Source organism: Cygnus olor, chromosome 2 (genome assembly GCF_009769625.2).
Source record: "Cygnus olor isolate bCygOlo1 chromosome 2, bCygOlo1.pri.v2, whole genome shotgun sequence".
Taxonomy (NCBI): domain Eukaryota; kingdom Metazoa; phylum Chordata; class Aves; order Anseriformes; family Anatidae; genus Cygnus; species Cygnus olor.
In genome coordinates this window covers 106,472,336-106,574,858 of record NC_049170.1, presented here as the reverse complement: position 1 = coordinate 106,574,858, position 102,523 = coordinate 106,472,336, and the positions used below count along the sequence as shown (strand labels likewise).

The 102,523-nt window shown below is 41.6% G+C and overlaps 2 protein-coding genes across 2 annotated transcripts; one reads left to right on the top strand and one right to left on the bottom strand.

Annotated features, from left to right (window-relative positions):
- Positions 1-8,356: 8,356 nt before the first annotated feature.
- On the top strand, positions 8,357-38,794 carry VAPA (VAMP associated protein A). The gene is made up of 6 exons (XM_040549993.1): positions 8,357-8,689; positions 26,174-26,326; positions 31,435-31,538; positions 33,213-33,293; positions 36,873-37,049; positions 38,015-38,794. Exons 1-6 carry the CDS (start codon positions 8,614-8,616, stop codon positions 38,171-38,173), a joined length of 750 nt encoding a protein of 249 aa, XP_040405927.1. The 5' UTR covers positions 8,357-8,613; the 3' UTR covers positions 38,174-38,794.
- Positions 38,795-47,328: 8,534 nt separating this feature from the next.
- Positions 47,329-78,629, bottom strand: APCDD1 (APC down-regulated 1). Its single transcript, XM_040549992.1, has 5 exons — positions 78,342-78,629; positions 69,344-69,527; positions 67,452-67,983; positions 55,186-55,507; positions 47,329-52,872 (listed from the first exon to the last, which is right to left on the bottom strand). The coding sequence occupies exons 1-5, from the start codon at positions 78,388-78,390 to the stop codon at positions 52,421-52,423; spliced, it is 1,539 nt and encodes a 512-aa protein (XP_040405926.1). The 5' UTR covers positions 78,391-78,629; the 3' UTR covers positions 47,329-52,420.
- Positions 78,630-102,523: the final 23,894 nt, after the last annotated feature.

Here is a 102,523-nt window from a genome sequence, read left to right as displayed (position 1 = left end):
TGAGTGAAATTTAGAAATACACCACACAAATGGTTTCTGGAGAAGAAAGCAGATTTTACTAAGCTATTTTGAAAAGCAGATTTTTTTTTTCTATTGCAATAATGAAGTGATATGAAATTCTTTCTCTTATACTGTATGTGTGAGAGACTGTTCATTGGTGAAAGCAAAACACATTTAAGTCTTCAGGGCTGAATGCTCCCAAGAGCATTACGAAAATTGGTGGAGATGCTCTTTGAGCCATTCATATTCATTCTGAACAAATATTGGTGCACAAGGGAAATTGCGGATGACTGGTAAAAAATGAATGTGGTGCACTGTAAAGAATAACTATGATAGGTTCGGATAATTACAAGCATGTGTTAAACCTTGGGCAAAATACTATAAAGACAGACAAGGGAAGCAACAAGGAATTAATTCATAGATAGTAACATATGTAATGTTAATCAATATCTTTTTAAACAGAAAATAGGTGCATTCAAACCACAAGAGAGAAGACTAAAATGCAGTTGCTTGAGGTAGATGTATTGACTGAAGACATGGATTATTTTAAGTCATTTGATGTAGCCCTGCATGACAATCTAGTAAAGAAACCAGTACTATGCAAAATCAATTTACCTGCATCAAATGCTCTGAGAACCAATTAGCAGCTACATCAGCATGTTTCTACTCCCTTCTAATGGGTTATTAACAGCTTCAAAGGAGCCAATGAAGTTCAATGTCTTTATCAGTGATCTGGAAGGAAACATAAAATCATTGCTGGTAACTCTGCAAATGACACAAAAATTGCTGGAAATGGAAAGGAAACAATGAAGGGAACAAAACAACATAAGGGTATTTAACATCTGCTTCAGATCTTAAGGTCGGTATTTAAAGCCTTAAGTCAATATTTAAAAATAGGATGAATTTGAATGTGGAAGAGATACTATCCCCTATCTGCTGGTGGTGGGACTTGTACCTTTCTGAAGCCTCAGGTGCTGGCCCAGAAAGGGATGGTGGCAGATGAATAGACAATACTCTCTGATCCACTATAGACTCCCATTTTCTTCATCTCTATTTGCTTTTCTCAGGAAAGGAAAAAAAAAAAAAGCAAGGAATTGGCCTGGAACAGGAAAAAAAATATTCCAGGCTTGCTGTGGAGGACTGTTTTCCTATTAAATTGGTAGTGATTGCTTCTTCTTGTACTAAGGACAAACGAGAAGAAAAAGCACCTGCCTCATTTGAAGGTGAAGGGATGGGAGGAGAAGCTTGCACGCCTGCCTGTCTGCCAGCAAGCTGGAAGAAAGGGGCAGGAGCAATGGGGACTGGGAGAAGGGAAGGGGAGAAAAGCAGCAAAATAAGACAGAAGTAGGTTTGGGGTGATGGAGTGGGAGCAGAAGGGTCTCAATCCACTGTAACGTGTTACCCTCTGAAAAGCAGAATTGAAGCCAGGAAACCTGAATAAAATAGCAATTGCTATTAAAGCCTGTATAAAAAGGCATGCTCACAAAACATATGCAAGCATGACTTTACGATTTTAACAGTGAAACATTTATTTATGTGGTTCTCTGCAATCCTATTGTAGGCACAGAACCAAAACGATGGGGGAAGGGGGACACTCACCTAACTTGTTTGGTGTCAGGGCAGGGGGAAATGGTGAATATTCATGGTGGGAGGTGGTGAGCGGTGCACACAGCTGCTGTGCCCACAGCCCACAGTGCAGACAGGATCTGCTGAGGGGCAGAAGGGACTGGGCTGCTCACAGGGAAGGGGAGCATCAGGGGGACAGCACACAGAACAGTGACAGATCGCTGGCCGATGGCTGTAGGTCATCTGGGGATGAAAAGGTCCCACATGGGGAGAATCTGACTCAGAGCATCTTTCGCTACATGGGGATTTCTGCAGGCTTTTTTACCCCTAGCTATTTCAAAAATGTGGTCTTGAAGGACATTGCAAAACGCTCGATGTATTCCAGCTTTGTCTCTGCAAAGTGTTCATTCCTGTTTTCGGGTGACGCATCAAAGCACCAGAACAAAGTCTGAAAGGCATGTCCCTGTTTGTGCGCAGTGTATCAACTGCATATTGTAACCTACCGGCTTCTCGTGGGTATCATCTGTACAATTAAGCTATAAATAATTCATTATTTGGCAGTCAAAGACGCCATCAATAATATTACGCAGACTTCCATCCTTCCCCCTCCCTCTCCATCCCCGCCGTCCCCGAATGTAAAGTAAATGAATATTTCATAAATGATTACTCAGGTAGAATGCCCAAAGCTTACGTGCAGACACAGAACATGTTTGCAACAAGCTGGAATAGGGAGGTGACTCTAGAAACCTTGCATCTTTACTCCTAGATGCATTGAATTAATCAAGAGCAAAGGTCTTTCATTTGTGTATTAACCATGTATTGGTAACCTTAGCTTCTGGCATCTGTTTGAAGATCACTGTGAGCACTTGTCTGTCTCCTGCCCCAAATTGAGAGGTCAAGAAAAATAATTTCCAGGAACTGAGTGCAGCCCACCAGCGCGGAAGCGCTGCTGATGCTCACACGAGCTGTGATTTTGCAAATCTGTAAACCCTTAACTTTACTCATCTGAGAATTCCTCTAGATTTCGGTGGATCTAATCACATGCAATTGCAGAAGTAGAACTTTTGCTGGCATAAGTGTTTGTGATTTAGTTGATCATTCAGAGCTGAGGAATCTCTTCATGCTGTTTGGTAAGAGACTACAGGGGAACGGGTCTCTCCTCATTAGTCACTATGCAACCAATCAAATCCACTGGCAGCCTGAATTTCTCCATGTCTCCCCTTCTTTTCCTCTGCCCATTTTCAGGCTCTCTGCTAATTTGATCTTTCAGCAGACACAAACAAACATTTCGTGCTCACATTCAGGATACCTATTTATTTTTAAAGTGTTGTTAACATAGCTTTTTGCTGTCTCCTTCTGTCTTAATCGATGTTAAAAAGTAGCTGTCTAAAATGTTCTTCCTTGGAAAAACTTGCTAAATTTTCTCCTGGGATCTTCTCCTTGTCTCTGTCTTCAGTCAGCTCTACTCAATTTTGTATGAAGAATATGGCAGTGGTTGTTCAGTGTGTGTTTACTTTCCCTTGTAACCATTGCAAACTAATGTACTCTGGGAAAATGAGTTGGATTCTTCTCATTTGCAAATACCATTAACAGAATTGTCGACCAAATTCCATCCTCAGCTCCAAATTACACACTTGGTTAGGGCCTGATCCAACGCTTATTAACGGCAATGGAAAAATTCCCTGATATTAATGGACTGTAGTTCAGACCTTAGGGAACGTACATTTCCACTGCAGATGATTGGTTTAATCTCTGAGCACGTTGGAATGTATACAAAGAGAGAATCATAGGGTTGGAAAGGACTGCAGAGGTCACATCTCAAGGCAGGATCAGCTAAATTTATATCTCCCAACAGATGCCTAACCTGTTCTTGAAGGTCATTGACTGGGACTCCATGGATTGCCCCTCCAGGCAATCTTTTTCATTAATTACCCTCACTGTTAAAAAGTTCTTCATATCTGTTCCTAGTCAGCTCTTGCTTCAACCTACTCCCATTATTTCCTGTCCTAACCAAAGTAAGTGAGAGCAAACTATTTTCTCTTTCTGTGCAATGTAAAGCTTTTGATGTATTTGAAAAGTATTATCATATATGTGACTCAATCTTGTTTTTCTTAGCCTAAACAACTTCAGTTTTTCAATCTGTTCTTGTGTTTAAATCTGTCTGTGTTCTGGACCTTAGTCATTACCGGTGCTCACTTCTGGAATCCTTCAATCATCCCACATCTTTCCTGAAGGGCAGTGCCCAGAACTGGACACAACACTTCAGTGCAGGTCTCATCAGTGTTTAGCAGAGGGAAAATATGTCTCATGCACAGTCTCAGTACAGTGCTTGTCTTTTGCACTTTGATACAGCTTTATTACCTTGTGACCCATTAGAAATGAACCTAGGTACAATTGATGGAAGGTACAAAGATGAAACGGGGGCTTCTTGGAATCTCTCAGGAGATACTGAGGGCAGAATTAGCATCATAGGGCTTCTGTGCATATTAACAGACCAAAGGAAAGGTGAAATTTGAGTCCCAGATGCCACACGAGTTCCCCAAACAGAGACTGAGAAAGCCCATGACTTTGTTGGCATGAATATCAAACTGGAAGAGAGATGTAATGACCGTAGGACACCATCATGCTGTTTCTGATGGATTTCTTTTCAGGCTAAGACTGTTAGTTAATACATTTTTACTCTTGGTAAAAAAGAAGGGAGTTTCAACTATGTACTTGTATTTGTATGCTTATCTATGCATATTTTATTTCTGGCTGTGTTTCAGCATAGCTTGTACATTTTTAGAAATGCAACACCAGCAAACAACCACTACCACATTACACATTCTATATTTTGTATATTCAATTGTCTCATTACATCCCTCGTGAATATATGTGGACTGTAAGAACCAATTATTGAAAACAGTATTCAGAAATCCATTTCCTCAACTGCTTTGTCTTTTATCAAAGGACTAATGGCTCTTAGCACATTTGAAATTGGCTCGGGACTCATTCGTTTCTTTAAATGCTACTTTAAACCACAAGAACAAAATACCATTTTTGTCTTGTTCCTACGTTAGTAAATGGTCTAAGGATTTTTGTGTTCAGAAGAACAGAAGCAGGTCCAAAATATGAAACATATGCCATTTTTTTTCACTACAGCTATCAGAATGCTGTTGTAAGTTATTAGTTTTTCTCTACTTGCATATTCAATGTGCGTCGTACATTTTTCTAATATTGTCACTAGGAAGAGAAATACACTTTAGTTGAACAAAGTTGGTGATACTTGGCTAAGATCTACTTTTCTAGCCTGTGGTAACATTTGAATAATGCCATAAATCTTCAAAAAGGCATGGACTGTGATTTTGCCTTTGATTTACAATATAACAAGTGAGCGGGCCTAAAATTATATATGGAACTCATTAGCAGCCAAGTAAATTATGGCTAAAGCCTGCTGTAATCTATGTGTATGCTATGAATAGTTTTGTATTTCAGAAGATAAATTGCAGCACCAAGAGGCCAGGTATTTCCTTAAAGAGAAATTCAAACACACTCTTACCTTTATAGTTTTGCTTTGCAATATTCACTGACTTGACAGGGCAGGATACATATGTTAGCTCAGTGAGTGAGATGGAGAGTTTTTCCATCAACGTGACAAGTAATGTGGCACTTGGTTGCTTTTCCTGACAGTCTTAATAACACCAAGGAATTGCAAAGAAAGTCATGATATTGTTTTACTGCAAGACATGTGCAAGTTCTGAGTTGGGGGAACTGAATAAACTACCCAAATAATAAACAGTGGAAAATTGTATTATGAAACCAAGTCTACAATGATACTTCTCGGGTATAGAGAGAGCTCATTTAATATTTAAAAGCAAACAGTTTTGAAAAATGTTGAGCCATCATTGAACTGAGATATTATAACGATACTGAATTCACAGTGTGAAAAAAAAAAAACAACAGTAAGATCTGCAAATACACAGGACAAATGTTAACCTCAGATTAAGCAAATGTTAGCCTTCTGCAAGCACTGATGAAGATACTAGAGGTACTTCAGGAATGACATCACCATCTCACTGAAATTGGTGAGGGTTTGCTATTGACTGCAATAGCTCCAAAATCTCCTTCCTGAACTGTGCTATGAGGTGTTAAAATAAAAATTAATCATGTGTTGGAGAAAGTTGCCAGATACTGCTAATCAACAGCACAGGTTTTGTTTAATATAAAAATTAGCATCATTTTAGGTGAAATAAAAGCATTAGATCAGAAATGATATTAAATGCAACAAAGCAGAGGAATGTATTATTAAGGTTGTAAATGTGCTCAAACAACAACAAAAACAACAAAATTAAAAATACATGTTCATACATAATCACCATTAATGCACCCACTCCGTGTTTATGTACTAAGTTGGCCATTGCTATAGCACAAACTAACCAGATTCAAGCACTGAGCCGGGCTGCCAGGGAGGCTGTGAAATCTCTGTCCTTGGTGGTTTTAATGACTCCACAGGACAAAGCCCTGAGCAACCTGGCCTGAATTCAGTTTCGACCCTGCTTGGAGCAGGAAATTGAACTACAGCCCTCCTGGGGTCCCTTCCAGCCTCAGTGGTGCTGTGCTGCTCCCTCTGTGAGCAGTAACATAGTTGAGGCCATGGGCTATCTATCATTCATTCACTGCCTCTCAATATGCTGGTGATAAGGATTAACCCAGTCCTCCCCCAGCTTGCACACATCCATTGATGTTCAGGTATATCTAACGTGCAGCAATGTTTAACAAGGTGTTTGCACTGGATACCATGCATGGGATAACCTGTAAGACCTGTTGTCATAGCTGAAAGAGATTTAAACTTGTGATTCTTCTCATATGTTCTTATATAAGAAATATATAAAAGAATTAGAAAAACAACTGCCTTCTAAATCTGGGTAGATGAAGTTTCTCTTGAATTTGTGCTTCTTACTGTTATTTTTTTAGTCCATTAAAAGGAGAGAGGACAGAACCTTTGGTGGCATTTGGAGTTTCACAATAGCTCCTCGTGTCTTGATTCTTTGAAAATTCTCGAAATTCTCCTTCTATTATAGTTATCAAGTGATTCTGGAGCTGAATTATCACTTCTGAGAAATGTATACTGTGGCTTAATCTTTGGCGGATTCATGAAGAGAAATGAAGAAAGAGTGAAGGTAATACAGTAAGTGCCCACATTAACAGAAGAAGAAAAATATATTACGATATATTAAAAATCCCTTTGTTTCCCAGTTTATCTTCCAGATCCCAAGGGTAAGAATGTATAAACAGAATGAACATTGGTTTTACTAACCAAGCCCAACAGAGCATCAGACAATAACTCTAAATAATTGACTGTAAATAAAGAAAAGGACGCAATTTAAGATGTTGTTTTATGGGTGTCATAAAATAAGTATGTAGCCGGAAAACTGCAGTTGCAGACCTCTAGCAACATTTTCATGTATATGCCACATAACTCCACCTACTGAAGCCAATTCCAGTTACGTAAAAGTACTCTGAAGTGCTTTTCTCCAGCACGTCTCACTTATTTCTTCTTCAGTGGATGATGGTATTAAAACTCACATTGGTATTTGCTCTCGGCAAGAGAGGCACGGAAGAAAGCGCAGAAGGAATTAAGGCGGTAGGCCTGGCAGTGGCAGGCCCGGAGCAGAGGCAGACGGCTGAAATGGAGGGTGAAGGCCCTGCTGGGGCCAAGGCAGAGCCCGAACCTAAATTACTCAGGGACCTCCCCTACTTAATGGCCTCAAAACCATTCTCTGTGTTTGTAGATGTGGTAGAGTTATTCACCAAGGACATGATGTGATCCATAACTCATACTGTGGTGAGCTGGTTTCACAAGTAAAGCACTCCAGTCATTTTGATTTATTTACTATTGGGACATATTTATCAAACAGGCTTTTATGTCCCCAAACGTGTTCTTAGCATACCTACACCAGATTGCAAGAGAAGAAAAATAAATGTGTTAATCCTTCTGACTTCATTTCCATCACCTGTACTCCAACCTTGCACGAATGCAAGCTTAATTACATATCTTAGGGACAGATTTTTCTGAAGTTACATGTAGGGGTAGGAATCATCAAGTTTCAGATGGATTTGGCTGTCAGTTTTTTTTTTTTTTTTTTTTTTTTTGTCACTGCTGTATTCAAATACCCGAGCATGTGGCATCTGCTTGAAAATACAGTATTAATGAAAAGACCTATGGTGAAAACGGTACCTGACAAAAAGGGCAAGGAAGACGGCAAAAATCCCTTGTTCCATGAGCTCAGTGTCTCTCGCCGTAGGGTCCCTATTAATATCCCTAAGCCTTCAAGACAATGTCTTTCAACCAAAGACAGCATTCCTGCTTTATAGTAGATTTTGGCAACGTCCTGGGCTAGGTGTTGGCAGCGTTAAAGGCAAACCTCTTCACCTCGGGGCAGGGGCCTCCCAGGGTGCTGGAGCCACCCTGGTGCCAGCCAGCAGTGATCCTGCGGTGGGGATCAGGAGTTAGCTTTGAAGCCCACCCGTGAAGAGCCCAGAATCAAGTCAAAGCCACCACCAACCCCGGGGATTTCCAGACTTTCTGCCCAATTTGCCCATCCCTCATTTCCAAATGGAACCATCCATGCCCAAAACGATTTTCCCACCATCTCCATTTGGAGAACGGGGCTTCCCCCCAAAAAGACTACAACCCCCAGCATGCACCGCGGCACCCCCCCCTCCCTCCGCACGGCATGCTGGGACTTGCAGTCCCTCCGGCCGCTCTGCAACGAACCCGAAGCTGTCAGTGGGGGGGCGGGGAGAGAAGGAGCGGCCGGGCGCATGCGCGCAGCGGCCCCGCCGCCTCCGCCGCCGTCGCCCTCGTGCCGTTGCGCCGGGAGGGCGGCGAGCGGCTGCTGGGGCTGCGCAGCGCCCGGAGCCCCCGCCAGGGAGCGGCGCCGCCGCCCGGCCTCCTCGTGCCCCGCCGCTGCTGCTGCCGCCGCCGCTCCTCCTCCTCCTCCTCCTCGCCCTCGCCCTCCTCCTCCCCCCGCCCCCCCCCTCCTCCCGCCGTAGCGAGCGAGCGAGATGGCGGCCGCCGGGGCTGTGGCGAAGCACGAGCAGATCCTGGTGCTCGATCCGCCCACCGACCTCAAATTCAAAGGTGAGGGGCGGCCGGGCGGCACGGCGCGGCACGGCACCGGGGGGAGCGAGCCCAGCCCAGCCCAGCCCAGCCGGCGGGGGCGTCCCGCTCCGCTCCGTCTCGCCGCCGCTGCGAGCCCCCGGGACGCGGTGCCGGGCTCGGCCGGGTCCCGCGGGGAGGGGAGGGGGAAGGGAAGGGAGCGGCGCGGGGGGGGGGTGGTGGGGGGAGGGCCGGGCCGGGGGGCGCCGCCGCCGAGCCGGCGAACGGGCCCGGCCGCCGCCATCTTGCGATCCCGCCGCGGCTCCAGCGCGTCCTCGGCCCCGGCAGCGCCGCGGCACGGCCCGGGCGGGCACCGCGCCCGTGTCACCGGGAGGGGGTCGGGGCCGGGGCCGGGGCTCGGCCCGGCCCGGTGAGGAGGGGACCGGCCCCGCTGTCACCGCGCCCCGGGCTCCCGCTGTCGGTGCCCGGGCGGGCTGCGGACCCGTCGGGGTGCAGCCCGGTGCCGCTCAGGGGCCATTTTGCGGCGTGGCGCCGCGGGGTGAGGTCCCCGGCCTCCCCCCTGCCGAGGCTGGGCGCTGCGGGAAGGGAAGGGAAGGGGGGAGGCGTGCCTGCCGCAAGTTTGTGGTGTCAGGTACCGCCTGCCAGCCCCCCGGCACGACATGCTGCTGTCGGGATAGGTGCCGGTTAGTGCTGTTACCCCGGGGGGGTGGTTTATCCCCCCTCCTAATAAACCACGTAGCTGTGAAAAGGCAGGCTGAGCGATCCTCGAGACGTGTATGTATGAGCAAGGCCAACGTACCAGAATAAGTACTTTCCACTGTTATAAACACTGTTCTCCGTTTATTTTTTATACTCGAGGAAAATCTCAGGGAAGGCTTCGGTTTTAGAATCAGTGATCTAAGGTTTTTCTCAAACCTGTCAGTGTTACCAGAACTTGCGCCTCAAATTTTGTGATTAGTGTCAGCACACGTACTTGCATAATCCCGTGTTTCTGTTTTATGTTCTGTTTTTAGTAGGCTCATTTTTCATTGTTGCAGGGGGACCGAGCAGAATTTATGATGCAAAAATCTTTAAATGGGCAAGAACAAGGTTATGTCTATGTTAGAGACGAGCACTGTATTTCCCCAAAATACCTTTGGCTGGCCTGGCTTTTTAGAAATAAAACTCAAGTCTGGTGTATCAAAGGGATTTTTAACAAGCTGTACTTGTTTTATCGGTCCATCAAATCAATTAAAACCCAAATTCTGTTGGATCACACACCTTAATTTCTTGATAGCTTCCATTTTTAAATTGCACATTCATGGATACAGCCAACACCGTAGCGGGAACTTATTTTTTTCACTCGTGTTGTTAAAATGCTGCCAGGTCTGCACTCAAATTTCAATACACTGCATTCTTCTTGCAAGAACAGGTTGGAGGAAAATGCCTTTTTTTTTTTTTTTTTTAGCTACTGCATCTGATTTGAAGCTTGCAAACATTGAGTTGTCTTCAAGCTGGAAGCAAGCTGTGTTTATGTGATATGGAACTGCTGGTTACAAGGAACACAGAATAAATACTAGATTTAGAAATTGTCAATAGGAAGCCGTTGTTGATCAGTAATCTTTACTGTGCTGTGTGTTCAGGTATTTAGAGTGCAAAATGTGTATTCTTTAGGCATAAACTTTGGTTTCAGGCTAGTGCATATAATTAGGAAAATTTCTGTAGAGCAGACTAAGCAAAACCAAAATCTGAAGCATAATGAGACTGCAGTCTTAATATACCATGGAAAACACTCTCTTAGTGTGTTATTGCCTCAATGCTCTATAGAAAGAGATGCCTATTAAAAGAGCATTGAGTGCTTTCTCAGTCAATATTTGCTAACTGCTTATTGTTCTGAGGTGTGCAAAAAGGCTTGTATGCCACAAACAGTAATTCAGTCCTGAAGTGGTGTTGCATCGAGGAGTGCAATATTGGCAGAAGGGAATTCCGAGTATTATCTTTTAAAAATAATTGGTTACTAAGAGAGTGTATGACTCAATAACTGTAACTTAATCGTAAGTGTAGGAAAATCATATAACCTTGGTTTAAAAAAAAAAAAAGTTTTTTTCAATGTAGCTGGTTATTCAAAGTTATCTTACTGGGAAAATTATTATTATCCATTATTATTATTATTGTCCTACTACCATTGATGTATGTGTAGCAGAGATCCAGTTTAAGTCTAAACATCTGAACAGAACAAATAGTTCTGCGGGTTTTCTTGCCTCAGAGTGTGGCTCGTAATGAATTTGCTGACCTTTAGGCTAGCAGTAAAACGTGTTAGTATGCTTTTATGCAAACAGTGACTTAAATTAAAAAGTAGGTAGGACTTACCGTAAGGAGCTCTCATCCAGGTTTAAAATTCATCACTGTCTGATGAAACTCTTCTTGGTTGCTTATTATTATTTTTTAAACCACTTGACTCAACCAGCAAAAATAAGGGCTATAATGCCTCTCTGCTGAATTTTATTCCACACAATCGGGAGGGAGTCTGAAAAAACGTATCCCGTGGTGGTTAACACATTATGTATTTCCCTTGGTGACTGAAAGATTAGAATCCTGTTTTTCTAGTACCTTGCATTCCTAGATGTGTCAGCCATCAATAGCGTTTTGGAGTCATGGGTGTGATGCCTTCTGCGTCTATGATAGTTGGGTTTCTTTGGGTTGTGGAACCATCAGGCATACCGTTGGAGAATCACAAAACAAATGAGTTTCAGAGTGTTGTACAAATGTGGCAAGGGAGAAATTGTTCTTAAAAGGTATGAGACTAAGGCAGTAGATAAGCTACACGATAATGCTTTCAGAGTCTCTGAGAGCACCGAGAATTTGACTCGTGGTTCTTGTCTAGTGGTCTTCAGCCATATTAATCCTGTAGGCTTTTTTTCTTCTGTATTTTAATCTGATGTATTTTGTTTAGCTTTTCAAACCTGAAGCTATTTGGATCTGTCTGGGACCAGAGAGCAAGAATTGAAACATGAGTCAATTAAAAGGAGCTAGTTTGGAAGGTGGCACATCTTCTGTCTCTTACTAGGGTCTGTTCACATGACTTGTGCAGACATAATCATCTGCAGCCTTAGTTTAGTGAAGATTATGGTAATTTGGAATTGTTTCCTTGTGAGTAAATCCACTTTTTAAAAAGGTACTTTATAGTTGTGTAGTGAAGTAGCAGCACTTGAAATTTTCAATTCAAATCTTTCTAGCATTGTTATGGAAACTCAGTTGGTCTTCCTTAAACCAAAGAAGTCAATTTTGCATTTGCGAGTAACTTGTATTTAAGTTGGTCTTGGATGGTGGTCCTTTTTCGAAAAACATTTTCCAAATCTTTACGTCAGTCATAAGATACGCTTTTGTAACATCTAATTGAAAATCAACACTAGTTGATTTGATGAGCCTTGGAAGATCAGTAGGCAGCATTCAGAATTTGTATTTCACGTGCTTCAGAGGTGCCCGACTAGCAGTCGTATCAGATGTTACAAAAATGTGTGGGTATTCTGACTTGATATCCTTTATTGAAGTTCCTGCTTACAAGTGTGGGAAATCCAGTTTTGCTACCTTTGTAAAGGTCTCAAAATAGAGGCACGCTTTTCCATTTCTTTTTTATTTTATTGAGGTTAGGAATAAGTCAGCAAGTAAGCAGCCCAAGATCAAATTTTGTGAATGTTAGTGCGCAATAAATGTTCACTTTTGTGGTTTGAGTTACTGGAAGAGGTAGAACATGATATTTCACTTCTTGATTATTAATCTGATTGATACTCTAAGATTGTTAGTTTATTAAAATCATCTATCAGCTGGTATACGTTCAAACAACTCTTTCCAGGTAGGGCAGACGGCACCTTACTTAGACAGCTCATTCTGAAATGCGGATTTCCGTGACCTTTTAAATCATACAAAAATACTGCTGTGGATTATTTTATAATCATTACACTGCTTTTGGTAACGGTGAAAGCCATGGGGTGTGTGTTGCTGCAAATCGAGAAGGTGGAATTTAAAGGTAAAAATAGCTCAATGTTAAATCTATCCCCGGCCCTCAAGATCTGTTGCCAGAATTGGCCCAGGATGCCTTTGGTGTAGGCCCGGTTTGAACTCCTCAAATGTGATCTCACTGCCTTATTTGTGTGGGTCTTGACCAGACCAAGAACGCACAAATTCACTTTATTCGAAGTACCAGTAAATTTGTTAAGTCCCAGCTTTCTAAGATCGGTTAAAAAACAAAACCCAAAGGTGATTGGGATGTCACTTTTGTGGTATCTTCCTTCATTCTAGAACATTTTTGGAACTGAACAGGGAGAAAGCAGAGAGGATAAAGTGGCTGTAACTGATCACTAGCACAGTTGTGACGTTCCGATGCTTTGAAATGATTCCGTTTAACGTAGTATTTTTTCTGGATGAGTATTGTATAGTGACAAAGATGGAACATCCCATAAAACGATATAGTATTCAACAAGTGGTCTTTGCCTCTTTTTCTTTTAAATCCAAAAAGAGACCCTGAAATTGTTCAGTCTCGTGTTTCTATCCATTGTTTCCTGGCTCACATGCAATATTTGCTAGTATTTTATTATTATTATTTTATGATAAGTATTAATGAAACTTGTGACGCAAAATGATTAGTGGGAATGCGTTGAGAGAAACGAAGAAAACTTTTTTCTTTATTGCACAATTTATTGCTTATGAGCAGGCAATGTGTTAATACTTAGGTTTCTACCACAGCGTCAGACCACGTTTAAAACTGACTAATGAACAGGGTCTGTGTTGGGCTGTGAAGTCACGTGCGTTGTAGGTATTAGATAAAATTCAGTAGTGGATTTTTTTTCCTGTGATGAAAGAAGATGACAGCAGTATGGATTTGGATGTTTTGTCCCTTTCCCTTCAGTTCATAGGACTTAGCATTGCATCTTCAGTAAACTGAGAAACACTGCCCAAAGCTGACCACCTTGTACTTCTAGTGCGCTCATCAGTATAAAAGCTTCCCCTTTATATTGTAATTAGGATGAAGTGCCTACTCCTCCTGCTTGTTGACAGCCTAAGCAAAGTGTTCTAGATCCCTACACTATATCATAATATTATATAAAAAAATGTATCTCGTGCAAAGTTGTACCATTGCTTAAGGCCAAATCAAGGAGCAGAACCTCACTGTGAACAGGAGGAGCAGATTTATGCATCAGTTAATAGGGCCGAATATTTAGTGCACTGGCTTTCTGCCGTGGTGGTGTAAATTGTTCCTGCTTTGTCTTGGCTGTGGTTTGTGAGTGTGTTGTCCTTTCTGACCAAGTGTGTCTTTGGGAGAGGTTTGTTAACCAGACCTTTGCGAACATCGGTCATTAAAGGGTTATTATGCTCTTGGCTTACAAGCCATAAATTTGAGTTGGAAAAAGACTGCTGGAGAGAATTTACTATGTGTGGAGTGGAAAAAAGAAATAAATCACTGAATAATTAGATAAGTGTTACATTTCCCAGTGTGAAAGTTGTCAAATTGCAAGGCTTTTACTGTCAGATGAGCCAAGTAAATATATATAAGCTAATTGCTTTAAAATCAAACAAAAAAATCAGCAAAATTACTGTAATAGGGTCATTTCTGATGTGGTATTGTTGAAAATAGAAATGCAGAAACGCAGGTTAGAATTTCAGTAACTTTGTTTTCCTTACTGCAGTGAGACTTTATCTGATGCATAATCATCTTGGCCCCTTCGGCTTGCTCCTTTTGGTGTGCAGTTGAATAGTGTAGTTATTGCATTGCATTGTAAATTATTGGGTAGCGTAGGTGTAGACCTGATAGCTCAGGTACTTTGCTAAAGGTTACCCTGGTGTAGGACTTCAGGTGTTTGCTTTTTAAGTAATATGAAGAAGGAAGAAAAGAGAAATAATTGCCTGAATTTTAAAATACAGTCACATCAGGATTTTCCCTCCTGTTTCTCAGAGTGTGCTCTCACTTGGAGTAACGTTCAATTTGACACTTCAGTGCTTGACTAGATCTGACCTAAATTCCATGCAAAACCTTGGAGGAAAGAATAATTAAAGACACGAGGGTAAATGGAACATGGAATAAAATGCAGCATGGGCGTCCTGGGTAGCGTGTGCCAGTCTGGTCTGAGAGCTGCTTCCCACTCTGTGCCTCTCCTTTGAGCTCTTCTGTGTGCCCCTGCTCCCCAAACAAAATCTGCTCTTACCCTGGGGCTTGCTGGATGGCATTAGGTTATTTGATACAGAGGTGTCTGTGGAGCTAATAATTAAGTTGCAGGTAAAGAAGCATAGTGGTAAAGCTTAAGATGGGGAAGGAGCAAGCTGTAAAATGAACTGCAGCACAGCCGTCGGCCTGCTGGAGGCTTAATAAAGACACTTCCAAAGGGTGGCCCAGTGTCGTGTTTGAACTTGGCTCAGTGTCTTCTTTAAAGGCCTTGGTATGTGTGGGGCTGTGCTGGCGGAGCTCCCTGGTGATGCAAAGGTAGGAGATGTGATGAATGGAAAAAAAAAAAAGTGTGCGTTTGGTGTGTGCTAGTGACAGAACTGCTGTTTGATTGTTTCTCTTGGGAGTGATGAACGAGTAAGACTAGAGACCGGTACTTAGTCATAGGCTTGTCATGAGTGTGACAAGTCACGAAAAAGGGCAGATATGAGACTGTAGTTGAGTTGTGAGGGAAGCATTAATGTCGTGGTGCATGGCGTTGATAAAGCTTTATCTGAATACATCCCTGGCAGCAGCCCGTCAGAGAGAGTAAACCCAAGTGGGAATGGGGCAAAGGAAAAGTTACTAACAGATGAAGCAGAGTAGCATGGTTTGTTTGCATTAGCAAGATGAAGACTGCAAGGGGGTCTGATCGCTGTCTATAAATATATCAGAAGAGGTAGGCACTGGGGAAAAGAGAAGCTATGCAGGTGGAAGGGTAGGATTGGTACAAAACCGAATTGGCGTTGAGTGGCTATGAGTGTGTTTAGATCAGTAGAAACCACTTGAATTTCAAATCTGAATCATGGCAATCTGAACCAACTTTCTAAAAGGAATTGCGGGCAAAAATACCTCCAACTCGTTTTCAATTCATCGGATACCGTCTCACAAAATGATTTGTTTCTCCTGGGCTTTAGAAAGCTTCTACGAGGTCATGAGGTTACAGCGTTCCTAAAAGCTTGGTAGGACTGTGGTGGTACTTCGTGGCACACTTCACCTAGAGGCCGGTATGCCGTCTTACGTTCCAAGGCATTAGAAAAGCTCGACAGAGATGTGCAGGGTTGGATAGTGTTCAAAGGTTTTTTTATTTGTTAGAAGGGATGTTCATAAAATTAAGTCGTGTGCATAGGAGTTAGTGCTCCATATGCAAAGGAAACTTAGTAGTTAGAATTCATAGGAGTGTGATGTTAATTTAGTATGGCCGCTAAGTGTAATAGAGCAAAAATAAAAATTTTTAGGGTTTTATTTTGGACACGTGCGAGACATCGTTTCACTTCCACGTTGGGGCTCGGGTGAGAGCTCTCGCTGCTCGTGTGGAAGTGAGCTGCCCGGTCCTGCAGCGGGGTTGTGTCAGCTCAGCGTGATGCTGTGACGGGAAGATAGTGAGGGAATGGGGTGTGCGATCTTGTCAGGCGAGGGGGTTGTCACCACGTCCAACTGAAAGCAGATGTTTGTTTCGTGAGTAACTGTAGGGTATGGTGAACTTGGCTTCCAGAGAGATGAGACGTTGGAGGCCTGGACTCTGTGCTTCTGGGGAATGAAAGGTCACCCTGAAATTGGAGTGAGCTGTTCACATCTTTGGGAGGTGGCCCAGCACTAGCTGCATCTGTATGCTGAACGTTTTAATGCCTTGTATGTAAGCCCGTGTAGGCAGGTCCCTCTGTCGTGTGCCTGTTTTGTGAGGCTGGATGCTGTTTGTGCTAAATTTATTTATTAAAATTACTCAGTTGTGCTGTTTGGTTATTACCTGCAAGGAAGCTGAGGAAAACCAGGAGGGTTTTGGTGTTCTGTTGTATGTTTCAGGCTGGCTTCTGATGTCCAGTTCTTTGAGCACACTGCTTTTGGTCAAGCCTTCAAGGAAATCAGCCTTGCCACAGCATACTGCGTGCCATTGCAGCTGTCAGCTGAGATAATTACACATGTTCTGATTGCTGCTGTGTGGTTTGAAGTGTGTCTTGAATGTTGTGATTCAGATCAGACAGGTGTATCCAACTGGAGGTCGGATAGTTGAGCTGCTGTATGCTTGAATATTTTAAGCAGCAGATCTGGGTGTTTCAGCATCCCCAAAAGCTTTTGTAAGCTATAGCAGGTTAAAATACAAAGAAAGTTCAAAAGAAGAAAGGGGACAGTTACTTGTTTATCTAGCTCTGTTCAAATGCGCTAGTATTCTTTGAAATCGAAGAGGCTCTGTAATTATCACATTCATTAGTTATCTTGCCTCATCCAAGTAAAGAGAACAGTTGCTCCAGCAGGAAGGGTTTATGAGACAGCCCTTACTGAGCCGGATTGCTTGTACATATTACTAGTTGTTTCAGGACTTTAAGCATCATTTGCTGTTTTAAGTGTTCGTATTTATCAGTAGTAAAATATTTCTGCTGCTTTTGTTGTTTCAACAGAGAACGCTTTGGGATGAATAATGCTTTATTGCTAGATTCTTAAGACTTTTCCTAGTAGAATTACGAGCTACCAGTTTTAGTATGCTTAGTGTGTCTTTGGCAAGAACAACAGTACAAGCAAATAGAGCTAAATTGCAAGTAGGGAATTCACAATAACCTGGAGGTTAAGTTGAAGTAGGAAGCTTGCCTTTGACACTAGTAACATGACATTTATTCGATAATGGTACTCTTTCAATAGGAAAAATATCAAGTGCAGACATGACTGCTAGGTTTTAAAGCTTAAACTAAACACGAGCGTTAATATCTTTGGATGAAGTTACTCCGTGTTACGTCATGTTATTAGTAGTGTTGTTGAGTCTAAAGAAACCTTTGTCCATGTTTACCTTTAAGTGCAGGACAATCTCCTTTTAGCCTGTATTTTTTCCATTATATGAAGTAGATAATGTTCTGTTTACCAGAATTCATGATAGTCATCTGTGGCTGCACTTTACCCTTGAGATAGATGCTCATTGTGTTTTTACTGTGTTTTTTGGCCACTAACAGCACATCAGGAACAATCTGGGGTGAACGTGAAATTTTGATCCAGGAGGAAAATACAAGGAGAAAGAATGTTTGTTTTGCCTAGTTCGAAATGCTGCTGTATTGTGTTCTTGTCTTTTCTCTGTCAGAATGGCCGGCAACAGATTTCAATTCCCATTTCTCTTCCACCAGCCCCCAGTGAAAGCATGAATGTCAGCATCGGTACAAGCACCTCTAGTAGGCTGTATAGCCTTATATATGCTCTACTTGCCACTTTGACAGAGGAATACAAGCCCTTTTAGGATTAAATATGAGCATTGTCTCAGCATTTTTTTTTTTGAAGAAGAAAAAATCTTGACAGATAAACCATCAGTGTGTTGGTGTGAGGAGCACAGATAAAATCTGATGTTACCCCATGATGAACAGTGCTAGCCTGGAATCAGCCTGCTGGGGCTATGGATTTTGAGGCTTGTCAGCTTTCTTATAAAGATTTTTTTTTGCATTGTGGTATTTATGTGCAGATTGATGATAAAATTAAGAGTTATTTATCAAGTGCCAGGGTTAGCATAAGAAGAGAGAGATTCTGTATTTTTGCTCTGATATATGGATATATACCTGAGAGCACTGACTATTTGTAGATATTAGTAATCTTGCAACTTCATCCACTGATTATTCCTGATCGTTCAGAGTTATAATGTTGAAGTATTAATTCATGAAACCTAAGCTATTATGCTTTGTAGAGCATGAATAAATTTAACACAGGTGATTTATTAGAGTTAGAATTTTTCTTCCAGCTGAGTTTATAGGATATTTGAATGATCGTGTTTTTGGTATTTCAAGGGGAAAAGGAATGATGTTCCTTGAAAATGACTGTTACGGATTCTTTTTAGGTTGTTTTCACAAAGATTTGAATATTAATTGCTTAGAAGTAGTTTATGGAAAGAAACATTTTTTTCTTTTATTTTTTTATGCCAGCTCTTTCACCTATGCTTTTTTCAGAACTATGAAATCCCATTTGAAGCAATCAAGTGCTTTGTTTATATTTTAAGTGTGCTTGTCTGACAATCAAGGTAGTTTGAATCACTACTGGACACTGGTCTTTCATTTTTAGACATTTCGTCTTCATTTTTTTCAATATTGACCTTTGTTTGCCAGTAAAATGCATGTTTCAGCTTAATGTTGGCAATTTACTTTTTTTTTTTGCTTTTACTTCTCCTTATATCTTTAAAAATAAACATGCTTCTGTAGTAGAACCTGAAATAGAAATGTTTCTGGGCGTTTTAAAAATAATTGGATAAACTTACGAGGATAAATCTGGAGGTGATCAAGGCAGCAGTATTCTTGGTGCAGTGAAACAAAGCTGAAAGCTGGACTGTATGAAAACTAGAATGAGCTGTCATCTCCAAGTCCTTTGTGAAATAACTCTTATTTTTAACTTACTACAATCAGTATTCATATTTTTGAAGACAATTGACATGTATCACGATGGCTATTTCAACTGGTTTAAAAAGAAAACAGAAACACCTTAATATGTAATGCCCTTGATGTCTACTGGTGCATTGCACATGATATTAGTGCATTGTGGGTTGGACATCACTGAGCATCTGTCCAGCCCGTTCTTGTAACAGAGCTTTTTTTGTTGTTCTGGTGCAACTCCTTTTTAAAATGACAGCAAATCTTTGGAAATACTTCTGTTTATGGTACTTATCCCAGATGCAGGAGAAACGTTTACTGATCATTTTGTAAATTCCTTAATATTCCTGGATCACCTCCTAGCTCAAGAGGAATCCATCCCAGCAGATAGGAAATCAGGTAAAAATGCACAGAGGCCCATGTGGATGAACAAGGTGCTCCTGGCCAAACTCACATGCAAAAAGAAAGCTTACAGAGGGTAGAAGCAAAGGATGGGTGACCTGGGAGGAATACAGAGTTGTTGTCGAAGCATGCAGGGATTAGGTTAGGAAGGCTTAAGCCCAAATGGAATTGAGTCTGGCCAGGAATGTCAAGGATGACAAGAAGGGCTTCTGTAAATACATCGCTGACAAAAGGAAATGTGTGCCTACCGCTGAAGGAGATGCGGGACCTGGTTACACAGGACATGTAAGAGGCTGTGTACTTAACACCTTCTTTGCCTCAGTCTTCGTTACCAAGAGTCAGCCTTCAGGAATCCCAGGTCCCAGAGACCAGGGAGATCTGGAGCAAAGGATCAGGTCAGGCAATACTTAGGCAAACTAATGGGATGCACCCAGGGGTGCCAGGGAGCTGGCAGATGTCACTGTGAGGCCGCTCTTTGTAATCATTAATCAACCTGCTGACTGGGAGAAGTGCCTGGAGACTGGAGGAAAGCAAGTTTCACTGCCATCTTCAGAAAGAAGGGCAAGAAGGAGTTCCCAGGGAACTACAGGCTGGTCAGCTACGCCTGGATTCCTGGGAAGGTAGGTGATGGAACAGCTCACCCTGGAAAGCATTTCCAGGCATGTGAAGGGCAAGAAAGTAAGTCATCAGGAGTAGTCAGCGTGGGTTCACCAAGGGGAAGTCATGCTTGACCAACTTGGTAAGCTCCGATGATGAAGTGGCTGGTCTGGTAGAGGAGGGGAGAGCAGTGGATATTGTCTGCCTGGACTTCATTAAGGCTTTTGACACTGCCTCCCTTAAGATCCTCACAGAGAAGCTGTTTGTGTATGGGGCTGGATGAGCTGACAGTGAGGTGGGTAAAAAAAAAAAAAAAAGTGGCTGGGTCCAGAACGTAGTGGTCAGTCGCACAAAGTGTAGTTGGAGATGTGTAACTGTGGGCTGGCAGGAACTTTGTGAAGTTCAGAAAGGGGAAGTGCAACGTTATACAGCTTCACAGGAGTGGAGCTGGGGGTCCTGGTGGACACCCAAGTTGAATGTGAGTCTGCAGTGTGCCCGTGCCACAGGGAAGGCTAGGGGTGTCCTGGGCTGCTTTGGGCAAAGCATTGCCAGCAGGTGGAGGGAGGTGATTCTTCCTGTCTCCTCAGACTGGTGAGGCCATGCCTGGGTGCTGGGTCCAGCTCTGCCCCCCCCCAGTACAATACAGACATGGCCGCACTGGATAGAGTCCGGTGAAGAGCCGTGAAGATGATGAAGGGACTGGAGCACCTCTCCTGTGAGGAAAGTCTGAGAGCTGGGGCCATTTAGCCTGGAGAAAGGAAGGCTCGGGGGTCTTATCACAAGCTGTCTGGGCATGATGCCGGGCGTCTGGCTCTCTGACCCTGCTTGAGCAGGGGGCCTGGACCAGGTCACCTCCAGTGACCTTCCAGCCTCAGCCATTCTGTAGTTCTCTGATTCCTGATGATGGACATGAAAAGCAGTTAAATCTTGTCCCAATTAAGAAAGAAAAATATTACATTGTAAGAATGTTGATTACATTCCATTAACTTTTTTTTTCTTCTAATTCTAGCAGAATGAGTTGATGGAGATCTTACTCTGTTTCTGTCACGTCTACCATAAGTCAGTTAACCTTTTCTTCACCAGATTTGTCGTGCTGGCTTTATAACATTACTTCTAGTTTTTATCCTGATGACTTTAACTTCTTTTTCAGGCATTAGTACTCAAATTGTCAAGTGCAGTAAATGATTTTTCTTTGCCTGCCCAACTTGACTTTATTGTGTGCTGGACAAAAACTGTCCTGCCTCAGTACATTTGGGTGAAGGTACCTTGAAGTCTTTTGTATAGATTGAGTGCTTCCAGAATTTGGAAAGCGAGGAAGAAACAGCATCCCACTTTGAGGTTGTCATCCAAATAATTTTTGAAGTTAACGCTGCAACTCACACTTTTTTAGAAGTTTGTAATCTTTTTGCTTGTGTGCTTCCTTATGTATACTTGTATTTTTTTTTGATATGGTTGAATACATTACTTTAATGTGCCAGTTTACAGCTTAAATAAACTTCAGTTCTCAGCATGAAATGGAGTGCCTTTGGCAGTCAGCTTAGATATTTAGCTTTTTATAACAGTTACAGTTCGGTGTCTTAAAGAGAAGAACATACTTATATTTAAGCTGTTTCATGTAAACTGCTGTTCAGGTTTTTTTAAATAAACGTGCTTATTTTTGTACAAGCTGCTGTAATTTTATACAATGGCAAATTGTTACCTAACTTTAGGCAGAGGTGATGCTCTGTAACAGGGTCTCTGTATACGTTAATGCTAGCTGTTCTAATTTTGAATGGCTCATCTAACAACCAAACCTGTCCCCTTCCAAAAATTCTTTCAGTTCATTTGTGCTGTACTATTAATGAGTAGATACTGGCTGTGATCTCAGATCTTCCCCGTGGGTACTGTGGACTGAGGAGGCTCCTCTCAGCTCTTCCTTCCCACTCTAGAAAGGCATATTCATGTCACCATTTTTCCTTGGTGTTTGACCTTCCCAGGCAGGAGTAGGGTGACTTGGTGCTCAGAACATGGAGACGTGAATTTGAAGAGAAAATACGACAACATTGATCCCGAAAGATCTTTGTACAGACCCTACCTGTCCAGTAACATCGTCATTTGGCTTTACTGCAGTGTAAGAGGCTGGGTTGTGGCAAACCAGGGAACTTGGGACGGCATTTCAGCAGTGGGAGCTGGCTCTGCAGAATCTGTGTCATTTCCTCCTGCTTGCTAGTTGCTGTAGTCCAAGGTACGTGGTTGCCAGAGGCAACCCCGGCATTAATCTCGTGGTGGCTGCACAGGAGGATTGCTGGAGGAGAAATGCAGCGCATCGTGGTTTTGGAGATCTCGAGTTTCTCCAAGTGCGATTAGGCAGGTGGCTGTCATTCCTTTCTAGGGCTGCTGTAAGTCAAAAAGACAGGAAAAATCTTGGCGTGGATCATCACTGCGCTTTTCAAAACAGTCAGAATTATCTGGCACTTTCACAGTTTTTCTTCTAGAAAGATGCTGTAGTTGGTGTCTTGACTCCATGCTGCTAAACAGATTTCTGAACTCCCAGTCCCCTTCAAAAGAGCTCTGCCTCCCAGGAGTTGTTAGATTGAAATCACAGGTTTAAAAAGCAATGATCTCTTGTCAATGTACATCACAGTTACATCGGTATATATACATCACAGGTAATTCAGTGTACCTTGAGGATTTTATTAGTTAAATTACCACAGCTTCTGGAAACCCTAGTTGCAGATCCAAAAGTCCATGGCCTTAAGTTGCACAAATCGAAGATAAAGGATAGCCAGTTTCCAATGGGAATTGGGCAAAAGACAGTAGGTGACTACTCATGAGGTATTTTTGTGTGCTGGGGGCAGTTACATGAGCTCATTGGAGGTTTAAGTCCTTAAATAAAACCAACCCAGCTTTAGACTGGGTGTCATGAGTGGCTAGTGAGATCCTTTTCTGAGTGTGTAATACTGTCGTAATGAATCTGTGTTTTTTGAGATGAAGCTGGCATGCTCTTGTCCATCTCGGTGGGTGTCCAAAATGTCTGTATGCACCTTAGCCTTTGTGTTCTTTTCCATGGCTCCTTCAGATGCAGTCTGTGTGGTATGGCCCAGAGTGTTTCCCACTCCTGGTTCTTCTCCCCCTACTCCTCTAGTTTTTCTCAAGGAAATTTTATGATTCAAGATTTTGTGCTCAGGCTGTTAGTGCCAGCTAGTCTTTTATTTCCCCACCCTTTCAAGGGTAGGGGTATGTATGTTTGTGTGAATGGAAACTCCAGAATCCCCTTCTGCTGCTTCACTTTTTTTTTTTAAGGACACGTTATTCTAATTTAGAACATGCTCCTCCTCACAATGCTAATAGTTTTTTTTTTCTCTGAATTACTGTCCTTGTGTCAGAAAAGTCTCTGCCTGCCTACCCATGCTCAAGATCAGTGCTGTCACTGAACTACCAAAATAGCTGGGCACTGCAGGACCCAATAACATTTAGTGTTATTTTCCTTTTCTTTTCCCTTTGCACACCAGTTTGCTGGGAGCTATTTATTAATTCTGATGGTTGTGAGTCTCGAGAGGTTTTGTACAGCTTTTTACCTTTCAAGCTTTTGGAAAGCAGGTGAAAGGTAAGGCTGCCCAAAGGGTGCTCAAGGCTTTGAGAAAAGATTTCAGTCCACTCTGGAAGAAATGTCTGGTGCTGAAAAATGTTCCTGAGATCAAGGCTGTTTTTTGGGAAGTACTGGGGAAATGCAGAGGAGGTCACTACGTTTATGTACCTGGAGAACAAAAGCAGACTTTTTTTCATCTGCGGTGTTGGAACTGCCAGGAAGTATTAGAATAATTCTAACAATGCTTTGACTCCTATCTTGCCATTATTATGCAGGCTTTGAGAAGGGGGCCTTTCATGTCTTGGAACATCTTTTATTTTTAAGTTTAAAAAAGTTTATCTCGAGTTCCTAAATTCACTGTTTCTGTGTCTCGAGATAGGCTATTTGAGCTTCTTCACTTGGTGACTCTGCCTTTCAAAATGAGCCTCTGAGCTGAGCCTTTTTTTCTTAGATACAAATTTTCTTCTAACAGTGGTTGAGAAGATTGCACAGCAGAGCACCTCAGGTTGTCTAAAGTTGCAATTACAGACAAACAAAAACAAAAGGGGAAAAAAAGACTGAAAGCCAAATTCAAGGTTTCCTATGCTGCTGGGCACTGCAAAGGCACTGCCTAGGTGGCTATAAGTAAAACACAGAATTAAGTTCTTAAAGATGCTTGTGTGGTTCAAAAAATAAACGTTCAGTCTTTTCTGAGCGTATCAGCAGCCTCAGATTTAAAGGGTTATTCAGATACCTGATTTTAGTTCGGCTTGTGGTGTGGGTTATGGGAGCTATTTTTAGGTTGAACTCTCTAAGTAAATGCAACTGGATCCTGCAAGAGCCGACAAGGGACAAGTGGCAGGAAACTTTGAAGTAGTTTTGTAAATCTTCCGCATGGGACCCATGCCAAGTTTCAGTGGATTAAGAGGATGATTACCTTCCTCTACCTTATAAAGCCAGATCGGAAATGACATTTTCAGACGAGTAGTACCAGTTCCTATTTTCTCACCAAAAAAGTCCTGTTGAATTTAAACCAGCTCACACGCGTTTTCACCTCCATCTGACTGTTCTTGTTCTCAGTAATCCCAGTTCATCCTCTGTTGATTTGTATTTCATTGTTTCAAGTCAAGGCTGTGTTCAGCACTCTCTCAACATCAAGGATTTGGGCTGAAAGAGGGTTACAGAAATCAAGACATTGGTCAGATAGTGAGCCCTCTGGTGTAATAACATGCTTGCTAGTGATAGTGCCGTTTGCTTCCGAGGAGTCCTGGAGACGTTATTCCACAGAGGTCTCGGAAGAGAACTGACTTTCTGACTTCCTTTAGCTTATGCAAGTGGTGGGTTTGTTGTACCTTACTGCTCAGGTCGTGTATATTTTTAACCCTGTATAATCTAAAGTTTGCTCTCTTTCTTTTTTAAATGGAAAAGCAGTTGTCGTGATTTCAATAATGGTGAAAAGCATTTTGCAGTAATTTGGTTTGTTATGTCTAGAGAAAAATAGGCTTCTTTAAAATTCATGTACACGTGAAATATTATTGAATAAACTTCATGTTCATATGCAGTTCCATTTTCTAAGTGCGTTCTTTTTGTGCCTGTGCATTCTTGCTTTCAAATGACAAAAAGGAGATTAACACTCTGTGAACCGTTCTTGCTGTTACGTGTGACATCACTTGGAGGTGATCTCTTCTGGAAGAAGAGCTTTTACAGCTTGACATTGAAATTATGCCTCTGTTGTCCAATCCAGCCTTAGAGTCAATTCCTATCTTGATGGTTTAACACAGGCACAGTTTAGAGAATATACTGCATTAGATAGGTGAATACGGCAACTGAAGTTTCTTTTTGGTGGATAAGTTGGAATATATGCATAAACAGAGTATCATCTTCCCTGCCTGTTTTGAATTTGAAAGATGAGGTTAATGTTTCTGTCAAGGCTGTAGGACCTCAAAGCCCACCGTAAGTTGAAATCTCAAGAGCAGTTAGTATATTTCATTATCACAGTGTTTCCTTTCTTTAATAAACACTGGTAAGAGTTCCAAAGTACATATTGCTTCTATTCCTAGACAAAAATCCAGCAAAACTTACTTTCACATAAGATCATTACCCACTGGTTACGTGCGGTGTTACAAAAGCTTTAGTAAAATTAGCGTAATGACGTCTGTGTTTAAGATGTAAAAATGTCTGTATCTATATATGTATATATGAACTTGCACCAGCAGCTTGAATATGTCATACTACTTAAGACTTATTTGTTCATTGCGTTAATGTATATTGTTATAGCTAAGATGATAGAACATGCTTTGCACGTAATGGTATATGTGCTTAACAGATGTATGATTTAAACTGCTTGTTGCCATTAAATTATATTTTAAGAGTAATTTGTACTGTATAAACAGCCTTGTCTTCCACAGATATGAGGGTATTTACAATGAAAACAACTTCTTTCCTTTTTTTTTCAGGTCCCTTTACAGACGTAGTAACTACAAATCTTAAGCTACGAAATCCATCAGATAGGAAAGTATGCTTCAAAGTGAAGACCACAGCGCCTCGTCGATACTGTGTGAGGCCAAACAGTGGAATTATTGACCCAGGATCATCTGTAATTGTTTCAGGTAAAAGCAGATATACATGGTTGTAAGTTATATATTTTAAGGCATGAAAAACCTCTATACAGAAATACTTACCTGTCGTTCGTCATATTTACCTGCAGCTATTGCTGTGTTAAGGAGGAAGGAAAGTTGGAAATGGGCAGTGACATTAACAGTACCTTCAGACCACTGTATTCATGTTCGTATCTTGAAGTGGGACATAGCTTTGCTGCTCTGATGTGTTTAAAGTTCAACATTTAACAGTTCATTGCGTTTAAAAAAACAAATCGATTCACAACCATGGAATAGTTGTTTGGAATAGTACTGGTCCCTGTTGTCTGAACTCTGTTGTTTCATAATTTGTTATAATAGAAGAGTTATGAGTGTGTTAAGTAGCACATGCTAAGTGGTAATCCTTCAATTGCTTTTAAGGATATTTTCTGTTACTTTAGGTGGAGCTGTTTGTAGCCCTTAGGTTTGAAAAATCTATCATGTTTCACTCTAGAGACACTTCTTAATCTGTTTTTGGAATGTGGATTAAAAAGGATCCTTAATGCTCAGCAGTGTGAGCCTTGAAGCCACACAGTATTTCCACCCTCATGAAACTCCGTCTAGGTTTGGCTTACGTACTTCATGCTGACAATCAACAGAATTTTGATAGCTGGATATATAATAGTCTAATCCTATACTGGACAGTACTGTGTCAAAAAGAGCAGGTGTTAGGAATGATGGGAGTAGACATTCTCAGGAAAACGGGAAAAGAATAGGTATTGGTCTTCTGACATGGTAAATGATTTTGGTAGGTCGTTCTCACAATCATTTTGAGTTAAGAATCTTCTGAATAAGGGAATTCTCAAACCTATGACTGTAAGAGGAGAAACGCTTACTTCTCTGTGGAATCATCATATTTCCCAGCATGGATGTGGTCTCATAGGTTGTAGAGATCAAAGGTAATACAGTCATAAGCTCCTAGATCTCCTAAGTCTAAAAAGCTGATTCTTGTAGTACCCCTGAAAAGCTATAGCAAAGCAAAGGGAAACAAGGAGCAATCCTCAGAGCTTTTCATATTCATACCCTCACACCTTTTGGGAAGTTTAAAAGAGTTTGGGGAACTAGCTTTAGGTGGTACGTTCAAAAGCTGCAAGAACTAACTCAGGAAAACTTCAAATTTGATGGATTAAAAACTTAGAGTAACTTTCCTTTTAGGAGAGACACCAGTTTTCTAATCTGATATGACCTGTAGAATGTGACCTTTTAAAACTACAGTATTGCTTGCCAGGGACAGTTCAGCATCTTGTGGATGAAAGATCATTTTATTGAGATAATTGTTTAGAGATTCCTGTAGTCAGAAGCTTACTTTTTCCTCTTCAACATTGACTCACAGACATTTGTCTTAACTATGTATCAGAGTATCAAAGCTGGGTGATTTTCCACTTTGCATCCACAGTGGCTCTTCGTTACTGCTTTTTCTGTGTTAATGGAATCTCTTGCAGTTTTTCAGCTGCAGTGACTCCAAGATGTAGATGTGTCGTTACAGATGCTTTTCAGAATTAAATTTTCTTCCCCAAATTGTTGTTGTTGGGCATATAATTTCTTTTGAGTTACTTGGTAAGCCAAGTACGCAGTTACTTTTTCTGTTGACCCACTTTGTTATCTCATGTATCTCTCTACTGAATGTTTTCAGTGCTGACTCATTGTTCATATCATTAAAAATAGATTTCTCTCACATTGTTGTGCAGAGGGAAATCAATGTAGGATACCATGGCTGAAACTCTGTTCAGAACTAAATGTTGACAGTATTAACTGCCTTTAGTCCATATAATGCATCAGATAATTCAGGGTCAGGGGAGTGTTAAAACTCATTATTAGAGATGTGATTTAACAGACGTTTTAAGGAAGTCCATGGGCATTTTGTGTATCGTCCAATTGTGAATCAGAATGTAACATTTTTCAACCGTGTTTATATATTTTTTCCAAAAATACTGATTTGGTAGGACCTCTTTTTCTTTACTGTTCACTTGGATGGCTTTCCCTTCACCTTGATGACCTAAATTAATTACTTATTTTCGTATCACCTATACTAATTGCTTGCTGGTGATTTTTCTTTCCAGAATATAGAATGTTATTTTTCTTTCTTTGCAACTGTTACTGTTACTTGTTACTGTTCTTCATTCTGGGTTTCAGGACCTTCTTAAGATTTATGTTGTGGAGATAAAGCCCTCCTGTGTAGAAAATTTAGGCTTACTAACAAGAGTCTTGCTTTCATAACTGTTTGCAATGCTCCTAGAATTGATAATGTGGACAGCTCGTGGATTCCGAGAATACGCTGAAAACAGCGGCTTCATATATTCATGGAGTTTTCCATGTTTACTTAAAGCTTGAGTATCTCTTTAAATTCATTGATCTTTTTCTCTGCTGCTTTTCAATTCAACCAAATTTTCAGCTGTTACGTAGTAGTCAAAGAACATCAAGTTATTTAACTAGTTACCCAAGTTCTCAGATGATGGAAAGCTGGTTTTGCTGTCTTTCAAGCTATTCCATCTGTTCCCTTGGCGTAGGGAAACTAAAGTACTTCATTCTTTCTGTGGTCTGTTGATAGAACAATTCTTAGAGAGAAATTGCTGTAGCATCCATGTTTGGAAGAAGCCTTTAGTTAGATCATTTATATTCTGGACCTAAGTGAGGCCAATGATTAAAGAAACCTGACTCCAAAGCCGTTGCAAGTAGGATCGTTTGAAAGCATGTCAAATATTGCAGTTCCTATATGCGCTTTATTTGTGAAATGTATCTGATTCAAATTGCTAGATAGAATGCTAGATTATTTAATTATCATTTGATTATACTGTATGCAGCATTAAAGGAGGAAAAACATTAGATAACTATTCTGCAGCAAACATCTGCAACGTGTGACTAGTATATAAGGCCTAAAATTAGGTTGCAGTATAATTAAATTTAGTAGTAACTTTTTCGTAAGTACCGGTGAATTTGGAGAGGCCAAGTTAATCATTCTGATACTGTACTTACTATTTTATAAACTAATGCAGTTCAGTTCTATTGTGAAGAACTTGCACTGTGTGAAAGCAAGGATGTTGAACTATACGTCCAATGAAGATTCAGAATTGAGGAAAATAAATCTGAATTGTTGGACATTGTAAAAGTATTGAAGTCTACAGACTGAACTTTTTTAGAATTATATGGGAAGCACATTCAGAGTGTACAGTGTGTTTTCCTAGTTAAGTAAATATTTCTACTTTAGTTTCTTCATTGCTGTAAAATAGGTGACTGTACAGATTACTGTTGATAGGACTCCATAAATGTAATTCATGTTTTTATTCATTACCTGTAATTACTTAAGTTTCTCTTTTAATTTTATATAAAGATGCACTAAAGTGGAATCCACTTTCTGTGGGAGACAAGTCAAATAATTTATCTCTACAGTTTACTCTGCTCCTCGTTCTCTGGTAGTGTTGCACGTGTGTACACGTGTGTATGTGTGTATATAACTTTTGTTATCCGGGACTCCCATCAGGAGTGAGTCAACTAATTGTCTCCAGGATGAAATGTGAGCAAGGAGGCTAAAGTGCCGGTTTGTTTCACGGTCTATTCCATGGATGTAGAATGGAGGTAGACTCTGCTGGTTATATATCCTGTCTATTTCAGTTAGTTCTCCAACACTGCTATTATCAAACCTTGCCTATTCAGATATTTCTGCAAATCCTTGTACTATGCCCTCGGATGTGCCAGTATATCCTGTCGTGCTTTACTCTCCTGGTCTGTATTATAGATATTCTTTTCAGTCACTTTGAACTAAAGAAACCACACACAAAATAATGATACCAGAGTGACCTGACAACCACTCTGGGCTGTTTTTTAAACAACAGCAACAACAAAAAAACCCACCTCAACCTCCTGATGGCTTTATACAGTTTGGATGGATGAAGGTACTGTGCTTCTGTAATTGAAGTGTTCTTTTAAAAATATTGTAGTGTTGTAGTAATAATGGAGATAATGAATACCGTTAGCGATGTAATTTATTTTTCCAATTTATGTACACTTCAAAATAATAACTTTGAAAACATGAGTTACGCTTCTTGACCAGCTGAATGATCAAATTTGGAAAGCTAAGAGTACAGTAAAAAGACTTGTCATTCAGAAACTGTCTCATCACAAAAATACCCTCTACTGCTTGCATATTCTAGTTCTGGTACTTGTAGCACGAACTACGTTGTGTCAAAAACATCTGGTTTCATCTGGTTTCATCTGGTATTTAATTTTAATGTGGTATTTAATTTAATCTGGTTTCATTTGGTATTTAATTTTAATGTGTCACTTAAAACTGTCTTTACAGAAAACATGATTTTGAATCCCATCCCTCTTTCTCCACTCGTAAAATGTAGTGGAGGACCAAAACTTTCTGTTGAATTCAAATCCATACCTGGATTTCGGAGTACTTTTGAGCAAACATTAGCTGTTAGGCTGGACTTAAGTTTAAGAATGTCAAAACCTGAATAAAATGTGTTATGTAGTTACTCCGTAAGTAATCACTATAAATCTTACAAGAGCTGAATTTGAAAGTGTTCTAACAACGCATTATTACTAATAATGCATTATTAAAGCCCCAGGCAGCTTTACCTCCTATAGTAATTGTGGTTTGAGTGAAGTATTTTAGTAGTTTTGCTCCCAGCTTAGATTAATATGCCTTTAGAAGTCAGTTGAGCTTGCCCTACTGGTGGTCTGTCTAATGTAAGTTTTTTTTTTCCCCTGAGTAAATGTCATAATGTATACCATCGTTCTTTTATGTTTGTATTCACTTAATCACAAAATGTATCTATTCCAAAGAAAAGTCAAGATATGTTTGTTCTTACTTGTGTATTAAATGTCTTCTAGCTATAGTAATTACAGAAGTAATCTTCTAAGCTAGCTAGACTCTGAAAAACTTAAGGTTTTTAACAGTTGTAAGATGTTTCCTTTCACTACTTGCTACAGTGTACATCTGCACTATTTTCAACACCACCTTCAGGTTTTAACTTTCAGTGTCTGTTCACTGAGAAGCCAACCGAAAGCATATGGCATGTTTATTACAGTGATTAGCTGGAGGATCACAGATTTTTTTTTTTAATTCTTTTGAACAGTAATGCTGCAACCTTTTGACTATGACCCAAACGAGAAGAGTAAACACAAGTTTATGGTACAAACGATCTATGCACCACCAAATATTTCAGATATGGAGGCAGTGGTAAGTAAAACTGGGGTAGAATAACTGTTGTAGTTTTTATTTGCTTATTTATTTAAAAATTCAGTCTTAAGTGAATCACGTTTTTAAAATTATTTTTTTTTCGAGAAGTTCTGGATTTTCTCTGAACAAATGTCTTCTGTAAGTGGTTCAGGGTTTTTAATATTAAATACAAGCTCAGTTCTTGGAACTTGTCTAGTGGACTGATTGCATAGAAGTAGTACTGTGTCAAAGCTAAAGTCAGTTCAGTGTTAAAGCATGGTCATGTTGTATGCGATAAGCAGTTCATTGGAATTGAGTAAACAGGTTGTATATGAGGGAATCAAGAGTATATGGAAGCAGCAAGCCTGAAGCTGAATGAAATAGACCCATTTGGTCTAAAAAGTGTTTATGCAAAAAGTTGAATGGTATTCTAAGGAGTAGAAACATTTGCAAGACTACACTGTGTCTCTCTAGGAGATACCAAGTGGCTAAACACAGCACAAATGATAGATTTGTTTTATTTTTTTAATAGAACACATTGTAGATTCAATTCTCGGGATGGACTGGTCTGACGAAAGATCCAGGAAGAAGAGATTTAGATTTGTGCATGTTAGTTCAGAAGTAAGGACACCTTTCTCTGACATTATAAGCAATTGGAAGAGAAATCTTCAGTCAGAACATGCCCTTCAGGGTATACATGGGTTCCCACAATCATTTTTATTAGGGTCCGGGGAATGATGCGCAGTCTTCTGTCTCTGGAAACTGTTCTAAGGACCCCCGAGTTCACATGGTTCAGTGTTCACTCAAGGCAGAGGAGGGGAAGCAAAATATGGATAAAAGGTTTCATAAATCACTGAAATTCACTAGACCTCTGAAGGCTTAGGCTCTCTCCCCTTATATGTGAAGGCAAAGATTATTATGGCATCTCTTTCCACTGGATACAGTGGAAAAAATGTTGTTAAGCTTTTGAGATGTGTAGCTACAAAGATAACATCTTTCTTCCTTGTTGGTCTGGTTTACTTTTTCTTGATATGCTCTGATAGCTCTTGGTTATGTGTGGTAAGTGAAGCGTAACTATTTGGGGAGGATATAAAAATCCACTTTAGAAATACATTTGAAATAACCGCTTTCTTGGTTGTTAAAGTATAGAATACTGAGAAACAAATCTTGCAGAAAATCAGTAATTGTAGTTACAAGTTACTGCACAATTATAGCCACTGGAGAAAAAAACAAAAGGAATTTACTCTGGAGCTAAGTATAGAATCAATAAAAGGTGTCTTTCATTCTTTTGTTTAAAATTGGTGCTTCTGAAATAGGACATAGGAGAACATTTACCAAGCAGTGGTAGGGCCTTGTTCTTAGGCCAACTCAGATGGTACTTTTGTTCCTGATTGTGTTAAGGAAACCACTCTGCTGTCCCACCTGTTGTGCCCTACAAATCTGTGGATCCATCCTGGCATTCAGTTCACTTGATTCCATTTCCAGACTTAACTTTAACCATTTCTACCTTTTCTTACTTATGTAGTAATCTAAAGTGGACAGAACTGTTGTTCAAAACCAAGTCTGAAAATTGCAGCTAGGGCAAGAACGGCATTCAGCTTCGTAGGAGCTATAGGGAAGTTCTAAGAGCAAGGTTATGAACTATTCGTATCTTTGCACGACCGGCTCATTAAATAACTATATTAATTGTTTTAGTGGAAAGAAGCAAAGCCCGATGAGCTAATGGACTCCAAATTGAGATGTGTGTTTGAAATGCCCAACGAAAATGATAAACTGGTAAGTAAGAAAAGAGGAAGAAACTGTCATACATTGACTGTTAGGATCTTACAGAAATTTGTTTTGAACTTTCTTTAAAGCTGTTTGATTTGATGGTTAAGTGGATTGTTAGAGTATTTATACTAGATTAAATGGATGGGAGGGGTGTTTGGTATATAACTTTTCAGGCACGTGTTTTCACTGGGCCCTGATATTCACATGAAAACATTGTTTGATGGCTGCCTCTCGTAGCCATTCATACATGCTATGCTATGGATTCATGCAGGGTTGACAATGAGCTCTTACAATCTAGAATAACTTCGTCACTTCACAATATCAGGGCTATGTAATTTTTTATGTTATTATGAAGTACTAGAATTTAGGCAACTATTTCAGCAGCCAGCTGAGCTCCCCACTTATAGCACGTGGCAAAGGTACATGCTTAGAATTTGTACCTCTGGGTTTGCCTTCCCTGTCTTTCTGTCTTTTATGGAAACTAGTTTTAGGAACAGGTTGTCTAGAAAGCTGAAGTTAATTGAGGTAAGTCTGAATTCGGATGTCTGAGAAACCATGTCCTAATCAATTAACTGAGATGAATCTTCGAGTAGGAGGCAGATTTAAACACTTGACAAAATTATTTACTGCTTCTAATACTAGTTTGGCGATCATGGAGAGAAGCAGAATTCCAAATTACACTGTTGTCAATATGCATAATGATGTATGGAGTGAATTATATTTAATTTCAGTATGAATACTGATATTCAATATGCATGGTTTCTGTGTTGCAGTGCAAACAAGTTAGTGTTGTCCTTTACCTTATAATTGCCATGGTAGCTTCATTTCAAATAGTTTGAACTATTGCCAAAAATTATTGTCCTTCTATTATTCATATTACTGATTTGCTTTAGCGTTATAATGCTGTCAGATAAAAGCGGAGTCTTCAGTACCACATACAGGGAAAAGCAAATTGGATCATTTGCTTTTTAAAGTATTAAGTGCTTTCCAGTTTTAAAAATTCTCTTTCTAATTCAGATGAATGAGAAAAGGAAGTACTGATTAGAAATTAATACATGCGCTGGGAATCCTAAATGCATCTTTTAAGGTAGTGGTACAGACAGGTAATCAGACCAAAAAATTAAAAAATTCCATTAGCTCTTTCATGCTTCTGACTTCAAACAAAATCAATTCCATTTGTGTAGGAGATGACAATTTCATTGTATATGGACTGAAGATGTCTGTTTTATGTTGCCTGGTATTTGCAATAATAGTTAACTGTCTGTTATCTTGAAGCTTTGTGGAATATGACTGAAATTCTTATGCATTAACACATTTTACTCTCGTTCTTTGATTATTGAATCTGAATACTGTACATTCTTCTTTTACCTTTTTATTTTTTTTGGTGCTGCTTTTAGCATTGCGAATCAGAGTGCTAATGCGGGATGCTAATGCTATAAACAACCTTATTTGCTTTGTGGCTTTGGCTTTTCTTTTTTTAACATTTTACGGTTTGTACATTAGTCTGTAAGGTATGTTGGGGAGAAGTAGCATGAATCCGTGCATCTAAAATCTTATAATTTACATGCATAAAGGGTCTTCATGCAGTCTGCTGGCTAGCTAATAGTTGTCTTTGCAACTGTTCTTTTAATACAGTTTTTGAGTGTAATGTGAGGGTAATATGGTCAGTATAATGGTCTTTTTTATTTTTTTGGTAAAGATTAACTTGAGATGCAGGCTTTTATTCAGCTATAAGGTGCTTGTGTATGTGAAATGCTAAAACTAAATTTTAAGCATTAATTATCGACATACTTAGCTAGCTACCTTCTGTGTTTCTTACCCTCTTGCTAAATTGCATTCTAGATACAAGAAAATAGTACTTGCTTTTAGTTTTACAGTAAAATGTGAGAGAAATGTAACGCTTTTTTACAGAACTAACTCTTTTTATACTTGCTTTAATGTAATAGCTTCATAGTATTGACTGTACATAATCTTTGTATTTTTCTGAGTAGCAGCATGGGGTTGCAAAACCTAATGCTTTAGGAGTTGATTTAGTCACTCACTTAAGCCTCGCAATGAGAAACGTGCCAAGACCTGAGGGTGAGGCTCACATACCACCTCAGGATGCAAGTACTTCAGTTAGCAACCTCTTTCTTCAGATGCCTACCAGTCATAGCCAGAAGATAGACATGAAGGAACCAGTCAGCGGGGTCAGGCAGCAAAGGAGGTTTGCTCCAGGGAGATAAGGCTTAGGTCTCTATTGAAGTTTCTGTACTACTGAAGGAGTTCAGCTTAGCTAGTGAGCCAGTGAAAAAAGCGGTACATCTTTCTCTGTTTACTCATGATACAAGTATGCTGGTCTTTCTAAATCTAGTTAGGAGTACCTGTGTAGAATAGCAGGATTTGGCATTTTGCATTGCAGAAGGTGTAAAAATGCAAGTAGATGCTGTAGCCCAAATAATTGCTGTTTGCATAGGAACTAAAGAAAATCTTGGAAATCGGATTATTTTTTTAATTGCTTTGTTAATACACAGATATGTTACTTTTTAATAGGTTTTCTGTTATATTCAGATTGGGCTGCTTCACATGCAGCATAGTGGTGGTCTAAGTGACATAGCCGTGTAGCCAGTCAAGTAAAAATAGAGAAGCTTGAATGTACTGCCATAGGAATGGTGTTTTTTTATGAATGGTAACCTGAGCTATACAGTAGAATCCATTCTATTATTATTGTATACTGAAGGTCATTGTATATCTTGAACAGAGCTGCAGGAACTGTATTTTTAATTTTATTTATGGCTTTCTGGCAGCTTTTTGTGTGGCTCCTTAGTTGGGTTCAAAATTAGTAATGCATATTGGAGAGATGCTGTAAAACTTAGATCCCATGTTTGTGCAAAACTTGTTTTTCTCTAGTAAGAGGTTCTCAAAGTGTAAAATATTTTAGCCATACATTATGTTAGTCGTAATACACCCTGTTTTCTTTCTACTTTGTTCTGCTTCTTACTATTGCAGGATTATTTGCTTCCTTTTAGAATAAAATAGTCCAGTTGGAAGGGACCTTCAAACATAATGTAGTTTGACTACTTCAGGGCTAACCAAAAGTTAAAGCCTGTTATTGAGGGCATTGTCGAAATGCCTCTTGAACACTGGCAGGCATGGGGCATCAACCACCTTGATAGGAAGCCTGTTCCAGTGTTTGACCACATTAACAGTAAAGAAATTTTTCTTAATGTGTAGTCTGAACCTCAGCACATCTTTGTGCTGTTCCTGTGTGTCCTTTTCTGCTTATTTTTTTCTGTCAAGTTCAAATGCTATGTGGTGTATTTTATGCCATCTTTTGGATTCCTGCTGGGTTGGTGTTAAGCAGTTAAGTATTTCTTTTTGTCCCGGTGGCATTTAGTACCAGATGTAAAAAGGTCAGCCGTCTCGTGCTTTTTAATACTTGTGCTAACTGGAATTGAACCAATAAAAAGTCTTTTATTCAGACAGTTTAAAGTATAAACTTAATAGAACTACATATATATAAATAGCTGGATTGTTTCAATTTTAAGCTGTGGGTAATTTTTCTCTAGATAAGTAAAATTCTCAAGTCATTCTTAATATTTGTAGAATGATATAGATGCAAGCAAACCCGCTCCAGTACAGAATGCATCTAAGCAGGATGGACCGATGCCAAAACCACATAGTGTTTCACTTAATGATACTGAAACAAGGAAGCTAGTGGAAGAGTGCAAAAGACTTCAGGCAGAGGTTATGAAGCTGTCGGAAGAAAATCGGCACCTGAGAGTAAGTTCTGCTTCCATGTATGCATTGAAGTGGCTTCACTCTTCTTGAGTGAAAAGTCTGGCTTGTGATTAGGCTTAGAAATGCGTATTTCAGAAAGTAGGTGCGATTGTTGGAATGTCAAGATTGATTTGCAATGTGATTTTACTGTCTTGTTCACAGTGTATTTTATATTCCTCAGTCATTGGGTCTTTGGGATTGTCATGGATGAAATACTGAAGCTACACCATTTTCTTAAAAGAAATGCAGTAAATATAGGCCCATTTAAGGTGGTTTTAGTTACTTGGTGTATCTCTAATTTAGATTTAATAATTAACTTTTAATAAAAGCATATTATTATTCATTCTTAAGAATGAGTAAATGAGATCCAAAGTGGTAACACTGTTGCACATTGTTAGTGAACAAGGACAATTGGTTGACCAGCGGAGGTAAGCAAACAATACTTTCCAGTACCTTTATGTAAAGGTGCCCTTTCAGTAATCTGTAACTAATTGATAAGTGATTCTACGTGACTATTCTGTCTATTTGCTTTTGGGTATCTAAAAAATTAATTGGCCGCGGTAGCCTTTTAAAGAACTCATAAGTAATGATGTTTCTACACCTGTAATTCTGCTGACATTGGAATATTTGGAAAAATAGAACACAGAGAAGATGGTTCTCCTTAACAATAAGGAATTACTGCTGTTTAGTTCTTACATAGTAAGTAAAAGCTGGATTCTTCATTGTGCCTAGCAAGAATTTCAGAATCTTAAGCAAAGCAGTGGATTGCCTATCCTTATTTTAAATGTTCTGGCTTGCTGTGTTCAGATCTTGGGTTTTGGTATGATGTAATATTATTTTTCAAATTATTTTCTTTATTGAAATGTTCGCCAGTAAATTTGGCTTTTGAGTTAGGTTTTATACAATTGTAAAGAAGATGTCTTCATAATTTTCTTCCATCTGTGTTTTTGTTTTTCTCCCCCCTTCAGGATGAAGGCTTGAGGCTCAGAAAGGTAGCACACTCGGATAAATCTGGATCACCCACAGCTTTGGCTCTCAGAGATAATGGCTCTAATTCTCTTCCATCACTTCTTGTTGTAATTGCAGCCATTTTCATTGGATTCTTTCTAGGGAAATTCATCTTGTAGAAAGAATGAGTGAGAGAAGCATGCATGCAAAATGCAGCTTCTTTTTTTTTTTTTTTCTTGGCCAGAAAAAAGATTTGTTTACCTACCACTTCATTGGTAGTATGGCCCAAGTGACCATTTTTGTGTACAGCATCATAACAGGCTTTGCCTTTAATGATCTCGCACGGTTAGAAAACACAATCTAAAAAGACAAACTGTTCGGCTACTGGACAAAATTGTACATTAAGTCATCAATAGCAAGTGTCAGTTGCACAGTCAGTCCTTTATGAAAATTCATAAATAAAGAATTGTTCTTTCTTTCTGTGGTTTTAATAAGAGTTCAAAGATTGTTCAGAGTCTTGTAAATGTTATTTTAATAATCCTTAAAAATTTTATCTGTTGCTGTTACCTCTTGAAAAATGATTTATTAGATTGCTAATCCCACTCATTCAGGAATATGACAAGAGGTATTCTGGGGGAAATGGTGCCTCTTACTGTGTAAATTTTCTCCTTACATTACTTTGCTAATATCATGGCAGAATTTCTTTCTTATCCCTCATGAGGCATTGTTGAGAGTTCTTCATCCTTACAATCCTGTCCCATAATATTTAACATTACAAAAGAAATAAAATTGTTAACAGATTTTCTGCTGGGTAGCCTGTTTGTGTGTGTCGTACTTTTAGAAGGGATTCCTAACAAGTTCATTGTTCATGGCAATTTGCTGCTTGTAACAAATGGCTATTTTGAGGTTTATTTGCATAAGTCTCTGGCTTAGACTGTTGTTATTGAAGCTTGGAGGAAAAAAAAAGGGGGTTCCATTCTGTCTGTTTTAAAAAAAAAAAAAAAACCAAAAAACTGTTTTCTGGCTGCTTTCAGCTATAGAGGAGATAATTGTCAAACTTGTTTTGGGACAGAATAATTTGGATATCCAGCAGGTACAAATACCAGACCTGAATGTTTTCAATATATTAAGAAATTGCTTGCATTGTGTGGAAGTGTAATAATCAACCTTTTGTTCCATCTTTGGATCTTTTGGGTGTCTTCCAAGATTCAACATTTTTCTCCTTTGATTTCATAAGGGTACTTAATTCACGTATACCAAGTTATGGTTTATAACTCCATTTTAGCCGATATTCAAAAATGCGATTTGAATGATTCAGACACCCATAATGAATTCCATGATGCAGAAGAGTTGATATTTACCGAGTGAGTCTTAGTTGCTCACGTTTTGAAAATTAAAGTCATTTTTATGCAACTCTTGGCAGACCTACCTGTGTTAACCATATATAGCTAAGTTTTAACGAATGCATTTTTGGGGGTCTAAAATGCTTCCCTGCACTTAATCTCATGTCTTGCCTCATCTCTGAATATCATAAAAACAAACAGTAGTAATGGAACAAAATATTATCTGTACCTTTGACTAAGCTTAATCCAATACAGGGAATTACTTGTAAACTGAAAAAAAAATATGGAAGGGATATACTCCTGTAAGCGAAATTGTGTATGCTTTTGGACAGCTTGACTTGATGTGGTGCAGCTAAGTGTGTTAGACCTTGGTATATGCACACGTTGTGTAGATGAGAAAAATGTTCTAGAGAAGATGTACATTATCTTGGTTGCCTTTGATTTCTAGTGATTTTTTTAAAGAAAACTATAATTACATCATGTTCTGTTATTGTTCTCTGTGATAAACTTTTTATAAAATTTTGCATATGTGCAAGGAAGATGAAGAAAATACAAAAAACTGCTTATTTTCACTTAAGCATGCGAGCACAGGTGTTTCCAATTACTTGTTCCAGTGTCTGCATTCAAGTTGCCTTCCATCCCAGTGACTGGAAACATTATGTTAAGGTCTTGATTATTTTGGTTCCGCTGGTTCAGAGTGGTGTAATTCTCCCAGTTTTTTCTCAAACAGAACATTAACGCATCAAACTTTCATAGCCTGTTCCAAACTGATTACGTGGAAAATAATGAAGGCAATAAGTGCACAGGATGTAGTTTGCTTGAGACAGAGCAGTTAATCCTGCACTGAAGGAAAAAAAAATCCCCTGGAAGATCTTAAAATGTTTACAGCATAGTGTATAGAGGTTTTCAAGGGTAGCTAGCACTTTCAGGACTTGAAGATAGAAAAAGGAGTCATTGCTCAATGCAGCCGACTCAGGTTTTGATGTCTGGCCGCAGTGAAAAGGAAAAAAAATAAGATAAAATTGGACTGAAATTCTCTCCATAAATACTGAACAGGTGGTTGTAAAACTTTGGTCATGGTTTGAGTGATGTCTTCAAAGTGAAAGTGTGCAGCAGTCTCGTAACCAGTGTGCTTACTAATGGTATAAGGAGACTGTCTTGGTTTTCAGTAATCCCTTCATAGCTGTATATAAAATGTAATGCTACAACTTTTTTGCTCTCAGGAGTCACTTTGGATGAGATCAACTGTATTCAGTGAATTATGTAATATGGATTAAATTGTTTGTCTTTGTTCCTGAAATGGTTAGAACTTCTTGCTTTGTCTGCCTGCTTACTTGTGTATGTAAGCATGGGGAAATACAGCCTCCACTGCTCCTAGTGGTAAGATCAGATGACAATGCCCATGAAGTCATGTGAGGCCACATGTGTGTAACTTCAGTTAAATATGCATCACAAGTCCCATTCTGATTTCTCAAAAGGACAAGATGGAACAAGTATACAGTATCAAAGTATTATTTTAAAGATTTTCTGAATATATCGCTTTACAAAAGGGTAGTGTGATGGTTCAGGTGGAAAAAAAAAAAGCCTTGTTAAATAGAAAATATAGCTTCTGTAGTAATTCTGGGCACCAAATTTAAGCCACATTTTAAAATCCATATATGTATATGAAGTTCATTTAAAAAAGTTATTTGCATCAACGCACAATTTATTTGTGCAGTTCTACTCATTCTTGAAAAGCTGTTGACAAACTATTGTCCAGGCTTGCATGTCTCTTGCTGCTATGATTGAAACCAATTTATATATGAGAAGCAACCAAACACTAGCTTGAAAGTTCATTATCCTCTTGGGAGGAGAAGGGGTGGAGGGAGGAGGTGGAAGATGACATCTTGCCAAAGGGGAAAAGACAAAGTCAATAAGTAAAGCTTATTTTTCAGGCCTTCCTCAAAGATATTAAAAGCTGAAGTGTTAATAAACCATTGAAAACGTAGTAGTGTCCTTTTTTTTTTTTTTTTTGAAACTTCTCCCTGAATATTTATGTTCGGTAGACTTTAGGATGCTGAATAGGTGTATCTAGGTCACTTTACAGGCGGTGTAACTGCCCTGCTTCTTGGTACTGCAAGTAAGTAGCGGGAAGCTGGCTTGGATGAAGATTCGGTGCTGGAGAGAAGAGCAGGTGCTTGAATCCACCCAGCACTGGGGATGCTGATGACTTGTCAGATTTACAGTAATCATGTCAAAGAGTTTTTCTTTTCCAGTCTGGAGTCCCAAACATTTATTCTTGAACAGACTTGCCAGGGCAAACTCTTGCAAAAGATGGAATGAGATCTATGTGGTTACTGAGCAGCCCTAATAAACACTAACATTAAAATGCCCTGCTCTTCGTGTTTACAGGTGGGATAAAATTCTGCACCTTGCCTTTTTAGCCATGTTTCTGTGAACGTTGTACTTCACTGCTTTGCTTTCTACACTGGTTCCTGGCGAGTGACTTTATGGGCCATGTGCTGGAAGCTACATCCCTTGGGTAGCACAGACCGCTGCTGCCACAGAGACTGGCAGCGTTAGTCTGGTGGCACGCTTAAATGTTGGCCGAGATGGGGTGTTCAGCACAGGAGTTTGTCTTTTCAAGGGATTGGGCTCCTGTCTGGAAGGGTTGAAACTAATGAGAAACAAGACTGATCTCTTTGTTTCCTATCTGAACTTCTTTTCCAGGGCACTCAAGTAGTGTAACCGAGCGTATCATAGAAGTTGGTCTGCTGTGCTTTTGGTCTTGAACGCAGGGTGCGCGTATTTAAGAAAATTTGCTAACAGGTTTGCATAAGCATTGACAGCGATAGTGTTGTCTTTTTAAAATTTTGTCCTTTAAATGACAAGTGGCTATGTAGAAATGAGGTCTTGTACACAAACAACACGGTTTTTGTCTTTTATCTACTTTCCCAGTGCTACTAGATATAAGTACTTCCTCTTTTGCTGGGATGAGGGTTTATGTGTTTGTGCAGTGAACCAGATTTGGAAAGTGATTTGAATGAAACCAAATTTTTCATCTTGGGCAAATTGTGTTTAATTTCAGTTGTATAAGCATCTCCCACGATGTTAGAGTGCCACTTTATCTAAAGCTTCATACCAGTTTATATGACATTGATGACACTGCCACTGGGGTATTGAATCCCTGCTTATACAGTAGCTGCTTCTGTTGCTGGCAGCAGTGGAATGCTGTTCATCCCCTCCCTTCCCTTTAGAAAAGTTTTAAAGGGTGTTACGGTATCCAGGCACAGTGGCATGAGACAGACAGCTATGATTATAGCTAAGAAGTCTGAGCTCAGACACTTGAAATAAATGAAAAATTAATTGAAAGGTGACAGAAATAGTTAATTCTTACCTTCTAAACTTGTGTATAATGAACGTCACACTGTTTTTTTCTTAAAGTCAGCCTGAATATCATCCAAGTTCTCCGAAAAATAAAAAAAAAAAAAAAAAAGCTGTAGTCTTGAAATAACTTTCAGGATGTTCTTGAAAATGTATCTTTCTACTGATGTTCGTGCAGGTTTAAGTGCTTAGGTGAATTCAGAGATTGTCATTGGTGATCAGTGTCTATCCCATTCTCAGAGTGGTTGGTAACGGCAGTCTTCATGAGTCTCTCAGTCTGCCTTGTAAGGATGGCTTATCCTGGTTTTAGAGATTGGGAAACTGAGACACAAGTGTTGGGACAAACGACTGGGAAGAGACGATTTGGGCACAACCACTGTTCTCTAGCATACTCTCCATTTTGGTTCTTGTACTATTTTTTTTCCCTGGGTTTCCAAAATGCTGTTTTACGTTGCTTAGAAACATTTCTCAGGCTTTTAAAGCACCTTCTCAGAGGCTTAGTTGTTGCCTTTCTCTTCCTGAAGCTGAGTGTTAAACAGGCAGAGAATGTGGTTGTTAAGTGTTAAACAGTGGGTTGTGCTCACCTGAATTATAGCCCAAACTCTACTAAAAGACGGTAGCCAGGAAAAAACAACAACAACAACAAAAACCACACACACACACACACACACACACACACACACAAAAAACACCAAAACAAACCCAAAACCAAGAAAAAACCCACCATCAGCAACCGAAAAATCCAAATAGTTTGGGCACGTTGTGTTCACAGTATTAGAACATGGAAGTGTTTGTGTAGCAGAAGTTCTTGTGGAGCCAGGTCTGTTTGTACTTTCCAAGTCAAAGAAAACACTCCTAAATCTATACAACCACGGCGGCAGTGGTATGCATTGCTCTACCTACCCATGGGAGTGGCAAATTATTTTTCCATTGCTATGTTGATAGTCCAAACTGTGCAACCATGGTTTTTGGAGGCACTTCCTCAGAAGGCTCGTTTAAAGAGTAGTGATGATGATGATCTAGCGATTGCCTTGATTTATAAATGTGATGCTCTGTTTCTTAATGTTTGAGAGGTGTTGGTTTAAATCATCATATGGGACAGTTTGGTTATAGAACTGTGCTTTGGAAAGGCTCAGGAGGGAAGTCAATAGAAAAATCTTGAACCCTGGGTCAAATAAGTTCTCTGGAGCTCTAATCTGAGCTGCTAGAGTGCAGCTTTGATAAAGTGAGTGGTTTGTAGAAGATGAAAGCTCATGCAGCAGCTAATGTTCCCCACAAACATATGCTAGAAATTCGTGTGGCGTTCTCCAGGAGCAGGGATTTCTCGCCATCCTGAGGGTGTTAAGCCTAAAGCAGTGATGAGTCTTGTAAACAGGAGAACTCCAGGAGAGAGATTTTCCTTGTATTCATGCCTGGGATTCCTTCAACTTGATGGCACTGCTTTCAGACTTCAGTTTCTTCTATAATACCTTGAAATACTTCAGCCCTATGGCCTCTTTATTTCATGTCCCAGCTTCGAGAAAATCAGAACAGATTGCTTTTCTGATTAGGGAAAATTATCTCTTCATCCTGCCTCCACAGGAACCAGATTACAATGGCAAAGGAAGGTCAGAGCATTTGCAGAAAAACTTATTTCTTAAAGAGACAAAGTTTATGTGATTGAAGCATCTTTGGGCTTCTTCCTCCTGTGCGAACCTGAAATCTAATTCAAGCCACGTCGGATAGCTTGATGTTGCACAGATACCAACTACCTCCGATTACAGGGCAATTAGAGCTGAGATAAAAGACATTGAGATTGGTGCTCCCATCAGGGGCAAGCCTGCACGGCGAGCTGAAAAGCTACCTGTCCTGCTCGCTGCTGTTTGACCAGTTGGTGCTGGTGTGCTTGCCAGGCTGTCAGCATAGGCACGGATCCTCGGCGGCTGCAGCCCAGCACTTGGGAGCAGTGTGGGTGGGAGATGAGTGTATTGCAAGAGGGCAGGGTAGTGGGAATGGGGGAGAAAAATTGAGCTGTTACGGGGATACGGTGACAGAGGGTTTGTTGGGGGGGAGGGGGGCTTGGCTTACCTGGGGGTAGAAGGAGGTGATGCAAGAAAACTGAAATAATTGGATGAGAAATGCTGAAAGTTGGAGGAAAGTATAATCTGGTATGCATGCACCCTACCCTCACTTCTCCAATGTGCTTGCATATGCTACTGATTTAATGATTGCAAGTGGATTCAAGGAGGAATCTCATATTCAGAGCAGCTGTAACTGATCTCAAAGCTTCCCCCAGTCCTGTGATTTTAAGAAAAAGTGGATTGTGGTTGTGAGTCCACTTCTAGAGCTATGCAGAAGTTGCATTTGTGGAACTAGAGATGATAGAAATGAAGCAGCTAATCACAGGCAACAATTTTTCACAACATAGCCCACAGCATACGTACAGGGACCTCTCGATCTCCTTGGCTCCTGTGATGAGCGTGGTGGCGAACTGAGCTCGCCAGGTGCTGTGTGCCTGCAGCGTGGTGCGCTAGGTGAGCCACACGCACGTTAACTCCCCTGGGGCACGGGTATTGTGGGTTATGCAAAACCCTGGTGTGTGTTTGTGTACGTATTTACGCCTGTGTACACACATCTTTCAGGGTGCCTGCATGCTACTGTGCAAACTGGTGGTTACAGCGGTCTGGTTTACTGTGGGACTCCGTAATTGTACCATGTTTGTAGCTGCCTCAGTTATTGCTATGGATGCGTTTTCCTCTCCAACAGTTTCTAATTTTAGAGCTAGTTTAAAATTACTAGTTTTGAGGGCACCTGGGTGGGGAAACACTTCATTCTTGCCAAATGGGAGCCACCTTGTCCTCCCCGAAATGCACTTTGAGACCTACAAAGACAGAAACAGGAGGCTTGAAGGAGATGATGCTGAAGCAAGGTGGATTTCCAGCATCCAGAAGCGTTTGCTAATGGTTTTGTGAAAGGCTAAGATCTCAGTTGTCAATGCAAAAGCTTTCTTTATTATATTTTTTATTATTTGGGAAATTCTCCCAGTCTTAGTCTCCTGCATGCTCCCCTTCGTGTAGCTATGCATTTGTTACATTCATGGTTATCTCCTTGCCCTGTTTAGAATCATGGAAATTAAAGCACTTGCTTTTATAATAAATTGGGTAGGCCAATAATAGTTTAAGATTTAAAATGGAGTATCTGTTAAAATTCAGTATCATTTTTTAGCATATATAGCGTATTTGTGAGTTTATGTAGCTCTTTAAGTAGTTCTAGTGAATGTGTGATACTAGTCATTAAAAATTCTGGTAATTCCAAGAGTAATGTACATATGAGTTGTGTATGTATATGCGTGTATATACACGTTCATTTTACAGTTGTCATATACATTTTTGGATAGATGGAGATACGTTGAGGCAGTATTTGCAATTTAGTAATAGTATTTTCCTCTTAGTATTTATTTAAATCAAAACGCGCGGAAGTGGTTGGTACAGCTTAAATCATGCAATCATTTCCCCACTATCCCATATGGACTACAGAGAAGGGATTCCCTTATTTTATGTTGTGTAGGTTCAATGAGTTTTTTGCCCTGATCATACAGCACCAGGCACGCAGAAGGCTGCAGGGGCAAAGCTTCATTTTGGCATTTCTTAACTCTTGAAAGTGTAACTTCTGAGATCCCACGAAGGCCGGTGTCGCTCCAGTGCCAGTCTTACGTGATTGTGCTTTAAAAGTGACTGCACTCGGGTATTTTGACACCTTATAATTATTTTCGTTTAACTGCTTCTCTGCCTCCTTGCCCATCAATCACGGCGTGCCGCTGGTAAGGTCTCTGAGGTGGGTGGGTCGTATTTTCGGGAAAATTGGCAGGAGAATGAATGCTCAGCAAGTTGCTGCCACCAGATGGCAATGTTTTCTTATCCCTAACTACTTCTGAAAAAAGTGGAGGCTGCCTCCTTCGTGATCGGTTCAAAAGCCCCTGGCACACCAGTATCGTGTGGTATGGTTGTGTCCAGCAATACCTTACAGGGCAGTTAATACAGGTGATGTCTATATATCGTTTTGATCATCTTCAGTCTTCTCTTTGGTGCTAAGAGAAATGTGATCTGGTAGTTGGACATTTAATTAAATCCACAATGCGTCTGTCTGTCTAGGCAGCTTCTGTCCCCTGGCCAGAACATGGTCCGAGCCCGTGCTTTTTCTGTGGATGGAGTTGCAGAATGCAGCAGAGTTAGACCAGGAGATCTCAATCCTAACAACTCCAAATGCAACCTTTCTCTGTATGTGAAGGCAGCGCTATCTCGGGCAGTTCTATTTCTCATTTTCCAATGGACTGTCTTGGAAAGGACTGATGCCTTTCCCTTGGGAAAGGGCTGTTAGGAGCAGTGTCTGCCTGCTCTGAGGCGGTGAGCACAGGCAGTTCCCGTCACTGGTAGTGGCAAATTAATTCATTATTGGCTTGGCTTGGTACTTCCATAGCTGGAGTCCATCTGAGGGACTGGTCTGGAGCAGACTTGTGAAGGCCAAAGGCTGGGGAGAAGGAGTTTGGATAATTGCTCAGGCCAACAGCACTGCTTCTGTAGCTGTTGAAGGCACTTGTGTTTGGTTCCTCACAACCATATTTATTTCTGAGTAGAGATTTTTTTCTTCTTTTCTTTACTATTATTTATTGGTGGCAGCAAATAATAATTAGAAAAATCAACACTGATAGCGCTAGAGAGAAGATTAGCATGAAAAACATCTTGGAAAATACTTCAAAGAGGAATAAAAAGGAAAATTAAACAATAAAATTCAGAGTTAGTGGTGTTGGTCTTCATTACCTAGCCTTCCTGTTTGTGTCAGGGAGGGGTAAATTATGCCACGTGGAATATATTTATGCCTGAATTCATCCATGCCCACAGCTTTGTGTGGAAAGGGAGGCCACTTCTTTCAGACTGTGGCTACTGCATTTGGAGTGCCTTATAATTTAGGGCATGCTTCCTGAAAATCAAGCTCATCTTTCAGAGATCTGCTGTCACGTTTCCAAAAATCCTGAGTCACTTCTGAAAACTCAGAAATCGATCTAATGCAAAGCTTTTGAAGCTGGTGGTGGGAGTCTCATTGACTTCATTTCACCCCTTCTCTTTGTGCGAGCGAGACAGTAATGAAACTGCACAGCACTGAAGAAAGATGCTTTTGTTACCCTGTGGCTTGCTTTGCATTCTCAGTTCATTTTGGATTTCTCTTTAAGAAAAGCATCCTTTCTACTCCCTGCTCCCTCCCCCAGGCTGTACCCTTAGAGCAAGTGAGATGCAATAGCAGAATAGTAATGCCGTTTCATCTGATTGCAGTTCATTTATGAAAAAATATTTTCTTTCTGTGGAAACCACACCCTTTGTACTGACACGCAGCTGCTCCGACCGTGCTAACCTTGCAAGCCAACACCATCATTGCTTGTGGTGTGCTTCCAGCCTGCATTGCGGCTCATTTTATTCAGAGAACCTAAAGATGTGCTGCAAAACCCAAATCACCCCTGCGGCATTCATCAGAGCTTTTTCTAGTGTTGTGTTCTCAAGAAAATGATGTTTTCTTCTAAGTGGTAAGAAATGAGCTGTGCACAAGTCACTCAACAGGGATTTTGGATATCGCTTTGAGACGTGTATCACTCTATACTGGTGGTGAGTCAACAGAAAACTAACATGTAGGGTGCAAAGAAATCCTTTTTTTTTTTTTTTTTGTTAGGCTTTTTTTATTTCAATCAATAGTTCAACAAGTGCTTAAACTTCCCCGGCAGTTTAATCTGGAACATATAGTTGAGAAGAAAAATATCTTCAATAGCTTTACAAAAATAAAAAGTTTTCTTTTTTCTCTTTAAATCCTGCACTTTAAGCAAGCACACTCCAACTCAAGCAAGACAGACACTGCATCTTAAAATATGGACCTCTGGTCTTAAAAATGACATTCTACCCCAGGGCAGCAGGCACAATATGTAAACGGTATAGAAATAGAGCAGGTACAACTGTTACAGCTTTCTGATCCCTTCTTTCTTTTTTAATAGCATGTATTAAAACAAGTTGCCCAAGAGATTCCTCAGGTTACTGTTTCTTCTGCCAGGTGGCTCCTCCAGGAGGACATTACAGTGGTGACAAGCGGAAACCTTTCACCTGTTCTGGCAACCCTGGCAGTTACTGAAGATACCAACATTAATTGTTTCCCTCTTTAATGCTTCTGAGCTTTGGTATGGGACAAATGGCTCAGCTTGTAGGTCTTCCACTGCCAAGCCACTTGTGGCTTAACTCCTTTGGCAGTCAGGGCTGCCAGCACACGAGGTCAGGTTGGAGAAACAAAATGAATGGAGTATATTGTCACAAATGTGTATGGGGCTCTGCAACAGTAAATTTAGCACCTGATGAAATGAGGAGATCAAGGGAGCTCAGCTCCTAGTCCTGGGCCTGTAACCTAGGAGACCCCTTGCAGAGCACGTGGGTTGACAAATAACACGCACACTCTGAAGGCTGACTTATCTGTGTCCAACTTGGCTTCTATTGGCTAATAGGAAAATAGAGGAAAAATATGTAGGCACAAGGAGGGAAGCTGGTGCAGCAGCATATGCTAAAAACTCAGATCATAAAATTATGTTTCAAGTCAACAATACAAATAAACCAAAAGAACCATAATATACCAGAGCCAAAATAAACCAGGAGCAGATTCTTTTTTTGTAATGCATTACAAAGGTCTCTTTCTAGCACTTCCTTTTTAACCATCTCTGGGTGATAGGGGAAAAAAAGGGACTTCTTGTTTGGTTTGTACATTGTGTCACGTTTGCATTTAGTGTAGCCCTATGTCTGGGCAAAGCTAGGTTGGTGCAAGTCTGATACTCAAAATAAGGATCTAACTTGTAGTTTAGGTTTGGATGTGCTTTTTAGAGGTAAGAACTAGACAGGTCTTTCTCTTGAAACCGTTGTAATACTTCTGACGTTAAGCAGTTTACGGAGGAGCGACAACACAGTCATAAATTGTGGCTCCTTGTCCTGGTGAATGTGGAACATCGTGCTGTGGAGTGGCTCTTGCTGTTGGGTTCCATCCCGCATTTCAAGGATGGGCAGATTTCAGCTGGGACTTGTGTTTGTGTGGGTCTTGTGTAGGGAAGGGTCAAGGTCTAACAGCTCCTAGCCATTTATATTTTTCCAGAGACGAAACCACCTAATGTGGTGAAAGAAGCTTGTCTTCTGTGGTCTAAGGAACATCACACCATACACATCCTTATAAATAGAAACTAACATGAACTCACTCATGCACCTATGTCTTAAACAGAGGTCGGAGACTAAGCTACTATTTGGAGGAACTTGTCTGAGATCCTGTAATAGCTCAGCAACTCATTTGGAGATGTGCTGGTGTAATTTTGCTGAATAGAAAACTTGAGGTCTAGCTAGAGAAAACCAAACTCCTATCTGGTCTTTAGGTTCTCTTTCAGAGACATCATGTCCCTATCTTGACCCTCTGGTGAAAGCTGTGCTCCTGATGCCTCTATGCTAGCAACTATCCAGAACTCTTCAAGGTTTGATGGAGTGGAGCGGTAAACCATTAAGAAATGCTAAGCAGAGCAGCTGGCGTTCTTAGGGCTTGATTTATCACGGTGAGCTGGCTTTCAGCTCCTCCCAGCAAGCCGAAGGAGGATCTGGTACCAGGTGAATGGATGAATGCTTTCTCTGGTGGCTACTGAGTCACCCTGAGCTCTGTTCCTGCCTCTTGAGCTATTTATGGGTTTTCTGTGACATTTCATGTCTGGGGGAAAAATGTGAAAGGTGTGATGTGGCAATGAGAGCCTGTGGTTGTTCCTTCCCCCTCTTCCTCTTGCTGTCTCGAAAACAGGTGAACCCATTTCTTTACCACTCAGGGAATTCCTGTCAAAGGCTGAAACCAGCTTGGAGCAAACTGTCAAGAAGGCACAAACGTTGAGGAGGTAGGGAGCCTGAGTATAGCCATTTGCTACTTGGATGGCTTTTTCCTGCTTGCTTTGCTAGGAAGGTCCATGCTATCGCTGTTATTTCAAAGCATGCTTTTGCTGTGTAGCACGTGGTATGAACGCTCACCTGTGCGAAGCTGAAAGAGCTTTATTCAAGATGGGCTTTTCCTATGATGCTAGAAATGACACATTGGAGGGTTCTTTCTCCCGTAGTACAGGACGGGGCAGCTAGAAGCTGCTGCTGATGAGACGCAGTGACCTTACTCCTTGTGTTTCTGTCACAGGTTCCTCCTGAGAGCCAGGACTCGCGTGTATATCAGTAAAGGCCTCCAGGCTGAGCCGTGCCCTCGGCTTCCTCCCTGTAAAAACTGGGGAGCATGGTTCATCCATGAGCTGTACCTCCTTGCTGGCCTTAAATATCTCCCCCACCCTGTCTGCTTTCATCCATGTCAGTGTGTACACAAGAATGTATTTGCCGCTGGGAGAAAATCAGAGGGTTTTCAGAGCAGGCGTTGTTGAGGGAAGCTGAGGGCTCTGCCTCTCTAACTTTCCCAGTAGTGTCTCCCCATACCGATATGGCATACCAAGCTCGGTGAATCCATGTGTTTTGGAACTGTCTAGCAAGTAGAAAAGGGAGGAGGCGGCAGCGTTTGTGCAGCTCTTGCTCCTTGCTTGGGTAAGACCGTGCCAGTCTCCATCCATCAGATGGATGTGGGTCTGCTTCCTGCTGCTCTCCTGCTCTCTAAGCTAAAGGCAACACTGGGGCCCATGGTGGGCTTGCTGCCGAAACCCTGTACCTGTTCCTGCTAAGGAACTTAAATCATTAAAAACAGGCCACGGAGGAGGGCTGCAGAATGTGTTGGAGCCCCAGGTGCTTCTTTGTTCATCCACCTGGCTGATACAACATCCAAGCTACAAATACTGCATGTGGGGTACACGAGGCCTCACCAATACGGGAACAGAACAAGCCACTTCAGATTTCTATCAGCAACTTACCTGTGCTTTGTATATCTGACAGGAAAAAAATGCTTTTTCTGTCTGGCTTTAGGGGGGCTTGGCTGTAACTATTTACTTGATTCATAGGGAGGTCCTGAAGCAATTACATAGCTAATGAAATCAATGAGAAAATGTTAAGCCACTGATTATTTTTACAACTTAAGAGTTGTAAAAATAGTTTAAATTATTTGGAATATTTTTCAACTTGAAGATATCAACCATTTACCACTGTCTCAATGGAGGGCTGTTGATTTGCTGTTTCTGTTGAGCTGTGAGATAATGGCTAGATAAATCCTTGTAGGTTTTCTTCTTATATACATATCTACACCAGAGTCCTGAAGTCAGAGGGGGAAGCTGCTGTCACAGTATTAACACTACACTGAGTCGTTCCCCAGTTAAATTCTGATGAGAAACCGAGCGTTGGGCTGAGAAAGTACCACAGTGGTAAAATGGCGGAGACAACTGAAGCAGGATCTTAATGTTCACCCCAGCAGTTAAAAAAAAAATAATAATAAAAGGAGACCCCGTCCCTCCCCCCAGAAGTCTGCAGTCCTAAAGTGCAATTACTTTTGTGCAGTCATGTCAGGCCAGGGATCAGACTGGACGAAGTTCAAAGCACGAGAAACATCAAACGAGTGCTGTTTGTGATTCAAGGGGGGGGGGGGAAATAAGGAAAAGAACAACAGTTCTCAGGCATTCAAGTGCATCAAGAAAATAAACGTCCCTTTCTTTCTGAAGAAAAACAACCCTCAGTCTTATGGAATCCTGGCTTTGTAGTCATGAAAAAGAGTTTTTTTTCACTTCTAGCTGAGAATGTCCCAATATGTCACAGTACAAATAAACAACGCCAAAGCAAGAGCTGGGGCACTGGGATGTTTTGCTGGTGCCCCGCTGCTATACAGACGTATTTTATTTTCCTCTGGTGACTCCTCAGATCTGGGCGCGGACGAAGCGCACTGAATTAAAGGCATCTGGTAGGACGTGGCTCTCTTTTCCGGTCGGTCGGGGCTGGACCCGTCACTGGGCCTCTGGCCGTTGTACAGCAAGTATCTGCCTCTGGCGTCCTGTTCCATCTTGAAGATTTCGTACTCGGTGTGAGGCAGGCGGATGCCGAGCGCGATGCAGCCGTTGGTGTGGGTGACGTCTTGTTGGACCCCGACTTGCCAGGAGCCCTGCGCCCCGCACTCGTTCCCGTTGAAGACGTTGAGCAGAGAGGCTGTGGATACATCCATGGGCGTCACTTTCATGTGGTTTACTGCGAGTGAGGAAGAGAGGAGATATTAGCAGAGGGGCAAAGGCAACATGCTGGTTGGGGTGTACCCATGAAATCAGCACTGAAATGGGGGCTCACCCTTCTGTCTGCCCGTACCGGACAGCACCGTGTCCTTTGCAGGCAGGACCATTAGCATTTGATGAAATGCATGCTAAAATAGGTGAAGGAAGAAAATTGCAAAATGCTTTTGAAACTGATCCTTTTGCTTCTGTTCATTGTGTCTGATGCTAGCAATGTCACAAAGGTTTAAGTCAGACGTGTTGCCAAATGGGTTTAGCAGCTATGGGGATGAAGTTATTTTAAATACGTCCCTTGTGTACGTGCTGGTGCTTCCTGAATTTGCTTAAGGATGTCTTTTAATCTAACCAATGGGAATTGCAGCAGCTCTGAATCTCTGTTCTTTCTTAAATCAATTTTCTTGTACTGTAGGTGTGGCCAGGAAATCTATTTGCATCGTTTTACGTTTTTGATGTAATTGCTTTGTGTACTGAACACACACACACACAAATTCAGTTGAAGAAAACCTGATGGCCGCACATCTCAGTCAGAGATTGAGCAGAGCTTTATATAAATTCCAGGCAATCCTTTCCAGATAAAGCCTGGTTGAGACACATAAAAGAGGAAACAATAAAACTCTGCTCATATTTTATTAACACCCATATTTATCCATAAGTAGGACTGTTTAGAATCTATTTTTATCATTTTAAAACATATGCTACCTCGTAAAGCTAGTGAAATAATAATTTCCAATTGTAAAATTTGTAAGATACTACAATCTTTATATATTGCCTGTAGTTTTTGCATGAAGTAATTCTGAATTAGAGAGACTTCTTATTATCTAAACAGTGACTGCAGCTTGCAGTATCAAACACAGAAAATGTTGCAGCTTCTTCACTTTGAAGTTACCTGCATACCTTTCATAGGTATGCTACCTTTCACAGGAGTTTAGAGCACGTAGACTTTTATTTTTCAGATGAGTTTAAAAAGTTGAGAAAAGCCAAATTGAAAGAGCCTGTGGAAGCTGAAAAGAGATTATTCTTGGTGTGCTTTTGGTACTGTATATCAAGAAAAGGGTTTCAGAATAGATTGGTGCTGACCAAAACACAAGTAAATTACAAACCCTCATGCCACCCAACACCCCAAACTCCCAAATTCTCATACAGGTCATTAATAATGTACATATTTTTTTATACTTAAATTTTTATACTTTATACTCAGATTTTTATTCTGAAGTTTTACAAGCAGATATTTGACTCAAAGGCTCAACAGTTCATGTTATTTGCTATAGTTGGCATAAAAGGTAATCTATAGAGAGCGAACCTAGAAGTTTTAAAAGAACAAAATTAGTGAGCTTGCTCTGTGAGGTAAATTGGCATGTTATCAAACAGAAATTCGAGCAAAAACTGGATTTTACTCTCGGAGCTAAGCTGGAACATGCTGCATACAGCTAGAAAGAACAAGAGCTCTGACAGGCAGGGATATCTCCTGCCTCCTATGAAAATCCTAGATTAGTAAAACATTTCTCAGAGTTAGATATTTTTCTAAAGTGGAGACATACAAGAAGCTATATGCTTTTCATATGGCAACTGAAATAAGGAGGGTAAGAGCCTACAGTATGCTCGGGGTTTCCACAGGCTCCACTGGGGCTGGTGCCATGGAGGGACGTCGTGTTTTGGAGATGTTTGTTTGTGCGAGTGGTTAAAACCACCGAGCTCTTTCTAAGCAGGCTGCTGTGGGGGTGTTGTATGAAAAGGCTTTTCAGCCACGGGGACCTGGGTAACGTCACCACTGAGTGCTGCTTCCTGGAGTACTCGAGGGGGCTGTTAGGTACATCCAGTATTCGCTGCGGTGGGATTAATCAGAGCTGTCTTCAGGGACACCACTACTTGCTCTAGTCCCCCTTGGAAGCTGATGAAAAGACACATGCTACTATATCTGTCTTTGTCAAAAAATGATTTATACCACTTATGACCTGAAATGCCTTCTGAAGTCACTTTTTTTTTTTTTTCTCTATGCTGAAGGAGCCTTAGGAGCATGGATCTAATCTTGGGCACTTTGCTTAGATGCTTGAAGTCTGGCCACCAGGCTCCAAGACTTAGTGATGTGAAGACTTACTTTCTTGTGTTGTACTTAAGATCTCTCTATTTTGCCTCAAATGAGTATTGCTTCAGTGGTGTAAAATACCACTCATTGCCTGGGCAATCACAGAAGGCCTAAAACTGCCCAAAAAAGGAGTAAATCCCTCCAACAACAGCATGAACTCGTTAGCAATCAAACCACTGTGAGTCACCCTACCTTTGAACACAAACTCCGTTCCCCCCATCACTTTGGACGAATGCACTCCTCGGCTGTAGCGTCCCTTGGCGTAGATGGTGAAGGTGGGGTGTTTGCAGATGGGGTCGGAGTAGTGGTAGTAGTGGCCTTCCCAGGTGTTGTTGTTGTCGTGGAAGATGAAGTGCCGTGTGAGGAAGAGCACCTCCGGCCGCACCTCGCAGCGCTGGCTCACCCACTCACCGTGCAGCCCGATGGTCAGGTCCGCCTTGGGGGGTAGGATGGGAGGGTGGTGCTCATCGGAGCGGTAGATGATCCTGCACGCAATGCACGTGCGGTCGTGGTTCTGTAAGGAAGCAGAGAGAAACCCTCGTTAGGTGTTACCTGCCAAAAAGGGCAGTGAATCGGGGCATTTGTTTCGTGCTGAAGTGACACCAGCTTCAGGTTTTACGGAATACGTTGTTACTTCTTATGTTTTTAATGGTTTTCAAAGCACCTGAAAGGCTGATTTGTCCTTCAAATCACACAAGATGTTGTCAGGCAGTAATTTGCTGTGGTAGGGACTGGGAAAGTCTCATGTTAGAAATGAATACATTCGTTCAGTTCTTATTTTGCACTGATTGCTAACTTTGGGTGCTGTGGATGGACACAGGTTTTCCATGTTTTCCGTTTGGGCAGCAGCCTGGGAGAACAGTAACCTGCTATTTTACACCTTTTCAGCTTTCCTGAGCTCTAACACAAGCTCGTGAAGTGTACCCTTTGTGTATCTAGAGGAGTCTTAACTGTGGCCTCTGCCAATTTTCTTCTCCGTGTCAGGCACACAGCTCTGCTGACGGCAACGTGGATATAGGGATGTAAGTGAGCTTGCACAGAGCATATATGGCCTACTGTCACTGAACATGATGAAAGCTTTGTGGCTCTTTCCACCAGGAATGAGGTTTGTGGTGTCGGTCAGGCCCGATGAAGGCCCACAGCAGAACTGCTTTGTTGAGCACCAACCTGATCCACATGCCCCAGCTTCCAGCCACGTCCCTGAGGGGCGAGGCCATTTTGTGATGCGTGGATGGGGCTTCTCGGAGGCGCTGCCCACCACGTGCTTGCATGGTGCTCCTAGTGCTAATCACTTCTGCGAGAGGCAAAGACCCACAGCCAGCCATTGCCATCATCTGCTGAGGATACCTGATCCCTCCTGGAGACAGGGGGATGAACAGGGTGGGTTCTTTCCATCACCTAGTTCGTTCAAGCTGTGAGGAGTTTTCAGAGTGCACTGAGCTAAGAGCTGAATCTCCCACACAACCGCTGGGGAGAGGGATTTATACAGCATGACCACTTTTCCTTCATGCCCCTTTCCAGTCCTCTTCTCTGTGATCTCTCTGAGCTCCTCCCATTACATAAATGCTCAAATTCATCACTAATATTTTAAAGCCCACGTGTGACGTTATGGAGTCAGCGTTTCTCTATTTGCTATCTTCAGCTCAGGGCACACTTTAGGAACCACATTTACACATTCTTCATCTGTGCCCTCAGTTTGTCTGATGATACAACCATAGGTAGCTTCCGAGAACCAACGCACAACTCAGGCAATGCATCCCTTTCACACATATTGAACAGGGTTTATATTTGTCTCCCCTCCAGATCACAGACATCAAAAGTCAGTGAAATCAATGAGCCTGCTGCCAGCTTCACCAGGCTGTAGAATAATGGTCTGTCTGCAAAATAACTATAAACGATGTAGCCCAGGTTGACCTGAACCAGCGTTGGCCAACAGACCTGCTCTGAAGAGGAGGCTGGACCTGCTGACCTCCAGAGGGGCTTTCCACCCAAAACCATGTGGTCTTCTGCAGACCATGTGTCAGCATGCTACAGAAGATGTCATTCTTTCCCATTGTGGAGCTTGTTAACTAATTTAAAAATTCATTTTCCAGCTTCTGCAAGCAAGTACAGGGGCCATCAGTATGTTAGTGAAAATACAAAGTATATTTAATTAAGTAAATAAACTGGAACTGATGAAGTTAGCAGATGTGCCATTGTATCTAACAGCAGAGACTGGTGCAAAATATGTGGTTCTGAACACCAAAAGCACGTATAACACACAAGGACTGTAAAACTGGGGTGATTTCTGAGACTGCAAGCTTCAATTTGGGCTTTCTTATTTCTCTCAAGAGAGAAATCAAGATCCAGCCTGTCTTTCTATTTTGCTACAGGCTTCTTGTGTGACCTTCCCATGGACTTAATCTCAGTTCACAGAAACAGACAATTACAGGTTTTCTGTTTGACTCAGGACTGGTAGGAGGTTAAATAAAGAGAGTGAGCTATCAGAAGGCAGACAGAAACGTAAGGGGCTTGTATATGATAGATTGATAAATAAATATATTTGTATGTAGCTCTATTTCTGGAACAAACTTTCATGCACAATCTGATAGAAGTCCAGTGTCTTCCTTCCTCTTGTCTACAGTAAACACATCATCTGCAAGCTTGTTTGGGACTAATGAAAGGGGTCTGTTGAACCTCTAGCTCTCTTTAGAGGATGTCAGTCTTTTTCTTTGGAAAGGGTTTGGTTTCACAGAACCACAAAATCTGCTGTTGTCCTTGCATGGACACCTTCAGTGAACCAGGCCAGGTGTCCACCAAATAAATACTTCTTTCTCCAGCATAGCTGTCCTGCCATGAGGCAGACAAGTGTTACAGCTGCCTAACACCTGGATGAAGTGGCTGTGGTGAATGGGCACTTGCTGCAATAAAAAGGGAGTAGGACAGGGAGAAGCTGGGGAAGTGATGAGGGAAGCAGGAGTATCCCTTTCAAAGCAGTGAGATACCAAAGTGGCTCAGGCATCTCGTAAGGCCATACCCTGAATGAATTGCTTCTCTGAGATTAGTGCTTGAATCTAAGCCTACATTTTTCACTCTGATATTATCTTTCACAGAGTTATGAACTACTTAGTGGAAGAATATGCCACATGTAAAACCCCTCAGTACAATTTTTGTCCAAGTAATGTATATGAGAAAGATCTAGTTTTATTATGAGTCAATTGGACTTAATTGTGGAGTAATTTATGTTTAACAACTGAATGTATTTTTCACTGTTGCTTTTTCAGGTCAGCTGCTTTTGGCTCTTAATTGCACTGGCTAAAGCCTTGCAAATCACTCCCTTTCCATTTGTCTTAGGAAAGATTATTTTCTAAAAATGGACATTCAAAGAAAATACAGAACAGAGGCTGAGGACGTTTGAGTCCAAACACAATTAAGTACTCTCTAATAAAAAGCTAATTTGGGCATGACATAAACTAAAAAGCAATAAAATGATCAGCGGACAGGGTGCACATCTGTTTCATGTTTCAAATATCTTAGGTGCACAGTGCAGTATTTTTAATACAGGGGTCTTGCAGAAAGGAACAGCCCCAGGGATGGCCACTGCTCGGTGTCTGCAAGATCCCTTCCCATGGAGATGAGGGGAAGGGAGCCTTGTTGCAGCTCTGCAATGCTGAATCTGTGCTGGCCCAACTCCTCACCCTCCTGGGTGCTTCTCTGAAGCCAACTTGTGAATTAATCCATGAGGCCATGAGGGTTGAAATAAGTCTGAATCTCTGGCTGGAAACAGTTCTTGTATACTTGGGGAGAAAATAGTTTGTGATCTGAAAATTTCCATGAACATTTTTCCTTATCCCTCCCTCCTGCTGCCTCAGCTGAAGTGGTAACAGGGCCAGACTGCTCTGGAAGCCAAGCAGAGAGGTTTCTAATAAAAAAGCAAACAAGGATGAGGTTCCTTGATCTTTTTCCCAATTGCTGTGGATAGTCGGAAACACAAATCGTCTCAGCACATTTTATTTTTGTGCTTAAGTTCTATTAGATTCTGTGGCTGCCTAGAGCTAATTCTCCTCTAATCAATTCATAGTGTTTGTTATGGCCCAGGACAAAAAAACTGTCGCACAACTGGGATTTCTCTCAGCAATGGTAAAACGGGCTTTGAATAACACGTAGAAAGATCTTTTTGGAAGGTGTTCTAGTTTTCTTTGAGCAACTTTGTATTTTGATGCTGTCGTTGCCCAAGAAATCCATGGGCCAAACCCTTTCCAAAATGTACAGGAAATCTACCCTTTCCTTATGGTTAAAGCAGAAGCTGAAATCATTGCTTAATATCAAAGAGAGGACCTGCAGGATGTACTGCAGGTGTATTTAGGCACAAAACAAACAAGCACAAGTAGTAAAGAGGAGGTTGAAAATACAGTTATTTTCAACAGAACATCTTGCTCAAATATATTTACTCTGCTATCTATCTATTTTTATATGCTGAAAATGTGTCCGTATCTCAATAAAAAAAATAAATTAAATGGTATTTGTCTGAAGCAGCTCCAGTTGTAACCCAACTTTTCCCCTGCAGATGACTATTTCTGATATTTGGCAATCATAGAATCATTAAGGTTGGAAAAGACCTCCAAGATAATCTGGTCCAACCATCCCCCTACCACCAATACCACCCACTAAACCATGTCCCTAAGCACCACCTCCAACCTTTCCTTAAACACCCCCAGGGATGGTGACTACTTAAGAGTCTGAGAGATGCAGTGCATTCTTAGCACAAAAGCATTTTAGGGGCTTTCTGGGCATTTTTAATGGAGAATTTTGACCATTTTCTGACAAGTTCTCTCTGTCATCTTTTATAGTTGCAAATACTTGGTATTGTACCAGACTAGACACATTAAGAAGACAAAAGCATAGAAAGTAGTAAACTTCTAAACCATCCGACAGTATGGCAACTCTTGTTCTAGGTCTGGTATTAGGGCAGACAAGGGACTGGTGCTGTTTAGAGCTGACTCAGGCTGAGGAACAGCAGCTGACAATTTGAGAAGTGGTGAACCTAGCCAGTTTTCTCCGCAGCAGTTTGTTTTGCATCTGCAAGGTCTTGAAACTGACATGAAATTACACATTATTTTCCCAAAGTAATTTGGGAAATCATCTCACCTTCTCTTTTTATCTGGAGCTGCTGCACAGTCAACACATCCTTCCTATCCCATAAGCTGGTTAGGAGATTCAAGCATCAGCTCTGCCTCAGAAACACAGAAAAGTGCTGTTCTTTGCAGTCAGTTCTGCTGCCTTTGGACTCCCTCCTCGCTCTCCTCTTCCCTCCCAGTAATGCCAGTATCAAACGAAAACCCAACCCTTAAACTCCTGGCAGAGCAGTTGCTTCTTTCTGCAATCTCTCTCTAGGGGCTCAGGCCTTTCAACTTTCAGTTTTTATTCAAACTCAGATATTCCATGTGGCTACTCTAAGTACACCCATCCCTCCCTTTCCCAATACCATTGCCAGCTGGGTCTGTTCCCTCCTCCTGGGCTGCTGTCACCACTGCTCAGTTACAATACTCAGTGAAGTCACATATTTCACATTTTTGTAGCAATATCCTGCCTTATCAAGTTGTGTACTGACATTAAAAATATTTCTACAACATTCTTCTGCTGCTACGTCTGTTTTACCTATGTCTGTGCAGGTGTAATGTGGAAAGCTTGGTTGGAAGAGCCAGTTTCTCAGCTGGTATAAACCCACCTTTGGCTATCACTGATTTGCATTGGTTGCATGGCAAGAAGCAGGTATTGTTCATGGCTGGAAGAGGAAGACAGGTTGCATCTATACTGTATTGTGCGTGGCAAGGGCTAGCAAAAGACCCACCGCCAGGGGAAGATGCTTCTAAACAACACGAGGCAGCCCAGGCTCTGGTTACTCACAAGTTCGTCTTGCTCTTGCATTGGGGACTCCCCTTTTAGGGTAGATTCTGACCATGAGAGAAAGCATTGAAGAAGAGGAGAAAGAAAAGACATGCTTAGCAGTGACCTCCCACACCCACCCAAATGCCGTGTGTCATGGGCTGGGCTAGGTAGGCCTGGGACGAGGCCTATCTGGCCAGGGTGCCTTCAGCCTCACCGCCCGAGAAGCCAGGTGCCAGGTTTTGGTATCAATTACTGCATGCTCCCAGGACAAGTACAAAGGGAAACCTCTGGAGAACATCAGCTGGGAGAAGGTGTCAGCTCAAGGAAATGCATCCAAGTAAACAGAAAAAGTTAGATGCTTTGCCTCATGCTGCCAAGGAACCAAGTCCACCCAAAGGACACTTTTATGAATTGCTCAGTGTAGTATCAAGCTCTACTCTTCCACTGCTCCAGATAACTGCAGACCAAGACAACACTTTAATAAACGGCTACAATCTCCCTCTACCACAAAAGTGATAATTTGCAGGCTTTCCATGACCTCATATGAAGCTAAGTTGGCTAACGTGCATTAGGCTGGCTCTGGGGAGTTGAAAAGCATGGTTGACAGAGTTATAATTCAGCTTGCCAAAGGGAATGAAGAATAACAAAGATTTAAAACTTTAATTAAAAAATCTTGAAGCAAATGAAATGCTGGGGAGAGCGGTAACTCCTTTGCAGGGTTGTCAGTTTGGGATTTCTTTTGGTGGAGAATGGAGGAGCTGCATGCAGTAAGGAGGGTGGAGGTATGTTCAGATTTATCTAAAAATATGTACCATATATTTTAAGATATTGAGGAACGGTTTTTATTAACTACTCCCAGGAAGAGAAAGATAGTGAAGGAATCTGAAGGCACTACCATTACACAACTGTCTGATCTATCACGTCGATTCCATTGCACAACCCTGCATAAAACTGAAATAAACACGACCGCAATGAAATACAAGAGTCTTCTGCTTGTTCCCTTATGATATAAACTCCTTTAGTCCGCACCAAAGATGGGAACACAGATAAATACTGGCCTTTTTCTCAGATGAATTTACTCACATGTCCTCTATCCAACTAAAATGATACTAATTTATAGTGACATGAATATTTTGAGAAGAAATATCAAAAAAAATCCTGGAAATTATGAAACAACAGTTTTAATGCCCATCTTCAGGAACAGAATATTCCAAAATAAAGCTGCCTTATGCGTCTATTGTACCTTTAAAAAGCAACCTATGTAAGCCTACTTATACTCCTACTATGCTACTGCATAGCAATATTGACAATGAGTCCTCCATTCCCGCTTAAAAAACATGAAGTAATTGTGGTTAGATGCCAACAAGAAGGAAGGTGTCAGTAGTTTAGATATATTTGCTGCGTTGATCTGAAGACCCTTCTTTTATTTTGCTAAACTAAATAGTTAACTCTGATCTGGGGTACTGTATTTGTGTTGGAGCAGACTTTTACTGTAATTGCAAAACAGACGGTGATCAGTGAAGATGAATATGGTTTAAAAACCAACACAGCTTTTGAAGGTTCAGCTAGAAGCTTTTTGCTTCTCTTATCTCTGAAGTGCATCATACACATTGTTGTTGTTCATAAACCTGGAATTAACCTGTTTGAACAGTCTTCTCAATGTTCTTTCTGCCCTCATAATTTCCCTAATCAAGAGTCTTTTGCCAGTAATAATGAACAAAAGAAACCCTTCAAGTGTTGGCTTAATCTGGAAGTCTAGTAGCACTGCTCTGGCAAACAGAGGAGTTTTGTCCTCCAAAATTATGCTTTTTGATTGAGATAATATTTTGCGTATTTCTCTGAGGCGCTTCACATGTTTAAGATCTATTTATTAACTTATGCTTGCATTTCCTTGTGAGCACCTCCAGTACTCAGCATTCCCCCTACAGATGAAGTAACCGAGTTTCAAAGAGATGAACACCCAAATTTTCAAAAGTTTAGAAGACCTCGTGCACTTTGTTCTTTTACCTCCTGGCTAAACCAAAACCCAAGCACCAGCCTCCATACGTGGAATCAGCTCCAGCTGCAAACACCGAGTGGTGCTGAAAGTCAGCTTCCAAAGGTGAATAAACTTGTCAGAGAGGATTGACAATTTGGGATTGCTTTTCCTTGGGAAAATTTTAATGAAAATGTGTGGCCAGCAAATGTTTGAGCATGGCAAAGGCATAAGGAAATTTATTCTAGCATGTTTTAGGATTCTTGTGATGTTCCAGACCACTCCAGCTTTGTTCCTAAAAAAATGATCTAACTAGAATGATCTGCCATCACAGCTGTGGACTGATCTTTCCTGTTACTCAATCAGATGATAAAATAGCACGAGGAGTTCTTTGTTTACAAAATGGTATTTCTGAGGCAATTAGATGTGAAACCAGTGTCCCAGTATTGCTGTTGTAAACATTTCCTGTGTTTTTAGACATAGCAGATATCTCTGAAAACATCTTCTGTCCTTATGCACAGCGAACGAATACTACATTCAAGCCTTCCTTCATGCTACAAGTTCCCATATAGATTTGCAAATCAGGTGTGATTTTATGACTGGTCAGCCAGGCTCCTTGGTATTGTCCTAATCAGTATTTTTTGTACAATACAGATGATGACCAAGCAATTCCACCATCCTGCCCTTTCCACCAGCATGCTCTTTCCTGCTGGGTAAAGAAGCTGAACGTGCACTAGCTTGAATCCCTTTCTAAACTCTCTACATCAAGGCACATCAAAGACATCCAACCCACATCATCAGCAAGTCCTAATTCATACCTTGAGCAAAGCTAGAGGACTGCTAAGATAAATCTATACAGTGACCTATTAAACAGCTGCACTTAAGAACTTCCACGTATTTTACAAGAGGAATTTGTTTAAGGTATGCTCTTATCTACGAACATTTGTAAAGCTTTAAGAGATGACATATTAGATATTTTTAAAAGCTCCCTGGTTTTATATGAACACTTGAGATATGGTAATCTGTGAAATTATTCAGATTTGTAGCTCAGTATAAAGCTGTCTGGTTTTTGGACAGCCCTTTTGATTTACCATCCTGTGGTGAAATCACTGCAGGAGTTTGGAGAAGGTCCAATTCTATTTGTTTAAAGTCCTGATCATGTGGCTTTGGCATTCCTAGCATATCCAGCAATCATTTGCTTTTAATTACCATTCATTTCAACCACATAAGTAATGAACGTGGCTACCACATCCAACTTACAGGCTGTGTAAACGCTTGAGCTGGGTGGAACTTTCTTCTATATCCAGGCTTAACTATAAATTTAACTCAAAATGTGAATCCTCTTAACTTATTTTAGGCAGGCCTTTATAAGTATAAAATAAAAATAAATAAAAAGGAAATGAAAAAAGCCTTAAATGAAAGATTCCACACAATACACCTGATTCACTTCAGAAGCAATTTCCTGGCCTCCCCAACCTCTTGGTATGACTGTAGAAACCTTAAAAAAACAAGTTGATTTAACGTTTCTATTTATTCATGGTGTCCAGTTTCCAGAGGAGTCTGTGACTTGTAGTTTTAAACTCAATTTAGCATTTAAACTCATTTTCAGCTGGGTCCCAGTGGAGCAACAATTAGAAAAGGAAAGGAGTTCAAAGAAGAAGGGTTATAACCTTTCAGTGGTATGTTTGCCTGAGCTTTAAAAAAAATGCATCTCTGTTACTATTCTTCTTCCGTTCAGCAAACACCAAGTCACATAGCCAGGTTGAGAACCTGTTAGCAGACAGAACTTCATGGCTAAGAACAAATCAAAACCCAGAAGTCTTTCAGTGGAGCTAACGTTAAGGTTCATTTCTCAGGGGTACTATTATTTGTGCCATGCTGAAAACCTACTATCAGCAAGCCCAACTTCTCTCAAGATAAAAGAAATCTCACATCAAATCTGAACAAGATTAATCCACCAAAAATACGAAGAGAACCTAGGCTGCTGCACACGTAAAACTTGAGTTCTACCTTCTCATCTGAGAATGGTGTCCCAGTAAACCAGACACTGAATGTATACATGCACACGTTGTAGGAGCCAACTAGACTGTGCAGCCAAACATTTGAGGAGAAACAGAGCTGAAGCAACTTGCCAGAACTCGTAACTGGACAAAATGGGTGTCGAGCACTGGTCTGAAAGTTATGACCTGGCAGCTCCATTTGTGAGGCTACAGGGGTTTCATCACGGAGAGCTGGAATTTGTATGTATTTTGGTGTACTCAGAGTTAACTTGTGCTTTCTATAGTAACAGCACTTTCTGTAGCCAATAGTACTCCTGTGAATGGCATTCCAGTGTCAGAAATTCAGCCTCAAGATTCAGCCTCTGCCAAGATCTGGCTACCAAAAATATTATTTGGAAGCACTGTACTTCATGAATACCAATGGATAACTTATTGGCTTGTCTGCCTTCCTACACCCCCAGTTCTTGTAAACATACAGTATAGGATCTACATTGTAGGTTTTCAATGATTTCAGAGCGTGAATAGCTCAGGACAGGACCTGCCCACCACGACACGTGGGACTGTGGGCTAAATGCATACAGGGTGGCTCAGACAGGCGCCCTCCACAGTGTCACAGCTTTTTGATACATCAGAATACAAGATACATCATATTATGCCTAAGATAATGGGCTTTGTAATTGTAAGTGAGAGTTTCACTGCTCTCAGATAACTGTAAGGTCTTTAAGTTTCGTTTTTTGTTTTTAACCGGGCTTGAGAAAGAAACCTCTATGCAAGATTTAATCCTTTTAATTTGAGCATTAAATTTCAGAGGCATTTAGAGGCAAAAAAGTGATGCTACAGTAGTTCAAGAGACAGGCAGGAAAATTGTGACCAGTGTGTCCTAAAATTACATCAGACTTGGACAAAAGTCTTATTTTCATAAAGCTGGTTGACAGCACACCTGATCATTCTGACTGTAATGAAATTACTTACAGGTGGAAATGCATTTGCCATTAAATGCATCAGGCATTTACTATGTCATCTATCAGCCCATAATAAGATAACTAGACTTGACCAAATAGACCTGAAAATATAATCAGTTGGGATGTATTAAATTGGTAGTTTTGTCTCTGTACATGTGGTCTCTGTACAGGTGGTCAGAAAAAGATCTACCATATTCGCTGAACTAATATAACATATTACTTCACACAGCTGGTGTCAAATAATTTGACCCTACAGATTTCTTTAAAGGAAGAGATTTAGGAAAGAACCTTCACTCCCGAATGAGCACAGAGAAAGCAGATGTACTTGTTTGAATTAATTAGAGAAAATTTAAACTGCCATATCCAACATTTTTGATGAGGAACGTGCTGCGGTTCATCTACTGCTGCTGAAACCCTTTGTTTTGGGAAGAAGCAAATTTGTCCCTGGTCACTTGAAGAGAGCATAAGAATAACGGAAATGACGGCAGTGTTTGTATAGAGACATACCTGACTGCAGATTAAAATTATCACCAGGCCAGGTTATTAAAATGATTACAGGCAGATCACGTGAAGTCCTGAACTACTGAAGTTCAGAGGAGGCAGACACAACACGGGGCAGACAGAGCGGTTTTGAATGAAAGGGAAAGCCAAGGTTTTCTCATCTAAACTCTCACTTCCCCTGTTGTGTTTCCTGCTACTGCTGATAAGCTGTAGCTGATGTTTGAATCAGTTGCAGTGAGATGATTAAAAATTGTGATAACCCATTAGCTGGAAGTGATCCTGCAGCAGTATCTAGCTGGAACATATTGATAGTAACTGCAGCCTGCAATGTGGTTCCAATTGCTGCATTCCTTTGAAACATCACCTGGAAAGATGTACAGACAGACCTCCTGCTACTAGCCATCAATGTCTACTCTTCCTGTTTGATTTTTATTTAACTTACTATGGGTTGATCAGTTCTCACTGAAGCTAAGGGCACTCTGAGGCCCCTTCGAAAACTGAACTATCAATGAAATTAGAGACCCATTCAAAATTCACCTGTTTTTCATTTCATTAATGTGTGTACGTGCTTCTGGATTCATGACCTGCAAAATCTGTCAGTTTTTTTCCCTTCATGCTGTCCCTTTCATGTCTCCACCTTCCAATTTCCTCTTTCTCTTCAGGTTATGGATCACCTAACTTCCATATGTTGATACAATTTGATTTCCTCTCTCCCTAACACTCCTGCAACTGAACAAGCATCCACTGATGCCTCTTTATCTTGCCTTTTTTTCAGTGCTGTATCAAACTTTCTTTCTTCTCTGCCGCTAGCCTACAACAATAGTCCCAGCCAACAATTCTCACCTCTGCATACATGTCTTTGATTCCTTCTCCAGACTCAGAGTGGCCTTTGTTGAACTTAGCTCATCAGACTATTTTCACACATTAGATGCAGTCTCATAAACCACAGAAGAGTGTTTTTTTCTATGCACATGAAGTATATTCTGTGATCTTTTTATAATTGAGTACATCACCTGTAAGGCCACCGTCCATCTCTCATTTTAGAACCACATCCGCATTTTAGATTACACTAGTACGCTGATTCAGAAGAGCTGAATAATGCAGGCTTTGTCACTAGTATCTTAAAAAGATGGCATATATACACACACGTACCTTGGCATTTTGAAGAGGAGGTTGGTAACTAGAGGGTCGGTAGTACCTCCTCTGGGTAGCATCGGTATGAATGTCTCCGAGAAATAGCTCCTCCACAAGATGATCTAAGTTGTGATGCAGATACTGCTTCTCCACGCGGATCAGCTGGAGTTCATGCATGGCAAAATTCAGAGCTTTGGTGCATTCACAACCGTTCTCTTCTCTCAGCAAATCATAGCTCACATCTTGCTCCCAGGGACTATCTTCTGGTATAAATCCAGGACACGTGTGGTTCACCAACTCACTTAATTTTTTGGCTATTGCTTCATTGTGGCATATGATCTGTACGTTGCGTAGCTGATAATCAGCCTCGGTACCCCCCCGGATGATCCAGGATGCTTGGCGAAGTCGAATTTTGCCACGTATAACTAATGTGTAGATAGGGTTTGTGCAGCGATTGCCACCATAATAGAACTGATAGGCTTTAAATGTGTTATTGTGGTAGAATCTGTACGATCTTGTGACGAACTCGGGGCCTGCTCTAACTTCGCAGCTGTGGGAAGATAGAGAGTGATGGAAATAAAATTTTAACAAGGCTGCATGTCATGTACACTACAGGTAACAAGAGTGAGCAACACTGCATGGGTCTACAGAGATGCCTGGATGCTCATGTCCCTCTGGCATGAATGGGAGTAAATAGGAACTAGGTATATATACCTGCCAATTTGCCAACAATTACCTCTGCTATTACACTATTACCAATATATTTCTTCATGGTGATTGTATCTACCCAAGGGCTTACTCTCTGTAGGTTTAAATACTTTGAGTCATATTTTGCTTTTCTTTTTTTGTCTAAGGACTGCTGCATGACTCAATTCTCTGAAAAAAGTAGCAGCATATTAAACATCTATTCTTCTCTTTTGCATGCTAGATTTAGAAAAACAGCTGATAGCATCAGAAAGTAAAATGCCAAATATCCACAGAACAGTGCAAAGAACAGGTTTCTACAGCTGTTGTACAAGCTTCTCAGTGGTGCACCGCCAGCTCTGGTCTGCAGAGAACCTGCAGGATCTTGTCCTCAGCTTTTGCAGTCAAAGTTTCAACAGGGGTGGCAGTTAATGCAAACTTCTGGCAGTTAATGCAAAACTTCTACTTGGCTTCAATATGGACCATGTAGTATTGAGGTTGCTTAATGGAGGAGTGTTGTTACTTTATTTTTTTCCTGAAGGTGTAAATAGAAGTTAAATTCCATTTCTTCTAGAAAATCCTTTTATACCTTTAAACTTGTCCCCTTTCTTTGTTATCCACACTGCTTAACATAAATACACTCCTTCCTGTTAAAAATCCCCAGACTTTCCTACTACAAGTCACTTCAAATAAGTGGGTGAATATTGCCTGCTGAGACATGGAAAGAAAAATAGCTCTCTGAATTAAAAGTCATCATGTATAGAGAAGAACAGAACTGGGGAAATACAGTTTCTTAAATTCTTTTGCTAATAAAACTTGTGCTAGACAAATGCTCTGAAAACAAGGATCCATTTGATGGATCTAATGTGTGTAGTCAAAGATAGTATAAAGTTATGTTTGAATAAGCATCCATTTTGGCAACTCAATGGTCTCTTTCTCATTTGAAAAGAGATTTAAAGATACTTCACAGCATGCTGTTTAAAATCCAGACCACAAATTGATTCATCAAGACAGCTTTATAGCATGCTATTCCTATGTACATAACGCAGCTCCTTCTCCTTTTGTGCATAAACATATATAAAGCATCTGGAATTTGGAGCATCACCATATTAAAGGAAGTATTTCCCCTGCTGGTAGAAGTGGGAATGTTCATACTTCCTCTCTGCTTCCTTCCCCTTTTCTCTTCCACACATATTACTCAGGCATCTTGCTTGATCTTTCCTTACCCAGTGGATACCCAGTGTCCCTCAATATTGGGAGGCATTTGCACAGTGATCCGGGCTCCATTGTGAAGGTGTTTCAGCATGTGGTGACACTGCGACTCCTTGAAAGCCCTCCATGCGCTCTTCTCTAAGGACCGAGGGTGAGACCTGCTGTCCGGATGAAGAAGAGCAGAACCCTCTCCCAGCCCTGCAATAGAAAAGCAAAAATCATCAAGAGACCCTGGTGAGATCACCTCCAACATGATAAAGGAGGTTGTGAACATCTTGCATTGAAAGACACTTTTTCACACTGTTATGTGCCTAGGAAAGCACTACTTACATTTCTTGTCTCATCTGAAAAATAAATAAATACGGGATGCTCTTCCTTCATATCAGTCCATGAACAATCCACTAAGTAGTCTAGCTTTATGAAACATACTGGGGAAAGGGGCTTGAGCCAAAGTATTGCATTTTTAGACCCAGAGATGTGACTGAACCTAACTTTTACAGACACCTCTCTAGCCTCTGGTCAGGACAATCAAAAACCTGGACCTTGGAGCTTTCAGAAGGTTGCATCCAGATCCGGATGTAAACTTTGCGGTTTCAGCCCACCTCTAATTTGAATGCTTCTATAATAAACTTGCAAATAAAGACTACTCTTTAAAGCCAAGGGAAAACAGATACTAAAAGCAAAGCCTCTGCACACAGGAAGCCTCTGTGATGACTGAGGTGGTCAATTAAAGGCAGATTCTGCTATTTTTATTTGAAAAGGGAAAAGGAATTTCAAAAGCTAATTTTATCTCCAGCACACAGTAATTTTGGTTTCTAGTAATGTATACATACAAAACCCACCAACGATCTTTCTACACAATATTAATTGGACAAAATGAATACGTAGCTTCAGAAGGAATGCGCCTTTACTCTTTTAGGCATCGAGTGCTCTTAGATATGTTGGAAAACACAGATCAAAAGAAAAACACACATCTAGAGGTTAAGAGGTGAAAAACATGAACCTTACATAATGGGTTGGAAACCGTATTGCTTTGCCAAAAGGAATTTAAGAACTGCTGGGCTAGAAAAAAGAGTACAGGGTGGGTTAGAGGGACTGCTTTTGCGCCCTGGAAGCCTGGATTGTTGTCTCGGGAGAGGGAAAACGTGGTAACACATGCTCACAGGGACAGGGGCTAGGATTTGCCCCCTCTTTTCTGGTGCTCTCTTCCCTGGTTTGGCTCAGGAACAGGGCTCTTCCGGTTGTGTGTGGCACAACCTCTGCTCGCACACCCTATGAAGCACCAAGCCACCTAACGCAGACCCTACTCTGTGTTCCCCAGGCCAGACATCTAAAGACTAGGCATGAAGAGCATCCTCTAAATGTGAGGTCTGTCATTCAGGGTAATCTTGTGGCTGTGGCTCAGTCCAACAGTGCATGGTATTGCTAAAGAACTTACAAGAAAATCAGCATTATTCATTTTTAGATAGACACCATTTCAAATTTTTGCCATCTCCTATTGCTAAAAGAAAACAGTGTCAATGACTCATTATGTTCACTAGGTCCTACATCTTCTGGAAGAAACTTGGGCTAATACCTGGGAAAATGTCATTGCCAAAAATATACATACATGTCAACTGTTTTCAGAGAGTAATTCCTAAGCTAAACAAAGGCAAGAAGTTATACAGTAGATAAAGAATGACCAGAAACAATACTATAAATACTTGAATGTAAACAGTACTCATCACTGAATGATCTCAAGATTTAATGAGATTAATGAATACAACCTCACAAAGTCTACTAGAAAAACTGGTAGCTTTGTTGCAGGTTACAAACAGTTCTTCCACCTGAATGAGAATTTATGGCCTTACTTTCTAAAGGGTAATAAACATGAGAGATGCTTTGATATTTGAGCATGCCGTCGGAGATGCCCTTAAAGGAGCCTGACTTTCAGAGGGTCAATACCTCTCCCTTTCTGAAAGTCAGTCTTCTCAGGTGTTTCTGCATTGCCGATCAGTCTCACTTACGTGAGCACCGAACAACTGTTGTTCTCCAGCCAGAAACAGCAGTGCCATTTCAGAGGTGGTATGGCCACGCCAAGGCGATGCTCTGCTGGAGCTAATGATCTTTTGAGAGGCAGGATTTACTAGACCGGTTTGGTCCTTCATGCACATCGTCTCCTGGCCTTAAGCCAGCATCTCTGCACAGCTCTCTGCTGTACCTGGTCTGCAGCCCAGCTCACCTGGAACAGCACTCGGCTCCCTCAAAAGCTCGGGCTTATTGGGTTTATCTGAAACCTCGTGGCTATGGGGCTGACGTTACAGGCCCTTACGCTGCCAGAAGAGCAAGTTCAGCCAGGTCCGTGTGAACTTACGAGTAGACTTATTTTTGTTGTTATGAATCACACCTAGTGACAGAGACCTACTCTTCCAATACCCTTCTCCACCTCTACATCTCCACACACTCAAAAAGCCCACGTTACTTCAGCACATCATTCTGAAATTGAGTAAAAGCTCCTCTTCATGGGTGCAGAGCCTCTATTGTGTCAGCAGAGACACCTTCTGCAAGGTACCTGCTCGATGCTGGAGCCTTCGGTACTAACTCTTTCAACAGAAACACAGCTGTCAGGATGTCTCCTGCAAAGAAATAATCTCACACTCAAAAAGCCTTTGAAAATTTACATTTCTGACTTGATTTGTTAAGCACTTGAAATCTGCCATCAAGAGGAGGTTTTGAAACGGTTCAAGTAATTATTTCCAAGGCATATTTGTTATGCAATTTGCTTTTGGGCAGTTATGTTTTTCCTAATTCATGTCATATGACTCATGAATACAGATACACTTGAAAATGAATGATTTATCCCTTTTAACATAATTGAACATTTAATTTCTCCAAGCAAAAATCCTTTTACAGGAGGATACCATCTTTTAGGTGTGCATATCAAAGGAGAAAATGCAGTAACTATGTTATACATTGCCAATTATTCCCTGGAGGAAATAATGAAAAGAAGGGGTTTTTGAAAAGGAGACGAACTTTATGTGATATTATACAGCATCTTTTTGATATTGCTTAAAAGCCAGTTGTGCCCCAACTCTCCCTGGATGTACAACTGGATGTAGTTCTGTCTTGCAACTTGCAAGCAACAAACCCAGCAGATGGAAGGAAGATTTGCACCATCAGCCACCGAGATTCATACCTGAAGAGAGAGTATTTGCTCAGAACTCCAACTGTGACAAATGAGGATAGGAACAAATTTAGGTGATCAAAACAGGCATGAGGACACAAGGAACACTGCAGAGATTGAGGAAAAGATGTAGAAGATGTTTGCATCACATAGATTGGACATGACTATCAGGATAGGAATTATGGTGTAAGATTAAAAGGCAGTGATGGGACCCTTACCTTGCTCACTACACTTTGCAATGTTTGTGTTGCAAGGGCAAGGAAATACTTAATTTAGCACAGTCTCCGCCCTCACTGAGTAAGCATTTCAACATTTTTGTAAGCACCTACATATGCCTGCATACATGACTGCCATACAAAGGTGCCATAACTTCTCTTCTATCATCTAAAGATCCCCTACAAAGACTGGCGATGTGCTTCCTGCATGGGGCATTAAGCTGAACACCACCTCCCTGTGCTTTTCCACACTGAGGGTAATCCGAAGCAGCACAGTGTCCCCTACTCTCCTTTTGGCTGTGCACAGTGAAGTGTTCTGCAAAACCGGAGTCTCACGGGGCTGATAGCACTCATTTTAAAAGGTCCGTTTGGCGATGTTAAGTGGGATGCTGCTGGAAGGCTCAAGGTTAAAAAGTGCTTTCACAAAACTGGCAAAAGAATTTCATGGCTCTTGAAAGCCCACTTCGGAGCCTAGACACAGTTGCAACATACTTGGAGCCACTGCTTTCATTCAAAGGGATCCAGCTCTGCTATTCTCTACAGCACAGACAGATGGTAGACACCAGCACCTCCATGACAAGTCATGTATTTCAGACTCAAGGTCTGACTTACTTTTATTTATTTATTTATTTTTGTGTGTGTGATATGAAGGAATCTTGTGCATTTGATTGAAAAAAAAATCCATCATATTATCACTCAAAAGCTTGACAACCTTCAAATAAAAACCATTCTTTGCAAAAGGCTAATAGCAGTATTTCTGTGAAGCCTCTGGTTAACACTAACGTTAGCTATACTATGACCACAGGCCATAAGATTTTATCTCCCTCCCCGTGATGGCTGTTTACTCAAAGGAGCAAGCCCAAAAGGAAAAGTAAAATTCCAGAACTTGTCAAAAATACCAGCTAGAAAAACAAAATGAAGAAAAACACATTTTTGATGCATCGATATCCATCTTCACTTTCATAATCAAGCCCGAGTAGTGTAGATCACAATACAGCTTTGGCATCGAAGTTTTCATGGAAGACAGCACAGGAGGTGCTACAGCTCCATATTCTAGCTGGAATCCCCTCCCAGGGCCTCACAAATCACACGTTAGAGGGGCAGACCCAACATCTATCTGAATGGGAAAGCGGAGCTGTGCGCAGCTGACAGGCCAGTAAGGCACAGCTAGCAGCACGTACTGTACCAGGTGCTGATAAGGAAGAGGGTTCAGGCTCCGGGGTTCACCCATAAACCTCTATCTGATGTGGGAACAACCACTCTAGATAAAAATAATTGCAAGGGAAGATAGGTTACTTTCAAGTTCTTCAAAGATTTCTGCGCATAGCTGCGAGTAAAATACAAATCTTAAAAGGGCAAACTGCTGGCAGCCCATTACCCAAATGTGTTTCAAGAGTAGCTTTCTGTAAAAGCTCCCTGCCAACATTTCTGCAAAAAAACTGTGAGCTGCTACACTAAATGGCTCGGTTTTCTGAAAAATAGTATGCAAATAACGAACAATTGCACCACAGATAATGGTAAGTACTGTTGTGCTTGAACACAAAATCTCATCTTTTAATTCATACTTATACACCCGGGCCAAATTCTCTTCTCAGCTATTCCTGGTTGCAAAAGTACAACTCGAATAATCTTAAATGTTAAACTGTTTAGATTTAATCAGTTTAATTAACAAACACCTCTACCGGAATCCAAACCATGGCTTCAAATGTGGCCAAATGTAGTGCTGCAAAACGCAGGCTCGAAGCTCCTAGGCTTTTGGCAGGTTCACCCTTGGCTGAACGGGAGAATAAAAGTTACCAGAAAGGAGGACTCAAAACTGGATTTAGCTTGGGATTGCTTAGTAGGAACCGCTTTTCTTTCATTTACAGCAACTTAAATCCAGAATACCATTTTGTTATAAACTAAAACAATCTCGAGCGGCAGTCCAAGTTCGCGATACGTGATGGCTTCACCTCCGACGGAAACATCTGAACATTCGTGCCGCATTTCTGCAGCAAGCCCTGTTCAAGTTCGAACTTGTCTGAAACTTTAAAAACTTTACCACAGATAAAGAATAATTGACCGGATTAAGTTTATAGCTCTCCTTATCTGGGCAGTTGCCCTGCACAATTAAATAAATACACATTTGGATTACGCTCTGTCTTGATGTGGGAGCGTGCTAGATAACGCCCATGACAGGCCTTCAGATGCAGTGCAAACTTGTGTAATTGCAGTGGAGAATACAATGTCCCGTTACCAAGCTGCTGTCTGTGTTTACCAGTGTTTTCCCTGCGCTCGAAACTTCAAACAGTCCTCACAGGATCAGGACCTAAATTAGCTACCATGAACAAAGGGGCCAGGAAAGGAAACCTGAATTTCATAGTCATAAAAGCAGATGGGACAATGATTTCCTTTCTCAGGTATCTGCTGCCTTTCTTGTGCATGCAGCGTTTTCGGGCACGGCTTCAAAAGAGACCTGTAGCCTCGCAGAGGGAAATAGGCATTGCACGGTGTGGAAGATCCTAGAGACAGATAAAGTAGCGTTAAACGGGAGAGTGAAAAGGAAACTCCTCCAAGGCTGGCTGGCCCAGGCTTAGACCCTCCATCATCTTATAGCTCTGTCCTTGCTCCATGGCCCCGTTTGGGAGAGACCAGAGGACCAAGTGCCAAGAAATTGCAGAGCTGAGGAGCTCTGTTAGGTTTAGGTTTGGCCATTAAGTTGGATCACTGCTTCCTTCTGCAGCCACAAAGGGTTAAAGCCCACCTCCACGCGGGGCAGCTGGAGCGCGGTGGGTGCAGCTCTAGGCCGTAAGTGCAATTCAATATCGACAGTAGTTTGGTCTTGCCCCCTTTGAAGCCGACATCTGGTCTCCATCACAGACATCTGCAGTGCTCTGCCGCGCGGGCTGCACACCCCGGCTCCATCCTCCATACAAAGCACGGGTGTTTGTTCAGGTGGGACTCCCTTCAATGCTGATGGGACTTTTGTCCAAGTACAGACAGCACTAAACAAGCTTATTATAGGTAATCCCACCCTCCACCAGCCCTACCTAAAGCACTGCATAGATAATAAAACCCTACTCTTGATTCGAAGAGCTGAGCCTATTTGCCTTCAGCGTGCTGTATGTGAGTCTGGGGCTCCACCACCTACCAGCCTGGCTCCTACAGGCTGGCTACAGAGTGCCAAAATCACCCCTTCTGCTCACGACCACCACGCCATAACATCATGAGCCCACAGCCAAGCCACGGAGATGGTTGAAATCGAATTTACACGGATGAAACCGTGAATAAAACTCAGCCTGTTTTCTAGCTCTCCCTGCTAACTCTAGAAGGCTTACTGCAAGCGGCGTGTCTTTCTCTCTTTTCCTCTTCGTTGTCTTCCAGATTTCCAACTGAAGTATGTTACTGAGGGAACGGATCTCATATGCCTCTAGCACGGAGCGCAGTTCTTGTCCATTTTACAGACATGGGTATTTACATCCTTATATATTTACTTATTGTTTTCCTGAACAGGTTTTGAAATTAAACACTTTGCAACTAATTTAAGCAATATTGCCAGAGAACTTTTGAAAGCATAAACAGTTTTGCTCTGAAACACACAGCAGTCCTGCCTTCATCATCTTTATTAGGACTATTTCTATGACGTTATCAACGAATTATTTTAGTTATGGTTTCTAATTCAGCGGTAACATAATCAGAAATACACTAAAGTTTCTTCTTAGCATTTGTATTTGTAAAAAAAAAAAGTTTACATTTACAAAAGAAATTAGCCAAATTTGTTTTGAACCCACTTGGAGGTGGCTCTTATTAATCAGTTTTTTTGGAGCTGAACGATCTTAGCATCTGACATCTGAAACTTCTGTGGCTTTTTGTCTAAGCAAAGAAAACAGTGATAATGGACAACTTCCAGCTGCAAACCTCTTTTGACACTGTACAGGTTTTATTTTGACTAAGGAATACAAGTTTTTCCAAATTGTAATTCAGCGACATTAAATTAGGCATTTCTTAACATAATGAAGGCGTAAGCTATAGTCTTACTGGACATTTTGACTTGCATTATAAAGCTTTAAACCCTAAATACACACACACCCTCTCACTCACTTTTAACCCTTAATTTGCCATGCACAATAGAAGAGTTTAAGACAACATCACGTGATGTGAAGAGGCTTAGCACTGCGATCCCCTGGGATTGCTGGTTATTCTTATGTATTACCAGTTTGGGCTAGCCGCTGACCGAAGGATGCTCCTGTTGACTCTGTGGCACGCGGAGAAAAGCTCTAGGCCAAGTTAAAGCTAACAGGGTAAACACATTTCGACTGGCTGCACTTCAAATGCATAATGTGAGTTTTCATAATGTGAGTTTTCAGGCTTTTAAGAGGGCAGTAGTTTCCCCATGCTTGAAGCTCAGATCCAAGCTGTGCACTGCTACATTAGTGATCTGTTTACACACTGACCTGTTTCTTTCTATGACAATGTAGGTGTACGTTATTAGGTGAAATATAACTACATATGGAAAAAATGGACAATTTTCCTACTTCATCCTCTTTTGGCAGCTGCTGTTTTGATCTGATCATCATCCCTGATTTGTTTCCCGCTCCAGCCAGGGTTCAGCACTGCTCTGTAATTCCAAGCAGATGAGCCAGGGAGTCCAACCCTGTAATTACACCTCCTCTCCTTACCCTCTAACTTCAAACCTCCCATTTCCACTTTTACGTCTCAGTTCACAGAGTTTTAAGGAACACCTTTGGCGTCCCAGCAGGTCTGGCTTAACTAAACACGTTTATGCACTCTCTGGATTTCATAGCTGAGCTGTGAGAAGGGTATAAAACCCCCTCCTGGGGAACGAGGTCTCTTGCTCTTTGTCTCTCAAAACAAAATACACAATCAGAAGTCCATGCTCTTTATTATTTATTGAATACCATCTGTGTGCTTAGCACTTGTACAAACACAGAGAGAGACAATCCCTGCTCCACAAAATCAATCCCAGGAACAGCTTTGAAACCCTTACCCCCCCTCACAGACCTCACATTGAATCCATGTAGGTTGCTTGCATCGTAACAGCTAAATTCCTCTTTTTACGAGTAAGCTCAGGGTCCTAAGAAATTTAGCAGGAGGTGGCTGGATGCTGCAAAGCACTCCCGAATTAGGAACATGCTTCAGAACGATGCTGTAGCTGAGTAGGTTGAGTCACTCTTTGACAACAAGATCTCACCCGGACTTTTCAAATCTGGCTGCCAAATGTTGGACATACCTCAGCAGCGAATTAAACAGCCTCCTTTGCAGAAGTCGCTCTTGATGAACTCCGGGATTCTGGGCAAATGCGTTGTCACCTAAAGTTGTCTTGGTATGAGCGTACAAGCTGAACGCAGCACACTCCAGTCCCATATGCCAAGGGCTAACATTTTGCCTACTGTGCAGCTTCAGAGAAATTTCATCCCAGGGCTAAGCTGAGAGCGTGTCGGAGCAGAACTGCCCGCAGAGACACCCGGGCTCTCTTCCACTCGGGCACAAGCCCCGGCGGTGACAAAGCTGCTGCTTCCAGCCCGCAGCATCCCCACGGGAGGTGCCCGGCAGCAGCCCCGTCCCCGCAGCTTTCTGCCGGCTCCCACCCGCACCACCCCGACGGCTTCCCCCGGCGGGGTGCCCCGCACTCACCGTGCAGCAGCAGGGCTGGGAGCAGGCACCGCATGAGCCTGCCGTACATCTCCGCTCCGCTCCGCGCCCCTGCGCTCCGGGACCCGCGGCTCAGCGCCGCGAAGGGCAGCCCATGGCCGGCGCTAGGGGGCAGGCGGCCGGCGGGACCCTCTCCTCGGGGCTGCCGGCCCCCGCTGCCCGCTGCTCGGGGGCTCCCGCTCCGATCCGCTCCGACCCGCTCCGCTCCGCGCCGCCGGCAACTCTCCGCGGAGCGCCGCGGCGGCCCCGCTTCATATTTCCCCTTCCAGCGGGAGGAGGAGGAGAAGGAGGAGGAGGAGGAGGAGGAGGAGGAGGAGGAGGAGGAGGAGGGGGCGGGAGGTGGGGACTGCGCGGCCAGGGAGGGCTGCAGGGGGCGGCCCCGCTCCGCCCGGCACCCCGCAGAGGGGTCTTCCCGCGGAGGGAGGGGGAGGACGGACACCCTTCTCCCCCTTAAACCCCAAAATCCCCCGCCGGGAGGGTGGGTTGATCGGTGCCGGGGGGTGCAAGGTGCCCCCGGGGAGGCTGTGGGCAGGTACAGCAACCCCAGTGCCCCTTGCACCCCCGCCGTGAGGATGCACCTTCGTGTGGCAGCGTGGCTCCGCGTTAAAAGCAAAGGGTGGGCGCCTAGGTTGCCTTCTTTAGGGATGCGCTCCTCTGCACGCCTTTCGCCCCCGTCTGTAGTTTTGATTTTTAGGCTGGGCTTAGGCCCTGGTCGTGCAAGCGCTCAATGCGTGTGCTTAGTGTCGTACACGCAAATGACTCATGGGGCTGGGTTTGAGCACGGGGCTTTCTTTTATAATGTCCTCTGCTCAGGGACATCATGTTTGCTGGCTTTTCTTTGGACTCGTGGGCTCAGCCGTAGGGTCCCATGGCAAAGAATGTGTAACAAATTGGAGAAAATCAACACATCTGAGTTTTGAACAGTTTAAGCTAAAGTGTTTACACACTGCATGCTTACAAAGAAATACAAACAATAATGGCTCCTTCCAACTCCCTTGAGAAGAAAGAATAAATTTAATCTTCCTTATTCGTATAGGGAGGAAACAGAAACAAGTAAGTGGTGAGTCAGAATTAGAGCTCCGGTGCTTTGGATTCTCAGGGTTAAACTTTTTCCTTCAAACAACTGTTTTTCAGGGCAGAAAGAATGGTTTCTAGAGCACTTGGTGGCGGTCTCTACAAACCAGTCGTGTTTGGATATCCGGTCAGTGACCTGGAGACAGATGCACAAAGAGCAACCTCCTTCAAGAAGCAGGTGCACATGAACATGAACAAGTAACACGGGGTACGGCCATAAAAATGCCTTTACCCAATGTTATTTGCTCAGCTTCAACCCATTTTTCTAGTTGCCACAGAGATGTTTGTCAGCTGTGCGTGTGAAGGGAGGTGAATCAAAGGATAATAGTAAATGGGGTTCCATCAGGCTGGCAGACAGTCTCTAGTGGGGTTCCACAGGGCTCCATTTTAGTTCTCTTCAATGTTTTCATAAATGACTTCAATGTAGGACTTGAAGGTATACTAAGTAAGTTTGCAGATGATATTAAATGGGGAGGAGCTGTTGACTCCCTCAGGGGCAGAGAGGCCTTGCAGAGAGATCTTGACAAATTAGAGTCTGGGCAATCACCAACAATATGAAGTTCAACAAGAGCAAGTGCCGGATTCTGTACCTGGGATGGGGCAACCCTGGACAAATGTACAGAATGGGGGATGAGGGGCTGGAGAGCAGCCGCACAAAAAGGGATCTGGGGGTTCTGGTTGACAGCAAGCTGAACACGAGCCAGCAGTGTGCCCTGGCAGCCAGGAGGGCCAACCATGTCCTGGGATGCACCAAGCACAGCACTGCTAGCCAGTCGAGGGAAGGGATTGCCCCGCTCTGCTCTGTGCTGGTGTGGCCTCACCTCAAATGCTGTGTGCAGTTCTGGGTGACACAGTATAAGAAGGACATAAAACTGTTAGAGAGTGTCCAAAGGAGGGCTACAAAGATGGTGAAGGGCCTGGAGGACAAGACGTATGAGGAGCAGCTGAGGTCCCTTGGTTTGTTCAGCCCCGAGCAGAGCAGGCTGAGGGGAGGCCTCATGGCGGCCTGCAGCTCCCTCACGAGGGGAGCGGAGGGGCAGGCGCTGAGCTCTGCTCTCTGGGGACAGCGACAGGACCCGAGGGAACGGCATGGGGCTGGGACAGGGGAGGGTCAGGCTGGGTGTTAGGGAAAGGGTCTGCACCCAGAGGGTGGTCGGGCACTGGGACAGGCTCCCCAGGGCAGGGGTCACAGCACTGAGCTGCTGGAGTTCAAGAAGCATTTGGACAAGCAGCTCAGATGTGGCCTGATTTTTGGGTGGTCCTGTGTGGAGCCAGGAGCTGGACTCAATGATCCTTGTGGGTCCCTTCCAGCTCAGGATATTCTGTGATTCAGTGATTCATGCTGTATACCCAGTGTAGTTGGAAAAGCTGTTTGGGAAGACTTGTGTACTCCACTTGGCTGTTTTTAGGAGGGGATCAAGATTAATCCAGGCCAAAAGTCTTAATTTCACCATCTGTAACAATCTGACAGGAGCAAAGACACCAAAGTAGGTTTTCTTTACCTGCAGGCTCTGTAAGGCCCAATGAGCAAGTTAAAAAAACTTCACTTATATACGGTACAAGCATCTGTGTTTATGAGTCCTGGGGACCCTCGACCTACTTCAGGTACGTTGCCTCCCCTGTGGGATACAAAGATGCGTGAAAAGCAATGCAGGTGAAAAAGTGAGCTGCCCCGGGGCTGGTCCTGAGCAGCACACTGCTGCGAGGGGGTCCTGCCTGGTGGGACGCAGCCAGCTGGAAGAGTCTCACTTGTTTGGCCAGAGTACAGACACGGTGTGTAGGAAGGCTCTAGTAATGTAAGCCTGCTACTGCTGGTTAGTGAGTGCGTGTCCCTTCAGAGCCCGGTACGTATTCCTGCTGTTGCCCCCTCCACATGTCCAACCTACAACCTCTCCTGAGGAAGCAGCAAGTCAGAAGGGGATAACAGAAATGCAGACCCAGGGTTTAAGGGGTAGCCAGCATCACTGGGAACACTAATGAAGGGCTAGAAGTTTTGAAGTGTAATTGTATAAAAGTAGCAACATCCCAAGGGAGGTTTTTTTTTTTTTTTCTTTGCTGTAGACACCATCTATTCTGCCATCTTTGAATCAAACAACAAAATTATCTGCAAAAAGATGAGACTGAGAACTGTCTGCAAAAAGTCGGTTATCCCAAAAGTGCACAGCTCGTCCCCTAGGAAGTGAGAGCCCCCCCATCAGCAGCATCGCTAACAGCTTTTCATAAGCAGAAAGGGGAATGACTTTATTGCTCCACTGGCCAACTTTGTAAATTAGGCTCCGCTTGTGATTTACTATCAGCGCAGCTTCAGATGTGGTAATGAAGTAAAATGAAATCAATACCCAGTGGACCCAGACACGGTAGAACTTTCCAAAAACAACAGAGACTATACTTTGTCTTTTACTTGCCTTTTTTATTTCGCATTATTTTAAGGACGTGGGATTTTTCAGACTGATGCACGATATTTTTTGAAAATACGCCCAGTTTAGTCCTACTTGTTTCATTACTGTGCCCCTGTTCTGAATTTACTGTTGTTGTAACGGGAAGCGGTGACAAATAACAGCTCTCCGCACTTTGATCTAAGCAGCATGTCACATCCACGCCCATTAAAAATTATATTAACCAATCCAACCATGACTTTCTGAACTTGGGCTCCTGGGGCAGGGTATGTGCTTAATGTCGATATAAAGTAAAATCATTTACAAAGGCATCTCGGCCATGTTCTGAAAAATATCATGGGGAGGGAAAGCGTTTTAAAAAGGAAGTCAGCAGAGTCTTGCACAGAAAGTAGCCGTTCTGAAACACAACCTGATGGGAAACGTACTTTGGGGCTGGGGCCCTCTGCAAAAGTATTAAAATAGGAAGAAAACTAACTTGTTGGGCTTGTTGCGTGATACTTCAAAGACCTAGGCGTATCAGCACGGCACTCGTCTAGCTAGGGTGCAGGCTTGTTGGCTGGCAGCCAATGCCAGTCTTGTGGTGAAAGACATTTAAAACAGAGACACGATGGGAAAGAATGGAGGCTGGGAGCATATGGGGCACTTTATGCTGTGGAGAAGAATGGGATGGGGTAGCTCCCTTCGCCTCAGTAATGCTTTGGCAGTGCCACAACTGTGATTTGCTAATGGATAAATTATGTTTTTTAAAAAGACAATATGTTCTTTTGAATAAGGCAAAGGAGTGGGATGTAAAGATTTATTGGAAAGGAGTGGAGTGACTAATTCACGAGGAATCAAAAGTCTGACAGATTTCTATTTGTGAATTGTCCATGTCAAATTTGTCAAATCAAGTGAAGATTTGGAAAGTGGTTTTGCTACATGACCAGCTGAAGTTAGAATCCATGAGACCAGCTTAGAGCCTGTCTGATGCACAGAAACATGTACTGTATGACTTATTGTTTGGGGTTTGGCCATTTGAGGGAGAAGTTAAATTGTTTTACAGTGTAAAACAAATGTCAATCAGTTTGGTTTCTCCATTCACACTGGACTGAAAAATCTATAGTTTGTGGGGTATTTCAGCTTCTCAGTTCCTGCCTCTATCATTTTTATATTTTTAGAATAAGATCTGTAACCTAATTTTTTTTTAATTATTATTATTTTAATTTTCTCATTCTTTGTTAACAGAAGGAATTGACAGAGACTTTGCCAGTATTTTCAAGATGTTTCGCTCACAGAGTTGTGCAGAGTGTTTCATCTTCCCCCACTGGAGGCTTGATCTTCAGTGTAGCCACTGAGGACAGTGGAATTTCATGCTTATTTTAAGGGATGCTGAGTCTGGTTTAGTTGCTTAGACCTGTACCTGTGGTGATGCTCACCTGCAAAGCGTGGCTCTGAGAGTGAGACTGGTCTGTGAGGTGGTGCAGGTTGCCTCAGAGGTCTGTCCTCTATTGTTCTTCTCTGTTTAGGCAGGTAACTGCTCTGAGAAGTGTATTTTGGAAATGCTTTTGTTTTAGTCTTGTAAGACACAATGCACACGCTGAAGGTCTGCTACCTAGGAACAGGCATGGAAAATATAGACCAAACAGTGAAAAAAAAGGTCTTGTGGCCATTGTCAAGATAGGCAGGCTTTTTTCCTCCTTTTTTTTTTTTTTTTTTTTTTTTTTTTTTTCAGATACATGCAGAGACATGCACACATGCATATGCACACCACACAGACCCCATCTGCTACAAGAGGCTTGCTTGAGAGATCACTGTTTGCACAAAAATGTGGTTATCTGAAGCATTTTTTTCAGTTTTCCTAGAGTAGTTTGAGAAGTAGTTGGGAACAAGGGTATAAACGAACAGGAAGAGCAGACCCTGCAGTGCTCAGGCAACCCCAGACAAAAGAAACAAAGAAAGAAGCAAAGCACTTGAACAAAGCGAACGGCTTTCCATAAAACATGCTCCTCTCTTCACATCTTCACTTGTTTCTGGCTTTTGAAACGTGCTTGTGATTGGATTGCTCAGAGCCAAAGCGCAACTTCTCCGTTTAGAATTACTTCGCTACGAGCATGGGCAATTTTGCAGGGCTCTTCCTGCAACCAGAGCTTTGGGGCCAGCTCCAGCTCTCAGTGAACCCAGTAGGGGTCTTTCCGTTGACTGTAATGAGAGCTGGATCAGGCCCTAGAGAAGGCTGCTGGAAGTGCCAGCAGGAACAGCTAGTGCTTGTATGCTGGCGGTGTTAAACTGGAAGCAAGAAAAAGGGGGAGCGAAGATATTTCTTAATCCCGTGTACACGCTAGCAGCCATCCTCACCCTTCCCAGTACTGCTGATTTCATTCATTCATGGCACTCAAATACCATGAAAACCAGCTTGGCAAAAATGCCTTCATACACATTGTTTATGTGCTCCATTGTTTTCACAGCGGCTTTCTGATGTTGTTTCTTAAAGGAAAAAAAAAAAAAAAAAGCATCAGCCAAACCAACCAATTGAAAATTTGTTACAGTGTGGGCAAAAACACTCTCCATATATCTTCTTGCTCTGAGGAGTTGTGCAATTGATCGGAGCAGTGACTGTTTCCATTTCTGAAAACAAAAGAAGGCTTCTGGAAAAATTTAAACACAAGTAGAGTGTTGTTCAGTACAGCTTATATTTTCTCAGAATAAAATTAAACTTTGATTTTGATTAATTTCTTAGAGAAAATGGAAGTTCTGGCAATTTTTTATAAACTACGCAAAGAAGCAGAGTTCATTTCCAAACTGAAAAATGGATTAATGCGGCCTGCCAAGCTTACATGAGACTCTCAAATAACAACTTGTTCCTATAAAGCACCTGGGAGTTACTTTCTTAGTTTATATTCTTCCTGTAGTCCCTTTGGGACCATTGATTCTCCAGGTTAATTAAAAGATCCTTTGGGAAATGTGATTTTTGTCCCATGCAGAGCACTGCCCATGGCCTTCCTTCCACTTGAGCAGCAGAGAAAATGCAAATGGGAGAGAGAAGGAGTGGGAAATCGAACCTGCTCCAAGCAGCCCCATTACAAAGGGAGCCATTCTTCAGAGAGGAGGAGGCTGTTAGCAGCTGGGCACTAAGGTTTGTCCCAGGAGGAGAAGGAAGGTGGGAAACTCTGTCTTTGCTTCCCTGTCGCGTGCTCTCCTCCGTGGCTGTGCTGGCTCCATGTGAGTGCTGTCAGATGGCTAGTTCACGATGCTCTTTCCCACCACAGCTACTTCTCCTTGTCCCATGGGCCCTGAGTGTTGCCTTGAGGGAGCAAGTGGGAAATTTTCTTTCACAGTTTGGTTCAGCGTTTGTGTTTAGTGATAAGTCTCTTGTAATGTGTCTCAGATACACAAACGGCCAAAGATGAGTCTCAAGTACGACTCTGTTTCACAAAGCTGCTGGGTTTTTCTTGTGGCCCTTTGACCAGGAGGCATCCAGTCTTATTCTCACGCTGAGGCTGTTTATTTCTCAGTGTGGTATTATTCCAGCCAGTTTCAAACTTGTTTTCACATCACGCGTATCACATTCTGCAGCTATCTCAAAGATGTGCAGGTGTTTTTTCTTTGCTCATTACAAAGCTGAGTTTGTTCAGGTTTTAGGCTGAATTTTATCCTCGGGATCCTGGCTCTGAAAACCACTTATATGTTGAAGCACAAGTGCGTTTTGCAAGTTCTTCCCCCAAGGTGGGGCTAAGCAGCGTCTTTCAGCAAAAGAATACCACCTCAGTGCACTGTCAAACTGCGACTTGGTCAAGGTGTCGTCACAGCCACTGAGGGCTCGGTTGGCTCTGAAAAAAAAAAAACAGAACCAAGTTTTCCCAAGCCATTTGAAAATAAGGAGGAGGAAAAAAAGTAAGCAACTAGAAGTCTTGGGGAGTTACCATTTCTAGCCTAGGCAGCCGGCGTGCCAGGGGCAAGCCTCTGCCCTGGCTGGTTGTGCAACGCTCTTGTGAGCTGCTCGGTTTCCCAGGGCCTCCGTTTCCCCAGCTGTGGAAAAAGTGTACAAGTCTGAGGATAGCTTCATAGACTGAAAGCAATGCATATATAGCATGAAGTATTACTTTGAGTGGGAGTTCACGCACAGATATAAAGGCATTAATATGGCTTTAAGTGAGGTGTATACATTTTCTCAGGGTATTCCCAATCACCTGCAGTAAGTTTTGAATTCCTTCCATCATTTCCATCTATTTACTCATGTAAAAACCTATGTTACATACATACTTGCATGGGTGGCATATGAATATATTTAATACTTACATATGTCTAAAATGTCTATTTTATATATATATATAAAATCTTTGAAACATCTGGATAGTGCATTATCCAAGTGCATGCTCTTCAAGTCCATAAGCAGCCAGCCAGCTTGCTGACTGCCTGAATTAAATGGCAGTCTCCTTTCACAAGCCTGTCTGCAGCTGCAAGGTGTTCTCTGGGCTACTTAAGAGCTGCCAGATTTTGCAGGAAAAGTGCTTATCTGCTGAGAAAATATTACCAGCAGCTTCTTGGAAAGCAGTGGGCTAAATTACAGTTGTAGGTAATAAAAAGAGAAGAGAAGAAGGAAAAGAGAGACACTGACTGGCTGAATTCTGGCTGATTTCTTTGGTCTTCCGTTTCTGTACTTGGTACAAGAAGTGGGAGTATAAGAGCCGATGACAACAGCCGGGGTGGTGTAAGACATCCCTCTGTTTTCTGGGGCTGATGCTATTTAGGCTCCAGAAAATAGCTAGTGAGTAACCCTCTGGAGTAACAGAGAGCTGCTGCGCCCACTTTTTGTCTTTGTCTATATTATAGGCAACTGTGCAGAAAGAGCTGCACGGTCTCTGTGTCTGGAGAATGCCTTCTACCTCTATTCCTGCCCTTTTTTTGGTCTGGACCCCAACACTGGTTCCCCAACACTGCAGCAAAGCTTGAAATGTGGACACCTACAGGCAAGCTACCCCCTACCCAACCATGCCACCTGTGTCCTGGAGCGTGGATACTGCATTCCCTGGGGGCTCCAGTAGCATCTTCTCCAGCCCTCCTCCCAGCCCTGGCCCCCTTGCACTTGCCTCCCAACAGCAAGGAACACGCAGCTGTGGGGGATTATAGAAAATACCTGGCAAAACAGACATATTCACACCTCCATTGCTTTGTGCGATAAGGGGCCGTGCATGCGTGTGATGCTTGAGGAGGAAAACAGAGCAAAGATGTGGCCCACAGACAAGGTGAGGAATGCTGCCCCCTGCACTGCTCTTCCTCTGTCAAACACACGCACATGAATAAACACCCCCTGCACAGGCGGCCTGGGGAACTGTTTTTCCCATGGGAATAATCACAGATCCTCCAATTGTAACTGCACTTGTGTGCGGCTTCACTCCTGGCTCACTCCAGCGATCTTAAAGCTATCGAGTTACTAAAAATATCCCCTTCAGCGTGCTCTTTAATTACTGAACTGTTCCCCATCATGTTAGAGAAAGAAAAAGTACATTTGGTAGTAATTTTCTTAAGTGAAGAAGTCTACACACAAAGCTCTCTGCTCCTAATGCAAATGTCGTAAACTCTGTGAGATATTTTCAAATGAGTGTTTCGTGGAGATTGTCTCCGTTATGAATCAAGGGTCAGGCAGCTTTTTCACTCTTGCTTTTACTCTTCCAGAGCTGGAGGAAGCTAATGTGATCAGGGCGTTGGCCATATCAATGGCTCTGCATTGATATGTGAGTGGGTAGCAGAATTTTCTTCTGAGCCTCAGTTGTATGAAGCGGGAGCAAACTGGCTGCAATGAAGGGAGCTGTTTGGCAGGAAGAGGAGTGGGTGAAATTCATATAGATTCCTTAATTCCTTGGGTCAAACTAAGGTCTATGTGCCAGATATGCCCCGTGGATTTTCATTTTCCCTTGGGGAGTACAGAGAGACCCAAGCAGTGGATAGGCGCTAACTTCTCGCTCTGAGTGCAAAACAAGAGTGCCTCTTTGGAGCTATTGTGTATTTGTATTTTTGTTCCTGTATATTATGAATATAGTCAGTAGCGTGCCTACTAAATCTTCTGAGGGTGCAACCACAACAGGATCCACCAGCCATGGTAGCCTAGGAGCTAAGACCTCCGAGAAGTAGAGGGAAGAGAAGGAGGGGTGGCTGGGTGTAAAGGGCCCCCTGCAACATGCTCCACCGCTCACTGTCTCTCTCTTCTCTTCAACATCAAGATTGGGAAACCAAAAACTACGGTGAAGTGTAATTTGATTGTTCACATGTTTTCACGGTCAACCATTACCAAACTTATTACTCATCTCATTCCTGCCTGACATGAGTCTGTAGCTACTTACGAGATCCCCAGATTTTCTTCTACTTGCTTCTACTTGATTTTGGGCACCTTGACAGTACAAAAGTTTGCTCTGAGGAGCTATATATTCCTTATTCACTAGTGAAATGTCCTAGATGCAATCACTGTGAATGCTTTATGGGATGATAGGCAGGATAACTTGTATCCCAGGAACAAAGTTGAACAGAAGTCTTTCAATTAAGGACAGCAATTAGCCTGCTTTTTACCAGCCCTGATTATCATGATGAAAATATTTATCCTTTTATTTGCTCATTTGATTTCCAAGCACACCAAGTCCATGGTTCCAGGTTTTGTCCAGGTTTATAGTTCAGTAGCTTCCTATTGCAGTCAGTGGGAGTTTCACCTTTGGTTTCAACAGAAGTGGGATAGGTTGTAGGGCTAGTTACAAGTCCTTTATAGTTCTGTTTGAAAGCAAGTGCAAACAACTGAAAGAAATGTCTTAATAAAGATAATTTGCATGTTGAAACTTACATTGCGTAAATGTGCCATTAATATCATTAATATCTTCCTGGAGATAAGATGCAACAAACTTCTTTGAAGACGAATTGCTCAACTCACCCCTGGCATAGCTTCAGTGGAATCTCACCCACTTCTGACAGTGATTTATTTTGTCTGGAGCACTTTCCTCTGGGAGTCCAAGATGTGTATCTTTCCAAATCAATACAATCTAACATCAGAGAATTCAAGAAGCAGGACTCTCAAGTTCCAGTACTAGCTCAGCCATAAACTAGCATTATGCTGGTTATCTCATTTAATTTCTGTGGGCCTTGGCTTAAGGCATGCTTAAATTTCTTGCAAAACTTTTCAGAATCTCACTTTGAAAGGTGTGCTCATGAAAAATTTATACTACCACAAATTAAATGCTTCTAAAATAATTTGCAAGTAAAGCAGGAGATTTATTCCCACTAAAAGGAAAGTAAAGGAGGAGGTGTTCCCTGAGGCTGTTGCAGAAATTTTTGATCATGCCTTGTATGATGGAATAGCAAAGAAATATTCTTGGGGGTTTTGTTTGCAACAGAAAGGAAGCCTTCTCCTCAGCTTTCTCTGTCAGTGCATTGGTGTTTGCATGTTCAAGAGTGGTCACTTAGCTATAGAAATGGCAATGGTTCAAGCTTAAGCATGAGTTGTGATGGGCTGCATTTAAAATGGGTCACATTTGACACAGAATGAAAAACTTCTGTAAAAACGATTGTTTAAGAAAAGATGTGAGCATTTTAATCCTTTATGTTAAGTGAACAGTTGGGATTCTCTAACTCACTTTTATGCCACCTTGATGTTGGGTAGGAGCTGTTTTGGGTCAGAACTGGCTTTAAGTGTTCATTTTCAAAGGCCTAAGATTTAATGTATTAAGATTTAATATATTAAGATTTAATGTATTTAATGCGTCTTGCCTTCAAGAAGGTTTGAATAATATTAGTGGGGATGTAGGCACGTTTCCACAGTCTAACTTTCAGGGCAAATTGCCACTATTACAACAATGAAGAAAGGCTTTTTTTTTTTTTTTTTTTTCCTCAGTCAAAGGACAAAGACTACGTTTTAAAACACACAGACTTTAGGAGTTCTGGTCCTCTGCTTTCATACCTCCAGTCTTTTGTCATACCTCACCATTAGGTTTTAGGAGCTCAGGGCCCTTCTTCTCTTGTGAAGAGAGGGGCTGTGACCGTGGCACCGAGGAGCCCCTGCTCTGCCCTGACCCCTTGCATCACAGAAGCTTTTGATTAACGGCACCGTCACTCGCTGCTGAAGTCGAAGAAACTACAATTCAGCTAAACAGTCTCAGACACTTGGGCAGAGCAGAGACAATCCAAAACACTCATAGGCAAACCCCATTTTATTATAATGATATAGGGAAGTAACACCCTCAGAGATATGGTGACAGTTAACACTTAGAGATGTGCTAACAAGAAAAGTTTTATAAGCTTTTTACGAAGAAATATTTATCTGCTGATGAAGGACACTTGGTAAACAGTTGCAGCTGAAGAAACTCTAAATAGAGTGGGGTGCAGTTTATCATAACAACTATATTATATTCTCCTGTTACTATTTCTCTCCTGCATATGAATGCTAGTGTTAAAACGCTTAAATTGTCTTAAGTACGTGTCTGTTCATATATGTGTTTGTATATATAATATACATACACATACACACACACATATATATATATGCCAAATCCTTTTATGTCTAAACTGTAGATTGTGTCACAAGATTAAGCAGCATGGTTTTGTAAAACTAAAATAAAACATCTGTTTGGAAAGGCCCTGGCATTGTAAGAAATTTTTGCAGCCTGTGTCTGCATTCAGTGAACGTTAGCCCACATAAGTTTTTATAATTATTTCAACTCAAGTAATCTCATCACATACATTGAGAAACTGAAGCTGAAAGATGTGTTGTACTTAAGCAAATGCTTCTCTTGAATTGCAGTTGCTAAGCTTGCACAGTGTTCTCTGTGGTATTTTTTTTTTCTCCCCCCCACTAGGTTGTGATTTTCTGAGCTGTCTTAGCTAGGTCTCTACTTTAGGGTGAAATTTGGTTTTTCAAAGACTTATCAAGAAGTTGTTTGTTCTTCACTGTTTCTGTGAAAGGCAAGAGAAAAGGTTTGCCTTACCTACCAGAAGATGCCCTTCTATGAACCTAGTGAAGAGGCCTGGGGCTAAAGAAGGGAATCAGGGAATCAGGAAAAAAAAAAAAAAAAAAGAAAAAACCTTTCATTACTTACGTGGGAAAAATATGACTCCATCCAAGGCATCCAAAATTATTGGACATTAAAAAAATAATCAAAACGACTTATTCTGGGTCTTAGAATCAAGTCTTGATACCCTCTGAGATGCACAGCACTGTTTGGTCTACAAGACATTGCTGCTTCTTGGACAGAAACAACTTTGTTCAGTTATGTTTCTCACTGAGTGGAAGATATATTACCCATCCATGACGATCACTCGATGATCTACCACGGCAAACCACAGTCATTGCCACAATTTCTTGGTGCTGTTGATAGGGACTGGCTGCCCAATATACAGATGAAGCAGTGCAGTGTGTGGAGGTCTGTCTCTCCTCTGGGAATCAGATCATTTCATGCTATGCCATAATTTTTCAGTGCTTCCTGGATTCCCCCTAGGTAAGGTAGCTCAGATTTGAAAGCTTGTTCTGAGAGTGGGACAAGGACAGAGAAAAATGGTCTTTTCACCAATATACCAAAATCTGCAAAATATGGTGGTGCTTGGAAGGGAATTGCAAACTGTCTCAATCAGGCTGAGGGACTCTCGCAGTTATTTCCACCCCATGCAGGTCATTTTGCAGACCACGTACTGCTCCGTACGTTTGGGACCTGGGGAGATGATAAGCTCTGAGCAGCTCCGAGCTCTTGGTGAAGCTTTTAGGAGTAAGGCTGTTCAGTCCGGTACACATGGTGCTGGGTGCAACACCGGAGGACCAGGTCCTGTACCTTCTAGATGTATGGATACAGAAAAAACAAAAATGAATAGAAGATTTTTAGAAGAGCAAAGACCTAAATGTATAGAGTACTTGCTTACACATGCAGATGGGGGCCCTTTAACATCATTACACATCCAAGTAATTGCACTAGACTTCCAACTCCTGCTCTCTTACCCCTACCCTCATGTCTCTTCAACCATGCAGACTAAACAATCAAACTACAGAATCACTGCTTTTCAATTTCAGGCCCCCTTTTTTTCCCATATGCTTTGTGTTTTGGTTAGGCAACTGGCTAAGACCTTAGAGACTACTTATTAGTATCCATGTGGATGTAATTTAACTTTTTTTTTTTTTTCCAGTCATGCTTTTATTTGAAAATTTTAAAGATAACGGTACAATACTGAAAAGAAACAAACAAACAAAAAAAATTAACACGTGATTTCTTTCAGAAAAGACACACTGTTCTATGAAATGGTGGACCCCTGTGAGAAATAAATAAGGCTATTAGAGAATAAGAACAAGAAAGTAGAACCAATAAATAACAAGTATCAGTGGCCAGCAGTACTAATGCACTGGCTAGATTCCACATACAAAGTTTAGGTGCCGTTCTTCCATGTGCTTATGTTCTTGAATAATCCCCTATATATAGGAAGCCATCCATATCCATGTCTGGAGGACGTGGCTCTGTGTGAACAGCCCTGGTGCGTGGAACGAACTTCCTGGAAAGACAACCATAGCCATTAGAATCCTAGAATCACTAAGGTTGGAAAAGACCTCCAAGATCATCTGGTCCAACCATCACCCTACTACCAATGTTACCCACTAAACCATGTCCCCAAGCACCACTTATGCATCCATTTCACTGTTGCAGCTGTAGGAAAGTGTCATTGTATTAATGCATTGTATTAAATTAATTTAGATCAAAACATTCCTGTAACAACCTCGTGGAGTAGGAAAGCATTATCACGTACAGGCAAAGATGAGGCACACCATGCGTTTTCATGCATGTACCCTGCATGTCAGGCAACTAAATTCAGTTTTGACTGAGCTTTTTCTCCTTTCTCCATTAAGCGTATTGGATCCAAACAGTGTAATATATACACCTTGTATGTTGAATGAAGTAAGACCTCAGACCCACATATTTTATTTCTGAGGAAATCTCATCTCTTCTATTTGTAAACATTGCTATTTCCTTTCTGGATGCTCATAACACTGTGCATAATTTCATCAGTTTCTAGCATAACCATTCCTGACATACGGCATGCTAGCACATCTAGCACATGCAGACAAAGCGTTTACAGACGCCAGCATTAGCTGTGCTCTCATGGAAGGATGGATTTGCTTTTACTCACTGCCTTTTTTGCCTGCAGTCAAGCTAGCAAGCGATGTGAATGTGGGAAGTCCCTCTGACCTGCAGGGCCGTCTCCCAAAAAAGCAAGGCACTCACATGGAGAGCCCTGCTGGGGGCTGCTGGTCCACCACAGCTTCTGGCCAGCACAAACTGCTGCTTGGTCACCTGGTGACCCTGAGCAGGGAACTCATTTGCCTGAAAAACAACTGCTATTTAATCTGGTCACTTTTTTAGCATGATGAGAGCGTGCCTACACCAGCAAGAGCATTAGTAAAGAATGCTCGGGGTGATGTGGTGCCCCATAGGATCCTGCAGGTACCAGGGATGGAGAGCACCATGCGTGGTGGACCATGGGCAGGTCCCGGTGAAATGGGCATAGAGCCAGGGGAAGGGCTCTCGTCTGAGTTTCTGCTGTAGGGTGCTGCGTGGTGGGTGAAGTGAGAGAGATTTACGTTCAGTCCTTTGCCTATTTAAGTGGAAAAAAGCCACATCATTTAAGTTTGACCTCTGTTCTCTCATCAGTTTTGCTCTGTTGAGTTTATAGAAATACAAAAATATTGTGTTTTTCTTTTTTTTTTATGACATCTTTCTTTTCAGCACAAACTTAAAGATAACAGAGAGAGGATTGTGAGTTTTCTCCTGCTTTTAAAGTATCAAATGTCAAAGCTTTTAATAAACACACAAAAAAATCAGTTGGGATTGTTCAAAACCCACAAACATCAAAACTCTATGTTTACAAAATTCACATTTTTTGATAGAAGAAAACCTTCGTTAATTGAAAAAATGCCTACCATCCCACTGACTGAATTATACAATGGCTTGGTGACAGTTCCAGGAATGAAACCCAGAAAATTTACTTCTTCATGTCAAGCAGGCCACATTGCCCCATTCATTTCCAAGCAGAGCCAATTCTTCATGAAAGATCTCATGAAAGCATAAAAGACCCATTTTGTGAGTATTTTGAAGGTGAACATCTGAAATTTGGGATGAATCCAGGATAAGTGTTACTGACCCTTTTTTAGACTGAATATTAATAAGCAAACCTAAAGGATGTTGCTGCATTAGTGTTTATGCTTTCAGTGTATATAAATAAATAAATAAAAAACTATAAAAAAGGGAATGTTTGCATGTAAGTAACCAAGACAAAATGTTCAAGGCAGAGGCCCTGAATTTGCAGTTACAGTCAGATGAGCTTGAAAATACTGTAGTTCATCTTGATAATCAAATATATTTACCCATTTCCTCCATAACCTCTGAAATTTTGTCTTCAGGAAGGTGTTTTTTTTTTTTATTTATTTTTTATTAAATTACTTTTATGTACCCTGGAGGACAAGATAATGCAATATAGATCTTGAAATAGCATATGGGTATTTATACAGAACATCAGTAGAACAGGATAATTATTATTTTTTTTAATTGACACATTTCTTTTTTGCTTCAAACTTACAGGTCTAATCTGGCCCAACCTATCTTTTGTCTGTTCTGTTCCAACATGCCTGATAAGTGCCCAAGGCATGGGGAATCAGGTATTCTATGGATTAGTTTATCCACTTTTTAAACACCTTCTGTACACTGCAGTACAAACAGAAGAAACTGTTTCTCATCATGCATGCGTAGCTCCCCTTGACTTCCATACGATTGTGGTTCCTTATTGGTGGTTGGAAGTGAAGATGAAGTTGAAAGATGATGGTGGATGGAAGTTGAAGATGAAGGACAGAAATGTTGGAATAAAAGAGACTAAAACAAGGTGCTGTTGACAAAAGAAGAGGGTTTGCCAGTAACTTGAATATGAAATAGTTGAGGTACTAGCAAAAAGCTGACAGTAGAAGTAGTTTTCAGCATTAAAAATAGAAAATAGGAACATGAGAATGGCAGTGCTGGTCAGACCAGGCACCCATCTAACCTAGGGTCCTGTCTCTAATGTTAGGGAGCCGTGGCTGCCTAGGCAAGAGTAGAACAGAGCTTATTGCTCAATGCGTAGTACTTGCCTGGTGTGCTCTCCTGCCAGCCAACAATTCAGGGCTTAAAAATCTCGTGAGCTGGGAGTTGCATCTGTAAAATGCAGAAGTCTGTGGCAAATGTTTATTTCGTGAATTTATCCGTCTGCTTTCTGAAACTGCTGTTATCCACAACATCCCAGGGCAAAGTACTCCAGAGCTTAATAACATGTTGTGTGCAGAACCACTGCCTTTTCCTTGTTTTGAACCTGCCACCTTCTCATTTCACGTTATGCCCCCAGTTCCTGCCCAGGAAGGGACACTGTTCTCATTGTTCCCAACTTGTTCCCTCCGTGACACCTGTGATTTATGGACCTCTGTCATATCCCCACTCAGTCATTTCATTTCCAGCCTATTCTGTTTAGTGATTCCTAGTTGGGAAGCTGTTCCACACCTTTGATCATCCTTGTGACCTTTTCCTGAACCTTTCTCAGTTCAAATATATCCTTTCCGAGGTCAGAGAAACAAAACTGCACACAGTATTCAAGGTGCAGGCACATGAGAAGCACATGCAGTGGCATAATAGTAACTAATTTTGGTCTTTTCTTAAAAGTTCTCACTGTTCAGTTTTCCTTACTGATGGCTTCTTGATACCAAGCCTGTATTTAAGTTAAAATATCTACTCTAAGGATCTTACTTGAGAGGGGTAATCAGCCATCATTTCATATCTGTCTCTGTAAAGCTAGACTAGATGAGGATGAACAGCAGTAATACCAAAAAAAAGTTTGTTTTAAGAAAAACAAGGTAGTATGATTGTTTTAAAATTCAGAATCAAAATAAACATTTTTAGGGCAATTCACCCAAATTTTCCTTTCAAACTTTTATTTGAAAAGGTTTTGCTTGAATGTGTTCTTTATTTTTCTCTCATTTTTATAGGAATTCTTGTATTGTTTTAGAGATCATTTAGGAATTTTCAAGCCATAAACCTTACATTCAGACCTTGCAAAAAACTAAACCAGTGAAATAAAATGAATCTGGAAGATCGTAATAGGTCTTTGCAGTGGAAAGTTGACCTGGGGAAGCTTGCTGTAATTCTTTGAGTATGTCAATAAAGTGGTCAGAGGATGAAGAAAAATGTGTTGATAACATTTATTTAGACTTGGAAAGACCTTTGACAGCAACTGTTAAGAAATTAAGTAGTCACCAGTGAAAAGTCAAAGAGCTGCTTTTACAGAAAAAACAGGAAGGGATCAATTTCCATCGGTGATCAGTTTTCATTATTGCAAAATCTTAAGAAGAGGGTCTGACAGGTTTCCATATTAGGGACAATGTTTGATGTGTACAGTAATAATTTGGAAATGATTGCGAGCCCACAGGCAGTAATTCAGCAGCAGATGTCTCCCACATAATTTAGGTTAATCAAGGTGAAAAAAGTAGGTAGGAAGACAGAGACAGGGAGAAATTAGGTGAACATTAACAAATCAGACAAATGAACCACTCATAGCAAATAGAGTTTGGTTTTCCTAAATGCAGTTTATAAATGCAGTAATAGTTATCAAAACAATCGCTAAATGCAGTGCAAATTTACAGAAATGTTCTGTACGCTGTAGAAAGAGTTTTATGCTACAGGAATTCAAGAAAAAAAAAAAAAAAGTAAAACCCCTGCCAAGAGTGTAGCTACTAGGCTGCTGGATGTAGCATATACACTAGGCAAAGTTCTACCCACACAAGAAACAAACTATTCAGGTAGCAAATCATTCCTTTTTAATTTAAGAAGTCCCTGAACCACACAGGTTTAAAAGACAAAACATTCATAAAGAACATAATTTTGAAGATACTTCTTCCCTCTGCAAAATTATCATCTTGGTAACAGCCAGAAGAGTGTTGTGACTGGCCAAAACCCCAACTTTAACTAAATTAGGTTAATCATCATTCTAAGTTGTTTGAAGATTATAAAGATAACTATCTTTTGATGTACCGATATTTCCAGTAAGTTTGAGAACGTTCTTACATCACCAGCTTAGTTTACTTAAGACTCATGAAGTGGCTTCTATTTTGTGATTGACCGGTGTAGTAATATACCCCTGCTTCTTGTAGAATTAGGGGAGAAAGCACTTTTTTTTTTCCCCTTCAATATGAAGCCTTGTGTGTATCTACCTTCTACAAACAGTTGAGCTAATAAAACCTGATATCACAAATAGCCAGAAAAAGCAAGCATAAAAGAGCAAAAAACGTGGAACGTTTGTTTAGAAAGTTGATCAAATATTTACAGACTTTTTTTCCCCTTCCTCCCCCCCCCCCAGTATTTACTCTGTTATGTAGGCACAGAGATAGCTTTACTTCTTTATGTAGACAATACTTTTCACCTGGAGAGCTCCAACACCTTTTACAAACGAGCTGATATATAAACTTCAATTCAATATTACATTACTGTCATCTGAAGTCTGCTTGCGGGTGGTGTGAAAGAGACAGTGCACATCAGTCCAAAGCAATCTTCCTTATTTTTGAGAGTGTGTCAGCATTGTTTCAAAGGGGCAAAATAAATGGTAGAAATGGAATTTGACCAGCACCCTTTAATCAACACTGTCATTGTAATGAAGAACACCCTGTGTGTTTTTGTGACTGTATAAGTAGCAAGGGGCAGCACTTAACCAAACCTTCTGGCTGGCTCACTGGGTCAGGGTGGGGATGGGAAGAAGGTGCAGAGGTTCTGCAGTGCTCTGGTGTTTGTCTGAAGTCCTGCAGTAATGTGCAGACCTCTTCTAGCTGTTTTTAAAGCAGACGGAAGCATAGAAGGCGTCAGAGAGCAGTTGGTGTGCAATATGCATGGGGCAGTGAGTGACCTGCTGTCTGCCTCTCTTTTCTTTTTTTTTTTTTTTTTTTTTTTCTATTCAGGTAGATTTGTTGCAGCTTGAATCAAATGGATTCCATTTGTCAGTTTTCGGGGTTTATGCAGTATCTTGCCTTACATCTTGATTGACTTTTCACTCTGTGCTTTTTGCTCTGCAGCTGCTCACAATTCTTTACTGTAAGTTGTCACAGATGTAGACTTTGACTCACATGCTTGCAAAGTGAATCAGTGGCAACATCTGTTCCCCCAGAGGCATGGGTGCACCAGCCTCAAACCACCCACAGCGTCAGTGCCTATGGAAGCTGGTATTTCCTGGCCCGTGTTCCTGCAAGCATCTTTGTTAAGGGGGGGAAATCAATCCATGCTTCTATGCTTTTGTGCATAGGTGTGAAGATCTACCCTGTACTCAGAGAGACAGGCTTAGAGAATGGGAGTCGTGGCATTTAAGACCACCATGCATTTGAATGTTCCAGTTTAATCCAAGGTTCCCTCTATAATTATTGCAGTTGGAGATGCCATGTTGCATGCGGGGCAGATGTTCCAACATCCTGTAAAGAACTATTTTTTATTAAAGCAGGGACTGGTTTGCATTTTCTCCTCTGTTGCTCTAGTAGACACACATGTATCTGAAGCAGACCTGTCAGGATATTCCACACAGAACTGGAAGTGGATCCTTTTGGGGTTCTACTAATCCACAGCGGCATCTGCAGACTGACAAATGAAATGTGGTGGGATTTGGGGCTGTTCAGAAGAGGAGGTACCACGGAGAGGGAACACATGCGTGAGTTTGATTAGGTGTCAGTTTCAATACTAAATCATGACCAAAGTCTACAGTTCTTCTGTGATTAGCTGTATATTATCTTTTAAAGAGCTCTGAAAGAGATCATATGATTGAAAACTCTCCAACTTCAACGGTAAAATGGAGGGAAGCCAGAGATGAACAGCCAGAGAGTTAAGATCAGATGAACTGATTTATGAGGAAGGATTAAAAATGAAGGGAGGTTTACCAAGGTGGCTTGTTTCCCCTACCAGCTACTAGTGACACAAGAACCATCGCGAACTGTGGGTGATGTGATGGCAAAGGAGTCATGACAAGGTGTGGTTTCACACAGTTTGTGGCTGCACTCAGCCCTGTGGCATCTTACATGGAGATCCTGGTGGTCAGTGAAAAGTCCCCTTGATTCTGAGGAATTGTGACCGGGGTACAGGCTGGCTGAGGGAATACTATTTGGGCTTCTTGGCCCATGTGTATTTGGAGGGTTTAAACATCTTAGTTCTATAGTTTTAGGACAGAGGTTCAGTTACAGAATCACAGGATGGTTTAGGTTGAAAGGGGCCTCTGGAGATCATCTATGAGGACCATTCCAGGACAAAATCAGGTGGAAATACCTTCATCTCTGATGTGAGCAAATACAGTATATGAACAAGCAGTCTGAGGTCTCAGTGGTTTGCTGGCAGCAACTGTGCTGAGGGAATCACAATGGAGTTACCTCTTACGAGACCCTTAGGGCACTGGCGTACAAACAAGAGGTTGTAGTACTTAAGAGATGGCCTGATGGGGACTTGATTGCAGGAGTAGGGCTTGAAATCAGAAGTGGGGTCATGAGCCTGGAAGTGCAATGGGAAGTGAGTTCGTGAGTGGAAAAAAATTGAGAAACTGCCCTAAAAGATGCGTTTAGTGCATGTTTGCCCTTGCCTCTCTTATATGCTCTTATTGCTGTGTCCTTAACACTTCCACAGAGGACTAAAAAAACCCTTCCTGATTCATGAGAGTATTCACTTGAATCCCATTTCTTTGGTACAGTTCAAAACACTTGCCAGCAGGTTAACAATCTCCTTTGTCAATGTGAGGAAAAACCTGGGAACTTTGTGATCAAGGATTATTTCTCTTTTTCATTAAAGCAACAGGAAAGGGCTGAGCCACAGGGGAGATATTTAGAGTCAAAGAATAGAACTTGCCTCAGCAAAGCTATAATGCATACACACACACACAAAACTGCATAGCTTAGAAATCTCAAAGTCTGTGAGAATGATCATTGCCCTTTGACTAATGTTGACTGTAATGCATAAGAAATGAGACTTAATAGCTATTTGTAACTACAAAAGACTATTTGTTTATATGTGCCCTTCTCATGAATCCAGAAAGAGGCTAGTTTTTCTCAGCCTAAATAAAGAGAAAGTCAAATCTCTCTCATTTTCATTTGAAACTGTGTTAATAGAGGAACTAACGTAGAACATGTGAAATGATGGTGAGATGTTTAATTAATACTGAACCATTAGAAAGGGAGATGGTGCATTGTTCTGTGCAAGCAATATAATAATTTTATGTGATGGCTAATCCTTTTACTGCACAATATTTATGGTCTTCTAGTTTATATTTGATTAGGAACATTTTCCTGAATGTGCAATAAGATCCTTATCTGTATATATTAATTATGTCCCCTTATAAGGAGGCCTTAGAGAGGGTTTCTGTTCTTTACAAGAGGCAAGAGAGATGCAGGATTTCCTTAGAACTGCATTTGATCTATAAACAAAGTTCCTCTCCATATCTCTGAAAGCTTAAATGCCACCTCTTAAGCAAGAAACAATAGAAGTATCTCAGAGTTTGCCAGTTTTGAATAATTATTTTAATTGAGAGCATTGGGTTGTGTTCCCATTCCTACACCAAAATGTCTTGCAGGCACAAAGAAGAGGAATTATTTGTGGAATGCAGCATCAGCCAAGTCTCAACACACACTCTGGGAGGAATTGGCATAGGTTTACCTGGTTTTGTGTGTAGTGAAGTGTTGAAATGTAGGAGTTTGGACTTTTTTCTTTTTTTTTTTTTTAATTCTTTTCAGTAATATTAAAGAATAGCAGATCTAAATTACCAGTTGCTTGCTTGCTTTTCACATTTCTCCAAGTCAGAGGAACTGTGGCTGTCAATAGGACTGTCTGTCTTGCAGACAGCATCAGACAATTTTCTCTTCTCTCCTCTTCTCCTCTTCTCTTCACTTCCCTTTCTCTTCTCTTCCTCTTCTCTTCTCTTGTCTTCTATTCTCTTCTCTTCTCTTCTCTTCTCTTCCCTTTCTCTTCTCTTCTCTTCTCTTCTCTTCCTTCTCTTCTCTTCTCTCCTCCTCTTCTCTTCTCTTCTCTCTTCTCTTCTCTTCTCTTCTCTTCCTCTTCTTTCCTTTTTCATGAAACTAAATCATACTGTCTTTTACTTAGACTTGCTTTGCACACCTTCCGCTGTTGCAGCAATTTGTCTTTGTAGCCTGGAGTGCTTACAGCTGCTGAGCAAGTAAGACCTAGCAATTGCAATTGATAGAATGAATTATTAAGGCTATGCAAAGCAGTGTTCTTTTTTTTTTTTTTTTTTTTCCTCTCTTGACCAAGTTAAAAAAAAAAAAATAAAACAACAAGATTTTGGTTTGGATTAAAATGAATTTAGACTTTTTTTCCATTTTTTTTTCTCCGCAAGGAAGAATGAAAACTCAGAAAATTATGTTATATGTTGAATGAAACATTCTGTTCAACCCAAAATGAAACATTTCATTTTCCAAGCATTTGCAAGAAAAGCAAAGCAAATGAAGGGATAGATTCACAAAACTGGAAAATGAAAAGGAGGAGTCAGACACTTTTATCCCATTGCCAGAGAAATCTTCTGTTTTGTCACTTTTCAACTTTGTATAAACATTTATTGGAAAACAGACATGAGCCCAGAGGAGTATTCCAACTTGCAGACTATCTATGCCTCCTCCTGAATCTCTTTCCCTTAAACATTTTAAAAAGCATTTAACAAAAATTTGACCAGAAAGCACCACCTTTACTCAAATCTCTGTTCTGAAGCACAGCAGTGGTAAAGATGCAGGAAGAGTTTACATGCTCCTCCTTTGCATGGCACAGCCTTTAACCCCTTCTGACCTGTACAGTTTCTTTTTCTTTCTGAAAGTTTTGTACTTTCTATCAAACTACTGAGTCAAAAAGCAGTGAATTTAACTCCCACCACTGTAGTAAACAACTAAATTATCAAGCTTTAGTGGGGCCCCATCAGTCCCTTCTGTCTGAAGCTTTTTGGCCAACGACATCCTGGCTTGTATCAGGAATAGTGTAGCCAGCAGGACCAGGGAGGTGATCGTCCCCCTCTACTCAGCTCTGGTGAGGCCGCACCTCGAGTACTGTGTTCAGTTTTGGGCCCCTCAGTACAAGAAGGACATCGAGGCCCTTGAGCGTGTCTAGAGCAGGGCTACAAAGCTGGTGAAGGGCCTGGAGCACAAGTCCTGTGAGGAATGGCTGAGGGAGCTGGGGTTGTTTAGTCTGGGGAAGAGGAGGCTCAGGGGAGACTTCATTGCTCTCTACAACTACCTGAAAGAAAGGTGTGGGGAGCTGGGGGACGGCCTCTTCTCACAGATAACCAGTGATAGGACTAGGGGGAATGGCCTCAAGTTGCGTCAGGAGAGGTTCAGGTTGGAAATGAGGAGACATTTCTTCTCAGAAAGAGCAGTCAGGCATTGGAATAGGTTGCCCAGGGAGGTGGTGGGTCACAGTCCCTGGGGGTGTTTAAGGGAAGGTTGGGTCTATGATTCTATGGTTCTCTTTCACTCTGCAAAGAATTTTTCGATCCTGAGACAACTACAGCAAATTAATATGACTCCCTACCCCAATGGGTAGGACGCGCAACTGAAAGGTGGAAAACCTGCAGTTTAGTGATTTCTTAAATTCTGTGATTACTAATGAGACTTGAACAGTTAACAGGGCAGACTGAAAAGGATTCCCTGTCCTGAATACAAAAAGTGTTGATATTGTGGGT

Bases quoted from the DNA above. Each gene is read 5' to 3' on its own strand.
- APCDD1 (XM_040549992.1), bottom strand. From the start codon at position 78,390: ATGTACGGCAGGCTCATGCGGTGCCTGCTCCCAGCCCTGCTGCTGCAC. The intron at 69,528-78,341 runs GTGAGTGCGGGG...TTTCTATTGCAG, and splicing joins CCCAGCCCTGCTGCTGCACG to GGCTGGGAGAGGGTTCTGCT. The intron at 67,984-69,343 runs GTAAGGAAAGAT...ATCTTCCCACAG, and splicing joins GGACACTGGGTATCCACTGG to CTGCGAAGTTAGAGCAGGCC.
- VAPA (XM_040549993.1), top strand. From the start codon at position 8,614: ATGGCGGCCGCCGGGGCTGTGGCGAAGCACGAGCAGATCCTGGTGCTC. The intron at 8,690-26,173 runs GTGAGGGGCGGC...TTTTTTTTTCAG, and splicing joins CACCGACCTCAAATTCAAAG to GTCCCTTTACAGACGTAGTA. The intron at 31,539-33,212 runs GTAAGTAAAACT...TAATTGTTTTAG, and splicing joins TTTCAGATATGGAGGCAGTG to TGGAAAGAAGCAAAGCCCGA.